The 137,500-nt window shown below is 46.4% G+C and overlaps 5 protein-coding genes and 2 long non-coding RNA genes across 17 annotated transcripts in view; 1 reads left to right on the top strand and 6 right to left on the bottom strand.

Moving 5' to 3' along the window:
• Positions 1–29,281: 29,281 nt before the first annotated feature.
• LOC110514106 (tRNA (cytosine(34)-C(5))-methyltransferase, mitochondrial-like) lies at positions 29,282–42,949 on the bottom strand. Of its 4 annotated transcripts, none has more exons than XM_036982080.1 (6): positions 42,664–42,949; positions 42,353–42,477; positions 40,513–41,042; positions 39,686–39,840; positions 33,311–33,438; positions 29,282–29,909 (listed from the first exon to the last, which is right to left on the bottom strand). In XM_036982080.1, exons 1-6 carry the CDS (start codon positions 42,817–42,819, stop codon positions 29,636–29,638), a joined length of 1,368 nt encoding a protein of 455 aa, XP_036837975.1. In that variant the 5' UTR covers positions 42,820–42,949; the 3' UTR covers positions 29,282–29,635. The 4 variants fall into 4 exon arrangements, with proteins under 4 accessions (XP_036837975.1, XP_036837976.1, XP_036837977.1 ...); XM_036982081.1 differs by having other exon boundaries at positions 42,353–42,456; positions 42,664–42,948; XM_036982082.1 differs by having other exon boundaries at positions 40,513–40,964; positions 42,664–42,946.
• Positions 42,950–48,931: 5,982 nt separating this feature from the next.
• Positions 48,932–84,845, bottom strand: LOC110527175 (ADP-ribosylation factor-like protein 13B). Of its 5 annotated transcripts, none has more exons than XM_036982077.1 (10): positions 75,885–76,062; positions 73,350–73,420; positions 73,120–73,225; positions 72,716–72,859; positions 70,849–70,954; positions 63,076–63,278; positions 59,732–59,849; positions 57,541–57,796; positions 51,595–51,729; positions 48,932–49,404 (listed from the first exon to the last, which is right to left on the bottom strand). In XM_036982077.1, the coding sequence occupies exons 1-9, from the start codon at positions 75,956–75,958 to the stop codon at positions 51,644–51,646; spliced, it is 1,164 nt and encodes a 387-aa protein (XP_036837972.1). In that variant the 5' UTR covers positions 75,959–76,062; the 3' UTR covers positions 48,932–49,404; positions 51,595–51,643. The 5 variants fall into 5 exon arrangements, with proteins under 5 accessions (XP_036837972.1, XP_036837970.1, XP_036837973.1 ...); XM_036982075.1 differs by having other exon boundaries at positions 48,933–49,404; positions 51,661–51,729; positions 75,885–76,060; XM_036982076.1 differs by lacking the exon at positions 75,885–76,062 and adding an exon at positions 83,853–84,845 and having other exon boundaries at positions 48,934–49,404; positions 51,661–51,729.
• Positions 84,846–85,927: 1,082 nt separating this feature from the next.
• On the bottom strand, positions 85,928–109,404 carry LOC110527174. The gene is made up of 9 exons (XM_036982074.1): positions 109,206–109,404; positions 107,686–107,831; positions 105,885–105,966; positions 105,472–105,607; positions 104,697–104,899; positions 100,687–100,823; positions 97,854–97,995; positions 90,622–96,637; positions 85,928–89,532 (listed from the first exon to the last, which is right to left on the bottom strand). Exons 1-9 carry the CDS (start codon positions 109,329–109,331, stop codon positions 89,522–89,524), a joined length of 6,999 nt encoding a protein of 2,332 aa, XP_036837969.1. The 5' UTR covers positions 109,332–109,404; the 3' UTR covers positions 85,928–89,521.
• Positions 109,405–109,668: 264 nt separating this feature from the next.
• On the top strand, positions 109,669–111,709 carry LOC118965208. 3 transcript variants are annotated; one of them, XR_005052475.1, is made up of 6 exons: positions 109,673–109,845; positions 110,226–110,345; positions 110,486–110,629; positions 110,785–110,840; positions 110,955–111,268; positions 111,392–111,708. It is a non-coding gene; the product is annotated as an uncharacterized LOC118965208 (long non-coding RNA). The 3 variants fall into 3 exon arrangements; XR_005052474.1 differs by having other exon boundaries at positions 109,669–109,845; positions 110,226–110,629; positions 111,392–111,709; XR_005052476.1 differs by lacking the exon at positions 110,226–110,345 and having other exon boundaries at positions 109,677–110,169; positions 110,531–110,629; positions 111,392–111,706.
• A 2,860-nt stretch (positions 111,710–114,569) lies between these two features.
• On the bottom strand, positions 114,570–115,788 carry LOC118965207. 2 transcript variants are annotated; one of them, XR_005052473.1, is made up of 2 exons: positions 115,306–115,788; positions 114,570–114,928 (listed from the first exon to the last, which is right to left on the bottom strand). It is a non-coding gene; the product is annotated as an uncharacterized LOC118965207 (long non-coding RNA). The 2 variants fall into 2 exon arrangements; XR_005052472.1 differs by having other exon boundaries at positions 115,281–115,314.
• A 1,253-nt stretch (positions 115,789–117,041) lies between these two features.
• On the bottom strand, positions 117,042–128,605 carry LOC118936675 (charged multivesicular body protein 2b-like). Its single transcript, XM_036982073.1, has 6 exons — positions 128,436–128,605; positions 127,705–127,796; positions 124,669–124,863; positions 124,026–124,128; positions 121,590–121,696; positions 117,042–117,755 (listed from the first exon to the last, which is right to left on the bottom strand). The coding sequence occupies exons 1-6, from the start codon at positions 128,467–128,469 to the stop codon at positions 117,642–117,644; spliced, it is 645 nt and encodes a 214-aa protein (XP_036837968.1). The 5' UTR covers positions 128,470–128,605; the 3' UTR covers positions 117,042–117,641.
• A 4,549-nt stretch (positions 128,606–133,154) lies between these two features.
• Positions 133,155–137,500, bottom strand: part of LOC110510834 (cytochrome P450 27C1) — a 21,319-nt gene continuing 16,973 nt past the window's right edge. The window contains exons 8-9 of the mRNA XM_036982072.1: positions 136,072–136,275; positions 133,155–135,073 (exon numbers count right to left, since the gene is read on the bottom strand). Coding sequence (XP_036837967.1) covers positions 134,954–135,073; positions 136,072–136,275 — 324 coding nt within the window. The 3' untranslated portion in view covers positions 133,155–134,953. The remainder of the gene's footprint in view (positions 135,074–136,071; positions 136,276–137,500) is intronic.

Here is a 137,500-nt window from a genome sequence, read left to right as displayed (position 1 = left end):
GACTGACGGGGTATTATTGACTGACGGGGTATTATTGACTGATGGGGTATTGACTGATGGGGTATTATTGACTGATGGTGTATTGACTGATGGGGTATTATTGACTGATGGGGTATTGACTGATGGGGTATTGACTGATGGGGTATTATTGACTGATGGGGTATTATTGACTGATGGGGTATTGACTGATGGGGTATTATTGACTGATGGGGTATTATTGACTGATGGGGTATTGACTGATGGGGTATTATTGACTGATGGGGTATTATTGACTGATGGGGTATTGACTGATGGGGTATTGACTGATGGGGTATTATTGACTGATGGGGTATTGACTGATGGGGTATTATTGACTGATGGGGTATTATTGACTGATGGGGTATTATTGACTGATGGGGTATTATTGACTGATGGGGTATTATTGACTGATGGGGTATTATTGACTGATGGGGTATTATTGACTGATGGGGTATTATTGACTGATGGGGTATTATTGACTGATGGGGTATTGACTGATGGGGTATTGACTGATGGGGTATTATTGACTGATGGGGTATTATTGACTGATGGGGTATTATTGACTGATGGGGTATTATTGACTGATGGGGTATTGACTGATGGGGTATTATTGACTGATGGGGTATTGACTGATGGGGTATTATTGACTGATGGGGTATTGACTGATGGGGTATTATTGACTGATGGGGTATTATTGACTGATGGGGTATTATTGACTGATGGGGTATTATTGACTGATGGGGTATTGACTGATGGGGTATTATTGACTGATGGGGTATTGACTGATGGGGTATTGACTGATGGGGTATTATTGACTGATGGGGTATTATTGACTGATGGGGTATTATTGACTGATGGGGTATTATTGACTGATGGGGTATTGACTGATGGGGTATTGACTGATGGGGTATTGACTGATGGGGTATTATTGACTGATGGGGTATTGACTGATGGGGTATTGACTGATGGGGTATTGACTGATGGGGTATTATTGACTGATGGGGTATTATTGACTGATGGGGTATTATTGACTGATGGGGTATTGACTGATGGGGTATTATTGACTGATGGGGTATTGACTGATGGGGTATTATTGACTGATGGGGTATTATTGACTGATGGGGTATTATTGACTGATGGGGTATTGACTGATGGGGTATTATTGACTGATGGGGTATTATTGACTGATGGGGTATTGACTGATGGGGTATTGACTGATGGGGTATTATTGACTGATGGGGTATTATTGACTGATGGGGTATTGACTGATGGGGTATTGACTGATGGGGCTGGAGACGTGGGGGGAGGGGGGGATTGGAGACGTGGGGGGAGGGGGGATTGGAGACGTGGGGGGAGGGCGGGATTGGAGACGTGGGGGGAGGGGGGGATTGGAGACGTGGTGGGAGGGGGGGATTGGAGACGTGGTGGGAGGGGGGATTGGAGACGTGGGGGAAGGGGGGATTGGAGACGTGGGGTGAGGGGGGGATTGGAGACGTGGGGGGAGGGGGGAGGGGGAGATTGGAGACGTGGGGGGAGGGGGGGATTGGAGACGTGGGGGGAGGGGGGAGCTGGAGACGTGGGGGGAGGAGAGAGCCTGTGGACTATTCCCCCTTCTCGATCACCAGAAAAATAACCTGTAAAATAATATGGCTTGAGAGCCAACTGAGCCCTGAGGAGATGAAAACCGGAGACAGATTTCATTTAGAGAAGAGAGAACACTTAGAATGGAAGCCAGAGGAGCACAATACTGTCACCGAGTGTCCTCGATGACTCACTACTCCCTTGATGTGTGTCCTACATACAGCCCTACACCCTTGATGTGTCCTACATACAGCCCTACACCCTTGATGTGTCCTATATACAGCCCTACACCCTTGATGTGTCCTATATACAGCCCTAGACCCTTGATGTGTCCTATATACAGCCCTACACCCTTGATGTGTCCTATATACAGCCTTAGACCCTTGATGTGTCCTATATACAGCCCTAGACCCTTGATGTGTCCTATATACAGCCCTAGACCCTTGAAGTGTGTCCTATATACAGCCTTACACCCTTGATGGGTCCTATATACAGCCCTACACCCTTGATGTGTCCTATATACAGCCCTAGACCCTTGATGTGTCCTATATACAGGCCTAGACCCTTGATGTGTCCTATATACAGCCTTAGACCCTTGATGTGTCCTATATACAGCCCTAGACCCTTGATGTGTCCTATATACAGCCCTAGACCCTTGAAGTGTGTCCTATATACAGCCTTACACCCTTGATGTGTCCTATATACAGCCCTACACCCTTGATGTGTCCTACATACAGCTCTACACCCTTGATGTGTCCTACATACAGCCCTACACCCTTGATGTGTCCTACATACAGCTCTACACCCTTGATATGTGTCCTATATACAGCCATACACCCTTGATGGGTCCTATATACAGCCATACACCCTTGATGTGTCCTATATACAGCCCTACACCCTTGATGTGTCCTATATACAGCCATACTCCCTTGAAATGTGTCCTATATACAGCCCTACACCCTTGATGTGTCCTATATACAGCCCTACACCCTTGATATGTCCTATATACAACTCTACACCCTTGATATGTGTCCACCCTTGATGGGTGCTATATACAGCCATACACCCTTGATGTGTCCTATATACAGCCCTAGACCCTTGATGTGTCCTATATACAGCTCTACACCCTTGATGTGTCCTATATACAGCCCTACACCCTTGATGGGTGCTATATACAGCCCTACACCCTTGATGTGTCCTATATACAGCCCTACACCCTTGATGTGTCCTATATACAGCCCTAGACCCTTGATGTGTCCTATATACAGCTCTACACCCTTGATGTGTCCTATTTACAGCCCTACACCCTTGATGGGTGCTATATACAGCCCTACACCCTTGATGTGTCCTATATACAGCCCTACACCCTTGATGTGTCCTATATACAGCTCTACACCCTTGATGGGTCCTATATACAGCTCTACACCCTTGATGTGTCCTATATACAGCCCTACACCCTTGATGGGTCCTATATACAGCCCTACACCCTTGATGTGTCCTATATACAGCCCTACACCCTTGATGTGTCCTATATACAGCTCTACACCCTTGATGGGTCCTATATACAGCTCTACACCCTTGATGTGTCCTATATACAGCTCTACACCCTTGATATGTGTCCACCCTTGATGCGTCCTATATACAGCCCTACACCCTTGATGTGTCCTATATACAGCCCTACACCCTTGATGTGTCCTATATACAGCTCTACACCCTTGATATGTGTCCACCCTTGATGGGTGCTATATACAGCCCTACAACCTTGATGGGTCCTATATACAGCCCTACACCCTTGATGTGTCCTATATACAGCCCTACACCCTTGATGGGTCCTATATACAGCTCTACACCCTTGATGTGTGTCCACCCTTGATGCGTCCTATATACAGCCCTACACCCTTGATGGGTCCTATATACAGCCCTACACCCTTGATGTGTCCTATATACAGCCCCACACCCTTGAAATGTGTCCTATATACAGCCCTACACCCTTGATGTGTCCTATATACAACCCTACACCCTTGAAATGTGTCCTATATACAACACTACACCCTTGAAATGTGTCCTATATACAGCCCTACACCCTTGAAATGTGTCCTTTATGCAGCCCTACACCCTTGATGGGTCCTATATACAGCCCTACACCCTTGATGTGTCCTATATACAACCCTACACCCTTGAAATGTGTCCTATATACAGCCCTACACCCTTGAAATGTGTCCTTTATACAGCCCTACACCCTTGATGTGTCCTACATACAGCCCTACACCCTTGATGTGTCCTACATACAGCTCTACACCCTTGATATGTGTCCTATATACAGCCATACACCCTTGATGGGTCCTATATACAGCCATACACCCTTGATGTGTCCTATATACAGCCCTACACCCTTGATGTGTCCTATATACAGCCATACTCCCTTGAAATGTGTCCTATATACAGCCCTACACCCTTGATGTGTCCTATATACAGCCCTACACCCTTGATATGTCCTATATACAACTCTACACCCTTGATATGTGTCCACCCTTGATGGGTGCTATATACAGCCATACACCCTTGATGTGTCCTATATACAGCCCTAGACCCTTGATGTGTCCTATATACAGCTCTACACCCTTGATGTGTCCTATATACAGCCCTACACCCTTGATGGGTGCTATATACAGCCCTACACCCTTGATGTGTCCTATATACAGCCCTACACCCTTGATGTGTCCTATATACAGCCCTAGACCCTTGATGTGTCCTATATACAGCTCTACACCCTTGATGTGTCCTATATACAGCCCTACACCCTTGATGGGTGCTATATACAGCCCTACACCCTTGATGTGTCCTATATACAGCCCTACACCCTTGATGTGTCCTATATACAGCTCTACACCCTTGATGGGTCCTATATACAGCTCTACACCCTTGATGTGTCCTATATACAGCCCTACACCCTTGATGGGTCCTATATACAGCCCTACACCCTTGATGTGTCCTATATACAGCCCTACACCCTTGATGTGTCCTATATACAGCTCTACACCCTTGATGGGTCCTATATACAGCTCTACACCCTTGATGTGTCCTATATACAGCTCTACACCCTTGATATGTGTCCACCCTTGATGCGTCCTATATACAGCCCTACACCCTTGATGTGTCCTATATACAGCCCTACACCCTTGATGTGTCCTATATACAGCTCTACACCCTTGATATGTGTCCACCCTTGATGGGTGCTATATACAGCCCTACAACCTTGATGGGTCCTATATACAGCCCTACACCCTTGATGTGTCCTATATACAGCCCTACACCCTTGATGGGTCCTATATACAGCTCTACACCCTTGATATGTGTCCACCCTTGATGCGTCCTATATACAGCCCTACACCCTTGATGGGTCCTATATACAGCCCTACACTCTTGATGTGTCCTATATACAGCCCCACACCCTTGAAATGTGTCCTATATACAGCCCTACACCCTTTATGTGTCCTATATACAACCCTACACCCTTGAAATGTGTCCTATATACAACCCTACACCCTTGAAATGTGTCCTATATACAGCCCTACACCCTTGAAATGTGTCCTTTATACAGCCCTACACCCTTGATGGGTCCTATATACAGCCCTACACCCTTGATGTGTCCTATATACAACCCTACACCCTTGAAATGTGTCCTATATACAACCCTACACCCTTGAAATGTGTCCTATATACAGCCCTACACCCTTGAAATGTGTCCTATATACAGCCCTACACCCTTGATGGGTCCTATATACAGCCCTACACCCTTGATGTGTCCTATATACAGCCCCACACCCTTGAAATGTGTCCTATATACAGCCCTACACCCTTGATGTGTCCTATATACAACCCTACACCCTTGAAATGTGTCCTATATACAACCCTACACCCTTGAAATGTGTCCTATATACAGCCCTACACCCTTGAAATTTGTCCTTTATACAGCCCTACACCCTTGATGGGTCCTATATACAGCCCTACACCCTTGATGTGTCCTATATACAACCCTACACCCTTGAAATGTGTCCTATATACAGCCCTACACCCTTGATGGGTCCTATATACAGCCCTACACCCTTGATGTGTCCTATATACAACCCTACACCGTTGAAATGTGTCCTATATACAGCCCTACACCCTTGATGTGCCCTATATACAGCCCTACACCCTTGAAATGTGTCCTATATACAGCCCTACACCCTTGATGGGTCTTATATACAGCCCTACACCCTTGATGGGTCCTATATACAGCCCTACACCCTTGAAATGTGTCCTATATACAGCCCTACACCCTTGATGGGTCCTATATACAGCCCTACACCCTTGATGGGTCCTATATACAGCCCTACACCCTTGAAATGTGTCCTTTATACAGCCCTACACCCTTGATGGGTCCTATATACAGCCCTACACCCTTGATGTGTCCTATATACAACCCTACACCCTTGAAATGTGTCCTATATACAGCCCTACACCCTTGATGGGTCCTATATACAGCCCTACACCCTTGATGTGTCCTATATACAACCCTACACCGTTGAAATGTGTCCTATATACAGCCCTACACCCTTGATGTGCCCTATATACAGCCCTACACCCTTGAAATGTGTCCTATATACAGCCCTACACCCTTGATGGGTCTTATATACAGCCCTACACCCTTGATGGGTCCTATATACAGCCCTACACCCTTGAAATGTGTCCTATATACGGCCCTACACCCTTGATGTGTCCTATATACAGCTCTACACCCTTGATGTGTCCTATATACAGCCCTACACCCTTGATGGGTCCTATATACAGCCCTACACCCTTGATGGGTCCTATATACAGCCCTACACCCTTGATGGGTCCTATATACAGCCCTACACCCTTGATGGGTCCTATATACAGCCCTACACCCTTGATGGGTCCTATATACAGCTCTACACCCTTGATGTGTCCTATATACAGCCCTACACCCTTGATGGGTCCTATATACAGCCCTACACCCTTGATGGGTCCTATATACAGCCCTACACCCTTGATGGGTCCTATATACAGCCCTACACCCTTGAAATGTGTCCTATATACAGCCCTACACCCTTGATGGGTCCTATATACAGCCCTACACCCTTGAAATGTGTCCTATATACAGCCCTACACCCTTGATGGGTCCTATATACAGCCCTACACCCTTGATGGGTCCTATATACAGCCCTACACCCTTGAAATGTGTCCTATATACAGCCCTACACCCTTGATGGGTCCTATATACAGCCCTACACCCTTGATGGGTCCTATATACAGCTCTACACCCTTGATGTGTCCTATATACAGCCCTACACCCTTGATGGGTCCTATATACAGCCCTACACCCTTGATGTGTCCTATATACAGCCCTACACCCTTGATGTGTCCTATATACAGCCCTACACCCTTGATGGGTCCTATATACAGCCCTACACCCTTGATGTGTCCTATATACAGCTCTACACCCTCGATGTTTCTCAAGAACAAGAAGAAACACCAGAGATAACCCAGCACATTTGGTTCCTTTGAAGTTGTGCCAATGTATGTTTTCGATGCTTCACGTTGGTTGTGGGAAAAAAGCCATATGTTTCCTGACGGGGGAAACTGAGCCGTTCGCCTGTTCTGGAGACATACAGTGTTTTGGTTTCAGGGAGGTTCTGGGAAGGTTTTACTCTGGTTGAATATTTTCCAGGGAGGTTCTCATGTCAAATGTATTTATAAAGCCCTTCGTACATCAGCTGATGTCACAAAGTGCTGTAACAGAAACCCAGCCTAAAACCCCAAACAGCAAGCAATGCAGGTGTAGAAGCACGGTGGCTAGGAAAAACTCCCTAGAAAGGCCAAAACCTAGGAAGAAACCTAGAGAGGAACCAGGCTATGTGGGGTGGCCAGTCCTCTACTGGCTGTGCCGGGTGGAGATTATAACAGAACATGGCCAAGATGTTCAAATGTTCCTAGATGACCAGCATGGTCAGATAATAGGTTCTGAGAAGGTTTTACTCTGGTTGAATGTTTTCCAGGGACGTTTTATTCATGTTTCAATAAGATATTTAACTGCGCTCTTATTTCGAATCAACTGTTTTCAACTCCAATCACAAGTAGGACACATGGAAATTAATTTCCTTCGGCATTAATCACACAGTGGGTTAACTGCCGTGTCGAGCGGCAGAACGACAGATTTTTACCTTGTGAGCTCGGGGGGATTCGATCCAGCAACCTTTTCGGTTACTAGTCCAACGCTCTAACCACTAAAATTCCCACCTATGATATTCTGTTATCTATCTATTGAATGAGTCCACCGCGCCTCGAGCCTTCAGCGAGCACGCCATGTTCCTTTACACATACAACACTGTTCATTTGAGTCTGTTCATTTGAGTCTGTTCATTTGACTCTGTTCATTTGAGTCTGTTCATTTGAGTCTGTTCATTTGAGTCTGTCCATTTGAGTCTGTTCATTTGAGTCTGTCCATTTGAGTCTGTCCATTTGAGTCTGTCCATTTGAGTCTGTTCATTTGAGTCTGTCCATTTGAGTCTGTCCATTTGAGTCTGTCCATTTGAGTCTGTCCATTTGACTCTGTTCATTTGACTCTGTTTATTTGAGTCTGTTCATTTGAGTCTGTTCATTTGAGTCTGTTCATTTGAGTCTGTTCATTTGAGTCTGTTCATTTGAGTCTGTTCATTTGAGTCTGTTCATTTGAGTCTGTTCATTTGAGTCTGTTCATTTGAGTCTGTTCATTTGACTCTGTTCATTTGAGTCTGTTCATTTGAGTCCGTTCATTTGAGTCCGTTCATTTGAGTCTGTTCAATCAGAAGCCCATTTCAAAGGGAACAAACACTCATTAAGATCAGGTGTGGCCAATTAGTGGGCGCGGCCAACACACCTGAACACGCTTAAACCAGCTGGAGGAGAGAGAGAGTTTTGTTGACGCCGAGAATGGAATGTGTGTGTTTTTAAATAAACTTTTTTTTTTTTTTAGAACGTTGTCTGAACACGACTCAAGTTTTCTTGGTTTTTATGTTTATTTTAATGGAAAGTTTTCTTAAACGTCCTCTGAACTATTTGATAACATTTGTTTAAATGTGCCGAGCGTGTTACAAACCCAAGTAACTATCCTGCACCTTTCCCAGAATGTGGTGGGAAGGTTCTATACAAAAAACAAAACATAGGACAACCACGCTCTCAGCAACATATGGTTCTCTGAACGTTACGTGCTAGCTGGGAACACAGTGAGACAGCCCTGGTTGGTGGCGGTGGGTGGTGGGGGGTACAGCGAGAGACAGAGTGCATTCTGTGGACAACAAGCAATTGGTAACTAAAGGAAAATGCCATGACAGAGGCTTCAAACCTCCACAACTGTCAAACGCCAAGCGTCTGTGACACCACTTTCAATTACCCATGATCCACCACCAGAAACAGAGGCGGCTGTCTCTCCGACAGTCCCTCGCTCTCACCCTGGAGACTGACAAAGAGAAACGAACAGAGAAATGGAGAATAGGATGAGTGAAACTCTGGCTCTGTCCCAAATGGGCCCCCCTTTCTATGTAGTGCACTGCATTTGACCAGAGCCCTATGGTCTCAGTTCTAAAGTAGTGCACTATATAGGGTGCCATTTGGAATGCATGCTTTCAGTATTCAAGCTGTAGGTCATAGAAGGGCCCAATTCAGACTGAGGAGAAGTATACCTTTCCTACACATGTTGATTTAAGCACTTCTCAGTATTTGGTATTCAGACATACCTTACTTACGCAGGTCCTCAACGAGCTCTTTGGGAGTGGGAGGGATTCATTACATCAGCTCTTTCCTGGACATAGACTGACCAGGTGATTCATTACATCAGGTGATTCATTACATCAGCTCTTTCCTTGACATAGACTGACCAGGTGATTCATTACAGACTGACCAGGTGATTCATTACATCAGCTCTTTCCTTAACATAGACTGACCAGGTGATTCCTGACAGACTGACCAGGTGATTCACTACATCAGCTCTTTCCTTGACATAGACTGACCAGGTGATTCCTGACAGACTGACCAGGTGATTCACTACATCAGCTCTTTCCTTGACATAGACTGACCAGGTGATTCCTGACAGACTGACCAGGTGATTCATTACAGACTGACCAGGTGATTCATTACATCAGCTCTTTCCTTGACATAGACTGACCAGGTGATTCATTACATCAGCTCTTTCCTTGACATAGACTGACCAGGTGATTCCTGACAGACTGACCAGGTGATTCACTACATCAGCTCTTTCCTTGACATAGACTGACCAGGTGATTCACTACATCAGCTCTTTCCTTAACATAGACTGACCAGGTGATTCCTGACAGACTGACCAGGTGATTCATTACATCAGCTCTTTCCTTGACATAGACTGACCAGGTGATTCATTACATCAGCTCTTTCCTGGACATAGACTGACCAGGTGATTCATTACATCAGCTCTTTCCTTGACATAGACTGACCAGGTGATTCCTGACAGACTGACCAGGTGATTCCTGACAGACTGACCAGGTGATTCATTACATCAGCTCTTTCCTTAACATAGACTGCCTAGGCGACATAGACCAGACCGAAACGGAGTAAAATCTCAGCTTTAAAAAAATCCTCAAAAATCGAATGTCTCCCTTTGACTGAGACATTCAGATGACGCTGTCTGAGGTCTGGTGTCCTCCTGGCCCGAGAGACACGCTGAGAGCAAACTGACGGATATGAACGTAGACAGAGTGGCGGTCCCAAATGGCACCCTATTCCCTGTTTATGACACTACTACCAGAGTACTAGGGAATGAAGGGCCATTCACTTCAGCCATTAGGACATTCCACCTGGCTGCCTGTCTGTCTGTCTGTCTGCTTGTCTGTCTGCTTGTCTGCCTGTCTGTCTGCTTGTCTGTCTGTCTGTCTGTCTGTCTGTCTGTCTGTCTGTCTGCCTGTCTGTCTGCTTGTCTGCCTATCTGTCTGCTTGTCTGCCTGTCTGTCTGCTTGTCTCTCTGCTTGTCTGTCTGCCAAGGACTCAGATAGAGAGGCTACTGCTGATCCAACCCTACAGCTGATCCAATCCTACTGCTGTTCCAACCCTACTGCTGTTCCAACCCTACTGCTGATCCAACCCTACTGCTGATCCAATCCTACTGCTGATCCAACCCTACTGCTGATCCAACCCTACTGCTGTTCCAACCCTACTGCTGATCCAACCCTACTGCTGATCCAATCCTACTGCTGATCCAACCCTACTGCTGATCCAATCCTACTGCTGATCCAACCCTACTGCTGATCCAACTCTACTGCTGATCCAACCCTACTGCTGATCCAATCGTACTGCTGATCCAACCCTACTGCTGATCCAACCCTACAGCTGATCCAATCCTATTGCTGATCCAACCCTACTGCTGATCCAACCCTACTGCTGATCCAACCCTACTGCTGATCCAATCCTACTGCTGATCCAATCCTACTGCTGATCCAATCTTACTGCTGAAACTAACCTTCATTAAATTAGTTTTGACAGGTGAGTTTAAGGACTCTCTCTCTTCCTGCTGAAACATTTGTAACCATCCTGACACCTCTCTGCCTGACTCCCTCATGTTTCTCCATCCATCAATCTTCAGGATCACCGTCAAGATGCCGTGTGGAGCTGCTGTCAACGTTCCAGCGCCATTGTGACGGACATTGCAACAGGGCGGGGTTTTGCAATCAATTCGCTTGACTCCATGCTGATAACATTGGGATACAGAACATGGAATGTTAGAAAAAGCGGATAATTATGTGACTAAAATATCATTTTGAACAGTGAAACATGGTTTCTACTCCCCTCTGAAAAGTAAAGAATGAAACATGGTTTCTACTCCCCTCTGAAACGTAAAGAGTGAAACATGGTTTCTACTCCCCTCTGAAACGTAAAGAGTGAAACATGGTTTCTACTCCCCTCTGAAACGTAAAGAGTGAACCATGGTTTCTACTCCCCTCTGAAACGTGAAGAGTGAAACATGGTTTCTACTCCCCTCTGAAACGTAAAGAGTGAAACATGGTTTCTACTCCCCTCTGAAACGTAAAGAGTGAAACATGGTTTCTACTCCCCTCTGAAACGTAAAGAGTGAAACATGGTTTCTACTCCCCTCTGAAACGTGAAACATGGTTTCTACTCCCCTCTGAAACGTGAAGAGTGAAACATGGTTTCTACTCCCCTCTGAAACGTAAAGAGTGAAACATGGTTTCTACTCCCCTCTGAAACGTAAAGAGTGAAACATGGTTTCTACTCCCCTCTGAAACGTAAAGAGTGAAACATGGTTTCTACTCCCCTCTGAAACGTAAAGAGTGAAACATGGTTTCTACTCCCCTCTGAAACGTAAAGAGTGAAACATGGTTTCTACTCCCCTCTGAAACGTGAAACATGGTTTCTACTCCCCTCTGAAACGTAAAGAGAGAAACATGGTTTCTACTCCCCTCTGAAACGTAAAGAGAGAAACATGGTTTCTACTCCCCTCTGAAACGTGAAACATGGTTTCTACTCCCCTCTGAAACGTAAAGAGAGAAACATGGTTTCTACTCCCCTCTGAAACGTAAAGAGAGAAACATGGTTTCTACTCCCCTCTGAAACGTGAAACATGGTTTCTACTCCCCTCTGAAACGTGAAGAGTGAAACATGGTTTCTACTCCCCTCTGAAACGTGAAACATGGTTTCTACTCCCCTCTGAAACGTGAAACATGGTTTCTACTCCCCTCTGAAACGTGAAACATGGTTTCTACTCCCCTCTGAAACGTAAAGAGTGAAACATGGTTTCTACTCCCTTCTGAAACGTGAAGAGTGAAACATGGTTTCTACTCCCCTCTGAAACGTGAAACATGGTTTCTACTCCCCTCTGAAACATAAAGAGAGAAACATGGTTTCTACTCCCCTCTGAAACATAAAGAGTGAAACATGGTTTCTACTCCCCTCTGAAACGTGAAACATGGTTTCTACTCCCCTCTGAAACGTGAAACATGGTTTCTACTCCCCTCTGAAACGTGAAACATGGTTTCTACTCCCCTCTGAAACGTGAAACATGGTTTCTACTCCCCTCTGAAACGTGAAGAGTGAAACATGGTTTCTACTCCCCTCTGAAACGTGAAGAGTGAAACATGGTTTCTACTCCCCTCTGAAACGTGAAACATGGTTTCTACTCCCCTCTGAAACATAAAGAGTGAAACATGGTTTCTACTCCCCTCTGAAACGTGAAGAGTGAAACATGGTTTCTACTCCCCTCTGAAACGTGAAGAGTGAAACATGGTTTCTACTCCCCTCTGAAACGTAAAGAGTGAAACATGGTTTCTACTCCCCTCTGAAACGTGAAGAGTGAAACATGGTTTCTACTCCCCTCTGAAATGTAAAGAGTGAAACATGGTTTCTACTCCCCTCTGAAACGTAAAGAGTGAAACATGGTTTCTACTCCCCTCTGAAACGTGAAGAGTGAAACATGGTTTCTACTCCCCTCTGAAACGTGAAGAGTGAAACATGGTTTCTACTCCCCTCTGAAACGTAAAGAGAGAAACATGGTTTCTACTCCCCTCTGAAACGTGAAACATGGTTTCTACTCCCCTCTGAAACGTGAAGAGTGAAACATGGTTTCTACTCCCCTCTGAAACGTGAAACATGGTTTCTACTCCCCTCTGAAACGTGAAACATGGTTTCTACTCCCCTCTGAAACGTGAAACATGGTTTCTACTCCCCTCTGAAACGTAAAGAGTGAAACATGGTTTCTACTCCCTTCTGAAACGTGAAGAGTGAAACATGGTTTCTACTCCCCTCTGAAACGTGAAACATGGTTTCTACTCCCCTCTGAAACATAAAGAGAGAAACATGGTTTCTACTCCCCTCTGAAACATAAAGAGTGAAACATGGTTTCTACTCCCCTCTGAAACGTGAAACATGGTTTCTACTCCCCTCTGAAACGTGAAACATGGTTTCTACTCCCCTCTGAAACGTGAAACATGGTTTCTACTCCCCTCTGAAACGTGAAACATGGTTTCTACTCCCCTCTGAAACGTGAAACATGGTTTCTACTCCCCTCTGAAACGTGAAGAGTGAAACATGGTTTCTACTCCCCTCTGAAACGTGAAGAGTGAAACATGGTTTCTACTCCCCTCTGAAACGTGAAACATGGTTTCTACTCCCCTCTGAAACATAAAGAGTGAAACATGGTTTCTACTCCCCTCTGAAACGTGAAGAGTGAAACATGGTTTCTACTCCCCTCTGAAACGTGAAGAGTGAAACATGGTTTCTACTCCCCTCTGAAACGTAAAGAGTGAAACATGGTTTCTACTCCCCTCTGAAACGTGAAGAGTGAAACATGGTTTCTACTCCCCTCTGAAATGTAAAGAGTGAAACATGGTTTCTACTCCCCTCTGAAACGTAAAGAGTGAAACATGGTTTCTACTCCCCTCTGAAACGTGAAGAGTGAAACATGGTTTCTACTCCCCTCTGAAACGTGAAGAGTGAAACATGGTTTCTACTCCCCTCTGAAACGTAAAGAGTGAAACATGGTTTCTACTCCCCTCTGAAACGTAAAGAGTGAAACATGGTTTCTACTCCCCTCTGAAACGTAAAGAGTGAAACATGGTTTCTACTCCCCTCTGAAACATAAAGAGAGAAACATGGTTTCTACTCCCCTCTGAAACGTGAAACATGGTTTCTACTCCCCTCTGAAACATAAAGAGTGAAACATGGTTTCTACTCCCCTCTGAAACGTGAAACATGGTTTCTACTCCCCTCTGAAACGTGAAACATGGTTTCTACTCCCCTCTGAAACGTGAAACATGGTTTCTACTCCCCTCTGAAACGTGAAACATGGTTTCTACTCCCCTCTGAAACGTAAAGAGAGAAACATGGTTTCTACTCCCCTCTGAAACGTAAAGAGAGAAACATGGTTTCTACTCCCCTCTGAAACGTGAAACATGGTTTCTACTCCCCTCTGAAACGTGAAGAGTGAAACATGGTTTCTACTCCCCTCTGAAACGTGAAACATGGTTTCTACTCCCCTCTGAAACATAAAGAGAGAAACATGGTTCTACTCCCCTCTGAAACATAAAGAGTGAAACATGGTTTCTACTCCCCTCTGAAACGTAAAGAGTGAAACATGGTTTCTACTCCCCTCTGAAACGTGAAACATGGTTTCTACTCCCCTCTGAAACGTGAAACATGGTTTCTACTCCCCTCTGAAACGTGAAACATGGTTTCTACTCCCCTCTGAAACGTGAAACATGGTTTCTACTCCCCTCTGAAACGTGAAACATGGTTTCTACTCCCCTCTGAAACGTGAAGAGTGAAACATGGTTTCTACTCCCCTCTGAAACGTGAAGAGTGAAACATGGTTTCTACTCCCCTCTGAAACGTGAAACATGGTTTCTACTCCCCTCTGAAACATAAAGAGTGAAACATGGTTTCTACTCCCCTCTGAAACGTGAAGAGTGAAACATGGTTTCTACTCCCCTCTGAAACGTGAAGAGTGAAACATGGTTTCTACTCCCCTCTGAAACGTAAAGAGTGAAACATGGTTTCTACTCCCCTCTGAAACGTGAAGAGTGAAACATGGTTTCTACTCCCCTCTGAAATGTAAAGAGTGAAACATGGTTTCTACTCCCCTCTGAAACGTAAAGAGTGAAACATGGTTTCTACTCCCCTCTGAAACGTGAAGAGTGAAACATGGTTTCTACTCCCCTCTGAAACGTGAAGAGTGAAACATGGTTTCTACTCCCCTCTGAAACGTAAAGAGTGAAACATGGTTTCTACTCCCCTCTGAAACGTAAAGAGTGAAACATGGTTTCTACTCCCCTCTGAAACGTAAAGAGTGAAACATGGTTTCTACTCCCCTCTGAAACATAAAGAGAGAAACATGGTTTCTACTCCCCTCTGAAACGTGAAACATGGTTTCTACTCCCTTCTGAAACGTGAAGAGTGAAACATGGTTTCTACTCCCCTCTGAAACGTGAAACATGGTTTCTACTCCCCTCTGAAACATAAAGAGAGAAACATGGTTTCTACTCCCCTCTGAAACATAAAGAGTGAAACATGGTTTCTACTCCCCTCTGAAACGTGAAACATGGTTTCTACTCCCCTCTGAAACGTGAAACATGGTTTCTACTCCCCTCTGAAACGTGAAACATGGTTTCTACTCCCCTCTGAAACGTGAAACATGGTTTCTACTCCCCTCTGAAACGTGAAACATGGTTTCTACTCCCCTCTGAAACGTGAAACATGGTTTCTACTCCCCTCTGAAACGTGAAGAGTGAAACATGGTTTCTACTCCCCTCTGAAACGTGAAGAGTGAAACATGGTTTCTACTCCCCTCTGAAACGTGAAACATGGTTTCTACTCCCCTCTGAAACATAAAGATTGAAACATGGTTTCTACTCCCCTCTGAAACGTGAAGAGTGAAACATGGTTTCTACTCCCCTCTGAAACGTGAAGAGTGAAACATGGTTTCTACTCCCCTCTGAAACGTAAAGAGTGAAACATGGTTTCTACTCCCCTCTGAAACGTGAAGAGTGAAACATGGTTTCTACTCCCCTCTGAAATGTAAAGAGTGAAACATGGTTTCTACTCCCCTCTGAAACGTAAAGAGTGAAACATGGTTTCTACTCCCCTCTGAAACGTGAAGAGTGAAACATGGTTTCTACTCCCCTCTGAAACGTGAAGAGTGAAACATGGTTTCTACTCCCCTCTGAAACGTAAAGGGTGAAACATGGTTTCTACTCCCCTCTGAAACGTAAAGAGTGAAACATGGTTTCTACTCCCCTCTGAAACGTGAAACATGGTTTCTACTCCCCTCTGAAACGTAAAGAGTGAAACATGGTTTCTACTCCCCTCTGAAACGTGAAACATGGTTTCTACTCCCCTCTGAAACGTGAAACATGGTTTCTACTCCCCTCTGAAACGTGAAACATGGTTTCTACTCCCCTCTGAAACGTGAAACATGGTTTCTACTCCCCTCTGAAACGTGAAACATGGTTTCTACTCCCCTCTGAAACGTGAAGAGTGAAACATGGTTTCTACTCCCCTCTGAAACGTAAAGAGTGAAACATGGTTTCTACTCCCCTCTGAAACGTGAAACATGGTTTCTACTCCCCTCTGAAACATAAAGAGTGAAACATGGTTTCTACTCCCCTCTGAAACGTGAAACATGGTTTCTACTCCCCTCTGAAACGTGAAACATGGTTTCTACTCCCCTCTGAAACATAAAGAGTGAAACATGGTTTCTACTCCCCTCTGAAACATAAAGAGTGAAACATGGTTTCTACTCCCCTCTGAAACGTGAAGAGTGAAACATGGTTTCTACTCCCCTCTGAAACGTAAAGAGTGAAACATGGTTTCTACTCCCCTCTGAAACGTGAAACATGGTTTCTACTCCCCTCTGAAACGTAAAGAGTGAAACATGGTTTCTACTCCCCTCTGAAACGTGAAACATGGTTTCTACTCCCCTCTGAAACGTAAAGAGTGAAACATGGTTACTACTCCCCTCTGAAACGTGAAACATGGTTTCTACTCCCCTCTGAAACGTGAAACATGGTTTCTACTCCCCTCTGAAACGTGAAACATGGTTTCTACTCCCCTCTGAAACGTGAAGAGTGAAACATGGTTTCTACTCCCCTCTGAAACGTAAAGAGTGAAACATGGTTTCTACTCCCCTCTGAAACGTAAAGAGTGAAACATGGTTTCTACTCCCCTCTGAAACGTGAAACATGGTTTCTACTCCCCTCTGAAACGTGAAGAGTGAAACATGGTTTCTACTCCCCTCTGAAACGTAAAGAGTGAAACATGGTTTCTACTCCCCTCTGAAACGTGAAACATGGTTTCTACTCCCCTCTGAAACGTAAAGAGTGAAACATGGTTTCTACTCCCCTCTGAAACGTAAAGAGTGAAACATGGTTTCTACTCCCCTCTGAAACGTGAAACATGGTTACTACTCCCCTCTGAAACGTGAAACATGGTTTCTACTCCCCTCTGAAACGTGAAACATGGTTTCTACTCCCCTCTGAAACGTAAAGAGTGAAACATGGTTTCTACTCCCCTCTGAAACGTGAAACATGGTTTCTACTCCCCTCTGAAACGTAAAGAGTGAAACATGGTTTCTACTCCCCTCTGAAACATAAAGAGAGAAACATGGTTTCTACTCCCCTCTGAAACATAAAGAGAGAAACATGGTTTCTACTCCCCTCTGAAACATAAAGAGAGAAACATGGTTTCTACTCCCCTCTGAAACGTGAAACATGGTTTCTACTCCCCTCTGAAACGTGAAGAGTGAAACATGGTTTCTACTCCCCTCTGAAACGTGAAACATGGTTTCTACTCCCCTCTGAAACGTGAAACATGGTTTCTACTCCCCTCTGAAACGTGAAGAGTGAAACATGGTTACTACTCCCCTCTGAAACGTGAAACATGGTTTCTACTCCCCTCTGAAACGTGAAGAGTGAAACATGGTTTCTACTCCCCTCTGAAACGTAAAGAGTGAAACATGGTTTCTACTCCCCTCTGAAACGTAAAGAGTGAAACATGGTTACTACTCCCCTCTGAAACGTGAAACATGGTTTCTACTCCCCTCTGAAACGTGAAACATGGTTTCTACTCCCCTCTGAAACGTGAAGAGTGAAACATGGTTACTACTCCCCTCTGAAACGTGAAACATGGTTTCTACTCCCCTCTGAAACGTGAAGAGTGAAACATGGTTTCTACTCCCCTCTGAAACGTGAAGAGTGAAACATGGTTTCTACTCCCCTCTGAAACGTAAAGAGTGAAACATGGTTTCTACTCCCCTCTGAAACGTAAAGAGTGAAACATGGTTTCTACTCCCCTCTGAAACGTAAAGAGTGAAACATGGTTTCTACTCCCCTCTGAAACATAAAGAGAGAAACATGGTTTCTACTCCCCTCTGAAACGTGAAACATGGTTTCTACTCCCCTCTGAAACGTGAAGAGTGAAACATGGTTTCTACTCCCCTCTGAAACGTGAAACATGGTTTCTACTCCCCTCTGAAACGTGAAACATGGTTTCTACTCCCCTCTGAAACGTGAAGAGTGAAACATGGTTACTACTCCCCTCTGAAACGTGAAACATGGTTTCTACTCCCCTCTGAAACGTGAAGAGTGAAACATGGTTTCTACTCCCCTCTGAAACGTAAAGAGTGAAACATGGTTTCTACTCCCCTCTGAAACGTAAAGAGTGAAACATGGTTACTACTCCCCTCTGAAACGTGAAACATGGTTTCTACTCCCCTCTGAAACGTGAAACATGGTTTCTACTCCCCTCTGAAACGTGAAGAGTGAAACATGGTTACTACTCCCCTCTGAAACGTGAAACATGGTTTCTACTCCCCTCTGAAACGTGAAGAGTGAAACATGGTTTCTACTCCCCTCTGAAACGTGAAGAGTGAAACATGGTTTCTACTCCCCTCTGAAACGTAAAGAGTGAAACATGGTTTCTACTCCCCTCTGAAACGTAAAGAGTGAAACATGGTTTCTACTCCCCTCTGAAACGTAAAGAGTGAAACATGGTTTCTACTCCCCTCTGAAACATAAAGAGAGAAACATGGTTTCTACTCCCCTCTGAAACGTGAAACATGGTTTCTACTCCCCTCTGAAACGTAAAGAGTGAAACATGGTTTCTACTCCCCTCTGAAACGTGAAACATGGTTTCTACTCCCCTCTGAAACGTGAAACATGGTTTCTACTCCCCTCTGAAACGTGAAACATGGTTTCTACTCCCCTCTGAAACGTGAAACATGGTTTCTACTCCCCTCTGAAACGTAAAGAGAGAAACATGGTTTCTACTCCCCTCTGAAACGTAAAGAGAGAAACATGGTTTCTACTCCCCTCTGAAACGTGAAACATGGTTTCTACTCCCCTCTGAAACGTGAAGAGTGAAACATGGTTTCTACTCCCCTCTGAAACGTGAAACATGGTTTCTACTCCCCTCTGAAACATAAAGAGAGAAACATGGTTCTACTCCCCTCTGAAACATAAAGAGTGAAACATGGTTTCTACTCCCCTCTGAAACGTAAAGAGTGAAACATGGTTTCTACTCCCCTCTGAAACGTGAAACATGGTTTCTACTCCCCTCTGAAACGTGAAACATGGTTTCTACTCCCCTCTGAAACGTGAAACATGGTTTCTACTCCCCTCTGAAACGTGAAACATGGTTTCTACTCCCCTCTGAAACGTGAAACATGGTTTCTACTCCCCTCTGAAACGTGAAACATGGTTTCTACTCCCCTCTGAAACGTGAAGAGTGAAACATGGTTTCTACTCCCCTCTGAAACGTGAAGAGTGAAACATGGTTTCTACTCCCCTCTGAAACGTGAAACATGGTTTCTACTCCCCTCTGAAACATAAAGAGTGAAACATGGTTTCTACTCCCCTCTGAAACGTGAAGAGTGAAACATGGTTTCTACTCCCCTCTGAAACGTAAAGAGTGAAACATGGTTTCTACTCCCCTCTGAAACGTGAAGAGTGAAACATGGTTTCTACTCCCCTCTGAAATGTAAAGAGTGAAACATGGTTTCTACTCCCCTCTGAAACGTGAAGAGTGAAACATGGTTTCTACTCCCCTCTGAAACGTGAAACATGGTTTCTACTCCCCTCTGAAACATAAAGAGTGAAACATGGTTTCTACTCCCCTCTGAAACGTGAAGAGTGAAACATGGTTTCTACTCCCCTCTGAAACGTAAAGAGTGAAACATGGTTTCTACTCCCCTCTGAAACGTGAAGAGTGAAACATGGTTTCTACTCCCCTCTGAAATGTAAAGAGTGAAACATGGTTTCTACTCCCCTCTGAAACGTAAAGAGTGAAACATGGTTTCTACTCCCCTCTGAAACGTGAAGAGTGAAACATGGTTTCTACTCCCCTCTGAAACGTGAAGAGTGAAACATGGTTTCTACTCCCCTCTGAAACGTAAAGAGTGAAACATGGTTTCTACTCCCCTCTGAAACGTAAAGAGTGAAACATGGTTTCTACTCCCCTCTGAAACGTAAAGAGTGAAACATGGTTTCTACTCCCCTCTGAAACATAAAGAGAGAAACATGGTTTCTACTCCCCTCTGAAACGTGAAACATGGTTTCTACTCCCCTCTGAAACGTAAAGAGTGAAACATGGTTTCTACTCCCCTCTGAAACGTGAAACATGGTTTCTACTCCCCTCTGAAACGTGAAACATGGTTTCTACTCCCCTCTGAAACGTGAAACATGGTTTCTACTCCCCTCTGAAACGTGAAACATGGTTTCTACTCCCCTCTGAAACGTGAAGAGTGAAACATGGTTTCTACTCCCCTCTGAAACGTGAAGAGTGAAACATGGTTTCTACTCCCCTCTGAAACGTGAAACATGGTTTCTACTCCCCTCTGAAACATAAAGATTGAAACATGGTTTCTACTCCCCTCTGAAACGTGAAGAGTGAAACATGGTTTCTACTCCCCTCTGAAACGTGAAGAGTGAAACATGGTTTCTACTCCCCTCTGAAACGTAAAGAGTGAAACATGGTTTCTACTCCCCTCTGAAACGTGAAGAGTGAAACATGGTTTCTACTCCCCTCTGAAATGTAAAGAGTGAAACATGGTTTCTACTCCCCTCTGAAACGTAAAGAGTGAAACATGGTTTCTACTCCCCTCTGAAACGTGAAGAGTGAAACATGGTTTCTACTCCCCTCTGAAACGTGAAGAGTGAAACATGGTTTCTACTCCCCTCTGAAACGTAAAGGGTGAAACATGGTTTCTACTCCCCTCTGAAACGTAAAGAGTGAAACATGGTTTCTACTCCCCTCTGAAACGTGAAACATGGTTTCTACTCCCCTCTGAAACGTAAAGAGTGAAACATGGTTTCTACTCCCCTCTGAAACGTGAAACATGGTTTCTACTCCCCTCTGAAACGTGAAACATGGTTTCTACTCCCCTCTGAAACGTGAAACATGGTTTCTACTCCCCTCTGAAACGTGAAACATGGTTTCTACTCCCCTCTGAAACGTGAAACATGGTTTCTACTCCCCTCTGAAACGTGAAGAGTGAAACATGGTTTCTACTCCCCTCTGAAACGTAAAGAGTGAAACATGGTTTCTACTCCCCTCTGAAACGTGAAACATGGTTTCTACTCCCCTCTGAAACATAAAGAGTGAAACATGGTTTCTACTCCCCTCTGAAACGTGAAACATGGTTTCTACTCCCCTCTGAAACGTGAAACATGGTTTCTACTCCCCTCTGAAACATAAAGAGTGAAACATGGTTTCTACTCCCCTCTGAAACATAAAGAGTGAAACATGGTTTCTACTCCCCTCTGAAACGTGAAGAGTGAAACATGGTTTCTACTCCCCTCTGAAACGTAAAGAGTGAAACATGGTTTCTACTCCCCTCTGAAACGTGAAACATGGTTTCTACTCCCCTCTGAAACGTAAAGAGTGAAACATGGTTTCTACTCCCCTCTGAAACGTGAAACATGGTTTCTACTCCCCTCTGAAACGTAAAGAGTGAAACATGGTTACTACTCCCCTCTGAAACGTGAAACATGGTTTCTACTCCCCTCTGAAACGTGAAACATGGTTTCTACTCCCCTCTGAAACGTGAAACATGGTTTCTACTCCCCTCTGAAACGTGAAGAGTGAAACATGGTTTCTACTCCCCTCTGAAACGTAAAGAGTGAAACATGGTTTCTACTCCCCTCTGAAACGTAAAGAGTGAAACATGGTTTCTACTCCCCTCTGAAACGTGAAACATGGTTTCTACTCCCCTCTGAAACGTGAAGAGTGAAACATGGTTTCTACTCCCCTCTGAAACGTAAAGAGTGAAACATGGTTTCTACTCCCCTCTGAAACGTGAAACATGGTTTCTACTCCCCTCTGAAACGTAAAGAGTGAAACATGGTTTCTACTCCCCTCTGAAACGTAAAGAGTGAAACATGGTTTCTACTCCCCTCTGAAACGTGAAACATGGTTTCTACTCCCCTCTGAAACGTGAAACATGGTTTCTACTCCCCTCTGAAACGTGAAACATGGTTTCTACTCCCCTCTGAAACGTGAAACATGGTTTCTACTCCCCTCTGAAACGTAAAGAGAGAAACATGGTTTCTACTCCCCTCTGAAACGTAAAGAGAGAAACATGGTTTCTACTCCCCTCTGAAACGTGAAACATGGTTTCTACTCCCCTCTGAAACGTGAAGAGTGAAACATGGTTTCTACTCCCCTCTGAAACGTGAAACATGGTTTCTACTCCCCTCTGAAACATAAAGAGAGAAACATGGTTCTACTCCCCTCTGAAACATAAAGAGTGAAACATGGTTTCTACTCCCCTCTGAAACGTAAAGAGTGAAACATGGTTTCTACTCCCCTCTGAAACGTGAAACATGGTTTCTACTCCCCTCTGAAACGTGAAACATGGTTTCTACTCCCCTCTGAAACGTGAAACATGGTTTCTACTCCCCTCTGAAACGTGAAACATGGTTTCTACTCCCCTCTGAAACGTGAAACATGGTTTCTACTCCCCTCTGAAACGTGAAACATGGTTTCTACTCCCCTCTGAAACGTGAAGAGTGAAACATGGTTTCTACTCCCCTCTGAAACGTGAAGAGTGAAACATGGTTTCTACTCCCCTCTGAAACGTGAAACATGGTTTCTACTCCCCTCTGAAACATAAAGAGTGAAACATGGTTTCTACTCCCCTCTGAAACGTGAAGAGTGAAACATGGTTTCTACTCCCCTCTGAAACGTAAAGAGTGAAACATGGTTTCTACTCCCCTCTGAAACGTGAAGAGTGAAACATGGTTTCTACTCCCCTCTGAAATGTAAAGAGTGAAACATGGTTTCTACTCCCCTCTGAAACGTGAAGAGTGAAACATGGTTTCTACTCCCCTCTGAAACGTGAAACATGGTTTCTACTCCCCTCTGAAACATAAAGAGTGAAACATGGTTTCTACTCCCCTCTGAAACGTGAAGAGTGAAACATGGTTTCTACTCCCCTCTGAAACGTAAAGAGTGAAACATGGTTTCTACTCCCCTCTGAAACGTGAAGAGTGAAACATGGTTTCTACTCCCCTCTGAAATGTAAAGAGTGAAACATGGTTTCTACTCCCCTCTGAAACGTAAAGAGTGAAACATGGTTTCTACTCCCCTCTGAAACGTGAAGAGTGAAACATGGTTTCTACTCCCCTCTGAAACGTGAAGAGTGAAACATGGTTTCTACTCCCCTCTGAAACGTAAAGAGTGAAACATGGTTTCTACTCCCCTCTGAAACGTAAAGAGTGAAACATGGTTTCTACTCCCCTCTGAAACGTAAAGAGTGAAACATGGTTTCTACTCCCCTCTGAAACATAAAGAGAGAAACATGGTTTCTACTCCCCTCTGAAACGTGAAACATGGTTTCTACTCCCCTCTGAAACGTAAAGAGTGAAACATGGTTTCTACTCCCCTCTGAAACGTGAAACATGGTTTCTACTCCCCTCTGAAACGTGAAACATGGTTTCTACTCCCCTCTGAAACGTGAAACATGGTTTCTACTCCCCTCTGAAACGTGAAACATGGTTTCTACTCCCCTCTGAAACGTGAAGAGTGAAACATGGTTTCTACTCCCCTCTGAAACGTGAAGAGTGAAACATGGTTTCTACTCCCCTCTGAAACGTGAAACATGGTTTCTACTCCCCTCTGAAACATAAAGATTGAAACATGGTTTCTACTCCCCTCTGAAACGTGAAGAGTGAAACATGGTTTCTACTCCCCTCTGAAACGTGAAGAGTGAAACATGGTTTCTACTCCCCTCTGAAACGTAAAGAGTGAAACATGGTTTCTACTCCCCTCTGAAACGTGAAGAGTGAAACATGGTTTCTACTCCCCTCTGAAATGTAAAGAGTGAAACATGGTTTCTACTCCCCTCTGAAACGTAAAGAGTGAAACATGGTTTCTACTCCCCTCTGAAACGTGAAGAGTGAAACATGGTTTCTACTCCCCTCTGAAACGTGAAGAGTGAAACATGGTTTCTACTCCCCTCTGAAACGTAAAGGGTGAAACATGGTTTCTACTCCCCTCTGAAACGTAAAGAGTGAAACATGGTTTCTACTCCCCTCTGAAACGTGAAACATGGTTTCTACTCCCCTCTGAAACGTAAAGAGTGAAACATGGTTTCTACTCCCCTCTGAAACGTGAAACATGGTTTCTACTCCCCTCTGAAACGTGAAACATGGTTTCTACTCCCCTCTGAAACGTGAAACATGGTTTCTACTCCCCTCTGAAACGTGAAACATGGTTTCTACTCCCCTCTGAAACGTGAAACATGGTTTCTACTCCCCTCTGAAACGTGAAGAGTGAAACATGGTTTCTACTCCCCTCTGAAACGTAAAGAGTGAAACATGGTTTCTACTCCCCTCTGAAACGTGAAACATGGTTTCTACTCCCCTCTGAAACATAAAGAGTGAAACATGGTTTCTACTCCCCTCTGAAACGTGAAACATGGTTTCTACTCCCCTCTGAAACGTGAAACATGGTTTCTACTCCCCTCTGAAACATAAAGAGTGAAACATGGTTTCTACTCCCCTCTGAAACATAAAGAGTGAAACATGGTTTCTACTCCCCTCTGAAACGTGAAGAGTGAAACATGGTTTCTACTCCCCTCTGAAACGTAAAGAGTGAAACATGGTTTCTACTCCCCTCTGAAACGTGAAACATGGTTTCTACTCCCCTCTGAAACGTAAAGAGTGAAACATGGTTTCTACTCCCCTCTGAAACGTGAAACATGGTTTCTACTCCCCTCTGAAACGTAAAGAGTGAAACATGGTTACTACTCCCCTCTGAAACGTGAAACATGGTTTCTACTCCCCTCTGAAACGTGAAACATGGTTTCTACTCCCCTCTGAAACGTGAAACATGGTTTCTACTCCCCTCTGAAACGTGAAGAGTGAAACATGGTTTCTACTCCCCTCTGAAACGTAAAGAGTGAAACATGGTTTCTACTCCCCTCTGAAACGTAAAGAGTGAAACATGGTTTCTACTCCCCTCTGAAACGTGAAACATGGTTTCTACTCCCCTCTGAAACGTGAAGAGTGAAACATGGTTTCTACTCCCCTCTGAAACGTAAAGAGTGAAACATGGTTTCTACTCCCCTCTGAAACGTGAAACATGGTTTCTACTCCCCTCTGAAACGTAAAGAGTGAAACATGGTTTCTACTCCCCTCTGAAACGTAAAGAGTGAAACATGGTTTCTACTCCCCTCTGAAACGTGAAACATGGTTACTACTCCCCTCTGAAACGTGAAACATGGTTTCTACTCCCCTCTGAAACGTGAAACATGGTTTCTACTCCCCTCTGAAACGTAAAGAGTGAAACATGGTTTCTACTCCCCTCTGAAACGTGAAACATGGTTTCTACTCCCCTCTGAAACGTAAAGAGTGAAACATGGTTTCTACTCCCCTCTGAAACATAAAGAGAGAAACATGGTTTCTACTCCCCTCTGAAACATAAAGAGAGAAACATGGTTTCTACTCCCCTCTGAAACATAAAGAGAGAAACATGGTTTCTACTCCCCTCTGAAACGTGAAACATGGTTTCTACTCCCCTCTGAAACGTGAAGAGTGAAACATGGTTTCTACTCCCCTCTGAAACGTGAAACATGGTTTCTACTCCCCTCTGAAACGTGAAACATGGTTTCTACTCCCCTCTGAAACGTGAAGAGTGAAACATGGTTACTACTCCCCTCTGAAACGTGAAACATGGTTTCTACTCCCCTCTGAAACGTGAAGAGTGAAACATGGTTTCTACTCCCCTCTGAAACGTAAAGAGTGAAACATGGTTTCTACTCCCCTCTGAAACGTAAAGAGTGAAACATGGTTACTACTCCCCTCTGAAACGTGAAACATGGTTTCTACTCCCCTCTGAAACGTGAAACATGGTTTCTACTCCCCTCTGAAACGTGAAACATGGTTTCTACTCCCCTCTGAAACGTGAAACATGGTTTCTACTCCCCTCTGAAACGTGAAGAGTGAAACATGGTTTCTACTCCCCTCTGAAACGTGAAGAGTGAAACATGGTTTCTACTCCCCTCTGAAACGTGAAACATGGTTTCTACTCCCCTCTGAAACGTGAAACATGGTTTCTACTCCCCTCTGAAACGTGAAGAGTGAAACATGGTTTCTACTCCCCTCTGAAACGTGAAGAGTGAAACATGGTTACTACTCCCCTCTGAAACGTAAAGTGATGATGTAAATATCTAAATATATATCCTGAGGCCGAGGAGAGAGTACATGATGTCAGTAATTATGATGTCGATAATTATGATGTCCGTACTTATGTCAGTAATTATGATGTCGATAATATTGATGTTGGTATAACACCTTGACCCAGTTACCTCTATACTCCGTTATCTAAGTTAACCAACCTCACAGTTAACCAATGTCTTTTCAGTGTGAGGGGGGGGGGGGGGGGGGGGGGAGTTCATTAACAGTGATCAGCAGGATCAGGTGCTAAATAGTGACCCGTTTATTAACAGTGATGATCAGGATCAGGTGCTAAATAGTGACCAGTTTATTAACAGTGATCAGCAGGGTCAGGTGCTAAATAGTGACCAGTTTATTAACAGTGATCAGCAGGGTCAGGTGCTAAATAGTGATCAGTTCACTAACAGTGATGATCAGGATCAGGTGCTAAATAGTGACCCGTTTATTAACAGTGATCAGCAGGATCAGGTGCTAAATAGTGACCCGTTCATTAACAGTGATGATCAGGATCAGGTGCTAAATAGTGACCCGTTCATTAACAGTGATCAGCAGGGTCAGGTGCTAAATAGTGACCCGTTCATTAACAGTGATGATCAGGATCAGGTGCTAAATAGTGACCCGTTCATTAACAGTGATCAGCAGGATCAGGTGCTAAATAGTGACCCGTTCATTAACAGTGATGATCAGGATCAGGTGCTAAATAGTGACCAGTTTATTAACAGTGATCAGCAGGGTCAGGTGCTAAATAGTGACCAGTTTATTAACAGTGATCAGCAGGGTCAGGTGCTAAATAGTGACCCGTTTATTAACAGTGATCAGCAGGATCAGGTGCTAAATAGTGACCCGTTCATTAACAGTGATGATCAGGATCAGGTGATAAATAGTGACCCGTTCATTAACAGTGATCAGCAGGGTCAGGTGCTAAATAGTGACCCGTTTATTAACAGTGATCAGCAGGATCAGGTGCTAAATAGTGACCCGTTCATTAACAGTGATGATCAGGATCAGGTGCTAAATAGTGACCCGTTCATTAACAGTGATCAGCAGGGTCAGGTGCTAAATAGTGACCCGTTCATTAACAGTGATGATCAGGATCAGGTGCTAAATAGTGACCCGTTCATTAACAGTGATCAGCAGGATCAGGTGCTAAATAGTGACCCGTTCATTAACACTAATGATCAGGATCAGGTGCTAAATAGTGACCCGTTCATTAACAGTGATGATCAGGATCAGGTGCTAAATAGTGACCCGTTCATTAACAGTGATCAGCAGGATCAGGTGCTAAATAGTGACCCGTTCATTAACAGTGATCAGCAGGATCAGGTGCTAAATAGTGACCCGTTCATTAACAGTGATGCTCAGGATCAGGTGCTAAATAGTGACCCGTTCATTAACACTGAAAGGTGGTTCCAGGTGCTAAATAGTGACCTGTTCATTAACACTGAAAGGTGGTTCCAGGTGCTAAATAGTGACCCGTTCATTAACACTGAAAGGTGGTTCCGTGACCCGTTCATTAACACTGAAAGGTGGTTCCAGGTGAATGAAGAAATCTGGTCAATATTTACACAATCTACCAAGGTATTTACAACAGGAACAGACTCAACATACAGCTTAGAATAGGAATCAAAACCTACGCCTGAATCAGGCCTACTATAACAGCTCAAATACCTACCAGGCTATAACAGTCTCCCCGCACAGATCAAATACCTACCAGGCTATAACAGTCTCTCCACACATCTCACATACCAAACCAACTATAGCAGGTTGTGGTCTACCAGGCTATAACAGGTTGGGGTCTACCAGGCTATAACAGTCTCTCCACACATCTCACATACCAAACCAACTATAGCAGGTTGTGGTCTACCAGGCTATAACAGGTTGGGGTCTACCAGGCTATAACAGTTTGGGGTCTACCAGCCTATAACAGGTTGGGGTCTACCAGGCTATAGCAGGTTGGGGTCTACCAGGCTATAGCAGGTTGGGGTCTACCAGGCTATAACAGTCTCTCCACACAGCTCACATACCACAGATAGAACATCACTCCAGCTCACAGGTGAAACAGACTAAAAGTATTTAGTCAGCCACCAATTGTGCAAGTTCTCCCACTTAAAAAGATGAGAGAGGCCTGTCATTTTCATCATAGGTACACTTCAACTATGGCAGACAAAATGAGAAAAAAAAATCCAGAAAATCACATTGTAGGATTTTTAATGAATTTATTTGCAAATTATGGTGGAAAATAAGTATTGTGTGTATATATATATATATATATATATATTCTCAAAGAAACTACAGGTTTGAAAACTTGGCCTCATATTTCTGTCATGCTGCTTTGTTGACAATTCAAACCATAATGCACCTCGGGTATTCAGCCAATCAGCAGCCGCCTCTGCTTCTTTGTATCAACAACTGTTGTGGGTATTCAGAGGTCATTGGGATTTATTCTTTATTTAACCTTTCTTTAAGAGTTCAGTGGGTCTTCTTGATGCCAGATAGGAACATGGGCAAAGAGCGTGTGAGACAAAGGGTGCTTCCTAAATAGCACCCTATTCCCTAAATAGTGCACTACTTGTGTGTGCTATATATAGAGTGGCATTTGGAACACAAGCCCTAGAGAGTTAGCTCGTTAGCAGTAGCCGTCACATGAAAACATGTTGCATTGTGGAATCCATCGAAGACCAGCCTCAGCGTCTGACATGCTCAGTCAGTTCGTCCTCTTGATACGTGACAGGAAGTCAGCGAGTCCTCTTAATGCGTGACAGGAAGTCAGCGAGTCAATCAACCAATCAGTGAATCCTCTTGATGCGCGACAGGAACATGGGCCCCCAGGTCTGACCCTGCTGTGGAACCACAAGGAGGCCTAACGAGGGGGTGTGGCCTAACGGGGTGAAGGTGAAGTGTTCCTGGAGCGGAAGGGCTAGCTCCTCCTCCAGGTCTTGAAGCTCCACCCCTGGACAGGTGTTTAGGACCGCCTCCACCACTTCCTGGTTCTCAGAGCGGGACAACGTGCAGGTGGAGTAGACGGCCACGCCCCCCGGACGCAACGCAGCCAGCGCAGACCTGGGGAACAGACAGGATGTGATGAGACAGATCAGTAGCAGCTGGAGGAGAGGGCTGTGGATTGATTTCAGGTTAAAGGTCAACATAGGCCTGGCCCAGGACTGTTTTTACACCCCCGGCCTCAGAGGTAGAAACACAAAACTCTGGTGTAGAACCCCACAGTGGAAAAGGGATAGGTATGTCTGTATGTAGGCCAGGTATGTCTGTATGTAGGCCAGGTATGTCTGGATGTGGGCCAGGTATGTCTGGATGTGGGCCAGGTATGTCTGCATGTGGGCCAGGTATGTCTGGATGTGGGCCAGGTATGTCTGCATGTAGACCAGGTATGTCTGTATGTAGGCCAGGTATGTCTGGATGTGGGCCAGGTATGTCTGTATGTAGGCCAGGTATGTCTGGATGTGGGCCAGGTATGTCTGGATGTGGGCCAGGTATGTCTGCATGTGGGCCAGGTATGTCTGCATGTGGGCCAGGTATGTCTGTATGTAGGCCAGGTATGTCTGTATGTGGGCCAGGTATTTCTGTATGTAGGCCAGGTATGTCTGTATGTAGGCCAGGTATGTCTGTATGTAGGCCAGGTATGTCTGTATGTAGGCCAGGTATGTCTGTATGTAGGCCAGGTATGTCTGCATGTGGGCCAGGTATGTCTGTATGTAGGCCAGGTATGTCTGTATGTGGGCCAGGTATTTCTGTATGTAGGCCAGGTATGTCTGTATGTAGGCCAGGTATGTCTGTATGTAGGCCAGGTATGTCTGTATGTAGGCCAGGTATGTCTGTATGTAGGCCAGGTATGTCTGTATGTAGGCCAGGTATGTCTGGAGGTAGGCCAGGTATGTAGGCCAGGTATGTCTGTACGTAGGCCAGGTATGTCTGTATGTAGGCCAGGTATGTCTGGAGGTAGGCCAGGTATGTAGGCCAGGTATGTCTGTATGTAGGCCAGGTATGTCTGTATGTAGGCCAGGTATGTCTGTATGTAGGCCAGATATGTCTGTATGTAGGCCAGGTATGTCTGTATGTAGGCCAGGTATATCTGTATGTGGGCCAGGTATGTCTGTATGTAGACCAGGTATGTCTGTATGTAGGCCAGGTATGTCTGGATGTGGGCCAGGTATGTCTGGATGTAGACCAGGTATGTCTGGATGTAGGCCAGGTATGTCTGTATGTAGGCCAGATATGTCTGTATGTAGGCCAGATATGTCTGTATGTAGGCCAGGTATGTCTGTATGTAGGCCAGATATGTCTGTATGTAGGCCAGGTATGTCTGTATGTAGGCCATGTATGTCTGGATGTGGGCCAGGTATGTCTGGATGTAGACCAGGTATGTCTGGATGTAGACCAGGTATGTCTGGATGTAGGCTAGGTATGTCTGTATGTAGGCCAGGTATGTCTGTATGTGGGCCAGGTATGTCTGCATGTGGGCCAGGTATGTCTGGATGTGGGCCAGGTATGCATGTATGTAGGCCAGGTATGTCTGTATGTAGAACAGGTATGTCTGTATGTAGGCCAGGTATGTCTGGATGTAGGCCATGTATGTCTGGATGTGGGCCAGATATGTCTGTATGTAGGCCAGGTATGTATGTGGGCCAGGTATGTCTGTATGTAGACCAGGTATGTCTGTATGTAGACCAGGTATGTCTGGATGTGGGCCAGGTATGTCTGGATGTAGACCAGGTATGTCTGTATGTAGGCCAGGTATGTCTGGATGTGGGCCAGGTATGTCTGGATGTAGACCAGGTATGTCTGGATGTAGGCCAGGTATGTCTGTATGTAGGCCAGATATGTCTGTATGTAGGCCAGATATGTCTGTATGTAGGCCAGGTATGTCTGTATGTAGGCCAGATATGTCTGTATGTAGGCCAGGTATGTCTGTATGTAGGCCATGTATGTCTGGATGTGGGCCAGGTATGTCTGGATGTAGACCAGGTATGTCTGGATGTAGACCAGGTATGTCTGGATGTAGGCCAGGTATGTCTGGATGTAGGCCAGGTATGTCTGTATGTGGGCCAGGTATGTCTGCATGTGGGCCAGGTATGTCTGCATGTGGGCCAGGTATGTCTGGATGTGGGCCAGGTATGCATGTATGTAGGCCAGGTATGTCTGTATGTAGGCCAGGTATGTCTGTATGTAGGCCAGGTATGTCTGGATGTAGGCCATGTATGTCTGGATGTGGGCCAGGTATGTATGTGGGCCAGGTATGTCTGTATGTAGACCAGGTATGTCTGTATGTAGACCAGGTATGTCTGGATGTGGGCCAGGTATGTCTGGATGTGGGCCAGGTATGTCTGTATGTGGGCCAGGTATGTAGGCCAGGTATGTCTGGATGTGGGCAAGGTATGTCTGGATGTGGGCAAGGTATGTCTGGACGTGGGCCAGGTATGTCTGGATGTGGGCCAGGTATGTAGGCCAGGTATGTCTGTATGTAGGCCAGGTATGTCTGTATGTAGGCCAGGTATGTCTGTATGTGGGCCAGGTATGTCTGGATGTGGGCCAGGTATGTCAGGATGTGGGCCAGGTATGCATGTATGTAGGCCAGGTATGTCTGGATGTGGGCCAGGTATGTCTGTATGTAGGCCAGGTATGTCTGTATGTAGGCCAGGTATGTCTGTTTGTAGGCCAGGTATGTCTGTATGTAGGCCAGGTATGTATGTTAGTAGGCCAGGTGTGTCTGTATGTAGGCCAGGTATGTCTGTATGTAGGCCAGGTATGTCTGTTTGTAGGCCAGGTATGTCTGTATGTAGGCCAGGTATGTCTGTATGTAGGCCAGGTATGTCTGTTTGTAGGCCAGGTATGTCTGTATGTAGGCCAGGTATGTCTGTATGTAGGCCAGGTATGTCTGTATGTAGGCCAGGTATGTCTGTATGTAGGCCAGGTATGTCTGTATGTAGGCCAGGTATGTCTGTATGTAGGCCAGGTATGTCTGTATGTAGGCCAGGTATGTCTGTTTGTAGGACAGGCATGTCTGTTTGTAGGCCAGGTATGTCTGTATGTAGGCCAGGTATGTATGTTAGTAGGCCAGGTGTGTCTGTATGTAGGCCAGGTATGTCTGTATGTAGGCCAGGTATGTCTGTTTGTAGGCCAGGTATGTCTGTATGTAGGCCAGGTATGTCTGTATGTAGGCCAGGTATGTCTATTTGTGGGCCAGGTATGTCTGTATGTAGGCCAGGTATGTCTGTATGTAGGCCAGGTATGTCTGTATGTAGGCCAGGTATGTCTGTATGTAGGCCAGGTATGTCTGTTTGTAGGACAGGTATGTCTGTTAGTAGGCCAGGTATGTCTGTATGTAGGCCAGGTATGTCTGTTTGTAGGACAGGTATGTCTGTTAGTAGGCCAGGTATGTCTATTTTTGGGCCAGGTATGTCTGTATATTGCCAAGCTGATTTCACAATTAAAGCATGAATTCATACCTGAGCAGTTGTGTCTGTAGTGTGGGCAGCCTGGCCCTCTCCCTCAGCCTCACAGCTCCATGCTGCTCCCCTCCTGGTCCGGAGAACAGCCAGCTACGATCATTAGAACATGGAGCATCCAGCAGAACCTGGGAGGGAGGGGGGGGGGGGGGGGGGAGAAGAGGGAGGGGGGACGGGGAAGAGGGAGAAGGGAGGAGGGAGGGGGAAGAGGGAGGAGGGAGGGGGAAGAGGGAAGAGAGAGGGAGGAGAGGGAAGAGGGAGGGAAGAGAGGGAAGAGGGAGGGGGAAGAGGGAGGGAGGGGGGGGAGGATGGAGGGGGAAGAGAGAGGGGGAAGAGGGAGGGGGAAGAGGGAGGGGGAAGAGGAAGAGGGAAGAGAGAGGGAGGAGAGGGTAGAGGGAGGGAGGAGAGGGAAGAGGGAGGGAGGAGAGGGAAGAGGGAGGGGGAAGAGGGAGGAGGGAGGAGGGAGGGGAGAAGAGGGAGGAGGGAGGGGAGAAGAGGGAGGAGGGAGGGGAGAAGAGGGAGGAGGGAGGGGGAAGAGGGAGGAGGGAGGGGGAAGAGGGAGGGGAAAGAGGGAGGGGGAAGAGGGAGGAGGGGAAGGGGGAAGAGGGAGGAGGGGAAGGGGGTAGAGGGAGGAGGGGAAGAGGGAAGAGGGAGGAGGGGAAAAGGGAGGAGGGGAAGAGGGAGGGGAGAAGAGGGAGGAGGATGGGAGAAGAGGGAGGAGGGAGGGGAGAAGAGGGAGGAGGGTGGGAGAAGAGGGAGGAGGGAGGGAGAAGAGGGGGGATGGAGGAGGGGAAGAGGGAGGAGGGGAAGAGGGAGGAGGGTGGGAGAAGAGGGAGGAGGGTGGGAGAAGAGGGAGGGAGGGAGGAGAGAGAAGAGGGAGGAAGGGAGGGGGGGAGAGAAGAGGGAGGAAGGGAGGGGGGGAGAGAAGAGGGAGGAAGGGAGGGGGGGAGAGAAGAGGGAGGAAGGGGGAGAGAAGAGGGAGAGAGAAGAGGGAGGAAGGGAGGGAGGGGGAGAGAGAAGAGGGAGGAAGGGAGGGAGGGGAAGGGGGTAGAGGGAGGAGGGGAAGAGGGAAGAGGGGAAGAGGGGAAGAGGGAGGGAAGAGGGAGGAGGGGAAGAGGGAGGGGAGAAGAGGGAGGAGGGAGGGGAGAAGAGGGAGGAGGGAGGAGGGAGGGGAGAAGAGGGAGGAGGGAGGGAGAAGAGGGAGGAGGGGAGGAGGGAGGGGGAAGAGGGAGGAGGGGAAGGGGGAAGAGGGAGGAGGGGGAAGAGGGAGGAGGGGGAAGAGGGAGGAGGGAGGAGGGGAAGGGGGTAGAGGGAGGAGGGGAAGAGGAAGAGGGAGGAGGGGAAGAGGGAGGAGAAGAAGAGGGAGGAGAAGAAGAGGGAGGAGGGTGGGAGAAGAGGGAGGAGGGTGGGAGAAGAGGGAGGAGGGTGGGAGAAGAGGGAGGAGGGAGGGAGAAGAGGGAGGAGGGAGGAGAGAGAAGAGGAAGGGAGAAGAGGGAGGAGAGAGAAGAGGGAGGAGAGAGAAGAGGGAGGGAGGGAGGAGAGAGAAGAGGGAGGAAGGGAGGGGGGGAGAGAAGAGGGAGGAAGGGGGAGAGAAGAGGGAGGAAGGGAGGGAGGGGAAGGGGGAGGAGCGGGGAGAGAAGAGGGAGGAGGGGGGAGAGAAGAGGGAGGAGGGGGGAAAAAAGAGGGAGGAGGGGGGGAAAAAAGAGGGAGGAGGGGGGAAAGAAGAGGGAGGAGGGGGGAAAGAAGAGGGAGGGGGGAAAGAAGAGGGAGGAGGGGGAGATAAGAGGGAGGAGGGGGGAGAGAAGAGGGAGGAGCGGGGAGAGAAGAGGGAGGAGCGGGGAGAGAAGAGGGAGGAGCGGGGAGAGAAGAGGGAGGAGCGGGGAGAGAAGAGGGAGGAGGGGGGAGAGAAGAGGGAGGAGCGGGGAGAGAAGAGGGAGGAGGGGGGAGAGAAGAGGGAGGAGGGGGGAGAGAAGAGGGAGGAGCGGGGAGAGAAGAGGGAGGAGGGGGAGAGAAGAGGGAGGAGCGGGGAGAGAGAAAGACAATTAGAGAATTAATAGGTGGGGGGGGTCAACAAAACCACTAAATCTAGAGATAGTAAATGAAACCAGCAGCAGGGAGGCATAAGGCGTGGAGGGACAGGGACAGGGACAGAGACAGACAGAGATACATGGTGAGAGCACTATTCAAGTGACTAGTATTCTAATTCAATGAAGAACACTAATGACACAACACAGGAAAGATCCCCAGCCTCATGGTCTCTAGCCCCTAAATCCATCAACCCCTTTCTGTTTCAAGAGCAGAAAGAGGAGAGAACAGAGAGGAGAGAGAACAGAGAGGAGATAACAGAGATGAGAGAGAGGAGAGAACAGAGAGGAGAGAACAGAGACGAGAGAGAGGAGAAGAGAGAACAGAGGGGAGAGAACAGAGAGGAGAGAGGAGAGAGAGAGAACAGAGGAGAGAGAACAGAGAGGAGAGAGAACAGAGAGGAGATAACAGAGATGAGAGAGAGGAGAGAACAGAGAGGAGAGAACAGAGACGAGAGAGAGGAGAAGAGAGAACAGAGGGGAGAGAACAGAGAGGAGAGAGGAGAGAGAGAGAACAGAGGAGAGAGAACAGAGAGGAGAGGAGAAAGAGGAGAGAGGAGAGAGAGGAGAGAACAGAGGAGATAACAGAGAGGAGAGAGAGGAGAGAACAGAGAGGAGAGAACAGAGAAGAGAGAACAGAGAAGAGAGGAGAGAACAGAGAGGAGAGAACAGGAGAGGAGTGAAAGAGAGAATAGAACAGAGCAACAGAGAGAAGAGAGAGAGAACAGAGGAGAGAGAGGAGAGAGGAGAGAACAGAGGAGAAAGAAGAGAGAGGAGAGAACAGAGGAGAAAGAACAGAGGAGAGAACAGAGAGGAGAGAACAGAGAGGAGAGGAGAGAACAGAGAAGAGAGGAGAGAAGAGAAGAGAGAACAGAGAGGAGTGAAAGAGAGAATAGAACAGAGCAACAGAGAGAAGAGAGAGAGAACAGAGGAGAGAGAGGAGAGAGGAGAGAGAACACAGAGGAAAGAGAAAAGAGAGGAGAGAAAAGAGAACAGAACAGAGCAACAGAGAGAAGAGAGAGAGAGAGAGAGAGAACAGAGCAGAGAGAGGATGACTGTAATGTAGAGTCTCTATGTGATGCTAAGTGACGTGTGATGCTAGCTGCTGAGGGGGGATGAGATAGAATGGGTTTTCCTCCGGTGGGTAGAGGCGTGGGCTCCTCCACAGGGCCTCTCCAGTCAGTGAGACGGCGCTAATGAGTGCCACAGAGGAGAACAAGAGCTAATCCTATAGCCTCTGTGGGAGAGTAGATAAGAGACAGAGGCAGGGCGGAGCGAGAGAAAGAGAGGCAGGGGGGAGAGAGGAAGAGAGGCAGGGGGGAGTGAAGAGAGGGGAGGGAGACAGAGCACACAAATAATTATACCTACCTCGGCATAAACATCAACACTGCAGTTAACCCACTGTTCCTAGACCAGTTAACCCACTGTTCCTAGGCCAGTTAACCCACTGTTCCTAGACCAGTTAACCCACTGTTCCTAGACCAGTTAACCCACTGTTCCTAGACCAGTTAACCCACTGTTCCTAGACCAGTTAACCCACTGTTCCTAGACCAGTTAACCCACTGTTCCTAGACCAGTTAACCCACTGTTCCTAGACCAGTTAACCCACTGTTCCTAGACCAGTTAACCCACTGTTCCTAGACCAGTTAACCCACTGTTCCTAGACCAGTTAACCCACTGTTCCTAGACCAGTTAACCCACTGTTCCTAGACCAGTTAACCCACTGTTCCTAGACCAGTTAACCCACTAGACCAGTTAACCCACTAGACCAGTTAACCCACTGTTCCTAGACCAGTTAACCCACTGTTCCTAGACCAGTTAACCCACTGTTCCTAGACCGGTTAACCCACTAGACTGGTTAACCCACTAGACCAGTTAACCCACTGTTCCTAGACCAGTTAACCCACTGTTCCTAGACCAGTTAACCCACTGTTCCTAGACCAGTTAACCCACTGTTCCTAGACCAGTTAACCCACTAGACCAGTTAACCCACTGTTCCTAGACCAGTTAACCCACTGTTCCTAGACCAGTTAGCCCACTGTTCCTAGACCAGTTAACCCACTGTTCCTAGACCAGTTAACCCACTGTTCCTAGACCAGTTAACCCCCTGTTCCTAGACCAGTTAACCCACTGTTCCTAGACCAGTTAACCCACTGTTCCTAGACCAGTTAACCCACTGTTCCTAGACCAGTTAACCCACTGTTCCTAGACCAGTTAACCCACTGTTCCTAGACCGGTTAACCCACTGTTCCTAGACCAGTTAACCCAGTAGACCAGTTAACCCACTAGACCAGTTAACCCACTGTTCCTAGACCAGTTAACCCACTGTTCCTAGACCAGTTAACCCACTGTTCCTAGACCAGTTAACCCACTAGACTGGTTAACCCACTAGACCAGTTAACCCACTGTTCCTAGACCAGTTAACCCACTGTTCCTAGACCAGTTAACCCACTGTTCCTAGACCAGTTAACCCACTGTTCCTAGACCAGTTAACCCACTGTTCCTAGACCAGTTAACCCACTGTTCCTATCCCAGTTAACCCACTGTTCCTATCCCAGTTAACCCACTAGACTGGTTAACCCACTAGACCAGTTAACCCACTGTTCCTAGACCAGTTAACCCACTAGACCAGTTAACCCACTGTTCCTAGACCAGTTAACCCACTGTTCCTAGACCAGTTAACCCACTGTTCCTAGACCAGTTAACCCACTGTTCCTAGACCAGTTAACCCACTAGACCAGTTAACCCACTGTTCCTAGACCAGTTAACCCACTGTTCCTAGACCAGTTAACCCACTGTTCCTAGACCAGTTAACCCACTGTTCCTAGACCGGTTAACCCACTAGACTGGTTAACCCACTAGACCAGTTAACCCACTGTTCCTAGACCAGTTAACCCACTGTTCCTAGACCAGTTAACCCACTGTTCCTAGACCAGTTAACCCACTAGACTGGTTAACCCACTAGACCAGTTAACCCACTGTTCCTAGACCAGTTAACCCACTGTTCTTAGACCAGTTAACCCACTAGACCAGTTAACCCACTGTTCCTAGACCAGTTAACCCACTGTTCCTAGACCAGTTAACCCACTGTTCCTAGACCAGTTAACCCACTGTTCCTAGACCAGTTAACCCACTAGACCAGTTAACCCACTGTTCCTAGACCAGTTAACCCACTGTTCCTAGACCAGTTAACCCACTGTTCCTAGACCAGTTAGCCCACTGTTCCTAGACCAGTTAACCCACTGTTCCTAGACCAGTTAACCCACTAGACCAGTTAACCCACTGTTCCTAGACCAGTCAACCCACTGTTCCTAGACCAGTTAACCCACTGTTCCTAGACCAGTTAGCCCACTGTTCCTAGACCAGTTAGCCCACTGTTCCTAGACCAGTTAACCCACTGTTCCTAGACCAGTTAACCCACTAGACCAGTTAACCCACTGTTCCTAGACCAGTTAATCCACTGTTCCTAGACCAGTTAACCCATTGTTCCTACAGCCCGGGATTGAACCAGGGTCTGTAGTGACGCCTCTAGCACGGAGATGCAGTGCCTTAGACCACCATGGAGTTTTTAACTTGTCTAAAAAAAAATATATATATATATATATATTATTTTGCAAACAAAGATAAATGGGACCGTTATGTGTGAGTCCGCTACTGTATTCATACGGGCACATTGTCCTTCAACAGGAAACGTTCAGAATAGCTGCAGTGTGTCTTTCCACTGATCTGGGCTGTTATGTTATTTACAGGCATTTCTCTACACCTGCAACAACATCTGCTAAACCCACGCGCATGTGACCAAATAAACAGGATCTGATTTGATGACCGTTCAGAGGAACAAGAGCGCCCCCTGCTGGAACTGCAGGTTGGAGACGCTCACTTCAGAGAAATTAAAACCGGTTAACATGGCTCTTCCTCAGTCCAGGACTCCTTGCAGCCTGTCTCCTAGCCCCCTTCTTAAAACCCATTGGAGGAAACCCGTCTGAAGGGAGGGAGCGTCTCCTACCAATACGGATGGGAAGGAAGCAGGTAAGGAGATAGGATGCACTGAGATGGAGCACTGAGATGGAGCGTCTCCTACCAAACGGTTGGGAAGGAAGCAGGTAAGGAGATAGGATGCACGACACACTGAGATGGAGCGTCTCCTATAGATACGGTTAGGAAGGAAGCAGGTAAGGAGATAGGATGCACTGAGATGGAGCGTCTCCTACCAAACAGTTGGGAAGGAAGCAGGTAAGGAGATAGGATGCACGACACACTGAGATGGAGCCCTTGTGTCTTCTTCCCTCACCTTGTCATACATTCCGGCTTCACTCTGCCCAAAGATCCGTCCATCCTGATTGGACACGGTGACAGTGCTGCTCAGCGATTGGGGGATGAAGGATTCCAGGGTTTTGGCCAGCCAATCACGTCGGTGTGGGTCCATTTCATTACAACACAACAGAGCTGGAACACAACGACAGATAAGACTGACTGAAGTTATCAATATAACGGTGTTAACCAGTCAGGGGGGGGGGGGGTGGAACAGCCCATTAATGAGTTTAACAGGACCTGGGTTAGCAGTCAGGGGGGGGTGGAACAGCCCATTAATGAGTTTAACAGGACCTGGGTTAGCAGTCAGGGGGGGGTGGAACAGCCCATTAATGAGTTTAACAGGACCTGGGTTAGCAGTCAGGGGGGGGTGGAACAGCCCATTAATGAGTTTAACAGGACCTGGGTTAGCAGTCAGGGGGGGGTGGAACAGCCCATTAATGAGTTTAACAGGACCTGGGTTAGCAGTCAGGGGGGGTGGAACAGCCCATTAATGAGTTTAACAGGACCAGGGTTAGCAGTCCTACCCTTAAGGGGTTAGTTTACACCCTAACCCCCTACACCCTAATTAGCCCCTACACCCTAACCCTTTACACCCTAACCCCCTACACCCTAATTAGCCCCTACACCCTAATTAGCCCCCTACACCCTAATTAGCCCCCTTACACCCTAACCCCCTACACCCTAACCCCTTATCCCCTACACCCTAACCCCCTACACCCTTAGCCCCTACATCCTAACCCCTTAGCCCCTACACCCTTAGCCCCTACACCCTAACCCCTAACAGTGTAATGCTCATGTCCTGACCTGGGTTAGCAGTCTGTAGTATAGCCAAGGCCTTCCCTCCAGGAGCAGAGCAGAGATCCAGGACCCTGTCCCCCTCCTCTACCCCCAGGGCTAAGACAGGCAGCAGGGAGGCAGCGTTCATCAGGTAGTAGGGTTTCAACTGGCCCTGGCGGTGAGGAGGAGAGGGGTAACGCACTGGGGAGGGGTGGATGAAACACTGCAGGGAGGGAGGAGGAGGACCGGGGTGAGGGATGAAGCTGGGCTGGGTGGGAGAGGTAGGGTGAGGGATGGAGCTAGGCTGGGTGGGAGAGGCAGGGTGAGGCTGGGGGAGAGAGGAGTTAAGAGGCAGGTCTGTGTGGGGCAGTAGGCTGACGAAGCCTTGCCCTTGGAGGCGTTGTTTGACCTCTGACACCGCAGCAAAACGGTTGAGCATCACTCCATACTGCCAGCACCCAGGGTTCAACAACACAGCCCTGTAGGAGACAGGAGAAGAGGAGAAGAGGTTGAGCATCACTCCATACTGCCAGCACCCAGGGTTCAACAGCACAGCCCTGTAGGAGACAGGAGGAGAGGAGAAGAGGTTGAGCATCACTCCATACTGCCAGCACCCAGGGTTCAACAACACCTTTCCCTTTGTCAGGGAGGTGACCAAGAACCCGATGGTCACTCTAACAGAGCTCCAGAGTTCCTCTTTGGAGATGGAAGAACTTTCTAGAAGGACAACCATCTCTGCAGCACTCCACCAATCAGGCCTTTATGGTAGAGTGGCCAGACGGAAGCCACTCCTCAGTAAAAGGCACATGACAGCTCGCTTGGAGTTTTCCAAAAGGCACCTAAAGGACACTCAGACCATGACAAACAAGATTGTTTGGTCTGATGGAACCAATATTGAACTCTTTGGCCTAAATGCCAAGCATCATGTCTGGAGGAAACCTGGCACCATCCCTATGGTGAAGCATGGTGGTGGCAGTATCATGCTGTGTGGATGTTTTTCAGAGGCAGGGACTGGGAGACTAGTCAGGATCGAGGCAAAGATGAACGGAGAAAAGTACAGAGAGATCCTTTATGAAAACCTGCTCCAAAGCGCTCAGGACCTCAGACTGGGGGATTCACCTTCCAACAGGACAACGACCCTAAGCACACAACCAAGACAACGCAGGAGTGGCTTCGGGACAAGTCTCTGAATGTCCTTGAGTGTCCCAGCAGGAACACGGACTTGAACCCGATCAAACATCTCTGGAGAGACCTGAAAATAGCTGTGCAACGATGTTCCCCATCCAACCTGACAGAGCTTGAGAGGATCTGCAGAGAAGAATGGGAGAAACTCCCCAAATACAGGTGTGCCAAGCTTGTAGCATCATACCCAAGAAGACTCAAGGCTGTAATCGCTGCCTAAGGTGCTTCAACAAAGTACTGAGTAAAGGGTCTGAATACTTATGTAAAAATGTGATTTCAGGTTGTTGTTTTTTTTATTTTTTATATACATTTGCAAAACTGTCTAAACCTGTTTTGTCATCATGGGGTATTGTGATGTCATCATGGGGTATTGTGATGTCATTATGGGGTATTGTGATGTCATTATGGGGTATTGTGTGTAGATTGATGAGCCATTTTAGAATAAGGCTGTAACATAACAAAATGTGTAAAAAAATCAATGTGGTCTGAATACTTCCAGAATGCACTGCACAACTTTAAATCAGGACCTATGGGGAATACGGTGCCATTTGGGAAACAAGACTACAACAGAGTTCCCATCCGATTTAAGTTCAGAGTAATACAACGATTTATAATATAGTTATTGGCACGTAATGCTGCATAGACTGTATAAAAGGATACGAGGACGAGGTGAACGCGTACATACCTTGCAGACGGCCATAGGGGGCCAAGTTCCTGACCGTACTGTTGGTCAAAACGGTCCAATATGACTTTACACACCCGTTTCTGTTTCTCGGGTCGGGAAGGAACCTGTGAGTTTGAGGAACACGTCTAGATTCAAACAGGACGACGGCTGATGAGTGTGTGCGTGTGTGTAACTAAAAGTATAACTAATCTAATCATTTATTTGATCATAACCAACAGTGAATTTTGTCCTGGTTAATACCAGAAACAAATAACCCACAAACGTATTGTCTCTGCTGGTCCTATTCGTGTATTCGTATGAACCAACCTTACCCGTTCGGTCGGAACAGTTCGCTCCTCTCTCGACAGGTCCTGTCCACGGTCGGGACCGATAACGGAGTTGCACGACAGTAATCTCAGACATGTCGACGACTGAGAATGTTTCCATTGTAGAATAAATAACTCTCCCGAGACTAAACGTCTAAACATTTCATAAATAAATCAGAATTAAATCAATTTAAGCAAACGGTTGACGCCGAAATGTCCATTTCATTCGTGTTTTTCTTTAGACGTGTCCGTGTCTTATAATTTACCCCCTTCTCCTAGGCTATTTTAAACTCAGTTCCCCTCCCTAACATAAAGCCGGGTGAATGTGGAGGCCAATAGAGTTTGGAATAGAGACAAGGGTACAAATCCATATACGCATTTATTAGCATTTTATAACAAAAATTTACACAAGGTAGAAAATGTGACTATGAAATCCCAAGAATGTAGCTGTGTGACTAAAGTAACATGTTATGGAAATGTACAAGATGCATTCACATGGTAAGGTGATACAGGACAAGACTGACCCCCTGACCCCGTTCACATGGTAAGGTGATACAGGACAAGACTGACCCCCTGACCCCGTTCACATGGTAAGGTGATACAGGACAAGACTGACCCCCTGACCCTGTTCACATGGTAAGGTGTGGCCTACAGTCAAACAATAAACGGGGTCAGTCTCTATGGAGTGTAGAAACAGGGTCAGTCTCGGTGGAGTAGAAACGGGGTCAGTCTCTATGCAGTGTAGAAACGGGGTCAGTCTCTATGCAGAGTAGAAACTGGGTCAGTCTCGGTGGAGTAGAAACAGGGTCAGTCTCTATGCAGAGTAGAAACGGGGTCAGTCTCAGTGGAGTAGAAACGGGGTCAGTCTCTATGCAGAGTAGAAACGGGGTCAGTCTCTATGCAGTGTAGAAACGGGGTCAGTCTCTATGCAGAGTAGAAACGGGGTCAGTCTCTATGCAGTGTAGAAACGGGGTCAGTCTCGGTGGAGTAGAAACGGGGTCAGTCTATGCAGAGTAGAAACGGGGTCAGTCTCTATGCAGAGTAGAAATGGGGTCAGTCTCTATGCAGAATAGAAATGGGGTCTGTCTCTGGACCAGAGCTTAGAGGTAATAGATATTTACATGTATAAAGCCAGGTGAATGAACTATGATGTACCAGTTCATGTACAACAGCAATACAGTATGTAGTGACTATAACAGACTGTAGAGTACAGTATGTAGTGACTATAACAGACTGTAGAGTACAGTATGTAGTGACTATAACAGACTGTAGAGTACAGTATGTAGTGACAATAACAGACTGTAGAGTACAGTATGTAGTGACTATAACAGACTGTAGAGTACAGTATGTAGTGACAATAACAGACTGTAGAGTACAGTATGTAGTGACTATAACAGACTGTAGAGTACAGTATGTAGTGACTATATCAGACTGTAGAGTACAGTATGTAGTGACTATATCAGACTGTAGAGTACAGTATGTAGTGACTATAACAGACTGTAGAGTACAGTATGTAGTGACAATAACAGACTGTAGAGTACAGTATGTAGTGACTATAACAGACTGTAGAGTACAGTATGTAGTGACTATATCAGACTGTAGAGTACAGTATGTAGTGACTATATCAGACTGTAGAGTACAGTATGTAGTGACAATAACAGACTGTAGAGTACAGTATGTAGTGACTATAACAGACTGTAGAGTACAGTATGTAGTGACTATAACAGACTGTAGAGTACAGTATGTAGTGACTATAACAGACTGTAGAGTACAGTATGTAGTGACAATAACAGACTGTAGAGTACAGTATGTAGTGACTATAACAGACTGTAGAGTACAGTATGTAGTGACTATAACAGACTGTAGAGTACAGTATGTAGTGACAATAACAGACTGTAGAGTACAGTATGTAGTGACTATAACAGACTGTAGAGTACAGTATGTAGTGACTATAACAGACTGTAGAGTACAGTATGTAGTGACAATAACAGACTGTAGAGTACAGTATGTAGTGACTATAACAGACTGTAGAGTACAGTATGTAGTGACTATATCAGACTGTAGAGTACAGTATGTAGTGACTATATCAGACTGTAGAGTACAGTATGTAGTGACTATAACAGACTGTAGAGTACAGTATGTAGTGACTATAACAGACTGTAGAGTACAGTATGTAGTGACTATAACAGACTGTAGAGTACAGTATGTAGTGACTATAACAGACTGTAGAGTACAGTATGTAGTGACAATAACAGACTGTAGAGTACAGTATGTAGTGACTATAACAGACTGTAGAGTACAGTATGTAGTGACTATAACAGACTGTAGAGTACAGTATGTAGTGACTATAACAGACTGTAGACTTTCATGTAGTGCACTACTTTATCATGTAGTGCACTACTTTATCATGTAGTGCACTACTTTATCATGTAGTGCACTACTTTATCATGTAGTGCACTACTTTATCATGTAGTGCACTACTTTATCATGTAGTGCACTACTTTATCATGTAGTGCACTAAGGATGCATTGAAAGATGTCTTTATCACAGACAGTACACCCTATAATACTGATATTATTAGCAGGGAAAAAAATAAAACAGGGACTAAACAATAAGGTGGACAGGTTTCAGCCTCCAGGGAGGATGTTTTAGTCAGATTAAAACAGGAAGTAGGAATAAGGTGGACAGGTTTCAGTCTCCAGGGAGGATGTTTTAGTCAGATTAAAACAGGAACTAGGAATAAGGTGGACAGGTTGAGGATGTTTTAGTCAGATTAAAAACAGGATGAGACCAATGAAATTACTGCAATGCAAAGTTATACACACACACACACAGAGTATACTAAACATTAGGAACACAGTAATATTGAGTTGTACCCCCCCCCCCCCCCCCCCCCCCCCTATCGATCAGAACAGCCTCGATTGGTCGGGGACTTCACAAGGTGTGGACGCTGGCCCCATGTCGACTCCAATGCTGTTCTCACAGTTGTGTCATAATTAGCTGGATGTCGTTTGGATGGTGGACCATTCTTGATACACACAGGAAAACTGTTTAGCATGAAAAAAAACAACAACAAAAACCAGCATCTTTGCAGTTCTTGACACAAACGGGTGCAACTGGCTCTTACTACCATCCCCTGTTAAAAAAAAAGACAATTCAAATCTTCTTGTCTTGTAACATTCGCAATCCATGTCGCCAATTGTCTCAAGGCTTGAAAATCCTTCTTTAAACCCGTCTCCTCTCCTCTTCATCTACACTGATTGAAGTGGATTTAACACGAGACATCAATAAGGGATCATCTGGTCAGTCTGTGTCACGGAAAGAATAGGTGTTCTTAATGTTCTGTATACTCAGTGTGTTTGTGTATGTACACACACACATACACTACATGACCAAAAGTATGTGGACACCTGCTCATCAAACATCTCATTCCAAAACCATGGGCTTTAATATGGAGTTGGACCCCCCGTTGCTGCTATAAACGTCTCCACTCTTCTGGGAAGGCTTTCCACTAGATGTTGGAACATTACTGCAGGGGGACTTGCTTCCATTCCGCCACAAAATCATTAGTGAGGTCGGGCACTGATGTTGGGCGATAAGGCCTGGCTCACAGTCGGCGTTCCGATTCATTGTCATGCTGAAACAGGAAAGGGCTTTCCCCAAACTGTTGCCACAAAGTTGGAAGCAATGAATCGTCGGGAATGTCATTATAGGCTGTAGCGTTGAGATTTCAGACTGTAAGGGGCCCAAACCATTATTCCTCCTCCACCAAACTTTACAGTTGGCACTATGCATTGGGACAGGTAACGTTCTCCTGGCATCAGCCAAACCCAGATGGTGAAGTGTGATTCATCACTCCAGAGAACGTGTTTCCACTGCTCCAGAGTCCAATGGCGGTGAGCTTTACACCACTCCAGCCGACGCTTGGCATTGCAAAATGGTGATCTTAGGCTTGTGTGCGGCTGCTCGGCCATGGAAACCCATTTCATGAACCGAGGACATACGATTTTTACGCACTTCAGCACTCAGAGGTCCTGTTCTGTGACCTTATGTGGCCTACCACTTCACGTCTTGAGCCGTTGTTGCTCCTAGACGTTTCCACTTCACAATAACAGCACTTACAGTTGACCAGGGCAGCTCTAACGGGGCAGAAATCGGACAAACTGACTTGTTGTAAAGGTGGCATCCTATGACGGTGCCACGTTGAAAAGTCACTGAGCTCTTCAGTAAGGTCATTCTACTGCCAATGTTTGTCTATGGAGATTGCATGGCTGTGTGCTCGATTTAATACACCTGTCAGCAACGGGTTTTGGTGAAATAGCCGAATCCACTCATTTGAAGGGGTGTCCACATACTGATGTGTGTGTGAGATATATATATATATATATATATATATATATATATATATATATATATATGTGATATACGTACATATAAATATACCTATCCATAAAGTCCATATCAATATGAATTTATTTCTCAGTCTGTGTTAAACACAATGCTGTGTTCTTCAGCGTCAACATGGTCCTATTCATTAGGACACGTCGTACTAAAATGTTTTGCAACACACAACGGAAACAAGCGTTTACCATCAGTCACTTTCCCTGTTTGTTTGGTGATTAATGAATATGACTCGGTCTCTCTCTCAGGGCCCACCTAGTCATCCCCACCCAGTCTCTCTCCAGGGCCCACCCAGTCATCCTCTCTGTCTCAGGGCCCACCCAGTCATCCCCAGTCTCTCTCTCAGGGCCCACCCAGTCATCCTCCCTCTCTCAGGGCCCACCCAGTCATCCCCAGTCTCTCTCTCAGGGCCCACCCAGTCATCCTCCCTCTCTCAGGGCCCACCCAGTCATCCTCCCTCTCTCTCCAGGGCCCACCCAGTCATCCCCACCCAGTCACCCTCCCTCTCTCTCAGGGCCCACCTAGTCATCCTCCCTCTCTCTCCAGGGCCCACCCAGTCATCCTCCGTCTCTCTCCAGGGCCCACCCAGTCATCCTCCGTCTCTCTCAGGGCCCATCCAGTCATCCTCTCTCTCTCAGGGCCCATCCAGTCATCCCCACCCAGTCTCTCTCCAGGGCCCATCCAGTCATCCCCACCCAGTCTCTCTCCAGGGCCCACCCAGTCATCCTCTCTCTCTCCAGGGCCCACCCAGTCATCCTCTCTCTCTCCAGGGCCCACCCAGTCATCCCCACCCAGTCTCTCTCCAGGGCCCATCCAGTCATCCCCACCCAGTCTCTCTCCAGGGCCCACCCAGTCATCCTCTCTCTCTCCAGGGCCCACCCAGTCATCCCCAGTCTCTCTCTGCAGGGCCCACCCAGTCATCCTCCGTCTCTCTCCAGGGCCCACCCAGTCATCCCCAGTCTCTCTCCAGGGCCCACCCAGTCATCCCCAGTCTCTCTCTGCAGGGCCCACCCAGTCACCCTCCATCTCTCTCCAGGGCCCACCCAGTCACCCTCCATCTCTCTCCAGGGCCCACCCAGTCATCCCCAGTCTCTCTCTCCAGGGCCCACCCAGTCACCCTCCATCTCTCTCCAGGGCCCACCCAGTCATCCCCAGTCTCTCTCTGCAGGGCCCACCCAGTCATCCTCCGTCTCTCTCCAGGGCCCACCCAGTCACCCTCCCTCTCTCTCCAGGGCCCACCCAGTCATCCCCAGTCTCTCTCTCCAGGGCCCACCCAGTCATCCCCAGTCTCTCTCTCCAGGGCCCACCCAGTCACCCTCCATCTCTCTCCAGGGCCCACCCAGTCATCCCCAGTCTCTCTCCAGGGCCCACCCAGTCATCCCCAGTCTCTCTCCAGGGCCCACCCAGTCATCCCCAGTCTCTCTCCAGGGCCCACCCAGTCATCCCCAGTCTCTCTCCAGGGCCCACCCAGTCATCCCCAGTCTCTCTCTCCAGGGCCCACCCAGTCTCTCTCCAGGGCCCACCCAGTCTCTCTCCAGGGCCCACCCAGTCTCTCTCCAGGGCCCACCCAGTCATCCCCAGTCTCTCTCTGCAGGGCCCACCCAGTCTCTCTCCAGGGCCCACCCAGTCTCTCTCCAGGGCCCACCCAATCATCCCCAGTCTCTCTCTCCAGGGCCCACCCAGTCATCCCCAGTCTCTCTCTCCAGGGCCCACCCAGTCATCCCCAGTCTCTCTCTCCAGGGCCCACCCAGTCTCTCTCCAGGGCCCACCCAGTCATCCCCAGTCTCTCTCTGCAGGGCCCACCCAGTCTCTCTCCAGGGCCCACCCCTCTCTCTCCAGAGCCCACCCAGTCATCCCCAGTCTCTCTCTCTGCAGGGCCCACCCAGTCATCCCCAGTCTCTCTCTCCAGGGCCCACCCAGTCTCTCTCTCCAGGGCCCACCCAGTCTCTCTCTCCAGGGTTGGACAGTCCGCTCCCCCATCGTAGTCCTGTGAGCTCGGGGCCGACAGTGGCGCTGGTTCATTGGTCTTGGGAGCATCATCTCGGCTGGTGGTGGTGGAGTCTGCAGACCTCTACACAGCACGTACTTTGAAAAGAAACCAAAGAAACTGTCATTTTTTTGGGGGGGGGGGTGGTGAGGGGGGGTCAGGTCAAAGCCTAATAGAAATGCTTGAAGAGGACAAATAATGTTGTTTGAATTGAAGGTGGGGCTTGGGGATGGATAAACCAATCAGGTAAGGAAGGAGGAGCCCGGTGGAGGGGAGGGGCTAGGATATGACATCATGAGTGTCGCTGTTAGGTTGTTGTTGACGGTTGGCCACGGGAGGGAGGGGCTTGCCGAAGAACTCTGAAAGAGAGTGAGGAGGAGGAATGGAGGAAGAGAGAGGAGGAGGAAGAGGAGGAGGAGACATGATTAAATTAGCTACATCTATATAAGGCTGGCAACTGGTTTCTGTTAGCTGAAATCAAAAAACACAGCGTGTCAGAAATGTGTCCTGACAACTTCCTGTACAATATTTTAACTCGGTCAACTATAAACAGCCCATACATCAAGATGACCTGAACCACGTAACAGACACAGACTAAAGGGACAGGATACAGGAGGCATGTCGGATGTTCGTATGATCAACAGAGAGATTTAATACAACTTCCATCAGACAGAGAAGACAGACAATTACAATATGTTTTCAGAGGAGATGGAGTCAGTGTTTAACATGCTCTGTAGACAGAGAGGAGATGGGGTCAGTGTTTAACATGCTCTATAGACAGAGAGGAGATGGGGTCAGTGTTTAACATGCTCTATAGACAGAGAGGAAACGGGGTCAGTGTTTAACATGCTCTGTAGACAGAGAGGAAATGGAGTCAGTGTTTAACATGCTCTGTAGACAGAGAGGAAATGGGGTCAGTGTTTAACATGCTCTATAGACAGAGAGGAAATGGGGTCAGTGTTTAACATGCTCTGTAGACAGAGAGGAGATGGAGTCAGTGTTTAACATGCTCTGTAGACAGAGAGGAAATGGGGTCAGTGTTTAACATGCTCTGTAGACAGAGAGGAAATGGGGTCAGTGTTTAACATGCTCTGTAGACAGAGAGGAAATGGGGTCAGTGTTTAACATGCTCTGTAGACAGAGAGGAGATGGAGTCAGTGTTTAACATGCTCTATAGACAGAGAGGAGATGGAGTCAGTGTTTAACATGCTCTGTAGACAGAGAGGAAATGGGGTCAGTGTTTAACATGCTCTGTAGACAGAGAGGGGAGATGGAGTCAGTGTTTAACATGCTCTGTAGACAGAGAGGAAATGGGGTCAGTGTTTAACATGCTCTGTAGACAGAGAGGAAATGGGGTCAGTGTTTAACATGCTCTATAGACAGAGAGGAAATGGGGTCAGTGTTTAACATGCTCTGTAGACAGAGAGGAGATGGGGTCAGTGTTTAACATGCTCTATAGACAGAGAGGAGATGGGGTCAGTGTTTAACATGCTCTATAGACAGAGAGGAAATGGGGTCAGTGTTTAACATGCTCTATAGACAGAGAGGAAATGGAGTCAGTGTTTAACATGCTCTATAGACAGAGAGGAGATGGGGTCAGTGTTTAACATGCTCTGTAGACAGAGAGGAAATGGGGTCAGTGTTTAACATGCTCTGTAGACAGAGAGGAAATGGAGTCAGTGTTTAACATGCTCTATAGACAGAGAGGAAATGGGGTCAGTGTTTAACATGCTCTATAGACAGAGAGGAAATGGGGTCAGTGTTTAACATGCTCTATAGACAGAGAGGAAATGGGGTCAGTGTTTAACATGCTCTATAGACAGAGAGGAAACGGGGTCAGTGTTTAACATGCTCTATAGACAGAGAGGAAATGGGGTCAGTGTTTAACATGCTCTATAGACAGAGAGGAAACGGGGTCAGTGTTTAACATGCTCTATAGACAGAGAGGAAATGGGGTCAGTGTTTAACATGCTCTATAGACAGAGAGGAAATGGGGTCAGTGTTTAACATGCTCTATAGACAGAGAGGAAATGGGGTCAGTGTTTAACATGCTCTGTAGACAGAGAGGAAATGGGGTCAGTGTTTAACATGCTCTGTAGACAGAGAGGAAATGGAGTCAGTGTTTAACATGCTCTGTAGACAGAGAGGAAATGGGGTCAGTGTTTAACATGCTCTGTAGACAGAGAGGAAATGGGGTCAGTGTTTAACATGCTCTGTAGACAGAGAGGAAATGGGGTCAGTGTTTAACATGCTCTGTAGACAGAGAGGAAATGGGGTCAGTGTTTAACATGCTCTGTAGACAGAGGAAATGGGGTCAGTGTTTAACATGCTCTGTAGACAGAGAGGAAATGGGGTCAGTGTTTAACATGCTCTGTAGACAGAGAGGAAATGGGGTCAGTGTTTAACATGGAATAAGAGACATCATCAGCTGTTAGTGAAAGAGAAGAAACAACAGCATGACATGAACAGGCTGCTAGATGAGGAACAGACAGATGGTTAGTTAGTGGTTAGTTAGTGGTTAGTTAGTGGTTAGTTAGTGGTTAACATACAGCAGTGGAGTGGTGGTGGAGACAGTCAGATGACAGGTCTAGACAGTCACTATAAATCATCATTACCGGATCGACTCCTATCGCCAAGAGGCTCCAGCTTGGGAAGCCTAGACATTTTGGGAGTAGCCCATCCCACTAAAACAACAACAAATACATTATTAGTAGAAGCCCATCCCACTAAAACAACAACAAATACATTATTAGTAGAAGCCCATCCCACTAAAACAACAACAAATACATTATTAGTAGAAGCCCATCCCACTAAAACAACAACAAATACATTATTAGTAGAAGCCCATCCCACTAAAACAACAACAAAACACATTATTAATAGAAGCCCATCCCACTAAAACAACAACAACAAAACACATTATTAGTAGAAGCCCATCCCACTAAAACAACAAAACACATTATTAGTAGAAGCCCATCCCACTAAAACAACAACTTAATACATTATTAGTAGAAGCCCATCCCACTAAAACAACAACTAAATACATTATTAGTAGAAGCCCATCCCACTAAAACAACAAAACACATTATTAGTAGAAGCCCATCCCACTAAAACAACAACTAAATACATTATTAGTAGAAGCCCATCCCACTAAAACAACAACTAAATACATTATTAGTAGAAGCCCATCCCACTAAAACAACAACTAAATACATTATTAGTAGAAGCCCATCCCACTAAAACAACAACAACTAAATACATTATTAGTAGAAGCCCATCCAACTAAAACAACAACTAAATACATTATTAGTAGAAGCCCATCCCACTAAAACAACAACAACTAAATACATTATTAGTAGAAGCCCATCCAACTAAAACAACAACTAAACACATTATTAGTAGAAGCCCATCCCACTAAAACAACAACAACTAAATACATTATTAGTAGAAGCCCATCCCACTAAAACAACAACAACTAAACACATTATCAGTAGAAGCCCATCCCACTAAAACAACAACAACTAAACACATTATTAGTAGAAGCCCATCCCACTAAAACAACAACAACTAAACACATTATTAGTAGAAGCCCATCCCACTAAAACAACAACAACGAAACACATTATTAGTAGAAGCCCATCACACTAAAACAACAACGAAACACATTATTAGTAGAAGCCCATCCCACTAAAACAACAACGAAACACATTATTAGTAGAAGCCCATCCCACTAAAACAACAACTAAATACATTATTAGTAGAAGCCCATCCCACTAAAACAACAACTAAATACATTATTAGTAGAAGCCCATCCCACTAAAACAACAACGAAACACATTATTAGTAGAAGCCCATCCCACTAAAACAACAACTAAATACATTATTAGTAGAAGCCCATCCCACTAAAACAACTAAACACATTATTAGTAGAAGCCCATCCCACTAAAACAACAACTAAATACATTATTAGTAGAAGCCCATCCCACTAAAACAACAACTAAATACATTATTAGTAGAAGCCCATCCCACTAAAACAACAACTAAATACATTATTAGTAGAAGCCCATCCCACTAAAACAACAAAACACATTATTAGTAGTAGCCCATCCAACTAAAACAACAACGAAACACATTATTAGTAGAAGCCCATCCCACTAAAACAACAACTAAACACATTATTAGTAGAAGCCCATCCCACTAAAACAACAACTAAATACATTATTAGTAGAAGCCCATCCCACTAAAACAACAACAAAACACATTATTAGTAGAAGCCCATCCCACTAAAACAACAACGAAACACATTATTAGTAGAAGCCCATCCCACTAAAACAACAACTAAACACATTATTAGTAGAAGCCCATCCCACTAAAACAACAACTAAATACATTATTAGTAGAAGCCCATCCCACTAAAACAACAACAAAACACATTATTAGTAGAAGCCCATCCCACTAAAACAACAACTAAATACATTATTAGTAGAAGCCCATCCAACTAAAACAACAACTAAATACATTATTAGTAGAAGCCCATTCCACTAAAACAACAACAAAACACATTATTAGTAGAAGCCCATCCCACTAAAACAACAACTAAACACATTATTAGTAGAAGCCCATCCCACTAAAACAACAACTAAATACATTATTAGTAGAAGCCCATCCCACTAAAACAACAAAACACATTATTAGTAGAAGCCCATCCCACTAAAACAACAACTAAATACATTATTAGTAGAAGCCCATCCCACTAAAACAACAACTAAATACATTATTAGTAGAAGCCCATCCCACTAAAACAACAACTAAATACATTATTAGTAGAAGCCCATCCCACTAAAACAACAACAAAACACATTATTAGTAGAAGCCCATCCCACTAAAACAACAACTAAACACATTATTAGTAGAAGCCCATCCCACTAAAACAACAACAACAAAACACATTATTAGTAGAAGCCCATCCCACTAAAACAACAACTAAATACATTATTAGTAGAAGCCCATCCAACTAAAACAACAACTAAATACATTATTAGTAGAAGCCCATCCCACTAAAACAACAACAACTAAACACATTATTAGTAGAAGCCCATCCCACTAAAACAACAACAAAACACATTATTAGTAGAAGCCCATCCCACTAAAACAACAACAAAACACATTATTAGTAGAAGCCCATCCCACTAAAACAACAACAAAACACATTATTAGTAGAAGCCCATCCCACTAAAACAACAACAACTAAATACATTATTAGTAGAAGCCCATCCCACTAAAACAACAACTAAATACATTATTAGTAGAAGCCCATCCAACTAAAACAACAACTAAACACATTATTAGTAGAAGCCCATCCCACTAAAACAACAACAAAACACATTATTAGTAGAAGCCCATCCCACTAAAACAACAACAAAACACATTATTAGTAGAAGCCCATCCCACTAAAACAACAACAACTAAACACATTATTAGTAGAAGCCCATCCCACTAAAACAACAACTAAATACATTATTAGTAGAAGCCCATCCAACTAAAACAACAACAAAACACATTATTAGTAGAAGCCCATCCAACTAAAACAACAACTAAACACATTATTAGTAGAAGCCCATCCCACTAAAACAACAACTAAATACATTATTAGTAGAAGCCCATCCAACAACTAAACACATTATTAGTAGAAGCTCATCCCACTAAAACAACAACAACAAAACACTTTATTAGTAGAAGCCCATCCCACTAAAACAACAACAAAACACATTAGTAGAAGCCCATCCCACTAAAACAACAACTAAATACATTATTAGTAGAAGCCCATCCCACTAAAACAACAACTAAACACATTATTAGTAGAAGCCCATCCAACTAAAACAACAACAAAACACATTATTAGTAGAAGCCCATCCCACTAAAACAACAACTAAATACATTATTAGTAGAAGCCCATCCCACTAAAACAAAGAAAGTAAAGAAATCAACATGTTGATTAATACTGATTAAACTGGGTTCCAGCCCAGTCATTGGTCTGCCACACCTATGGAAGGATTAAAAGTGTGTGTGGGTGTCTCTCACCAGGTAGTGGTGGAGGTGTGGGTGTCTCTCACCAGGTAGTGGTGGAGGTGTGGGTGTCTCTCACCAGGTAGTGGTGGAGGTGTGGGTGTCTCTCACCAGGTAGTGGTGGAGGTGTGGGTGTCTCTCACCAGGTAGTGGTGGAGGTGTGGGTGTCTCTCACCAGGTAGTGGTGGAGGTGTGGGTGTCTCTCACCAGGTAGTGGTGGAGGTGTGGGTGTCTCTCACCAGGTAGTGGTGGAGGTGTGGGTGTCTCTCACCAGGTAGTGGTGGAGGTGTGGGTGTCTCTCACCAGGTAGTGGTGGAGGTGTGGGTGTCTCTCACCAGGTAGTGGTGGAGGTGTGGGTGTCTCTCACCAGGTAGTGGTGGAGGTGTGGGTGTCTCTCACCAGGTAGTGGTGGAGGTGTGGGTGTCTCTCACCAGGTAGTGGTGGAGGTGTGGGTGTCTCTCACCAGGTAGTGGTGGAGGTGTGGGTGTCTCTCACCAGGTAGTGGTGGAGGTGTGGGTGTCTCTCACCAGGTAGTGGTGGAGGTGTGGGTGTCTCTCACCAGGTAGTGGTGGAGGTGTGGGTGTCTCTCACCAGGTAGTGGTGGAGGTGTGGGTGTCTCTCACCAGGTAGTGGTGGAGGTGTGGGTGTCTCTCACCAGGTAGTGGTGGAGGTGTGGGTGTCTCTCACCAGGTAGTGGTGGAGGTGTGGGTGTCTCTCACCAGGTAGTGGTGGAGGTGTGGGTGTCTCTCACCAGGTAGTGGTGGAGGTGTGGGTGTCTCTCACCAGGTAGTGGTGGAGGTGTGGGTGTCTCTCACCAGGTAGTGGTGGAGGTGTGGGTGTCTCTCACCAGGTAGTGGTGGAGGTGTGGGTGTCTCTCACCAGGTAGTGGTGGAGGTGTGGGTGTCTCTCACCAGGTAGTGGTGGAGGTGTGGGTGTCTCTCACCAGGTAGTGGTGGAGGTGTGGGTGTCTCTCACCAGGTAGTGGTGGAGGTGTGGGTGTCTCTCACCAGGTAGTGGTGGAGGTGTGGGTGTCTCTCACCAGGTAGTGGTGGAGGTGTGGGTGTCTCTCACCAGGTAGTGGTGGAGGTGTGGGTGTCTCTCACCAGGTAGTGGTGGAGGTGTGGGTGTCTCTCACCAGGTAGTGGTGGAGGTGTGGGTGTCTCTCACCAGGTAGTGGTGGAGGTGTGGGTGTCTCACCAGGTAGTGGTGGAGGTGTGGGTATCTCACCAGGTAGTGGTGGAGGTGTGGGTATCTCACCAGGTAGTGGTGGAGGTGTGGGTATCTCACCAGGTAGTGGTGGAGGTGTGGGTATCTCACCAGGTAGTGGTGGAGGTGTGGGTATCTCACCAGGTAGTGGTGGAGGTGTGGGTATCTCACCAGGTAGTGGTGGAGGTGTGGGTATCTCACCAGGTAGTGGTGGAGGTGTGGGTATCTCACCAGGTAGTGGTGGAGGTGTGTCTCTCACCAGGTAGTGGAGGAGGTGTGTCTCTCACCAGGTAGTGTTGGAGGTGTGTCTCTCACCAGGTAGTGTTGGAGGTGTGTCTCTCACCAGGTAGTGTTGGAGGTGTGTCTCTCACCAGGTAGTGTTGGAGGTGTGTCTCTCACCAGGTAGTGGTGGAGGTGTGTCTCTCACCAGGTAGTGGTGGAGGTGTGTCTCTCTCACCAGGTAGTGGTGGAGGTGTGTCTCTCACCAGGTAGTGGTGGAGGTGTGGGTATCTCACCAGGTAGTGGTGGAGGTGTGTCTCTCACCAGGTAGTGGTGGAGGTGTGTCTCTCTCACCAGGTAGTGGTGGAGGTGTGTCTCTCTCACCAGGTAGTGGTGGAGGTGTGGGTATCTCACCAGGTAGTGGTGGAGGTGTGGGTATCTCACCAGGTAGTGGTGGAGGTGTGGGTATCTCACCAGGTAGTGGTGGAGGTGTGTGTATCTCACCAGGTAGTGGTGGAGGTGTGTCTCTCACCAGGTAGTGGTGGAGGTGTGTCTCTCACCAGGTAGTGGTGGAGGTGTGGGTATCTCTCACCAGGTAGTGGTGGAGGTGTGGGTATCTCTCACCAGGTAGTGGTGGAGGTGTGGGTATCTCTCACCAGGTAGTGGTGGAGGTGTGTCTCTCACCAGGTAGTGGTGGAGGTGTGGGTATCTCACCAGGTAGTGGTGGAGGTGTGGGTATCTCACCAGGTAGTGGTGGAGGTGTGGGTATCTCACCAGGTAGTGGTGGAGGTGTGGGTATCTCACCAGGTAGTGGTGGAGGTGTGTCTCTCACCAGGTAGTGGAGGAGGTGTGGGGCTCTCGGGGTAGTGGTGGAGGTGTGTCTCTCACCAGGTAGTGGAGGAGGTGTGGGTATCTCTCACCAGGTAGTGGTGGAGGTGTGTCTCTCACCAGGTAGTGGAGGAGGTGTGTCTCTCGGGGTAGTGGTGGAGGTGTGTGTATCTCACCAGGTAGTGGTGGAGGTGTGGGGCTCTCGGGGGCTGCTGTCTCCTCCGTCCTCAGGGGGTCCACTCTGTGTTTCCTCTTCAGTCTCAGTTTACTAGTCTTCTTCTTCGTCCGCTCCACTGAGGCTGCACCGCTCTCTGGAGTCTGTCTCTCGCTGTCCTCTTCCTCCTCCTCCTCCTCCTCCTGCCCTCCTTCTCTAGCATCGTTGGCACCACCCACCTGCCCTCCTGTCGGTCTCTTCTTCAGCTTGTCTTCATTCTGCATGGATGGAACACCCATGGTACACACCCATTAATACAGCTGCACCCCCCATGGCATTAATACAGCTGGACCCCCACATGGCATTAATACAGCTGGACCCCCCATGGCATTAATACAGCTGCACCCCCCCATGGCATTAATACAGATGGAACCCCCCATGGCAGTAACACAGCTGGAACCCCCCATGGCAGTAACACAGCTGGAACCCCCCATGGCATTAATACAGCTGGACCCCCCATGGCATTAATACAGCTGGAACCCCCCCCCATGGCATTAATACAGCTGGACCCCCCATGGCATTAATACAGATGGGACCCCCCCATGGCATTAACAGCTGGAACCTCCCCATGGCATTAATACAGCTGGAACCCCCCCCCATGGCATTAATACAGCTGGAACCTCCCCATGGCATTAATACAGCTGGAACCACCCCATGGCATTAATACAGATGGAACACCCCATGGCATTAATACAGCTGGAACCCCCCCATGGCATTAATACAGCTGTACCCCCCCCCCATGGCATTAATACAGCTGGAACCCACCCCGTGGCATTAATACAGATGGAACATCTCCCCATGGCATTAATACAGCTGGAACCCCCCATGGCATTAATACAGCTGGAACCCCACCATGGCATTAATACAGCTGGAACCACCCCATGGCATTAATACAGCTGGAACCTGCCCATGGCATTAATACAGCTGGACCCCCCCATGGCATTAATACAGCTGGACCCCCCCCCCCCCCCGTGGCATTAATACAGATGGAACCCACCCCGTGGCATTAATACAGATGGAACACCTCCCCGTGGCATTAATACAGCTGGAACCCCCCATGGCATTAATACAGCTGGAACCCCACCATGGCATTAATACAGCTGGAACCCCACCATGGCATTAATACAGTTGGAACCACCCCATGGCATTAATACAGTTGGAACCACCCCATGGCATTAATACAGCTGGAACCACCCCATGGCATTAATACAGCTGGAACCTCCCCATGGCATTAATACAGCTGGACCACCCCATGGCATTAATACAGCTGGAACCCCCCATGGCATTAATATAGCTGGAACCTGCCCATGGCATTAATACAGCTGGAACCCCCCATGGCATTAATACAGCTGGACCCCCCCATGGCATTAATACAGCTGGAACCTCCCCATGGCATTAATACAGCTGGACCACCCCATGGCATTAATACAGCTGGAACCCCCCATGGCATTAATATAGCTGGAACCTGCCCATGGCATTAATACAGCTGGAACCCCCCATGGCATTAATACAGCTGGAACCCCCCATGGCATTAATACAGCTGGAACCCCCCATGGCATTAATACAGCTGGAACCTCCCCATGGCATTAATACAGCTGGACCCCCCCATGGCATTAATATAGCTGGAACCTCCCCATGGCATTAATACAGCTGGAACCCCCCATGGCATTAATACAGCTGGACCACCCCATGGCATTAATACAGCTGGAACCCCCCATGGCATTAATACAGATGGAAACACCCCGTGGCATTAATACAGATGGAACCACCCTATGGCATTAATAGATGGAACCTCCCCATGGCATTAATACAGATGGAACCCCCATGGCATTAATACAGATGGAGCCTCCCCATGGCATTAATACAGATGGAGCCTCCCCATGGCATTAATACAGATGGAGCCTCCCCATGACATTAATACAGATGGAGCCTCCCCATGGCATTAATACAGATGGAACCTCCCCATGGCATTAATACAGATGGAAACACCCAACCCATTGATCTTGCGGCTCAAATGGCACCCTATTCCCTAAAGGGGACACTACACCGAACACATAGGGCTCTGGTCAAAACCAGTGCACTACATAGGGAATAGAGTGCCATTTCAAACAAATCAACAAAGGTGATGCTGATTGGCCCAGTGTATTCCACACCTCATTGATGACGTTGCCGATTGGCTGGAAGGGGCTGTGTACGGCGGCGTCGTCGGTCTCCTCCTCCTCCTGCAGTGTCCGACCCTCCCTCTCCGCCTCCTCTTTCTCCTGACGGTCTCTGGGATCAGGGGAACAAAATGACTTTTTTTATTTACCTCAAATGTTAACTAGGCAAGTCAGTTAATAACTCATTCTTATTTACAATGACGGCCTAAAATTCAGCTGGTTAATGTTCCCTTCACTAAGGTGTGATATCTCTCCTAACCAGCTGGTTAATGTTCCCTTCACTAAGGTGTGATATCTCTCCTAACCAGCTGGTTAATGTTCCCTTCACTAAGGTGTGATATCTCTCCTAACCAGCTGGTTAATGTTCCCTTCACTAAGGTGTGATATCTCTCCTAACCAGCTGATTAATGTTCCCTTCACTAAGGTGTGATATCTCTCCTAACCAGCTGGTTAATGTTCCCTTCACTAAGGTGTGATATCTCTCCTAACCAGCTGGTTAATGTTTCCTTCACTAAGGTGTGATATCTCTCCTAACCAGCTGGTTAATGTCACTAAGGTGTGATATCTCTCCTAACCAGCTGGTTAATGTTCCCTTCACTAAGGTGTGATATCTCTCCTAACCAGCTGGTTAATGTTCCCTTCACTAAGGTGTGATATCTCTCCTAACCAGCTGGTTAATGTTCCCTTCACTAAGGTGTGATATCTCTCCTAACCAGCTGGTCAATGTTCCCTTCACTAAGGTGTGATATCTCTCCTAACCAGCTGGTTAATGTTCCCTTCACTAAGGTGTGATATCTCTCCTAACCAGCTGGTTAATGTTCCCTTCACTAAGGTGTGATATCTCTCCTAACCAGCTGGTTAATGTTCCCTTCACTAAGGTGTGATATCTCTCCTAACCAGCTGGTTAATGTTCCCTTCACTAAGGTGTGATATCGCTCCTAACCAGCTGGTTAATGTTCCCTTCACTAAGGTGTGATATCTCTCCTAACCAGCTGGTTAATGTTCCCTTCACTAAGGTGTGATATCTCTCCTAACCAGCTGGTCAATGTTCCCATCACTAAGGTGTGATATCTCTCCTAACCAGCTGGTTAATGTTCCCTTCACTAAGGTGTGATATCTCTCCTAACCAGCTGGTTAATGTTCCCTTCACTAAGGTGTGATATCTCTCCTAACCAGCTGGTTAATGTCACTAAGGTGTGATATCTCTCCTAACCAGCTGGTTAATGTTCCCTTCACTAAGGTGTGATATCTCTCCTAACCAGCTGGTTAATGTTCCCTTCACTAAGGTGTGATATCTCTCCTAACCAGCTGGTTAATGTTCCCTTCACTAAGGTGTGATATCTCTCCTAACCAGCTGGTCAATGTTCTCTTCACTAAGGTGTGATATCTCTCCTAACCAGCTGGTTAATGTTCCCTTCACTAAGGTGTGATATCTCTCCTAACCAGCTGGTTAATGTTCCCTTCACTAAGGTGTGATATCTCTCCTAACCAGCTGGTTAATGTCACTAAGGTGTGATATCTCTCCTAACCAGCTGGTTAATGTTCCCTTCATTAAGGTGTGATATCTCTCCTAACCAGCTGGTTAATGTTCCCTTCACTAAGGTGTGATATCTCTCCTAACCAGCTGGTTAATGTTCCCTTCACTAAGGTGTGATATCTCTCCTAACCTGCTGGTTAATGTCACTAAGGTGTGATATCACTCCTAACCAGCTGGTTAATGTTCCCTTCACTAAGGTGTGATATCTCTCCTAACCAGCTGGTTAATGTTCCCTTCACTAAGGTGTGATATCTCTCCTAACCAGCTGGTTAATGTTCCCTTCACTAAGGTGTGATATCTCTCCTAACCAGCTGGTCAATGTTCCCTTCACTAAGGTGTGATATCTCTCCTAACCAGCTGGTTAATGTTCCCTTCACTAAGGTGTGATATCTCTCCTAACCAGCTGGTTAATGTTCCCTTCACTAAGGTGTGATATCTCTCCTAACCAGCTGGTTAATGTCACTAAGGTGTGATATCTCTCCTAACCAGCTGGTTAATGTTCCCTTCATTAAGGTGTGATATCTCTCCTAACCAGCTGGTTAATGTTCCCTTCACTAAGGTGTGATATCTCTCCTAACCAGCTGGTTAATGTTCCCTTCACTAAGGTGTGATATCTCTCCTAACCTGCTGGTTAATGTCACTAAGGTGTGATATCACTCCTAACCAGCTGGTTAATGTTCCCTTCACTAAGGTGTGATATCTCTCCTAACCAGCTGGTTAATGTTCCCTTCACTAAGGTGTGATATCTCTCCTAACCAGCTGGTTAATGTTCCCTTCACTAAGGTGTGATATCTCTCCTAACCTGCTGGTTAATGTTCCCTTCACTAAGGTGTGATATCTCTCCTAACCAGCTGGTTAATGTTTCCTTCACTAAGGTGTGATATCTCTCCTAACCAGCTGGTTAATGTTCCCTTCACTAAGGTGTGATATCTCTCCTAACCTGCTGGTTAATGTCCCCTTCACTAAGGTGTGATATCTCTCCTAACCAGCTGGTTAATGTCACTACAGTAAAGTTCCTCTCCTCCTCCTCACCTCTCCTCCTCCTCTCCTCCTCCTCACCTCACCTCTCCTCCTCCTCACCTCTCCTCCTCCTCACCTCTCCTCCTCCTCCTCCTCCTCACCTCACCTCCTCCTCACCTCTCCTCCTCCTCCTCTCCTCACCTCTCCTCCCGTATCCTCCGTACTCTCTCCTTTCTCTCCTCCTCTCCCCTCCTCACCTCTCCTCCCGTATCCTCCGTACTCTCTCCTCTCCTCCTCTCACCTCTCTCCTCCTCTCACCTCCTCCTCCTCTCCACTCTCCTCCTCTCCTCTTCCTCCTCTCCTCTTCCTCCTCCTCTTCCTACTCTCCTCCTCCTCCCCCTCTCCTCTCCACTCTCCTCCTCTCCTCCACTCTCCTCTCTCCTCCTCTCTCCTCCTCCCTCTCTCCTCCTCCTCCTCCTCTCTCCTCTTCCTCCTCCTCTCTCCTCCTCCTCTCCACTCTCCTCCTCCTCCTCTCTCCTCCTCCTCTCCACTCTCCTCCTCCTCCTCCTCTCCACTCTCCTCCTCCTCCTCACCACTCTCCTCCTCTCTCTCCTCCTCCTCTCTCCTCCTCTCTCCTCCTCCTCTCCACTCTCCTCCTCCTCCTCCTCCTCACTCTCCTCCTCCCCTCTCTCCTCCTCCCCTCTCTCCCCCTCACCTCTCTCCTCCTCACCTCTCCTCCTCTCCTCCTCTCCACCTCACCTCTCCTCACCTCTCCTCTCCTCCTCCTCACCTCTCTCCTCCTCCTCTCCTCTCTCTTCCTCCTCTCCCCTCTCCTCCTCACCTCTCCTCCCGTATCCTCCGTACTCTCTCCTGTCTCTCTCTCTTCTCCTGTTCCTCCTGAGCCCTCTGTTCGGCCGTGTCCTTCCGGACGCGTTCAGAGATGGCTTCGTAGTCTTTAGCGATGTTGTTCAGCAGCCAGTTGAGTCCGTTCCTGATGGACTTGTCCCCCTTCTTACCGTAGCCCAGAACAGCGGAACACGGCTCCTGACAACACACAGGAAGTCAGACGGGTAGAGAGACAGAGAGGATTTACAGGTCACACAACATTTGATTTCTTAACTCATGTATTTTATAGACAGCTATTCTCACAAGAGAGAGAACAATAAGGGGGGGGGGGATCATTGTTGAAACCAGGAGGAACTCTTTGCTAATAGAATGTATGAAGAACACACAATCCTGACCAGCTGCAATAATGTACAGTCTCATAGCCACAGTACTGCAGTATAACAAGGTACAGTCTCATAGCCACAGTACTGTAGTATAACAAGGTACAGTCTCATAGCCACAGTACTGTAGTATAACAAGGTACAGTCTCATAGCCACAGTACTGCAGTATAACAAGGTACAGTCTCATAGCCACAGTACTGTAGTATAAACAAGGTACAGTCTCATAGCCACAGTACTGTAGTATAACAAGGTACAGTCTCATAGCCACAGTACTGCAGTATAACAAGGTACAGTCTCATAGCCACAGTACTGTAGTATAACAAGGTACAGTCTCATAACCACAGTACTGCAGTATAACAAGGTACAGTCTCATAGCCACAGTACTGTAGTATAACAAGGTACAGTCTCATAGCCACAGTACTGCAGTATAACAAGGTACAGCCTCATAGCCACAGTATAACAAGGTACAGTCTCATAGCCACAGTACTGTAGTATAACAAGGTACAGTCTCATAGCCACAGTATAACAAGGTACAGTCTCATAGCCACAGTACTGCAGTATAACAAGGTACAGTCTCATAGCCACAGTACTGCAGTATAACAAGGTGCAGTCTCATAACCACAGTACTGCAGTATAACAAGGTACAGCCTCATAGCCACAGTACTGTAGTATAACAAGGTACAGCCTCATAGCCACAGTACTGCAGTATAACAAGGTACAGTCTCATAGCCACAGTATAACAAGGTACAGTCTCATAGCCACAGTACTGTAGTATAACAAGGTGCAGTCTCATAGCCACAGTACTGCAGTATAACAAGGTACAGTCTCATAGCCACAGTACTGCAGTATAACAAGGTACAGTCTCATAGCCACAGTATAACAAGGTACAGCCTCATAGCCACAGTACTGCAGTATAACAAGGTACAGCCTCATAGCCACAGTATAACAAGGTACAGTCTCATAGCCACAGTATAACAAGGTACAGTCTCATAGCCACAGTACTGCAGTATAACAAGGTACAGCCTCATAGCCACAGTATAACAAGGTACAGACTCATAGCCACAGTACTGCAGTATAACAAGGTACAGCCTCATAGCCACAATACTGTAGTATAACAAGGTACAGTCTCATAGCCACAGTATAACAAGGTACAGTCTCATAGCCACGATACTGTAGTATAACAAGGTACAGTCTCATAGCCACAGTATAACAAGGTACAGCCTCATAGCCACAATACTGTAGTATAACAAGGTACAGTCTCATAGCCACAGTATAACAAGGTACAGTCTCATAGCCACAGTACTGCAGTATAACAAGGTACAGTCTCATAGCCACAGTACTGCAGTATAACAAGGTACAGTCTCATAGCCACAGTACTGCAGTATAACAAGGTACAGTCTCATAGCCACAGTACTGTAGTATAACAAGGTACAGTCTCATAGCCACAGTACTGTAGTATAACAAGGTACAGCCTCATAGCCACAGTACTGCAGTATAACAAGGTACAGCCTCATAGCCACAGTATAACAAGGTACAGTCTCATAGCCACAGTACTGCAGTATAACAAGGTACAGTCTCATAGCCACAGTACTGTAGTATAACAAGGTACAGTCTCATAGCCACAGTACTGTAGTATAACAAGGTACAGCCTCATAGCCACAGTACTGCAGTATAACAAGGTACAGCCTCATAGCCACAGTATAACAAGGTACAGTCTCATAGCCACAGTACTGCAGTATAACAAGGTACAGCCTCATAGCCACAGTACTGCAGTATAACAAGGTACAGCCTCATAGCCACAGTACTGTAGTATAACAAGGTACAGCCTCATAGCCACAGTACTGTAGTATAACAAGGTACAGCCTCATAGCCACAGTACTGTAGTATAACAAGGTACAGCCTCATAGCCACAGTACTGCAGTATAACAAGGTACAGCCTCATAGCCACAGTACTGTAGTATAACAAGGTACAGTCTCATAGCCACAGTACTGTAGTATAACAAGGTACAGTCTCATAGCCACAGTACTGCAGTATAACAAGGTACAGCCTCATAGCCACAGTATAACAAGGTACAGTCTCATAGCCACAGTACTGTAGTATAACAAGGTACAGTCTCATAGCCACAGTATAACAAGGTACAGTCTCATAGCCACAGTACTGCAGTATAACAAGGTACAGTCTCATAGCCACAGTACTGCAGTATAACAAGGTACAGTCTCATAACCACAGTACTGCAGTATAACAAGGTACAGCCTCATAACCACAGTATAACAAGGTACAGTCTCATAGCCACAGTACTGCAGTATAACAAGGTACAGTCTCATAGCCACAGTATAACAAGGTACAGTCTCATAGCCACAGTACTGTAGTATAACAAGGTACAGTCTCATAGCCACAGTACTGCAGTATAACAAGGTACAGTCTCATAGCCACAGTACTGCAGTATAACAAGGTACAGTCTCATAGCCACAGTATAACAAGGTACAGTCTCATAGCCACAGTATAACAAGGTACAGTCTCATAGCCACAGTACTGCAGTATAACAAGGTACAGCCTCATAGCCACAGTATAACAAGGTACAGACTCATAGCCACAGTATAACAAGGTACAGTCTCATAGCCACAGTACTGTAGTATAACAAGGTACAGTCTCATAGCCACAGTATAACAAGGTACAGTCTCATAGCCACAGTACTGCAGTATAACAAGGTACAGTCTCATAGCCACAGTACTGCAGTATAACAAGGTACAGTCTCATAGCCACAGTACTGCAGTATAACAAGGTACAGTCTCATAGCCACAGTACTGTAGTATAACAAGGTACAGCCTCATAGCCACAGTACTGCAGTATAACAAGGTACAGCCTCATAGCCACAGTATAACAAGGTACAGTCTCATAGCCACAGTACTGCAGTATAACAAGGTACAGTCTCATAGCCACAGTATAACAAGGTACAGTCTCATAGCCACAGTACTGCAGTATAACAAGGTACAGTCTCATAGCCACAGTACTGCAGTATAACAAGGTACAGCCTCATAGCCACAGTACTGCAGTATAACAAGGTACAGCCTCATAGCCACAGTACTGCAGTATAACAAGGTACAGTCTCATAGCCACAGTACTGTAGTATAACAAGGTACAGCCTCATAGCCACAGTACTGCAGTATAACAAGGTACAGTCTCATAGTCACAGTACTGCAGTATAACAAGGTACAGCCTCATAGCCACAGTACTGTAGTATAACAAGGTACAGTCTCATAGCCACAGTACTGTAGTATAACAAGGTACAGTCTCATAGCCACAGTACTGCAGTATAACAAGGTACAGTCTCATAGCCACAGTATAACAAGGTACAGTCTCATAGCCACAGTACTGTAGTATAACAAGGTACAGTCTCATAGCCACAGTATAACAAGGTACAGTCTCATAGCCACAGTACTGCAGTATAACAAGGTACAGTCTCATAGCCACAGTATAACAAGGTACAGTCTCATAGCCACAGTACTGCAGTATAACAAGGTACAGCCTCATAGCCACAGTACTGCAGTATAACAAGGTACAGCCTCATAGCCACAGTACTGTAGTATAACAAGGTACAGTCTCATAGCCACAGTACTGCAGTATAACAAGGTACAGTCTCATAGCCACAGTATAACAAGGTACAGTCTCATAGCCACAGTACTGCAGTATAACAAGGTACAGCCTCATAGCCACAGTACTGCAGTATAACAAGGTACAGCCTCATAGCCACAGTACTGTAGTATAACAAGGTACAGCCTCATAGCCACAGTACTGTAGTATAACAAGGTACAGCCTCATAGCCACAGTACTGTAGTATAACAAGGTACAGCCTCATAGCCACAGTACTGCAGTATAACAAGGTACAGCCTCATAGCCACAGTACTGTAGTATAACAAGGTACAGTCTCATAGCCACAGTACTGTAGTATAACAAGGTACAGTCTCATAGCCACAGTACTGCAGTATAACAAGGTACAGCCTCATAGCCACAGTATAACAAGGTACAGTCTCATAGCCACAGTACTGTAGTATAACAAGGTACAGTCTCATAGCCACAGTATAACAAGGTACAGTCTCATAGCCACAGTACTGCAGTATAACAAGGTACAGTCTCATAGCCACAGTACTGTAGTATAACAAGGTACAGCCTCATAGCCACAGTACTGCAGTATAACAAGGTACAGTCTCATAGTCACAGTACTGCAGTATAACAAGGTACAGCCTCATAGCCACAGTACTGTAGTATAACAAGGTACAGTCTCATAGCCACAGTACTGTAGTATAACAAGGTACAGTCTCATAGCCACAGTACTGCAGTATAACAAGGTACAGTCTCATAGCCACAGTATAACAAGGTACAGTCTCATAGCCACAGTACTGTAGTATAACAAGGTACAGTCTCATAGCCACAGTATAACAAGGTACAGTCTCATAGCCACAGTACTGCAGTATAACAAGGTACAGTCTCATAGCCACAGTATAACAAGGTACAGTCTCATAGCCACAGTACTGCAGTATAACAAGGTACAGCCTCATAGCCACAGTACTGCAGTATAACAAGGTACAGCCTCATAGCCACAGTACTGTAGTATAACAAGGTACAGTCTCATAGCCACAGTATAACAAGGTACAGTCTCATAGCCACAGTACTGCAGTATAACAAGGTACAGCCTCATAGCCACAGTACTGCAGTATAACAAGATACAGTCTCATAGCCACAGTACTGTAGTATAACAAGGTACAGTCTCATAGCCACAGTACTGTAGTATAACAAGGTACAGTCTCATAGCCACAGTACTGCAGTATAACAAGGTACAGTCTCATAGCCACAGTACTGCAGTATAACAAGGTACAGTCTCATAGTCACAGTACTGTAGTATAACAAGGTACAGTCTCATAGCCACAGTACTGTAGTATAACAAGGTACAGTCTCATAGCCACAGTACTGCAGTATAACAAGGTACAGTCTCATAGCCACAGTATAACAAGGTACAGTCTCATAGCCACAGTACTGTAGTATAACAAGGTACAGTCTCATAGCCACAGTATAACAAGGTACAGTCTCATAGCCACAGTACTGCAGTATAACAAGGTACAGTCTCATAGCCACAGTATAACAAGGTACAGTCTCATAGCCACAGTACTGCAGTATAACAAGGTACAGCCTCATAGCCACAGTACTGCAGTATAACAAGGTACAGCCTCATAGCCACAGTACTGTAGTATAACAAGGTACAGTCTCATAGCCACAGTATAACAAGGTACAGTCTCATAGCCACAGTACTGCAGTATAACAAGGTACAGCCTCATAGCCACAGTACTGCAGTATAACAAGATACAGTCTCATAGCCACAGTATAACAAGGTACAGTCTCATAGCCACAGTACTGCAGTATAACAAGGTACAGTCTCATAGCCACAGTACTGTAGTATAACAAGGTACAGTCTCATAGCCACAGTACTGCAGTATAACAAGGTACAGCCTCATAGCCACAGTACTGCAGTATAACAAGATACAGTCTCATAGCCACAGTATAACAAGGTACAGTCTCATAGCCACAGTACTGCAGTATAACAAGGTACAGTCTCATAGCCACAGTACTGTAGTATAACAAGGTACAGTCTCATAGCCACAGTACTGTAGTATAACAAGGTACAGTCTCATAGCCACAGTACTGCAGTATAACAAGGTACAGTCTCATAGCCACAGTACTGCAGTATAACAAGGTACAGTCTCATAGTCACAGTACTGTAGTATAACAAGGTACAGTCTCATAGCCACAGTACTGTAGTATAACAAGGTACAGTCTCATAGCCACAGTACTGTAGTATAACAAGGTACAGTCTCATAGCCACAGTACTGCAGTATAACAAGGTACAGTCTCATAGTCACAGTACTGTAGTATAACAAGGTACAGTCTCATAGCCACAGTACTGCAGTATAACAAGGTACAGTCTCATAGCCACAGTATAACAAGGTACAGCCTCATAGCCACAGTACTGTAGTATAACAAGGTACAGTCTCATAGCCACAGTACTGTAGTATAACAAGATACAGCCTCATAGCCACAGTACTGTAGTATAACAAGGTACAGTCTCATAGCCACAGTACTGTAGTATAACAAGATACAGCCTCATAGCCACAGTACTGTAGTATAACAAGGTACAGTCTCATAGCCACAGTACTGCAGTATAATAATGTACAGTCTCATAGCCACAGTACTGCAGTATAACAAGGTACAGTCTCATAGCCACAGTACTGTAGTATAACAAGATACAGCCTCATAGCCACAGTACTGTAGTATAACAAGGTACAGTCTCATAGCCACAGTACTGTAGTATAACAAGGTACAGCCTCATAGCCACAGTACTGTAGTATAACAAGGTACAGCCTCATAGCCACAGTACTGCAGTATAACAAGGTACAGCCTCATAGCCACAGTACTGTAGTATAATAATGTACAGTCTCATAGCCACAGTACTGTAGTATAATAATGTACAGTCTCATAGCCACAGTACTGTAGTATAACAAGGTACAGCCTCATAGCCACAGTACTGTAGTATAACAAGGTACAGCCTCATAGCCACAGTACTGCAGTATAACAAGGTACAGCCTCATAGCCACAGTACTGTAGTATAACAAGGTACAGTCTCATAGCCACAGTACTGTAGTATAACAAGGTACAGTCTCATAGCCACAGTACTGTAGTATAATAATGTACAGTCTCATAGCCACAGTACTGCAGTATAACAAGGTACAGTCTCATAGCCACAGTACTGCAGTATAACAAGGTACAGTCTCATAGCCACAGTACTGCAGTATAACAAGGTACAGTCTCATAGCCACAGTATAACAAGGTACAGTCTCATAGCCACAGTATAACAAGGTACAGTCTCATAGCCACAGTACTGCAGTATAACAAGGTACAGTCTCATAGCCACAGTACTGCAGTATAACAAGGTACAGTCTCATAGCCACAGTACTGTAGTATAATAATGTACAGTCTCATAGCCACAGTACTGTAGTATAACAAGGTACAGTCTCATAGCCACAGTACTGTAGTATAATAATGTACAGTCTCATAGCCACAGTACTGCAGTATAACAAGGTACAGTCTCATAGCCACAGTACTGTAGTATAACAAGGTACAGTCTCATAGCCACAGTACTGTAGTATAATAATGTACAGCCTCATAGCCACAGTACTGTAGTATAACAAGGTACAGTCTCATAGCCACAGTACTGTAGTATAACAAGGTACAGCCTCATAGCCACAGTACTGTAGTATAACAAGGTACAGTCTCATAGCCACAGTACTGTAGTTACTGCAGGTGTAGTATTGAAAGATAAACCACAGCATCACTCACGATCTGACAGAGACACTTGTTCTCGTTCACTAGCTTCTCCAGTGACAGGTTCTCAATGATGTCTGCCTCAGCCAATGCCCCGTCCCGATCCTGCTTGTTAGCCAATCTGTGGAGCCGACAGGGATATGTCAGAAACAGGTGTCAGACAGCAAGTGGTGGGGTGGTGTGTGTGTGTGTGTGTGTGTGTGTCTGTGTGTTGGTTCTTCTATCCTTGTGGGGATCTACAATCTCAGAAAGCCCACTACAAGGATAGTAGAACAAGGGAAATTCTCCCTCGTCCCAATGAGGACAGAGGCTATTTTAAGCTTAGAGATTCAGGGTTAGAATTAGGCTTAGAATTAGGGTACGAGGTTAGGGGTTCCGGTAAGGGGAAATAGATGTATTTTTTTATAGAAATGAAGTTGAGTTCTCCAGGAGGATGTGTGTGTGTGTGTGTGTGTGTCTCTCTGTGTGTGTGTGTGTATGTCTCTCTGTGTGTGTGTGTGTGTGTGTGTATGTCTCTCTGTGTGTGTGTGTGTGTGTGTGTGTGTGTGTGTGTGTGTGTGTGTGTGTGTGTGTGCGTGCGTGCGTGCGTGTGTGACAGAAACATATGGTGTAGGAAGAAGACACTTCATGATCTAATGCAGCCAGTCAGGGAACTGGAAATATAGTTGGATTCCTGCTAACATGGATTCCCTTTTCTCAATATGTTGGGCAGAATATAATACGCTACTTTAAAGACAGACAGACAGACAGACAGACGGGCAGACAGACGGGCAGACAGACGGGCAGACAGACAGACGGGCAGACAGACAGACGGGCAGACGGGTAAGCAGACAGACAGACAGACAGACAGGTTTAGAGCTCAGACAGAGTGACTCACACTAGGCCAGGTTTAGAGCTCAGACAGAGTGACTCACACTAGGCCAGGTTTAGAGCTCAGACAGAGTGACTCACACTAGGCCAGGTTTAGAGCTCAGACAGACAGTAACTCACACTAGGCCAGGTTTAGAGCTCAGACAGAGTGACTCACACTAGGCCAGGTTTAGAGCTCAGACAGAGTGACTCACACTAGGCCAGGTTTAGAGCTCAGACAGACAGTAACTCACACTAGGCCAGGTTTAGAGCTCAGACAGAGTGACTCACACTAGGCCAGGTTTAGAGCTCAGACAGAGTGACTCACACTAGGCCAGGTTTAGAGCTCAGACAGACAGTAACTCACACTAGGCCAGGTTTAGAGCTCAGACAGAGTGACTCACACTAGGCCAGGTTTAGAGCTCAGACGGAGTGACTCACACTAGGCCAGGTTTAGAGCTCAGACAGAGTGACTCACACTAGGCCAGGTTTAAAGCTCAGACAGTGACTCACACTAGGCCAGGTTTAGAGCTCAGACAGAGTGACTCACACTAGGCCAGGTTTAGAGCTCAGACAGAGTGACTCACACTAGGCCAGGTTTAGAGCTCAGACAGACAGTAACTCACACTAGGCCAGGTTTAGAGCTCAGACAGAGTGACTCACACTAGGCCAGGTTTAGAGCTCAGACAGAGTGACTCACACTAGGCCAGGTTTAAAGCTCAGACAGTAACTCACACTAGGCCAGGTTTAGAGCTCAGACAGAGTGACTCACACTAGGCCAGGTTTAGAGCTCAGACAGAGTGACTCACACTAGGCCAGGTTTAGAGCTCAGACAGAGTGACTCACACTAGGCCAGGTTTAGAGCTCAGACAGAGTGACTCACACTAGGCCAGGTTTAGAGCTCAGACAGAGTGACTCACACTAGGCCAGGTTTAGAGCTCAGACAGAGTGACTCACACTAGGCCAGGTTTAGAGCTCAGACAGTCAGTAACTCACACTAGGCCAGGTTTAGAGCTCAGACAGAGTGACTCACACTAGGACAGGTTTCCCAGAGATGCGAGGGTGTCGGAGGACCTCAGCCATGGTGTCCCTGGTCTCCTGGATCCTCTGAACATCACTGGAGTCCACCACGAACACCACCCCGTACGACTCGCTGTAGTAGTTCTTCCAGATGCCCCTGATCACATTGGAGTCATTTAGCAGACTCTTATCCAGAGCCACTTACAGGAAGTGCATTCAACTATACGTTTAGTAGGGGGGGGGGGGACCACATATCACAGCCACCACAGGAAGTACATTCAACTATACGTTTATTAGGGGGGGGGGGGCACATATCACAGCCACTGCAAGTAGACCTTTGTTTAAAATAGTCCTATCAGCAGAATCAGGGCAGAAAGTGCAGGTGTTGAGTGTCAGAAAGACAACGAGTATAAAGACCTGATCTTCTTCCCTCCGCCCAGGTCAAAGATGGTGACCTCAAACTTCCCCTGCTTCAGATCCACCTTGGAGAACCCTACCGTAGGGGCCACGTCCTCTGGGCTCTCTGTGATGGAACACAACACACACACACTCAGCGACGAAGAGAACGAGCCCCGCAAAAAAACATCTTACATTTATAATCCGAGTAGAATAGAAGTGAGTGATTCAAGTCAAGACGACCCACTCACCTCCCTGGATCCCGCGTACTGTAGCAGTCTTCCCAGCGTTGTCAAGTCCAACCATCACCAGTGTTATTTTCCTAAAAACACCACAGAGAAGCTGGATTACTAGAGAGATGACACAGAGACTCAAATGGAGGTGTGGTAGGAGAAGGACATGCAGGAAAAATGATAGGGCAATATTTACATGGGGGGGGGGGGGGTAGTCTACAACATGTCATGTGTCCCTTCCATAAAAGATAGAGAGCAAGACATATTGCTCTCTATTCGGGGAGGCAGGTAGTCTAGTGGTTAGAGTGTAGAGGAGGCAGGTAGCCTAGTGGTTAGAGTGTAGAGGCGGCAGGTAGCCTAGTGGTTAGAGTGTAGAGGAGGCAGGTAGTCTAGTGGTTAGAGTGTAGAGGAGGCAGGTAGTCTAGTGGTTAGAGTGTAGAGGAGGCAGGTAGCCTAGTGGTTAGAGTGTAGAGGAGGCAGGTAGCCTAGTGGTTAGAGTGTAGAGGAGGCAGGTAGCCTAGTGGTTAGAGTGTAGAGGAGGCAGGTAGCCTAGTGGTTAGAGTGTAGAGGAGGCAGGTAGCCTAGTGGTTAGAGTGTAGGGGCGGCAGGTAGCCTAGTGGTTAGAGTGTAGAGGAGGCAGGTAGCCTAGTGGTTAGAGTGTAGAGGTGGCAGGTAGCCTAGTGGTTAGAGTGTAGATAGAGGCGGCTGGTAGCCTAGTGGTTAGAGTGTAGGGGCGGCAGGTAGCCTAGTGGTTAGAGTGTAGAGGAGGCAGGTAGCCTAGTGGTTAGAGTGTAGGGGAGGCAGGTATCCTAGTGGTTAGAGTGTAGGGGCAGCAGGTAGCCTAGTGGTTAGAGTGTAGAGGAGGCAGGTAGCCTAGTGGTTAGAGTGTAGGGGCGGCAGGTAGCCTAGTGGTTAGAGCATTGGGCCAGTAACTGAAAGGTTGCAAGATCAAATCCCCCGAGCTGACAAGGTATAACATCTGTCGTTCTGCCCCTGAACAGGCAGTTAACCCCACTGTTCCTAGGCCGTCATTGAAAATTGAACTGACTTGCCTAGTTAAATAAAGGTTAAATAAATAATGACTTTATAGCTTGAGCCACTTCCAAAGAAAACATTCAACGCCAGTCTCCACACAGAAACAATGAATAATCTGATATTAGCCCAACGCATCAGAGCTCAGACAGAGTGACTCACACTAGGACAGGTTTAGAGCTCAGACAGAGTGACTCCCGCCCTCACCTCACCCTGTCCTTCAGATGTTACTGGTTAAGGTGGTAACTGTAAGAGGGGCTTAGCCAGCAGCCCAGGTCACTAATACAGCTCTCCCCCCCCCACCTTAGGGCTGCCCAGGGCTAACACCACAGGGACATGACCACAGATTGGGTGAGTCAGCACTCTGTCCATAATCACGGTGAACAGCTAGGTACATCTATGGATGTACACAGACAGCGATACAGAGTCAACAGACTTATCGAACACCTCGAGACATTCCTTTATAAGGGAGGTGGATGTTAGAACTATCGTCCATCATTCATTCACCTTCCAATGAATCGGCCCAGATCCTAAATCCACCCTTTATACTCAGGAAAAAGCCCAGATCCTAAATCCACCCTTTATACTCAGGAAAAGCCCAGATCCTAAATCCACCCTTTATACTCAGGTAAAGCCCAGATCCTAAATCCACCCTTTACACTCAGGTAAAGCCCAGATCCTAAATCCACCCTTTACACTCAGGAAAAAGCTTCTGTGTCACTGTATGAAAATAGTGAAATTGCATAAAAAGGTCCCAGTCATCATTCTTGTTAGAAACACACACACACACACCTAGCCTCCATCAAAAAGTGCCTCTCCTATGGAACACACACACACACACCTAGCCTCCATCAAAAAGTGCCTCTCCTATGGAACACACACACACACCTGGCCTCCATCAAAAAGTGCCTCTCCTATGGAGCACAGACACACACACACACACACACACACACACACACATAGTCTCCATCAAAAAAGTGCCTCTCCTATGGAACACACACACACACACACACACACCTAGCCTCCATCAAAAAGTGCCTCTCCTATGGAACACACACACACACACACACACACACACACCTAGCCTCCATCAAAAAGTGCCTCTCCTATGGAACACACACACACACACACACACACACCTAGCCTCCATCAAAAAGTGCCTCTCCTATGGAACACACACACACACACACAGACAGACAGACAGACACCTAGCCTCCATCAAAAAGTGCCTCTCCTATGGAACACACACTTCCACAAAACACAGACAGACACACACACACACACAAAGACACAAACACACAAAGACACACACCAGCTGACCAAATAAACATACGTCTACCCTCCACATGGAAACGACCAAAAACAACAAGCTTACAGAACCAAAACACACACACTCACATTCTGACAACACACACACACACACACACTCACATTCTGACAACACACACACACATTCTGACAACACACACACACATTCTGACAACACACACACATCCTACATCAACGTGTAGAAATACTTGCCTGCGGCTCTTCCGCCGTATGGACTTCCAGCACACTATCCAGTGGACAGTCCTCTGGAGCCAGGAGGACTTCATCTGGGAGCTTCAACCAGTCCAGACCCAGAGAGCACTGACCACAACACCCCCACTCTACAGACCCAGAGAGCACTGACCACAACACCCCCCACTCTACAGACCCAGAGAGCACTGACCACAACACCCCCACTCTACAGACCCAGAGAGCACTGAGCACAACAACCCCCACTCTACAGACCCAGAGAGCACTGACCACAACAACCCCCACTCTACAGACCCAGAGAGCACTGACCACAACAACCCCCACTCTACAGACCCAGAGAGCACTGACCACAACACCCCCCACTCTACAGACCCAGAGAGCACTGACCACAACAACCCCCACTCTACAGACCCAGAGAGCACTGACCACAACACCCCCCACTCTACAGACCCAGAGAGCACTGACCAGACAGACGTCAGGGACACGAACTAGTAACCACAACATGTCCCCCGAAATATACAGTACGCCTCCCTGACAGAAAACACGTCACACACACACACTTCATAACCACCCCCCGCCCACTCTACAGGCCCAGAGAGCAGCAGGATTAGCTAGGGATTTCCTTAAATCTCTCTACAGCGGGACACGTGTTCTCACGATACTCTTGTCTGTTTAGCGTCAGAGGGACACCAACTGTTCCCAGCCGTCAGGTCGGCCCCTCCACCAACTGTTCCCAGCCGTCAGGTCGGCCCCTCCACCAACTGTTCCCAGCCGTCAGGTCGGCCCCTCCGCCAACTGTTCCCAGCCGTCAGGTCGGCCCCTCCACCAACTGTTCCCAGCCGTCAGGTCGGCCCCTCCGCCAACTGTTCCGGCCGTCAGGTCGGCCCCTCCGCCAACTGTTCCGGCCGTCAGGTCAGCCCCTCCACCAACTGTTCCCAGCCGTCAGGTCGGCCCCTCCACCAACTGTTCCCAGCCGTCAGGTCGGCCCCTCCGCCAACTGTTCCGGCCGTCAGGTCAGCCCCTCCACCAACTGTTCAGGCCGTCAGGTCGGCCCCTCCACCAACTGTTCCCGGCTGTCAGGTCGGCCCCTCCACCAACTGTTCCCAGCCGTCAGGTCGGCCCCTCCACCAACTGTTCCCAGCCGTCAGGTCGGCCCCTCCACCAACTGTTCCCAGCCGTCAGGTCGGCCCTTCCACCAACTGTTCCCAGCCGTCAGGTCGGCCCCTCCACCAACTGTTCCCAGCCGTCAGGTCGGCCCCTCCACCAACTGTTCCCAGCCGTCAGGTCGGCCCTTCCACCAACTGTTCCCAGCCGTCAGGTCGGCCCCTCCACCAACTGTTCCCGGCCGTCAGGTCGGCCCCTCCACCAACTGTTCCCAGCCGTCAGGTCGGCCCTTCCACCAACTGTTCCCGGCCGTCAGGTCGGCCCCTCCACCAACTGTTCCCGGCCGTCAGGTCGGCCCCTCCACCAACTGTTCCCAGCCGTCAGGTCGGCCCTTCCACCAACTGTTCCCAGCCGTCAGGTCGGCCCCTCCACCAACTGTTCCCCTCCACCAACTGTTCAGGCCGTCAGGTCAGCCCCTCCACCAACTGTTCCCAGCCGTCAGGTCGGCCCCTCCACCAACTGTTCCCAGCCGTCAGGTCGGCCCCTCCACCAACTGTTCCCGGCCGTCAGGTCGGCCCCTCCACCAACTGTTCCCAGCCGTCAGGTCGGCCCCTCCACCAACTGTTCCCAGCCGTCAGGTCGGCCCCTCCACCAACTGTTCCCAGCCGCCAGGTCGGCCCCTCCGCCAACTGTTCCCAGCCGTCAGGTCGGCCCCTCCGCCAACTGTTCCCAGCCGTCAGGTCGGCCCCTCCACCAACTGTTCCCGGCCGTCAGGTCGGCCCCTCCACCAACTGTTCCCAGCCGTCAGGTCGGCCCTTCCACCAACTGTTCCCGGCCGTCAGGTCGGCCCCTCCACCAACTGTTCCCGGCCGTCAGGTCGGCCCCTCCACCAACTGTTCCCAGCCGTCAGGTCGGCCCTTCCACCAACTGTTCCCAGCCGTCAGGTCGGCCCCTCCACCAACTGTTCCCCTCCACCAACTGTTCAGGCCGTCAGGTCAGCCCCTCCACCAACTGTTCCCAGCCGTCAGGTCGGCCCCTCCACCAACTGTTCCCAGCCGTCAGGTCGGCCCCTCCACCAACTGTTCCCGGCCGTCAGGTCGGCCCCTCCACCAACTGTTCCCAGCCGTCAGGTCGGCCCCTCCACCAACTGTTCCCAGCCGTCAGGTCGGCCCCTCCACCAACTGTTCCCAGCCGCCAGGTCGGCCCCTCCGCCAACTGTTCCCAGCCGTCAGGTCGGCCCCTCCGCCAACTGTTCCCAGCCGTCAGGTCGGCCCCTCCGCCAACTGTTCCCAGCCGTCAGGTCGGCCCCTCCGCCAACTGTTCCCCTCCACCAACTGTTCCGGCCGTCAGGTCGGCCCCTCCACCAACTCATGCTTTTCACCAGATAAACTCACCCACCCCATGCAATTGGTTGTGTAGAGCCAGCTGTTCACCAGATAAACCCACCACATTGGTTGTGTAGAGCCAGCTGTTCACCAGATAAACCCACCCACCCCATTGGTTGTGTAGAGCCAGCTGTTCACCAGATAAACCCACCCCATTGGTTGTGTAGAGCCAGCTGTTCACCAGATAAACCCACCCCATTGGTTGTGTAGAGCCAGCTGTTCACCAGATAAACCCACCCCATTGGTTGTGTAGAGCCAGCTGTTCACCAGATAAACCCACCCCATTGGTTGTGTAGAGCCAGCTGTTCACCAGATAAACCCACACCATTGGTTGTGTAGAGACAGCTGTTCACCAGATAAACCCACACCATTGGTTGTGTAGAGCCAGCTGTTCACCAGATAAACCCACCCCATTGGTTGTGTAGAGCCAGCTGTTCACCAGATAAACCCACACCATTGGTTGTGTAGAGACAGCTGTTCACCAGATAAACCCACCCCATTGGTTGTGTAGAGCCAGCTGCATGCCTCAACAACAACAGGAAAAGATGAACACCATATCACTTCCAGATCTTATTTGGTGCTTATCTTTTTCAGTCATTTATTAAAATGTTTTGCATAATGAAGGTATTTACACAATGAATGGCCTGGGATGTGGACTTCAAGGGATAGTTTGTCACGGTCTCCATCTTATTAGCATTTACAGCACAAAACCAATGCAAGTCAATGTCTCTGATGTTAGCATTTACAGCACAAAACCAATGCAAGTCAATGTCTCTGATGTTAGCATTTACAGCACAAAACCAATGTCTCTGATGTTAGCATTTACAGCACAAAACCAATGTCTCTGATGTTAGCATTTACAGCACAAAACCAATGTCTCTGATGTTAGCATTTACAGCACAAAACCAATGTCTCTGATGTTAGCATTTACAGCACAAAACCAATGTCTCTGATGTTAGCATTTACAGCACAAAACCAATGCAAGTCAATGTCTCTGATGTTAGCATTTACAGCACAAAACCAATGTCTCTGATGTTAGCATTTACAGCACAAAACCAATGTCTCTGATGTTAGCATTTACAGCACAAAACCAATGTCTCTGATGTTAGCATTTACAGCACAAAACCACTGCAAGTCAATGTCTCTGATGTTACCATTTTTCACATTTCATTTCCATATCATATTAAAGTAACTTTATTGGGCGATACAATCTGTTGTTTTCACTGGAACGTGATTTGGACATAACAAGTGACAATTATTATTTAAAGTACTATAAAAACTACTATAAAAAGTAGAGACATTGACTTGCAGTGGTTTTGTGCTGTAAATGCTAACATCAGAGACATTGGTTTTGTGCTGTAAATGCTAACATCAGAGACATTGGTTTTGTGCTGTAAATGCTAACATCAGAGACATTGGTTTTGTGCTGTAAATGCTAACATCAGAGACATTGACTTGCATTGGTTTTGTGCTGTAAATGCTAACATCAGAGACATTGGTTTTGTGCTGTAAATGCTAACATCAGAGACATTGGTTTTGTGCTGTAAATGCTAACATCAGAGACATTGGTTTTGTGCTGTAAATGCTAACATCAGAGACATTGGTTTTGTGCTGTAAATGCTAACATCAGAGACATTGGTTTTGTGCTGTAAATGCTAACATCAGAGACATTGGTTTTGTGCTGTAAATGCTAACATCAGAGACAGTGGTTTTGTGCTGTAAATGCTAACATCAGAGACATTGGTTTTGTGCTGTAAATGCTAACATCAGAGACATTGGTTTTGTGCTGTAAATGCTAACATCAGAGACATTGGTTTTGTGCTGTAAATGCTAACATCAGAGACATTGGTTTTGTGCTGTAAATGCTAACATCAGAGACATTGGCTTTGTGCTGTAAATGCTAACGTCAGAGACATTGACTTGCATTGGTTTTGTGCTGTAAATGCTAACATCAGAGACATTGGTTTTGTGCTGTAAATGCTAACATCAGAGATATTGACTTACATTGGTTTTGTGCTGTAAATGCTAACATCAGAGACATTGGTTTTGTGCTGTAAATGCTAACATCAGAGACAGTGGTTTTGTGCTGTAAATGCTAACATCAGAGACATTGGTTTTGTGCTGTAAATGCTAACATCAGAGACATTGGTTTTGTGCTGTAAATGCTAACATCAGAGATATTGACTTACATTGGTTTTGTGCTGTAAATGCTAACATCAGAGACATTGACTTACATTGGTTTTGTGCTGTAAATGCTAACATCAGAGACATTGGTTTTGTGCTGTAAATGCTAACATCAGAGATATTGACTTACATTGGTTTTGTGCTGTAAATGCTAACATCAGAGATATTGACTTACATTGGTTTTGTGCTGTAAATGCTAACATCAGAGACATTGGTTTTGTGCTGTAAATGCTAACGTCAGAGACATTGGTTTTGTGCTGTAAATGCTAACATCAGAGACATTGGTTTTGTGCTGTAAATGCTAACATCAGAGACATTGGTTTTGTGCTGTAAATGCTAACATCAGAGACATTGGCTTTGTGCTGTAAATGCTAACATCAGAGATATTGACTTGCATGGTTTTGTGCTGTAAATGCTAACATCAGAGACATTGGTTTTGTGCTGTAAATGCTAACATCAGAGACATTGGTTTTGTGCTGTAAATGCTAACATCAGAGACATTGGTTTTGTGCTGTAAATGCTAACATCAGAGACATTGGCTTTGTGCTGTAAATGCTAACGTCAGAGACATTGACTTGCATTGGTTTTGTGCTGTAAATGCTAACATCAGAGACATTGGTTTTGTGCTGTAAATGCTAACATCAGAGACATTGGTTTTGTGCTGTAAATGCTAACGTCAGAGACATTGACTTGCATTGGTTTTGTGCTGTAAATGCTAACATCAGAGACATTGGTTTTGTGCTGTAAATGCTAACGTCAGAGACATTGACTTGCATTGGTTTTGTGCTGTAAATGCTAACATCAGAGACATTGGCTTTGTGCTGTAAATGCTAACGTCAGAGACATTGACTTGCATTGGTTTTGTGCTGTAAATGCTAACATCAGAGACATTGGCTTTGTGCTGTAAATGCTAACATCAGAGACATTGGTTTTGTGCTGTAAATGCTAACATCAGAGACATTGACTTACATTGGTTTTGTGCTGTAAATGCTAACATCAGAGATATTGACTTACATTGGTTTTGTGCTGTAAATGCTAACATCAGAGATATTGACTTACATTGGTTTTGTGCTGTAAATGCTAACATCAGAGATATTGACTTGCATGGTTTTGTGCTGTAAATGCTAACATCAGAGACATTGGTTTTGTGCTGTAAATGCTAACATCAGAGACATTGGTTTTGTGCTGTAAATGCTAACATCAGAGACATTGACTTGCATTGGTTTTGTGCTGTAAATGCTAACATCAGAGACATTGACTTACATTGGTTTTGTGCTGTAAACGCTAACAAGTGTGTTATTAAACCTACTCCTGTCTATACATAAATACAATACTTCTAAATTAGGCAACTAAAGTGTGATTTTGGCCACAGGGGATCATTAGCTTCTTTAATGAAGGAAAGTTGTGGATCGTTTTAAAGTGGCATTGCCTGCAGTCGGGAGGAAAAGGTGGTGTTGTGCAATACGGGCTGATTTACTGTTGAGTTGCGACTGTCTGAAAAGTAGAGAAGAGATTCTGATGTCTCCAGTCATATAAAGTGTAGTAGAATTGCATGAAATGTGTTGATAAAAAGCAACAACAACAAAAAATCCTATAGCAAAAACGTAGCCTATAGCAGAAACGTAGCCTATAGCCTATAGCAGAAACGTAGCCTATAGCCTATAGCAGAAACGTAGCCTATAGCAGAAACGTAGCCTATAGCAGAAACGTAGCCTATAGCCTATAGCAGAAACGTAGCCTATAGCCTATAGCAGAAACGTAGCCTATAGCCTATAGCAGAAACGTAGCCTATAGCAGAAACGTAGCCTATAGCAGAAACGTAGCCTATAGCCTATAGCAGAAACGTAGCCTATAGCAGAAACGTAGCCTATAGCCTATAGCAGAAACGTAGCCTATAGCCTATAGCAGAAACGTAACCTATAGCCTATAGCAGAAACGTAGCCTATAGCCTATAGCAGAAACGTAGCCTATAGCAGAAACGTAGCCTATAGCCTATAGCAGAAACGTAGCCTATAGCCTATAGCAGAAACGTAGCCTATAGCCTATAGCAGAAACGTAGCCTATAGCAGGGATCATCAACAAGATTCAGCTGAGGGACGGTGTTTTTTCTGGAGCGGATGGTCGGGGGGCCTGAACATAATTACAAACCATTTGTAGACTGCAAATTGACTACAAGAAGCCCAAACAGATATGTTTGACTAAAATAATCATTTCAAACCCTGATTACGTTTGTATAGGATCACGTGTCTCTCTATTATGGTGGGAATAAATGGGAACATATTCCTTAACTAAAAAATTACTTGGAGCCGATTTCCTGGGTGTTTTTACAGTCTTATGTCCAACAATGGAGGGGGGGAGGGGGGGGGGGGGAAGAAAACAAATTCTAAGAATTTGGGGGGCCAAATAAAACCACCTTCCGGCCACAAGTTGGGGAACCCGGGCCTATAACCTAGGCCTACTCCACACTATACACTGTCAAGCCATGTGTCGAAACTTTTTTTTTGCCAACAGTGATTGGGTTATATTATCAGCCTAAATTATGACTATCCAATCTACTCATCACATTATCTTACATCGGTATGCAAATGTAATGATGCTACGAATGCTTATTAATAATAAAAAGTGCATTTTTATAGTGAAAATAAGCTTCCCCCAAACTTGAAACTCACACACTGCCTACGATCCTGTGCCTTTATCACAGTCAACAACACACATATATATATATATGTTATAGTAAGAATAGGCATGTCATGAAATCAAACAGAATGAAAGAGAACATACAGAATAACAGCCCTGGGGTTTATGCCTTTTTAATCCGGCCCCCGGAGAGAGGGGGGGTACTTCTGCAGTTTTAAGGAGTGACAGCTGCCAAAAGTGGCTGTAGTTTAGCACCTTAGTCACTGGTTACATGACTACCCGGTAATCAGGCAACAGCATGATATATACCACACATCTCTGTTGGGTGATATATAGCGAACAAGACATTCTATGAAATCACAGATTCTGACATGGGGTGAACTGGGTGGCTGGCTGGCAGCACTGGTACCACATTCACAAATCAAATAAAAGCCAAAGCCAATAAATCAAAAATAGTGTGAATATTTAAATACATAACCAGACAATTTAACTTCCGTTAGCTAACTAGTCTTTTTTTTTTATTTAACCTTTATTTAACCAGGTAAGCTAGTTGAGAACAAGTTCTCATTTGCAACTGCGACCTGGCCAAGATAAAGCATAGCAGTTCGACACATACAACAACACAGAGAGTTACACATGGAATGATACTTTATGCACTCACCTTGCGGGCTGCCGCCAGCGTTTCAACCAGTTGCAACAATTCGCCATCAGACTAAACATTGCTGTCCTAACTCAGATATTTGTCGGAAAAGATTCATGTAGCAGCTATTCTGAATGGATCAAATGCCTCTATTCGGCATTTCAGCTCATTATCACCATACAGCTGCATGAGTTAGGCCTAGGGGCCAATAAAAGTGGCATTCTTTGACATCGTCGGACTGTCAAACTAAAAACACTAGCCACAGCTAGTACTAGTGAGTGTACTTGCTGTTTCTCTAACTATATCATTGTGTTTACTTTATCTACCTACACAAATTAGCTAGCTAGAACAAAGTGTTAATAATATTTTTAAAAATTCCTAACTATTTAAAAGCAATATAAAATATTGGCCAGCTTGTAACGTTAGCTAGAACTAGCTAATGACATTAGCAGGTAAGTTTCCTTGCTAAACTACACTAGCAAACTATTATTATGTTTGGTATTTTTCACAAACTGCAAAAGATAGCGGCTAGACAATGTTAACAAGCTAAGCTAACCTAGCTAGCAATACAATGTAGCTGGCTAACGACAGTTAGCTAACCTAGCTAGCATACAATGCAGCTAGCTAATGTTAGTTAGCAAACCTAGCTAGCATACAATTTAGGCGCTGCTAGCGACCTTAGCTAGTTTTACGTACAGCTGGCGTTGTCAGGTAAAACAAAACAACAACAAAAGTAAAGGTAATATTCCTTTGTAAAGATCTCTTCAGTGAGAAAAATATTTCTGGAATCCGTTTTTTTGTGTGTTTACGACCGTTGTCGTGTTCGGCTGCTATGGCTACAAGAGCCGTGGGGGGACGTCATCATCAGTGGTCGAGAAATCAGGCACCCCCTCTTTTAGTGGTCGTTCCTAGATACCACAGTCATAATTATGGCTAAACTCTTGACTATTCCTACAATTTCTTAAAATCTGGGTTTAAACATAACCTTAAGCACACTGCTAACCTTATGCTTAAACCTTTAAAAGAAGTCTAAAAAAATGCTTTGTGGCTGTGGTAACTAGTGACAATCTTTACTGTAAAAGTCTGCAACAGCACCTTCTGTGGACAAAGCATGGAACTACACGGGTCTAATAAATATGACAAGTGTTCTGGCTTTAACAGAAATCCTTAAATCTATTGACGCACCCCTCGTGTCAATCTAAATAACATCCCCAGCCAAATCTGTCAGATGAAGTTAAGAGAAATGTTTTTGCATGGGCTGCGTCTCAATCTGCCTGTATGTGTCTTCCACATCTGTGGTGGAAGGTGGCCCGAGGTACAGCGGTTAGACCATGAGATATCACAAAAATGTTTGTAGCGTCTGAACGGTTTGGCCTTCAAAACTAGTAGCGTTCAGACCACTCTATGGAAAGATGACTCATGACGGCGTCATGGGACTTGTCTGAAGGTAACCCATACAAATGAATGGAAGTATGGAGGCGGTTATGTGTCAACAAAAATAACAAGGGGTTAAATGTGTCCAACAGCCTAATATATTTCCTGAGCTTTCTTAGATCTCCGAGATATACAGACACTTCAAAACCTTAAACATAATTCCTTATGATTTATTGGACTGTCTTTTCTGCGATTTATGTGTTATTCAAATCGGTTTCTGTGGGCTATATTAGTAAAGACCAAATTCACTATTTTATCTATTTTTTTGTTTTTATAAAAAAAGGAAAAAAGGGGCCCTAAATATTCAAAATCAAATAAATGAGCCATGGGATAAGCATGTTAAAACAAGCCCGTATGTTAGCGGTCACCTGAAATGTCAAACTAAGCTAAGTTCCCGATGTACATAAAACCCCATGGCATCATAAATCACTATCAGTCAATTTACCCACGATACATTACGGTATCGCGATCCACTCAAACACAGCTAATGCCGTTTGAGAAGGGAGGCAAGGAGAGGAAGATTACAAGCAATCAATGAAAGATGAATTGAGAAAAAAAAAAAAGAGGGCCCACCACACAGTGATCACACCTTGACACAGTTCTTCCCCACCTTATGCATGTACTGGTAACTCTTGATAAATAAATACGACCCGGTCGACTTATACCAGTTTAATAACATGTGTTTTTATTATTTTACACCAAGAACTTGATGATATATAATAAACCCGTTTCAAAACACCCAGTAAATAATAAGCCATTTGAACTCTTCACATATTTACAGGAGCCAAATAGAAAAACCCCATGTGAATAATACATTACACCTGCTGCCACTGTTCTGTTGGGTTCAGTAGAACAGTCAGTCACCGCCCGGTGGGCTGCCGCCTCGCTGACATCACAATAGATTCATCTTTAAAAAAAAAAAAAAAAAGGAAGTGATGTCAGAAGCTCATAGAAGCGTTTAGTCTCGTCCATGTGTTGAGCAATAGACAATATCAATACACTGGTTTCTGAACGCAGCGTTGTTGGTTGGGGACAGATGGGTCAGATTAATACACGTAACAAGTTCCTAACCTCTTTTTATAAAATATGAGTCCCAAGTGGCACCCTGGTCTATTCCTTATAGTTAACCCAAATGGGGCCCCTGGCCTATTCCTTATAGTTAACCCAAATGGGCCCCCGGGCCTATTCCTTAAAGTTAACCCAAATGGGGCCCCTGGCCTATTCCTTATAGTTAACCCAAATGGGGCCCCTGGCCTATTCCTTATAGTTAACCCAAATGGGCCCCCTGGCCTATTCCTTATAGTTAACCCAAATGGGGCCCCTGGCCTATTCCTTATAGTTAACCCAAATGGGGCCCCTGGCCTATTCCTTATAGTTAACCCAAATAGGGCCCCTGGCCTATTCCTTATAGTTAACCCAAATGGGGCCCCTGGTCCCAAGTAGTACACAAGGAACCGTTTGGGACAGGGACATACATTGAACAACAGCTGACAGCGTAGTTCTGGTTGTGTGGAGACCGACTGACATCGCGTCAACTCATCCCAGACAGATATACAAAGAGGGAAACTTAAAATGTGCATTAAACTATAATATGGATTACATTACAGAAAGAAAAGATGAAGAGTCCATTTTAAATATGGAATGATGTTTAGTCCTGATGGCTTCAAACAGGTTGTTGATGTTGTTGTTGTTGAGTCCTGATGGCTTCAAACAGGTTGTTGTTGTTGTTGTTGTTGAGTCCTGATGGCTTCAAACAGGTTGTTGTTTAGTCCTGATGGCTTCAAACAGGTTGTTGTTTAGTCCTGATGGCTTCAAACGGGTTGTTGTTGTTGTTGTTGTTTAGTCCTGATGGCTTCAAACGGGTTGTTGTTGTTGTTGTTGTTGAGTCCTGATGGCTTCAAACAGGTTGTTGTTGTTGTTTAGTCCTGATGGCTAATATGTTCAAACAGGTTGTTGATGTTGTTGTTGTTTAGCCATGATGGCTAACATGTTGTTTGTATTATAGTAAATTTAAGCGGTAATATGGAAATGAAAGACACATTGCAGACACAATGGTCTCAAATGGCAACCTGTTCCCTACATACAGGGCCGGATTAATGCAGGGGCTTACCGGGGCTGAAGCCCCTAGGCCCAGGCCTGTGGGGGAGGTGGGGGGGGGGGGGCCCAAGACACTTCTATACAGTATATATTAGATAGAGATATTTTTATTTATTTTACTGCAACCGCCAACCACAGGAGGAATCAGGAGCCCGCTGTCAATGAGTTTTAGACAACCTGCTGCCGCTCTGCTAATTATCAGACAGGGGGAGAGAAGAGGAGGCAGGGGCATCCACGTGGGTAACTGGGCGGGGCCCTGCCTTGATTGGGTAACTGGGCGGGGCCCTGCCTTGATTGGTCAACTGATTTAATAAAATAAACTGCATAATAAATAAATGTGAAGGGTCAATTGGTGTGAGTCAGGGGCTGGACCCCAAGCCCATATGGGGCCCAAGAGGCAAAAAAATATATATATATAAAATAATATTGAGTTGTAAAAAAAATATCCAATCACAGGAGCATGCTCTCAATGAACAGAATTTAGTCACAGAGGATCAATAGTAAAAAAAATAAAAATAAATCATAATAACTGGTTAAAATTTGATCAAATACATGTAATTGCCAAAATAAAGGAAACACCTACATAAATGTCTTAAATAGGTGTCGTGTCACCACGAGCTGCCAGAACAGCTTCAATGCACCTTGGCATAAATTCTACAAGTGGACCTGGACCATGCCTGGAAAATGGCACCCCACACATATACAAAACTTCTGTATCCCCTCATTTACTCAAGGGTTTCCTTTATTTGGACAGTTACCGGTTGCCTAACAACACGATATTTAAATATACACGTTGTTGCATTGTGGGCCGTAGACCTATAATCCATAGAAGAGGTTTTGGAGCCTCTTTCCCCCTTGGCAGTTTGACTGTTAAACTCACTAGGGGGGTTTAGGAGCCTCGTTCCCCCTGGCAGTTTGCCTGTTAAACTCACTAGGGGGGTTTAGGAGCCTCTTTCCCCCTGGCAGTTTGACTGTTAAACTCACTAGGGGGGTTTAGGAGCCTCTTTCCCCCTGGCAGTTTGACTGTTAAACTCACTAGGGGGGTTTAGGAGCCTCGTTCCCCCTGGCAGTTTGCCTGTTAAACTCACTAGGGGGGTTTAGGAGCCTCTTTCCCCCTTGGCAGTTTGACTGTTAAACTCACTAGGGGGGTTTAGGAGCCTCTTTCCCCCTTGGCAGTTTGACTGTTAAACTCACTAGGGGGGTTTTGGGTTTAAGTGACAAGTGCAAAGCAATGAGCAATAAAAAAATTTTTTTTTAGTGTGTTAAATATTTGAACATTTTGTATAGTTAACATCCCTGCATAACATCAGTTCTCACATCTTCAAGAGTCACTCCTTGACCCCGGCAACGAGTCTCCGTGGCCCAAATGATTCCCTTTTAATAGTACACTGCTTTTGACCAGGGCTCACATAGGGTAGTGCAACTATAGAGGGAATAAGATGCCAAATTGGGAGGAAACCCCTGGACCATTGACCAATAGAAGAGAAGCAGGAAGTGGCAGGTTGGATTCCAGGCACTTCTTCAGTCCAAAGTAAATACGGTCGAAAACAAATAAAAAAAACTAAGAATATATTAACTATCCAGGCCAGGCCTCATAGCGTCCGCCTCATAAGTCCTTCAAGGCTTTAGTTTAGAGACGCTTCCTGGTCGACGAATCAAAAAAAAAATCGGTCAGCCCAAAAGACCCCTTTGAACTTTGTGGATTTGAGGTCAGGGTTCAAAGGTCACTCCTATGACCATGGGAGACAGAACATGGAAGAAATGGTCACAACCCTTTTACTGTTCTCCGTCTTCTGCTGTAGCCAACCGGGCCAACTTCAGTCACATCCCAGGCTAGTCAGCAAGTCATGTAAAAAAAAAAAGAGTTAACGCTTTAGGAATCCTCTTCAATAATAAAAGGGGAGCAGGGTTGAGAGGCGTCTCCTGTTGTAGCCGCCTCAGATTGCCAGCCTCAGTCACAAGGGGAGGCCTGGCACGGCTGTCCCAGACTAGCCAGCAAGTCATGTCAGAGTCCTGTAAACCCTGGTCGCCCCTCAGTGAGGTAGCAGGGTCGAAAGGGGTTCAACACTCCTAGCAGGTTTTGGAGGGGGGGTTCAACAGCCCCCACACCCCCCCTTCCCGAGCAGCACATCCAAACATGTCCTCTTGTCTATCAGCTTTCACGAGCTACCTGAAACAATAGTAAATCACAAACCATAAATCAGCATACAACATCTGGAGCTTTCAGCATAAAAACAATATGGAGGAAAAATCACATTTAAAATAATTTATATAATCTACTACACTTGGAGGTTTACCAGACACATAATCTACTACAGGAGGTTTACCAGACACATAATCTACTACACTTGGAGGTTTACCAGACACACATAATCTACTACACTTGGAGGTTTACCAGACACACATAATCTACTACAGGAGGTTTACCAGACACACATAATCTACTACAGGAGGTTTACCAGACACATAATCTACTACGGGAGGTTTACCAGACACACATAATCTACTACACTTTGAGGAGGTTTACCAGACACACATAATCTACTACAGGAGGTTTACCAGACACATAATCTACTACAGGAGGTTTACCAGACACATAATCTACTACAGGAGGTTTACCAGACACACATAATCTACTACAGGAGGTTTACCAGACATATAATCTACTACACTTTGAGGAGGTTTACCAGACACATAATCTACTACAGGAGGTTTACCAGACACATAATCTACTACAGGAGGTTTACCAGACACAATCTACTACAGGAGGTTTACCAGACACATAATCTACTACAGGAGGTTTACCAGACACACATAATCTACTACAGGAGGTTTACCAGACACATAATCTACTACAGGAGGTTTACCAGACACATAATCTACTACAGGGGGTTTATCAGACACATAATCTACTACAGGAGGTTTACCAGACACATAATCTACTACAGGAGGTTTACCAGACACATAATCTATTACAGGAGGTTTACCAGACATATAATCTACTACACTTGGAGGTTTACCAGACACATATTAAGGGTAGTCTGGGACTAAGAATACTTTGATGGATTCCCCGTTGAGATTGTTTTTAAATCCACGACTTCTAGGCTTAAATCTGCATCCGGAAACAGCTCCTAAATGACCTTGTATTAACTATCATTCAAATAATGTTTTTTTTTTTTTTTAATTCAATCAATCAACGAGAAATCAAATCCCCGAAGTAGACAACTATGTTAACAACAAGTCACAATGTTATACTTACTGTCCTCGTCTGAGTCGAAGCCGAAAAGGGTTGCGCACTTCTTCAGCGAGACGTGCGTCTGCAACTCTTCTCCACTGTCGAAGGACAAGAAACACTTGGCGCAGCGCTGCCTACGGACGGACGGTGTCGCCGTGGTCCCCGACGCCTCCACCACGAGGTCCGGGCGCGTCGGAGAGAAGCGAGGGGTCCAGGACATCTCTTTCCTGCGTTTTGGCATGGTGGTGTACCGCTCGTCTAGGTAAGCCGTGGGTGGCGGCCGGATGTATGGCCTGTTGTTAATCTTCCCAAAGAAAGTTGAGTTTTTCGCTTCCTCCTTGATAGGGGGTTGGGGAGTATTTGTAGGGGGTTTGGGAGTATTTGTAGGGGGTTTGGGAGTAGCAGGTTTATGGTTTCGTGGGTCACATTTCTTGGATTTGGAAACTGTACTTGTTTTAAGACTCCTCTGGTATTTTGGCGATTCTTTAGGGAGGTCCTTTACGTGTCCGTTAACCATCTTCTGGTCACAGACATCGCTAGCTGTTGATGAGTCTGATGTTTCCACCAACGGTTTATCATCTTCTTCCTTTGATTTACTTCCTACCACTTCTGTGACTTCATGAACATGTTTCTCTGGACCAGAGGTCTTGGACTTCACAGGTTTTCTGGAGGTCTTCCTGGGTTCTTTGCTAACGGGCCTCTTGGGTTCCTTGATAACTCTTTGTTTCTTTAGAACTTGTGTTTTCTTTAACTTCTCGGTCACCACGGGTAACTTCTCGGTGACTTTCGGCGTGACGGTGGGAGGAACAGGTTGGGGGGGGTTGTCCTCGTCTGTGCTAACGTTTGACATCTTCCTGGGGTCTTTTCCAACACTCGGTTTCTTCACAAGTTGCGTTTTCTTTAACTTTTCTGTCACTTTTGTGTCGGTGGCTGGATCCAGTTGGGTATCCTTTTCTTTGCTAACGTTCGGTTTCTTAATCACTCGCATTTTCTTCAACTTGTTTATGATTTTTAGCTTTTTGGTAACTTTTTCAGTGGCGGTAGTGGTGGTGGAGGTGGTTGGACCAGTTGGGGTATAATCGTCTTCGCTAACGTTCTGTCTCTTTACATCCCACGCTTTCTTCACCTTATGAATCATCTTTAACTTCTTGCTCGCTTGCTCCGCTTTTTCATTGGACGTGGTGACGGGAGTGGTTGGAGCGTCCATTTTCTTACCAACACACGGTTTCCTCTTAGCCCGCAATTTCCTCAACGTATTTGTTACCTTTACAGAGACGGTAGAGGGGTCAGTAGTACGAGGATCTCCATGAACATGCCGTTTCTTTACGACCTGCGTTCTCTTTAACGTGTTGGTCAAGTCATACTTCCTGGTTACCTTTACAGTAGTAGTGAGGTCCGTTGCCGATCCCTCCTTTTCTCTAAGAGGCCATCGTCTCTTTACACCCTGCATCTCCTGTAGCTTATTCCTCCCCGTCTTACGCGGTTTAATCACGTTAACAGAGGTGGTATTGGTGACAAGGGTAGAGGAAACGGATTCATCCTTCCCTTCCTTTGGAAGACGATAGTGTTCTTGTTCGTGGCGGTTCAGCTCCGGAAGACAAGCCAAGCGCTCCCGACAACCTGGGAAGCAGCACACTGCCAGGAGCGGCTGATGGGTCTTCGCGTGGTTCCTCATTTCTGTCGCTGCACTGAACCGGGCTTTACATCCATCATGTAGACAGGGATGCCTGGGAATTCCTTTGTGCCATAAAATGTGGTGCTGGTAATGCTGCAAAGTCAAAACATGTTTCTGGCAAATATTGCATTTGCCATTCCCGTGACGGAACGTCGTTTCCAAGGGTTTGGCGTCGCCGCGGTGATCGTCCAGAATATGTCCGAGGAGAGAACGCCGTTTTCCAGTGAATATCTCTGTGCATCCCTCCACAGGGCAGCTTCCGGGGGTCTCCTTACCCTGAACTGAGGTCTCTAGAGGTGAAACTGAAAGCCTGTCCTGTGTTACCGATACAGCCTGAGATTCTGTGTTGACCTCCATGATCTTTGCCGAGGAACAGGGTTTCTCCCCTTCTTCCAAAAACGTTGTCAGAGGAGAGGAGCAGGTTCCCCCTTGTTCACCTGTCGATGTCTTCACCAGAGAAGTAGCGATCTCCACGGGTTCCTCCCTCTGTTCCAGAGCCGAGTGCTCCTCCTCTTGCCTCCTACTGATCTTTTCTTGTTCCTCTGCCTGAGTATCACCATCACCCTCAGTTCCTTCAACCTTAACTCGTCTTCTGCCCCTCTGTCCATTGACCCTCTGTGTCGACTGCTTGCCTTCAGACTCTTCTGTTGCAAGTTTAGTATCTGGTGAAGGTTGAGAGTCAGTTGATAGCTTATTGGTCGACAGTAGATTAGGGTTAGACCGTAGCTTCCTGCGATCCGGTGGAGTTGACTCCGAGGAGTTTATAGAGGAGATCCTATTGGTCGACCGTAGCTTCCTGTAATCCGGAGGTGTTGACTCGGTGGAGTTTACAGGGATCCTCTTGCGTCCCCGTCTCCCCCTCTGCGTTGAGCGTCCAGGCGTGTCTGACATCCCAGCTTTACAGTTCTCACGGACCTCCTCAATATCAGGTGGTAGGTTTCCTTTTTTCAACTTGTCGATGTGTTGGGACAGATGCATCATAGCGAGCAGGTCGTTTTTGAACAGCATCCTACAGAACATACATTGGTCCCTGCGGAAGTGGTACATGGCGTGGGCTATAACACGTTTGCCTTTGAAAACCTTGTTGCAGAGACTACAGCGATATGCCAGTGGGCTGTTCTCATTTTCCTGTGGGGAGCCATCTCCAGGAGTTTGTCCGATATCCCCAGAGACAGTTGGGTTGTCCTTTGTGAATTTTGGGGTGTCCTGTGTTTTCTGTGGAGAGTTTTCAGTGACTTTTGAGGGGTCTTTGGGTTCCTGTGACGTCTCTTCAGGGACTCTTAGTGTGTCCTCAGAGACCATCGGGGTATCTCTGCTGACCTTTGAGGGGTCTTTGGGTTCCTGTGACGTCTCTTCGGGGACTCTTAGTGTGTCCTCAGTGACCGGTGTGTCCTCATGGAGCTGTGGCGTGTCCCCATTGTTCCGTGTGGCACCACGTGTGTCCTTGGTGAACTCTTCAGAGACCATTGGGGCATCCACTGTGAGCTGTAGGGTGTCTGCAGTGTTTTGTATTTGTAGGGCGTCCTCAATGTGCTCAGAGGTATCTACAGTGACTTCCTGGCTGTCTACAGTGACTTCCTGGCTGTCTACAGTGACTTCCTGGCTGTCTACAGTGACTTCCTGGCTGTCTACAGTAACTTCCTGGCTGTCTACAGTAACTTCCTGGCTGTCTACAGTAACTTCCCGGCTGTCTACAGTAACTTCCCGGCTATCCTCAATTCCCTCCGAGCTGTCCTCCTCTATGTTCTGTGGTAGTGTGTCCACAGCCTCTGGAGTATCCACGGTGGCTTTTGTGCGGTCCTCAGTAGCCTGTGGGGTGACCTCGGTGAAAGTGACTTTCAGGGTGTCCTCTGCGAGTAGTCTTATGTCCTGTGTATTCTGTGGGGGGTCTTCAGTGAACTGAGGGGTGTCATTGTCCTGTGTCGAGTCCACAGGGTGCTCAAGCTGCCGGGTCTCATCAGTGAGCCGTGGGAAGCTCTCAGCGGCCATTGGGATATCCTCCGGCTCCGCGTTTTGTGAGGTAGCTTTAATGTCCAGTTGGGTGTGTCTAGTGTCCATGTTTTCCTGGATGTCTGTAGTGTCCTGTGGGGTGACTTTGGTTATTTTCGAAGTGTCCTCAAGGACCACTGGGTCTGTGACGGCCGTAGTGATGACTTTTGGAGACTGTGGTGTCACCGTTGACGATGTCGTCTCAAACGTTTCGCGCGAGACACCATCTGTGGTCTGTGGTGTCACCGACTGCTGCTTTGCGACAACGTCAGAATCCGGAGCCTTGGCAAACTTTTCAAACTCTCTAGCAAACGCATCCATTGAGGTATTAGCCAGCCAGCAGAAAGGAGTAAGAACAACTAGCTCCCGAGTTTCCTTTCCAGGGACGCTGCCAGTGTCCCCCACCATTGCTTCATCCACACCAATGTTCGCTATATCCATAGCCTCTTTCAGAATGTCGGTAACTTCGGACTTCCTGGACGATTCTAGAATCTCCCCGACTTCAGAAGCGGTTCGCTTTTTTGGAATATTCGTAACTTCCGTTGGTTCTCTTGGAACATTAGTTACATATGTATTTGTTCTTCTTGTGTTATTAGGAACAATTACATTCACTGAGAGAACAGATGGAATACATGTTTGCTGAGCATCGGTAGAGAATCCGTCCTCCTTGGGACTTGCGATGTGTTCGACAGCGCCACCTTGTGGTGTGAAAGTCATGTCTGTAGCAGTGACAGTTTGTGAGTAGACCTCAACTTCCATTTCCACTGCAGACGTCTGGTAAAATACCCTTGAAGCGTCACACGGCACCGGCAGACAACTTTGGTTCAGGGAGGGACGGACATCTGTCGCTTTCAACAAACAGGTTTCGGTGTTCAACGTGACACCTTCCGCCTTAGGCGTCTGGGCGTAGTTGTGCAACTGCTCTATGAAGAGACTGGCGTTCTGAGCGGAAAGGAGAAACACCTCTCCGAGTCTGTCCTTCACCCGATACTGTGCCTGGATTGGTGCCTTAGATTTATCACAGTTTAGAGTCACCAGTCCTTGCCTACTGAGATAATCCTCATGGAAGAACCCAAATACTTCATTGTCAGGTAGGGAGACCTCCAGCTTTGAGTCATGAGCAGGAGATACTACTGGTAGGTGGTTAGTAGCGGGAATCTCCTTCTGACGTTTACCTTCCTGTTCCCTCGAAGCTGTTAGACGAGCGGCCGCCATTTTATTTTGTGAGGTCACAGCATTCTTTTGTTTGGTTGTGCTTTCCTTGACAGTGGCACCAGACCGAGAGGTCTTATTGGTCTTGTCCACTGGTGTCTGCTGGGTCTTCTGCTGTGTAGGTTTCCTCCCCGGTCGGCGACCCTTCCGGGGAGCACTGTTCTCAGCCTGGAACGTACCCTCCAGGAGCCACCGGGGTTTCCTACCCCTCCGTTTAGGAGGTTTCTTCTCCGAGAGTCTGGTCATGTGCCTATGTGGTCTGTGACCGACTTGCCTGGCCAGGTTCTCCTGCGCCATGTCCAGTTGTCTGAAGGACCGTCTGACAGAGGTGGTCTCGACTGGGGGCTCTGTTGTTTTGACGGATGACCGCGGTCCCGGCTTCGGCCCAGGCTTCCTCCCTCTTCTTTTTATAACAGGTTGTTCCTCGCCAACAGGGGGTTCAGCCAGCTTCTCAGTCTTCGCCATCGCCGGCGTCACATGATTAACAGGCAGCCGCTGCGACTCGACAACAGAGTTTTTTTCCAACCTTTGAGCTTTGACACGTTTGGCTGCCACCGGCGCCGTCGAAACGTGATTCTTCTCTTCTTTTTGGAACCGCCTTTTGGGCGCTGTTACCTGATGAAAGGGTTTAATCTGAACGTGTTTCTGTACCGGTTTAGTCTCTACATGTTTAGGCTGCACACGCTCCGACAGGTCAGCGCTCCAGCTGCAACAGGGCTCTTTGGTGGCGGTGCTGCAGTAGTTGGACACCCACCCATCATCCTCCTCCTCCATCATCATCCTCGCCAACGCCGCCTTCTTCTCGCTCATCAGCTTCAGGCAGTTGGTCCGGAGATTCAAAAGGTTCCAGAACTCTGGATCGAAGTAGAGACCTCTCTTCAGGGTCTGGAGGATCTCAAAGCGGATGTGGTTCCCGATGGGACCGGCTTCGACGTGGTACTCCTGGTCGGGGTGCGTGTAGAGGAGGAACACCGTTTTGTAGGCCTCCACGGTGCGTTCCAGGAAGAAGACGAGGAGGGCGCAGGCCCGGCAGACCTCCAGGTCGTTGGGGAGGAGGTAGGCTACCGTCTTGTAGACGAGGGACTTGGTGGCGGCGTCGCAGGGGTTCGTCTGGAGGGCGTGGGTGCAGAGCTCCACACAGAACTGGAGACCATCCTTTCCCAGCTGGGAGAGCAGAACAGAAATAGAACAGAAGGGGGTCAGTGAATTACCCATGCTGTACAAAAACATGTATATATATATATATATATATATATATATATATATATATATATATATATATATATATATATATATATATATATATATATATATATATATATATATATATATATATATATATATATATATATATATATATATATATATATATATATATATATATATATATATATATATATATTTTTAGGCACACAGTCAGGTCCAGGACCAGCGGAAGCAGAACGGCCCCTATAACATCAAAGATCCAGCACCATATTCCACAGTAGGTAATGGGGTTATTCTCTGCTCATACATCCTGATTTGGACACCAAACACACCGCTGGTCTGCGTGGACAAAGAGCTCTATTTACAGGTGATCTGACCCGAAGCACCAGGTTCCAATCCAAGCGTCGTTTAGAAAACTCTGTGTACTGGTTAAACTCAAATCTTTCCCTGAGCGATTGTATACGAGTATAAAATAATACCAAAATGTTTTGGAGAATAAAATATAGCTCAGTATTTGGATCATGTATTCATCCAGTCTTTGTTGCTCATCTTCATCAAAAGGTGTCTATTTTTGACTGAAAAACAAACAATTATACTAACGAGTCGGCCTAATAATGATCAGGGCTCTGTCCCAAAAAAAGTAAACTATTCCCTATATACTGTAGTGTGCTATTCTTAACCAGGGACCATAAGTAGGGGCCCATTTGAGTCGCACCCCAGCTGATGGTATTTTTATTTATTTTACTAGGCAAGTCAGTTAAAGAACAAATTCTTATTTTCAATGACGGCCTACCGGGGACCAGTGGGGTTAACTGCCTTGTTCAGGGGCAGAACGACAGATTTGTACCTCGTCAGCTCGGGGATTCGATCTTGCAACCTTTCAGTTACTCGTCCAACCGCTCATGTTGTTTGACAGTTCAACACAAATTCTCAGTCAAACCCCAAATAAAAGCCATGACTTCTATTCATCTCTCTAGTCGGCACAGTAATCCTCAACAAAGCATCTGAAGAAGGCTGACCTAAGCCAAGCCACCTGAGCGGAGGTACAACCCAAATCAAAAACAAGCTTTTCACATCATCCTCTACCACAACAACTCCATTACATCTGAACAAACAAAATGGCAGCTGGAATTTCAGCACTAAAAATCAACAATCACAGGAGTTCCTGGCTCACCTCTGCAAGGATCACTCTAATGAAAGAGAATATGGATCTGATGTTGGTGGCAGACAGCAGCAACCGATGACTCTCTTCCAGGAAGGCCTGTTTGGAGGGGTTGACCCGCAGGCGGAGTCGACTCCATATGAACACCAAATCCCTGGAAGAGAAAGTGATTTAATAACAAAATGATAAAAAATCCACTTCATTAATAAAAACGTTCATTATTACTTGGTGTAAAAAAAAAAAAAAAGTCAGTTTATTCATTAGCGGACTCAATTAAAAACCTGGGTTTGTAAATCAGATCCCAACGGAGGAGTAGGAAGTGGTCCAAGATCAATCAATGTTGTCTATAAAGCCCCATTAATGCCAACAGTTATCACCAGGTGCTGAACGGTAACCAGGCCCAGAAAACCCCAAACATCAAAGAACAAGCAGGATAAATACATGTCAGTACTTGTATTTATTTAGGTATTTTTATTTTTTTATATATATATATTTTTTTTAATTTAACCTTTATTTTAACAAGGCAAGTCAGTTAAGAACAAATTCTTATTTAGGGAAACCACTTGGACACAATGTCTACTCAGATGCAGGTGACCATCTCAAGCATCTTTGTACAAAAAGTAAATACAAAGTATTTTTTTTAAAAGTTAACAAAGTAAATCAATTGTAATGCAATCCGATCCGGTCACACATCAGATCACGGTTTCATAAATGAGCTAAGCTAGTTAGCGCCGTTCACATTGAAACTGGACAGAGTGGCCAGACCACGTACCCCGCGACAAGAGTGGCCAGACCACGTACCCCGCGACAAGAGTGGCCAGACCACGTACCCCAAGACAAGAGTGGCCAGACCACGTACCCCACGACAAGAGTGGCCAGACCACGTCCCCCGCGACAAGAGTGGCCAGACCACGTCCCCCGCGACAAGAGTGGCCAGACCACGTACCCCGCGACAAGAGTGGCCAGACCACGTACCCCAAGACAAGAGTGGCCAGACCACGTACCCCAAGACAAGAGTGGCCAGACCACGTACCCCACGACAAGAGTGGCCAGACCACGTACCCCAAGACAAGAGTGGCCAGACCACGTACCCCGCGACAAGAGTGGCCAGACCACGTACCCCGCGACAAGAGTGGCCAGACCACGTACCCCAAGACAAGAGTGGCCAGACCACGTACCCCACGACAAGAGTGGCCAGACCACGTACCCCAAGACAAGAGTGGCCAGACCACGTACCCCGCGACAAGAGTGGCCAGACCACGTACCCCGCGACAAGAGTGGCCAGACCACGTACCCCAAGACAAGAGTGGCCAGACCACGTACCCCACGACAAGAGTGGCCAGACCACGTCCCCCGCGACAAGAGTGGCCAGACCACGTCCCCCGCGACAAGAGTGGCCAGACCACGTACCCCGCGACAAGAGTGGCCAGACCACGTACCCCAAGACAAGAGTGGCCAGACCACGTACCCCAAGACAAGAGTGGCCAGACCACGTACCCCGCGACAAGAGTGGCCAGACCACGTACCCCGCGACAAGAGTGGCCAGACCACGTACCCCGCGACAAGAGTGGCCAGACCACGTACCCCGCGACAAGAGTGGCCAGACCACGTACCCCGCGACAAGAGTGGCCAGACCACGTACCCCGCGACAAGAGTGGCCAGACCACGTACCCCGCGACAAGAGTGGCCAGACCACGTACCCCGCGACAAGAGTGGCCAGACCACGTACCCCGCGACAAGAGTGGCCAGACCACGTACCCCGCGACAAGAGTGGCCAGACCACGTACCCCGCGACAAGAGTGGCCAGACCACGTACCCCACGACAAGAGTGGCCAGACCACGTACCCCACGACAAGAGTGGCCAGACCACGTACCCCACGACAAGACTGGCCCGACCACGTACCCCACGACAAGAGTGGCCAGACCACGTACCCCGCGACAAGAGTGGCCACACGTCCCCCGGTGTAGAACACAGACCGGTACGATACACACGTCCCCCGGTGTAGAACACAGTCCGGTACGATATACACGTCCCCCGGTGTAGAACACAGTCCGGTACGATACACACGTCCCCCGGTGTAGAACACAGACCGGTACGATACACACGCCCCGCCGGTGTAGAACACAGACCGGTACGATACACACGTCCCCCGGTGTAGAACACAGACCGGTACGATACACACGTCCCCTGATGTAGAACACAGACCGGTACCATACACACGTCCCCTGATGTAGAACACAGACCGGTACGATACACACGCCCCGCCGGTGTAGAACACAGACCGGTACGATACACACGTCCCCCGGTGTAGAACACAGACCGGTACGATACACACGTCCCCTGATGTAGAACACAGACCGGTACCATACACACGTCCCCTGATGTAGAACACAGACCGGTACGATACACACGTCCCCTGATGTAGAACACAGACCGGTACGATACACACGTCCCCTGATGTAGAACACAGACCGGTACGATACACACGTCCCCTGATGTAGAACACAGACCGGTACGATACACACGTCCCCTGATGTAGAACACAGACCGGTACCATACACACGTCCCCTGATGTAGAACACAGACCAGTATGATGTGTATAGACAGTGAACACAGACCAGTATGATGTGTATAGACAGTGAACACAGACCAGTATGATGTGTATAGACAGTGAACACAGACCAGTATGATGTGTATAGACAGTGAACACAGACCAGTATGATGTGTATAGACAGTGAACACAGACCAGTATGATGTGTATAGACAGTGAACACAGACCAGTATGATGTGTATAGACAGTGAACACAGACCAGTATGATGTGTATAGACAGTGACGAGCCTCACCACATGCAGTACATGTCTCCCCGGTGTAGCTGCTGAGAGAGGAAGGCTGTGCAGAGGGCCAGGAGCGTCTCGTCGCTCTCCTCACTCTCTGTGTTACACACGATATCCACAGCGTCCTTACCGTCAATGTCAGACATCTACAGGTAGAGAGAGAGAAGAAGAAGAAATGGTGACATCATTCAAGCATTTATACGGTAGATTCCAGTGGTGTAGTGGAGGGCGAACGCAGGGCTACACCGTTAGGGGAGCATTACTTTCAGCTAATTCTCCCCGCTACATCAGCTATTTCTCCCCGCTACATCAGCTATTTCTCCCCGCTACACCAGCAAAATTCTCCACACTACACCAGCAAAATTCTCCCCACTACACCAGCAAAATTCTCCCCACTACACCAGCAAAATTCTCCCCACTACACCAGCAAAATTCTCCCCACTACACCAGCAAAATTCTCCCCACTACACCAGCAAAATTCTCCCCACTACACCAGCAAAATTCTCCCCACTACACCAGCAAAATTCTCCCCACTACACCAGCAAAATTCTCCCCACTACACCAGCAAAATTCTCCCCACTACACCAGCAAAATTCTCCCCACTACACCAGCAAAATTCTCCCCACTACACCAGCAAAATTCTCCCCACTACACCAGCCAATTCTCCCCACTACAACAGCAAAATTCTCCCCACTACATCAGCTAATTCTCCCCACTACATCGCAGGCTAGCAGAAATGACTATTGTCTTCTACCTGTAGTCAGCAATCCCACCCAACCCCATAAGTGACCGACTAAACCTTTCAAACAAGGGGAAAAGGCAGCAACTCCAAATATGGACTGCAACAACCACATTTAGGAATTACTTAGTGCTTGTATTAGTGCTCTTGTACAAAACACATCATCTTCGTCAAAACCTTATCCTCTGATCTCTACTGTAGATCCCAGCTAGCATATCAGTCCATCCTCTCAACTCCACTGTAGATCCCAGCTAGCATATCAGTCCATCCTCTCAACTCCACTGTAGATCCCAGCTAGCATATCAGTTCATCCTCTCATCTCTACTGTAGATCCCAGCTAGCATATCAGTTCATCCTATCATCTCTACATCCCATCTAGCATATCAGTTCATCCTCTCATCTCTACATCCCATCTAGCATATCAGTCCATCCTCTCATCTCTACTGTAGATCCCAGCTAGCATATCAGTCCATCCTCTCATCTCCACTGTAGATCCCAGCTAACATATCAGTCCATCCTCTCATCTCCACTGTAGATTCCAGCTAGCATATCAGTCCATCCTCTCATCTCTACTGTAGATCCCATCTAGCATATCAGTCCATCCTCTCATTTCCACTGTAGATTCCAGCTGGCATATCAGTCCATCCTCTCATCTCGACTGTAGATCCCAGCTAGCATATCAGTTCATCCTCTCATCTCTACATCCCATCTAGCATATCAGTCCATCCTCTCATCTCTACTGTAGATCCCAGCTAGCATATCAGTCCATCCTCTCATCTCTACTGTAGATCCCAGCTAGCATATCAGTCCATCCTCTCATCTCTACTGTAGATCCCAGCTAGCATATCAGTCCATCCTCTCATCTCCACTGTAGATTCCAGCTAGCATATCAGTTCATCCTCTCATCTCTACTGTAGATCCCATCTAGCATATCAGTCCATCCTATCATCTCCACTGTAGATCCCAGCTAGCATATCAGTTCATCCTCTCATCTCTACATCCCAGCTAGCATATCAGTCCATCCTCTCATCTCTACATCCCATCTAGCATATCAGTCCATCCTCTCATCTCTACTGTAGATCCCAGCTAGCATATCAGTCCATCCTCTCATCTCCACTGTAGATCCCAGCTAGCATATCAGTCCATCCTATCATCTCCACTGTAGATCCCAGCTAGCATATCAGTTCATCCTCTCATCTCTACATCCCAGCTAGCATATCAGTCCATCCTCTCATCTCTACTGTAGATCCCAGCTAGCATATCAGTCCATCCATCCTCTCATCTCTACTGTAGATCCCAGCTAGCATATCAGTCCATCCTCTCATCTCCACTGTAGATTCCAGCTAGCATATCAGTCCATCCTCTCATCTCTACTGTAGATCCCAGCTAGCATATCAGTCCATCCTCTCATCTCCACTGTAGATCCCAGCTAGCATATCAGTCCATCCTATCATCTCCACTGTAGATCCCAGCTAGCATATCAGTTCATCCTCTCATCTCTACATCCCAGCTAGCATATCAGTCCATCCTCTCATCTCTACTGTAGATCCCAGCTAGCATATCAGTCCATCCATCCTCTCATCTCTACTGTAGATCCCAGCTAGCATATCAGTCCATCCTCTCATCTCCACTGTAGATCCCATCTAGCTTATCAGTCCATCCTCTCATCTCCACTGTAGATCCCAGCTAGCATATCAGTTCATCCTCTCATCTCTACATCCCAGCTAGCATATCAGTCCATCCTCTCATCTCTACTGTAGATCCCAGCTAGCATATCAGTCCATCCATCCTCTCATCTCTACTGTAGATCCCAGCTAGCATATCAGTCCATCCTCTCATCTCTACTGTAGATCCCAGCTAGCATATCAGTTCATCCTCTCATCTCTACATCCCAGCTAGCATATCAGTTCATCCTCTCATCTCTACATCCCAGCTAGCATATCAGTCCATCCTCTCATCTCTACATCCCAGCTAGCATATCAGTCCATCATCTCATCTCTACTGTAGATCCCAGCTAGCATATCAGTCCATCATCTCATCTCCACTGTAGATCCCATCTAGCATATCAGTCCATCCTATCATCTCTACTGTAGATCCCAGCTAGCATATCAGTTCATCCTCTCATCTCTACTGTAGATCCCATCTAGCATATCAGTCCATCCTCTCATCTCTACATCCCATCTAGCATATCAGTTCATCCTCTCATCTCTACTGTAGATCCCAGCTAGCATATCAGTCCATCCTCTCATCTCTACTGTAGATCCCATCTAGCATATCAGTTCATCCTCTCATCTCTACTGTAGATCCCAGCTAGCATATCAGTCCATCCTCTCATCTCTACATCCCATCTAGCATATCAGTTCATCCTATCATCTCTACATCCCATCTAGCATATCAGTCCATCCTCTCATCTCCACTGTAGATTCCAGCTAGCAGATCAGTTCATCCTCTCATCTCTACTGTAGATCCCATCTAGCATATCAGTCCATCCTCTCATCTCCACTGTAGATCCCAGCTAGCATATCAGTCCATCCTCTCATCTCTACTGTAGATCCCAGCTAGCATATCAGTCCATCCTCTCATCTCTACTGTAGATCCCAGCTAGCACATCAGTCCATCCTCTCATCTCTACTGTAGATCCCATCTAGCATATCAGTCCATCCTCTCATCTCTACTGTAGATCCCAGCTCGCATATCAGTTCATCCTCTCATCTCTACATCCCAGCTAGCATATCAGTCCATCCTCTCATCTCTACATCCCAGCTAGCATATCAGTCCATCCTCTCATCTCTACATCCCATCTAGCATATCAGTCCATCCTCTTATCTCCACTGTGGATCCCATCTAGCATATCAGTCCATCCTCTCATTTCCACTGTAGATCCCAGCTAGCATATCAGTCCATCCTCTCATCTCCACTGTAGATCCCAGCTAGCATATCAGTCCATCCTCTCATCTCTACTGTAGATCCCAGCTAGCACATCAGTCCATCCTCTCATCTCTACTGTAGATCCCAGCTAGCATATCAGTCCGTCCTCTCATCTCTACTGTGGATCCCAGCTAGCATATCAGTCCATCCTCTCATCTCTACATCCCATCTAGCATATCAGTCCATCCTCGTCTCTACAGTAGATCCCATCTATCAATTACAGTAATTATCCCGAGCAGTCATTAGCCCCCCCCCCCCCCCCCCATTCCCAACATGTTATATTTAAGTCATATAGCAGATGCTATTATCCAGAACCCAGGAATCCTAATAACCAAAAGTTTGTTCCCCTCACCTCTTCGTGCATATGGCGAGGGAGCGACGCCTTCAACAGACAGGTGAGGTAGGCCTGTCGGAAGAACAGGTGTCGCCCGGCAACGGGGTGCTGAGAGCAGGTCTTAGCCAAGACCACCGCCTCGGTGAACATCTCACTGGACAGCAGGTAACGAACACGCAGCTCAAAGAACACTGGCACCTCTGAGCTTAGGTACCGGTCCACTGTGGAGAGAGACAGGTCAAGGGTCAGTGTTGGACCTCAACCTCGGTACCGGTCCACTGTGGAGAGAGACAGGTCAAGGGTCAATGTTGCACCTCTGAGCGTGGGTACCGGTCCACTGTGGAGAGAGACAGGTCAAGGGTCAATGTTGCACCTCTGAGCCTGGGTACCGGTCCACTGTGGAGAGAGACAGGTCAAGGGTCAATGTTGCACCTCTGAGCCTAGGTACCGGTCCACTGTGGAGAGAGACAGGTCAAGGGTCAATGTTGCACCTCTGAGCCTAGGTACCGGTCCACTGTGGAGAGAGACAGGTCAAGGGTCAATGTTGCATCCCAAATAGTGCTCTATATTTGGGGTAAAGAGAGAGAAAGGAGTGTAACAGTAGTAAATATTAAATCCACAGAGAGAGGAACCTCTAGTTAACGGACTCCTGTCATTATAGATGGACGACTCCAGAGCAGATATTTACAGGACAGATTTCTAGTCAGTAATACAACATGGTACATGGATGAGTATGTAGAAGTTGGTCCATGGCCCTCCCCTCTCATCCTGCCTTTCTCTCCCAGACTCTCACCTTCATCCCGGGGCAGTTGTGAGTCCTTCAGGATGGCCTGCAGTATGGGGTTGGTCCACGGTCCCTTCTCTCTGATGATCTGTCCCACCTGCAGCAGGTGGATGTTCTGGTGTCTCTCCAGCTGGGAAAAACATTCCTGAAAAAAGGAGGAAGAGGTTAGCCTGGTCCAAGATCTTACGTGCCATCTTGCCAAACTCAAGAGTGATGTTTTAGAGCATTCCATAAAGCAGTGAGAAATGGATATGATCTGATTGGTCAGCTGATTCAAACGGATATGATCTGATTGGTCAGCTGAGTCAACACAGCCTCTTTGTGTCGTCTTGTTGACATGACAACAACCATAGGAGCTGGCAAGACAGCACAAACAGATATGGAACCAGGCTAGGAAGCAAGGGGTTGTTAAGACAACTCACCTGGAACGAATCAAGGATTGTTTTCAAGGGATCCTGCAGGATCTTATTTCTGTTCAAAAACAGCAAGAGCTCAAAAGCACTCCTGTGGGGAGAGAAAGGGGAGGGGTGGGGAGAGAAAGGGGAGGGGGGAGAGAGAAAGGGGAGGGGGGAGAGAGAAAGGGGAGGGGGGAGAGAGAAAGGGGAGGGGGAGAGAGAGAAAGGGGAGGGGGAGAGAGAGAAAGGGGAGGGGGAGAGAGAAAGGGGAGGGGGAGAGAGAGAAAGGGGAGGGGGGAGAGAGAAAGGGGAGGGAGAGAGAGAAAGGGGAGGGAGAGAGAGAAAGGGGAGGGAGAGAGAGAAAGGGGAGGGAGAGAGAGAAAGGGGAGGGGGGAGAGAGAAAGGGGAGGGAGAGAGAGAAAGGGGAGGGAGAGAGAGAAAGGGGAGGGGGAGAGAGAAAGGGGAGGGGAGAGAGAGAAAGGGGAGGGGAGAGAGAGAAAGGGGAGGGGAGAGAGAGAAAGGGGAGGGGGAGAGAGAAAGGGGAGGGGGAGAGAGAGAAAGGGGTGGGGTGGGGAGAGAAAGGGGAGGGGGGGAGAGAGAAAGGGGAGGGAGAGAGAGAAAGGGGAGGGGGAGAGAGAGAAAGGGGTGGGGTGGGGAGAGAAAGGGGTGGGGTGGGGGAGAGAAAGGGGAGGGGGAGAGAGAAAGGGGAGGGGGAGAGAGAAAGGGGAGGGGGAGAGAGAAAGGGGAGGGAGAGAGAGAAAGGGGAGGGAGAGAGAGAAAGGGGGGGGGGGAGAGAGAAAGGGGAGGGGGGGAGAGAGAAAGGGGAGGGGGGAGAGAGAAAGGGGAGGGGGAGAGAGAGAAAGGGGTGGGGTGGGGAGAGAAAGGGGTGGGGTGGGGGAGAGAAAGGGGAGGGGGAGAGAGAAAGGGGAGGGGGAGAGAGAAAGGGGAGGGGGAGAGAGAAAGGGGAGGGGGAGAGAGAAAGGGGAGGGGGAGAGAGAAAGGGGAGGGGGAGAGAGAAAGGGGAGGGAGAGAGAGAAAGGGGAGGGAGAGAGAGAAAGGGGAGGGGGAGAGAGAAAGGGGAGGGAGAGAGAGAAAGGGGAGGGGGAGAGAGAGAAAGGGGAGGGGGAGAGAGAGAAAGGGGTGGGGTGGGGAGAGAAAGGGGTGGGGTGGGGGAGAGAAAGGGGTGGGGTGGGGGAGAGAGAAAGGGGTGGGGTGGGGGAGAGAGAAAGGGGTGGGGTGGGGGAGAGAGAAAGGGGTGGGGGAGAGAAAGGAGTGGGGAAGAGAAAGGAGTGGGGAAGAGAAAGGGGAGGGGAAGAGAAAGGGGAGGGGAAGAGAAAGGGGAGGGGTGTGGGGGAGAGAAAGGGGAGGGGACTGTTTGAGCCTCATACTTCCTTTAATAAATGTAACAACAGGGACGGAATAACAAGGCTGAAAGGGGCAGAGTCACTCTAGAAAACAACACTCATACTGGAGATGGAAACTGGGGGTGACAGGACTATGGACTCCAAGGAGCAGGTAAACAAGTCAACACTCATACTGGAGATGGAGACTGGGGGTGACAGGACTATGGACTCAAAGGAGCAGAGTCACCCTAGAAAACAACACTCATACTGGAGATGGAAACTGGGGGTGACAGGATTATGGACTCCAAGGAGCAGGTAAACAAGTCAACACTCATACTGGAGATGGAGACTGGGGGTGACATGACTATGGACTCCAAGGAGCAGAGTCACCCTAGAAAACAACACTCATACTGGAGATGGAGACTGTGGGTGACATGACTATGTACCCCAAGGAGCAGGTAAACAAGTCAACACATCATACTTACAGGGCAAGGCTACTCAGTGTGTAGCATACATGTTCACAGTCAGACGGGAAGCAGGCCGAGGCTTGGACAAAGGAACATAGAGCAGTCTGGAGCACCTGCAGCTGTGGCAAGGGTACCTGCCATCGTCCTGAATACACCTCCACCAACTACAAGGGAAGGGAGCAGAGGGAGGAGAGAGGGAAGGGGGTGGGGGAGATACAGGTAGGAAAGGGGGTGGGGGAGATACAGGTAGGGGAGATACAGGTAGGGGGTGGGGAGGGGGAGATACAGGTAGGAAAGGGGGGGATACAGGTAGGTAGGAGGGGGGATACAGGTAGGAAAGGGGGGATACAGGTAGGAAGGGGGGGATACAGGTAGGAAGGGGGAGATACAGGTAGGAAAGGGGGGAGATACAGGTAGGAAAGGGGGGATACAGGTAGGAAAGGGGAGGGGGGGATACAGGTAGGAAAGGGGGGAGGAAAAATAAAGACAGTGGATAGGGAAACCATAACAAGACGTTGGATGGGCCCAATTAAAAACAATTGTTGTCCCTTTCACTGTATCACCATCTCAACTTATTTAGTAGCAACTGAATACTTCGCTAGCTACATTATTACCAAACTAGGCCATAGTCACACTAACTAGACACTGTAGCTTGCTACATTATTACCAAACTAGGCCATAGTCACACTAACTAGACACTGTAGCTTGCTACATTATTACCAAACTAGGCCATAGTCAAACTAACTAGACACTGTAGCTAGCTACATTATTACCAAACTAGGCCATTGTCACACTAACTAGACACTGTAGCTAGCTACATTATTACCAAACTAGGCCATAGTCACACTAACTAGACACTGTAGCTAGCTACATTATTACCAAACTAGGCCATAGTCACACTAACTAGACACTGTAGCTAGCTACATTATTACAAAACTAGGCCATAGTCACACTAACTAGACACTGTAGCTAGCTACATTATTACCAAACTAGGCCATAGTCAGACTAACTAGACACTGTAGCTAGCTACAAGTATATGTAACGTTAACGCTTCAATCTGACAAACTGTAAAAACAAGGGCAGACATTGAATTCCACTAGAGGTCTTATTAAACACGTTCCCGAATCTACTGTTGGTAAACTAGCAACTAAACTAACTCGCTAAAGTGGGAACTGAAGATAACTTGGCTAACAAGCAAGCTACCCGAGAACGACTTGACAATGCTTTTCCCCGTAGCTAGCTAGTTAGCTACTATCATGCATTTTGAAAAGGGTGAATTAGGATATAACATATGTGACATTACAGGGGGGGAAAAAACAGGTTGGTTTATTGGTTGCTAGCTAGCCATTTACGGGTTGTTATCTGTCTGTTTGAGGGGGGAGGGGAATAGGTTGGTTGGCTAGTTAGCCTTAGCATAGATTAGAGAAAGGAGCTCTGGCTAGCTAGCTAGCTACCGTTAGCTAGTACGAGTCTGTCCTGGAGAAAACAAGTATTTTTCCTCTCTCTCCCCCAGGTGTAATTCCAATACATTGCTTTACCTTACAGAACCGTACACAATATAACTTGCTTTGAAGTCCGTATTCTTCACTTGAACTACTGATAAATAAACTATTCAATTCTTTTTTAAAACCTTCTAACTCAAATTCACTCTCTTCTTCCGCCATACTGCTTGTCTTGCCTAGCGCGTAGCTACAGCGACTAAAACGCGACGCGTCCGAGCGTCTCGCGGTCGAGAGATTTGATTGGATGAAACTCACGTCTGTATTGCCCTACGGCGGAAAATACGTCTTGTGATTGGAGGACACTGCACATCAAAAAAAAAAAAAAAACGCCCCTACATTGAAAGGTATCTTGTGTGTTTATATATTATGGGTTACATTGGAACATTGTTGCAACGTGTTTGATTAACGTCACCAACCTAATATTGAACGAGTCAATTAGTGATTTTATCTGTCTGTGTCTCTCTCATTTCAGAACGGCGGCATGATCAGTAACACGTTATATCTTTCCATTCCGTTGATTGGTTGACATGAGATGATATTGGACTTGTGCTCATTTATTAATTAACAGGTGACACCAGCGCGCCTACCTTTATAAATCAATCCCCTACTGTCTCGTTAAAAGGAATCAGTTCTGGCTGTTGATTCCAATGAGGACTAGGTCACAGTTGAGCAGCAGGTGACCAATGCTTATAACTGCTTCATTTATGGAAAGCTTTGGGAAAAAAAACCTTCCTCATCCTTTGAGTTTGTCAAACAATTTGGTTTATGCAAGTACATTTTTACCTACCTTTACCCCTTATTTCTCTGCCATTTTTAAAACCTACTATGTAAAGGCAGTATATGTAACCTGGAATTGGCATGTGTTTTAAACGTAGCCGTTGTGAATATGACGACGAAGAGCCGACTGGCCCATTTGAGATGCTACCCCGTGTGGTTCATACTAGGCCTACACCCTTTGAGTAAAAGGGTCATTTTATTCTTCAGACCGATTCCTCAAAAGGTAATTGATCGCTGTCTCATTGCATCATGTCCTTATTGATCCTGTTTTGGCTCCAGTTCCCCTGCAGGTAGCAGTAGTTCAGGACTCTTGTTGACCACCATGTCTGTCGGGCTGTAGGTAGTCCTACACCGCATGGCATCACCCAGCACCATAACGGCCACTGTGCAGACTATACTGTACGTTTTACCTGCCCAATCATATATTTATTATCCTATGATTTTTTTTCTATATATATTTTAACTGTTGTGAATATACTATGTCTGTAAGGATGACAGACTCATTTCTCCATGAGGGGATGAATTCACGTTCATCTCAGGGGTCGTGGGCTGGTTGGTAATCATCTTGTCCTGCTGCTGTGGAGAGTCCCAGTCTTTATCAGCAACAACATGGTGACGGCTCAGATCTTCTGGGAGAGGCTGTGGATGATACTGTGACGTGCAGAGTACTGGACAGATGCAAGGTCAGAGGGCCAAGGATTTCTCCGTATTCCCTATATAGTGCACTATTCTTTTTTTTTTTAGACCAGATACTTTGGGGAATACGCTGCCATTTTGAATACAACAAGTGACATAAGTGGAGGCATCACTAGTTAATGCAAAGATGTTTTATTTTCAGGAACAAAAGCACATTTTCTCAAGACTCTTTCTCTGACTGGTTCCCTTTTGAAGATGGTGAGTAGACATTTTAGCCTACATACACACAAAGTGATGGTTCTGTATTAAAACTAAAAGTTCACATTAACAGTTGAGGTATCTGCATGACTTCCTCTTCTCTTCCTGGTCAAGGTGTACGACTCCACGTTGACTCTCCCCAGAGAGCTGCAGAACCATCGTCTCCATCTTGGTCTCCATGGTCGCCAGCATCGCCGGGATGGGGGGAAAGTGCAACAGCTGCTCGGCGCGAGGGTTCCGGAACCAAGGCCCAGGTTGCCACGGCAGCTGGGGTTCTGTTCCCGATTTGCCGGGGTGCTGAGTCTGGTGTCTCTCAGCTGGACAGCTCCGTGTCATCACTGACTTCTATAATCCTCTGGAACACCAGGGATTAAAGAGCTGGGTGCGGCCATCTTTATCTGCCGGGGAGGGGGAGCTCTCATGGCCAGGTACAGACCACAATGGCAATAAGGCAGACTTGGTGTTTTTTAATCCACCATTTTGATGGATTTATTGTTGTCCTGAAACTACTGAAGCAACTATGTATTTTAAATGTCCTTCCATTCATTCAGGGGGTCTCCTGGTGTTCTCGTGCCCACAGAGGGATGGCCCTGGATGGGATAAGGGTTGGTATAATAAACCACCACTAACCCTGCCCGCAGCCATGGCACGTCTCATGTCTGATCTGCCCGACCAGAGGAGGACCCTATTCCCTATGTAGTGCCCGACATGTTCCCTAGGATGGTATTTGGAAACATTTCCCTATGTAGAGACCAGGGTCCTATTCCCTATATAGTGCACTACTTTAGACCAGTGTCCTATTCCCTATATAGTGCACTACTTTAGACCAGAACCCTATTCCTTAAATAGTGCACTACTTTAGACCAAGGTCCTATTCCCTATATAGTGCACTACTTTAGACCAGAGCCATGTAGAACCCTATTCCTTAAATAGTGCACTACTTTAGACCAGGGCCCTATTCCTTAAATAGTGCACTACTTTAGACCAGAACCCTATTCCCTATATAGTGCACCACTTTATACGAGGGCCCTATAGAACCCTATATATAGTGCACTACTTTAGACCAGAGCCCTGTAGAACCCTATTCCCTATATAGTGCACTACTTTAGACCAGAGCCCTATAGAACCCTATATATAGTGCACTACTTTAGACCAGGGCCCTATAGAACCCTATTCCCTATATAGTGCACTATAGACCAGGGTCCTATTCCATATATAGTGCACTATAGACCAGGGTCCTATTCCATATATAGTGCACTACTTTAGACCAGGGCCCTATAGAACCCTATTCCCTATATAGTGCACTATAGACCAGGGTCCTATTCCATATATAGTGCACTACTTTAGACCAGGGCCCTATAGAACCCTATTCCCTATATAGTGCACTTTAGACCAGGGTCCTATAGAACCCTATTCCCTATATAGTGCACTTTAGACCAGGGCCCTATAGAACCCTATTCCCTATATAGTGCACTTTAGACCAGGGCCCTATAGAACCCTATTCCCTATATAGTGCACTTTAGACCAGGGCCCTATAGAACCCTATTCCCTATATAGTGCACTTTAGACCAGGGCCCTATAGAACCCTATTCCCTATATAGTGCACTTTAGACCAGGGTCCTATAGAACCCTATTCCCTATATAGTGCACTTTAGACCAGGGCCCTATAGAACCCTATTCCCTATATAGTGCACTTTAGACCAGGGCCCTATAGAACCCTATTCCCTATATAGTGCACTTTAGACCAGGGTCCTATAGAACCCTATTCCCTATATAGTGTACTATAGACCAGGGTCCTATTCCATATATAGTGCACTATAGACCAGGGTCCTATTCCATATATACAGTGGCTTGCGAAGGTATTCACCCCCCCCCCCCCCCCCTTTCACATTTTTCCTTTTTTTTTTGCTTGACAACCTGGAATTAAAATAAAAAAATTGGGGGGGTGTTGTATCACTTGATTCACACAACATGCCTACCACTTTGAAGATGCAAAATATTTTGGGGGGTGAAACAAGACACGAACTTGACCGTGCATAACTATTCACCCCCCCCCCCCCCCCCCCCCCCCCCCCACACACACACATAGTCAATAGCTTGTAGAGCCACCTTTTGCAGCAATTACAGCTGCAAGTCTCTTGGGATATGTCTCTAAAAGCTTGGCACATCTAGCCACTGGGATTTTTTTTGCCCATTCTTCAAGGCAAAACTGCGCCAGCTCCTTCAAGTTGGACTGGTTCTGCTGGTGTACAGCAATATTGAAGTCATACCACAGATTTTCATTTGGTTTGTCTGGGCTTTGACTAGGCCATTCCAAGACATTTAAATGTTTCACCTTAAACCACTCAAGTGTTGCTTTAGCAGTATGCTTAGGGTCATTGTCCTGCTGGAAGGTGAACCTCCGCCCCAGTCTCAAATCTCTGGAAGACTGAAACAGGTTTCCCTCAAATGTTCCTGTATTTAGCCCCATCCATCATTCCTTCAATTTTGACCTGTTTCCCTGCCGATGAAAAACATCCCCACAGCATGATGTTGCCACCACCATGCTTCATATAGTACACTACTTTAGACCAGGGCCCTATTCCCTATATAGTACACTGCTTTAGACCAGGGCCCTATTCCCTATATAGTACACTACTTTAGACCAGGGCCCTATTCCCTATATGGTACACTGCTTTAGACCAGAGCCCTATTCCCTATATAGTACACTGCTTTAGACCAGGGCCCTATTCCCTATATAGTACACTGCTTTAGACCAGGGCCCTATTCCATATATAGTACACTGCTTTAGACCAGGGCCCTATTCCCTATATAGTACACTGCTTTAGACCAGGGCCCTATATAGTACACTACTTTAGACCAGGGCCCTATTCCCTATATAGTACACTACTTTAGACCAGGGCCCTAATCCCTATATAGTACACTGCTTTAGACCAGGGCCCTATATAGTACACTACTTTAGACCAGGGCCCTATTCCCTATATAGTACACTGCTTTAGACCAGGGCCCTATATAGTACACTACTTTAGACCAGGGCCCTATTCCCTATATAGTACACTGCTTTAGACCAGGGCCCTATTCCCTATATAGTACACTGCTTTAGACCAGGGCCCTATTCCCTATATAGTGCACTACTTTAGACCAGGGCCATATTCCCTATATAGTACACTGCTTTAGACCAGGGCCCTATTCCCTATATAGTACACTGCTTTAGACCAGGGCCCTATTCCCTATATAGTACACTGCTTTAGACCAGGGCCCTATATAGTACACTACTTTAGACCAGGGCCCTGTATAGTACACTACTTTAGACCAGGGCCCTCTATAGTACACTGCTTTAGACCAGGGCCCTCTATAGTACACTGCTTTAGACCAGGGCCCTCTATAGTACACTGCTTTAGACCAGGGCCCTCTATAGTACACTGCTTTAGACCAGGGCCCTCTATAGTACACTGCTTTAGACCAGGGCCCTCTATAGTACACTGCTTTAGACCAGGGCCCTATTCCCTATATAGTACACTGCTTTAGACCAGAGCCCTATTCCCTATATAGTACACTGCTTTAGACCAGGGCCCTCTATAGTACACTGCTTTAGACCAGAGCCCTATTCCCTATATAGTACACTGCTTTAGACCAGGGCCCTATTCCCTATATAGTACACTGCTTTAGACCAGGGGCTACTGACAGCTATCTGTTTCAGACTGAAGATCTGATGAAGTGCCTTGTATATCTGATGAAATAAAGGTATTTTTATTTATTTACACTTTCTCAAAACGAGAGGATAGCAGAAAAACAAAGATAAAGTCTATGACTGTTGGGCCGGAACAAATCCCTGCAGGAGCGTAGCTCCCCAGGACAAGAGTTGGCCACCACATCACAGCTCTAACATATCAGGGCCGTGTTCACAAAGCGTCTCAGAACAGGAGTGCTGATCTAGCATCAGTTTTGGCTGTAGGTTATAATGGATAAGAGGGACCTGATCCTAGATCAGCACTACTACTGGTCATAATGACTAAGAGGGGACCTGATCTTAGATCATAATGAATAAGAGGGGACCTGATCCTAGATCATAATGAATAAGAGGGGACCTGATCCTAGATCATAGTTTATAAGAGGGGACCTGATCCTAGATCATAATGAATAAGAGGGGACCTGATCCTAGATCATAATGAATAAGAGGGGACCTGATCCTAGATCATAGTTTATAAGAGGGGACCTGATCCTAGATCATAATGAATAAGAGGGGACCTGATCCTAGATCATAATGAATAAGAGGGGACCTGATCCTAGATCATAATGAATAAGAGGGGACCTGATCCTAGATCATAATGAATAAGAGGGGACCTGATCCTAGATCATAATGAATAAGAGGGGACCTGATCCTAGATCATAATGAATAAGAGGGGACCTGATCCTAGATCATAATGAATAAGAGGGGACCTGATCATAATGAATAAGAGGGGACCTGATCCTAGATCATAATGAATAAGAGGGGACCTGATCCTAGATCATAATGAATAAGAGGGGACCTGATCCTAGATCAGCACGACCACTCAGAGGCTTTGTGAGTACGAGCCCTGTTAAAGTCCCCTACTGGTTCAGACAGTCACTACCGACAGACATGTAGCAACATTGAGATCCAGACGGCCTCAGAAGCCCAGGTTTCCGTGACGTTTGGAAGGACGGCCTCGCTAGACGAAGACGCAGGAGTGTCTCACACACCTGTGTAAAACTCCCCCTTGAGATCCACACACACACACACAGCTAGCAGTCCCGCTGTTGTACGGACCTGTTCTGGAAAGGATTGATTGGGAAGTAAGACAAGGAGAGGTGGGGCTAAGGGGGGGACAGGGAGAGGGGGGGCTAAGGGGGGGACAGGGAGAGGTGGAGCTAAGGGGGGGACAGGGAGAGGTGGAGCTAAGTGGGAGGGAACAAGGAGAGGGGGGGCTAAGGGGGGGACAGGGAGAGGTGGGGCTAGGGAGGGGGACAGGGAGAGGTGGGGCTAAGGGGGGGACAGGGAGAGGTGGGGCTAGGGAGGGGGACAGGGAGAGGTGGAGCTAAGGGGGGGACAGGGAGAGGTGGGGCTAAGGGGGGGACATGGAGAGGGGGGGCTAAGGGGGGGACAGGGAGAGGTGGAGCTAAGTGGGAGGGAACAAGGAGAGGGGGGGCTAAGGGGGGGACAGGGAGAGGTGGGGCTAGGGAGGGGGACAGTGAGAGGTGGGGCTAAGGGGGGGACAGGGAGAGGTGGGGCTAGGGAGGGGGACAGGGAGAGGTGGGGCTAAGTGGGAGGGAACAAGGAGAGGGGGGGCTAAGGGGGGGACAGGGAGAGGTGGGGCTAAGTGGGAGGGAACAAGGAGAGGGGGGGCTAAGTGGGGGGACAGGGAGAGGTGGGGCTAGGGAGGGGGGGCAGGGAGAGGTGGGGTTAAATGGGGGGACAGGGAGAGGTGGAGCTAAGTGGGGGGGGACAAGGAGAGGTGGAGCTAAGTGGGGGGGGGGGGACAAGGAGAGGTGGGGCTAAGTGGGGGGGCAAGGAGAGGTGGGGCTAAGTGGGGGGGGACAAGGAGAGGTGGGGCTAAGTGGGGGGGACAAGGAGAGGTGGGGCTAAGTGGGGGGGACAAGGAGAGTTGGGGCTAAGTGGGGGACACAGGGAGAGGTGAGGCTAAGTGGGGGGACACAGGGAGAGGTGGGGCTAAGTGGGGGACACAGGGAGAGGTGAGGCTAAGTGGGGGGGGGACAGGGAGAGGTGGGGCTAAGTGGGGGGACACAGGGAGAGGTGAGGCTAAGTGGGGGGGACACAGGGAGAGGTGAGGCTAAGTGGGGGGGACACAGGGAGAGGTGAGGCTAAGTGGGGGGGACACAGGGAGAGGTGAGGCTAAGTGGGGGGGACACAGGGAGAGGTGAGGCTAAGTGGGGGGACACAGGGAGAGGTGGGGCTAAGGGAGGGCCATGGAGAGGTGGGGACAGGGAGAGGTGGGGCTAAGTGGGGGGGACACAGGGAGAGGTGGGGCTAAGGGAGGGACATGGAGAGGTGGGGACAGGGAGAGGTGGGGCTAAGTGGGGGGGGGGGTGAAAGGTAGTTTCAGCTTCTACTGTTCATGCATTAAAAATGAAAAGATATGACTGACAATGAGTATAATCATCAGTTACACATGCAATTCAACTTTGCTGTTTCTTAAAAAAAAAAAAATGGTAAAAGTTAGATATTTTTTAATTGATAGGCTGTTATTAAACTTTAAATCTTGATAAATCCCGTGACCTTTTGGAGCACTGACCTGGAACTAAAGCAGCATTCTCTCCTTTACTTCCTGTTCTGAAACTCCACACAGGTGGAAAACCTGGGGGGGGGGCGTAGTAGGACGAAAACGTTTTGCAACGTTCAGATAGGAATGTGCTATACAGAACAAAAACACGCCTCTCTGACGTGTAGAATGAGACTCTTATTCGTTACATTTTATTGTACCTGCGACGTTCTGCAACGTTAGGCCACTGAACGTGGTGGCCATGTTATTCAAAACTCACTCTCCTTGTGTGGCCCACTGCGTAGACCCAATACACAGCAGGACATCTACACTGCGTAGACCCAATACACAGCAGGACATCTACACTGCGTAGACCCAATACACAGCAGGACACATCTACAACTACAACTACCATCTATAGTCATATAGACTATATATATATAAATATAATAGTGTCACTATATCCCAGAAAAGGCATGTCAGAAACTGAACAGGGGGAGTCGTGTGTGTGTGTGTGTGTCCAGGCACAGGGTGTGTGTGTGTGTGTGTGTGTGTGTGTGTGTTAGTCCACTCCCAAGGCTTTGAGCTGTCTTTCGATGTCTTCGTCTGAGATGCCGTCTGATTTGGTGGCAGAAGAGGTGGGGTTGTTTCTGCTGGTTGAAGGAGCGCTCACCATCTACGATCAATAAACAACAACAAATTAATCAACTCAACCTTCATTCTCCCAACCATACGCCATTCATAGTATTTCCACAGGACTTAGTGTCCTGTCCAGGGGGTGTCCTGGCACATCAAGCTGTCTCACTACAGTAACAGGAGATTGACTAGTGTCCTGTCCAGGGGGTGTCCCGGTACATCAAGCTGTCTCACTACAGTAACAGGAGATAGATTAGTGTCCTGTACATCAAGCTGTCTCACTACAGAAACAGGAGATAGACTAGTGTCCTGTCCAGGGAGTGTCCTGGTACATCAAGCTGTCTCACACTACAGAAACAGGAGATAGACTAGTGTCCTGTCCAGGGGGTGTCCTGTACATCAAGCTGTCTCACTACAGAAACAGGAGATAGACTAGTGTCCTGTACATCAAGCTGTCTCACTACAGAAACAGGAGACAGACTAGTGTCCTGTCCAGGGGGTGTCCTGGTACATCAAGCTGTCTCACTACAGAAACAGGAGACAGACTAGTGTCCTGGTACATCAAGCGGTCTCACTACAGAAACAGGAGATAGACTAGTGTCCTGGTACATCAAGCGGTCTCACTACAGAAACAGGAGATAGACTAGTGTCCTGGTACATCAAGCTGTCTCCCTACAGAAACAGGAGATAGACTAGTGTCCTGTCCAGGGGGTGTCCTGGTACATCAAGCTGTCTCACTACAGAAACAGGAGACAGACTAGTGTCCTGTCCAGGGGGTGTACTGGTACATCAAGCTGTCTCACTACAGTAACAGGAGATAGACTAGTGTCCTGTCCAGGGGGTGTCCTGTACATCAAGCTGTCTCACTACAGAAACAGGAGACAGACTAGTGTCCTGTCCAGGGGGTGTCCTGGTACATCAAGCTGTCTCACTATAGAAACAGGAGATAGACTAGTGTCCTGTCCAGGGGGTGTACTGGTACATCAAGCTGTCTCACTACAGTAACAGGAGATAGACTAGTGTCCTGTCCAGGGGGTGTCCTGGTACATCAAGCTGTCTCACTACAGAAACAGGAGATAGAATAGTGTCCTGTCCAAGGGGTGTACTGGTACATCAAGCTGTCTCACTACAGTAACAGGAGATAGACTAGTGTCCTGTCCAGGGGGTGTCCTGTACATCAAGCTGTCTCACTACAGAAACAGGAGATAGACTAGTGTCCTGTCCAGGGGGTGTACTGGTACATCAAGCTGTCTCACTACAGTAACAGGAGACAGACTAGTGTCCTGTCCTGTCCATCAAGCTGTCTCACTACAGAAACAGGAGACAGACTAGTGTCCTGTCCATCAAGCTGTCTCACTACAGAAACAGGAGACAGACTAGTGTCCTGGTACATCAAGCTGTCTCACTACAGAAACAGGAGATAGACTAGTGTCCTGTCCAGGGGGTGTCCTGGTACATCAAGCTGTCTCACTACAGAAACAGGAGACAGACTAGTGTCCTGTCCAGGGGGTGTACTGGTACATCAAGCTGTCTCACTACAGAAACAGGAGACAGACTAGTGTCCAGTCAAGGGGGTGTCCTGGTACATCAAGCTGTCTCACTACAGAAACAGGAGACAGACTAGTGTCCTGTCCAGGGGGTGTACTGGTACATCAAGCTGTCTCACTACAGTAACAGGAGACAGACTAGTGTCCTGTCCTGTCCATCAAGCTGTCTCACTACAGAAACAGGAGACAGACTAGTGTCCTGTCCATCAAGCTGTCTCACTACAGAAACAGGAGACAGACTAGTGTCCTGGTACATCAAGCTGTCTCACTACAGAAACAGGAGATAGACTAGTGTCCTGTCCATCAAGCTGTCTCACTACAGAAACAGGAGACAGACTAGTGTCCTGGTACATCAAGCTGTCTCACTACAGAAACAGGAGATAGACTGGTGTCCTGTCCAGGGGGTGTCCTGGTACATCAAGCTGTCTCACTACAGAAACAGGAGATAGACTAGTGTCCTGTCCAGGGGGTGTCCTGTACATCAAGCTGTCTCACTACAGAAACAGGAGACAGACTAGTGTCCTGTCCAGGGGGTGTACTGTACATCAAGCTGTCTCACTACAGAAACAGGAGACAGACTAGTGTCCTGTCCAGGGGGTGTCCTGGTATATCAAGCTGTCTCACTACAGAAACAGGAGATAGACTAGTGTCCTGTACATCAAGCTGTCTCACTACAGAAACAGGAGACAGACTAGTGTCCTGTCAAGGGGGTGTCCTGGTACATCAAGCTGTCTCACTACAGAAACAGGAGATAGACTAGTGTCCTGTCCAGGGGGTGTCCTGGTACATCAAGCTGTCTCACTACAGAAACAGGAGACAGACTAGTGTCCTGTCAAGGGGGTGTCCTGGTACATCAAGCTGTCTCACTACAGAAACAGGAGATAGACTAGTGTCCTGTCCAGGGGGTGTCCTGGTACATCAAGCTGTCTCACTACAGAAACAGGAGACAGACTAGTGTCCTGTCCAGGGGGTGTACTGGTACATCAAGCTGTCTCACTACAGAAACAGGAGACAGACTAGTGTCCAGTCAAGGGGGTGTCCTGGTACATCAAGCTGTCTCACTACAGAAACAGGAGACAGACTAGTGTCCTGTCCAGGGGGTGTACTGGTACATCAGAAACAGGAGATAGACTAGTGTCCTGTCCAGGGGGTGTACTGGTACATCAAGCTGTCTCACTACAGAAACAGGAGATAGACTAGTGTCCTGTCCATCAAGCTGTCTCACTACAGAAACAGGAGACAGACTAGTGTCCTGTCCAGGGGGTGTACTGGTACATCAGAAACAGGAGATGGACTAGTGTCCTGTCCAGGGGGTGTCCTGGTACATCAAGCTGTCTCACTACAGAAACAGGAGATGGACTAGTGTCCTGTCCAGGGGGTGTCCTGGTACATCAAGCTGTCTCACTACAGAAACAGGAGACAGACTAGTGTCCTGTCCAGGGGGTGTACTGGTACATCAAGCTGTCTCACTACAGAAACAGGAGACAGACTAGTGTCCTGTCAAGGGGGTGTCCTGGTACATCAAGCTGTCTCACTACAGAAACAGGAGACAGACTAGTGTCCTGTCCAGGGGGTGTCCTGGTACATCAAGCTGTCTCACTACAGAAACAGGAGATAGACTAGTGTCCTGTCCAGGAGGTGTCCTGGTACATCAAGCTGTCTCACTACATAAACAGGAGACAGACTAGTGTCCTGGTACATCAAGCTGCCTCACTACAGAAACAGGAGACAGACTAGTGTCCTGTCCTGGTACATCAAGCTGTCTCACTACATAAACAGGAGATAGACTAGTGTCCTGGTACATCAAGCTGCCTCACTACAGAAACAGGAGACAGACTAGTGTCCTGTCCAGGGGGTGTCCTGGTACATCAAGCTGTCTCACTACAGAAACAGGAGATTCAGCTCCTGCCCTATGGGCCATTCTGGCTCAGACAAGGCTAACTTACTTTACAGAGTATTTCCATAGAGCTGCAGAATGACATCCCCAGTAGGACCCTAACCCAGTTGGACCCTAACCCACTGGAACCCTAACCCAGTGGGACCCTAACCCAGAGGGACCCTAACCCAGTGGGACCCGAAACCCAGTAGGACCCGAAACCCAGTAGGACACTTGTCAGCCAATCAGCATTCAGGACTGGAACCAGACAGTTTATAATGCTAGATACAGGTCCAGTTTCCCGGACACTGACGAACCCTGGTTCTATTTCAGATTTACATCTGGGAAACCAGCCCCAAGGATCTCGTTCAGGGTTTAGTCTCTAGATTTATTCTGGCTTTATTAAAAATCAGGTACATCATCGAGAACAATAAAAACACCAATGTCTCACCTTTCCTGATATCTCGATGCCGATCTCGTCCAGAACCTGGTTAACAATGCTATCAGACTCCTCCTCGTCTCCAGACTCGTCAAAGATCTCATCCAGCGTGTCGTTAACTGAGAGAAGGGGACATGAGAGATGACTCCTATTAAAACACACACACACACACACACACACACACACACACACACACACACGCGCACATGCACACATACACACACTACCAGTCAAAAGTTTTAGAACACCTACTCATTCAAGGGTTTTTCTATATTTTGATTTTATTTTCTACATTGTAGAATAATAGTTAAGACATCAAAACTATGAAATATCACGTAGTAACCAAAAAAAAGTGTTAAACAAATCAAAATATATTTGAGATTCTTCACCCATTGCCTTGATGACAGCTTTATACACTCTTGGCATTCTCTCAACCAGCTTCACCTGGAATGCTTTTCCAACAGTCTTGAAGGAGTTCCCACATATGCTGAGCACTTGTTGGCTGCTTTTCATTCACTCTGCGATCCAACTCATCCCAAACCATCTCAAATTGGGTTGAGGTCGGGTGATTGTGTAGGGCGATGTTGGTTAAGCGTGCTTTAAATTCTAAATCAAATCACAGACACCAGCAAAGCACCCCCACACCTCCTCCTCCATGCTTCAACGTGGGAACCACAAATGGGGAGATCATCCGTTCACCTACTCTGCGTCTCAAAGACACCGCGGTTGGAACCAACATTCTTCACCAGTCTAATGTCCATTGCTCGTGTTTTTTGGTCCAATCAAGTCTCTTCTTCTTATTGGTGTCCTTTAGTAGTGGTTTCTTTGCAGCAATTCGACCATGAAGGCCTGATTCATACAGTCGCCTCTGAACAGTTGATGTTGAGATGTGTCTGTTACTTGAACTCTGTGAAGCATTTATTTGGGCTGCAATTTTTGAGGCTGGTAACTCTAGTGAACTTATCCTCTGCAGCAGAGGTAACTCTGGGTCTTCCTTTCCTGTGGCGGTCCTCATGAGAGACAGTTTCATCATGGCGGTTGATGGTTTTTGCGACTGCACTTGAAGAACCTTTCAAAGTTCTTGAAATATTCCGTATTGGCTGACCTTCATGTCTTAAAGTAATGATGGACTGACCTTCATGTCTTAAAGTAACGATGAACTGACCTTCATGTCTTATAGTAATGATGGACTGACCTTCATGTCTTATAGTAATGATGGACTGACCTTCATGTCTTATAGTAATGATGGACTGACCTTCATGTCTTATAGTAATGATGGACTGACCTTCATGTCTTAAAGTAACGATGAACTGACCTTCATGTCTTATAGTAATGATGGACTGACCTTCATGTCTTATAGTAATGATGGACTGACCTTCATGTCTTATAGTAATGATGGACTGACCTTCATGTCTTAAAGTAATGATGGACTGACCTTCATGTCTTAAAGTAATGATGGACTGACCTTCATGTCTTAAAAGTAATGATGGACTGACCTTCATGTCTTAAAGTAATGATGGACTGACCTTCATGTCTTAAAAGTAACGATGGACTGACCTTCATGTCTTATAGTAATGATGGACTGACCTTCATGTCTTATAGTAATGATGGACTGACCTTCATGTCTTATAGTAATGATGGACTGACCTTCATGTCTTATAGTAATGATGGACTGACCTTCATGTCTTATAGTAATGATGGACTGACCTTCATGTCTTATAGTAATGATGGACTGACCTTCATGTCTTATAGTAATGATGGACTGACCTTCATGTCTTAAAGTAACGATGAACTGACCTTCATGTCTTATAGTAATGATGGACTGACCTTCATGTCTTATAGTAATGATGGACTGACCTTCATGTCTTATAGTAATGATGGACTGACCTTCATGTATTAAAGTAATGATGGACTGACATTCATGTCTTATAGTAATGATGGACTGACCTTCATGTCTTATAGTAATGATGGACTGACCTTCATGTCTTATAGTAATGATGGACTGACCTTCATGTCTTAAAGTAACGATGAACTGACCTTCATGTCTTATAGTAATGATGGACTGTATAGGTATTAATAGCATGTAGTACACTATATAGGTATTAATAGCATGTAGTACACTATATAGGTATTAATAGCATGTAGTACACTATATAGGTATTAATAGCATGTAGTACACTATATAGGTATTAATAGCATGTAGTACACTATATAGGTATTAATAGCATGTTGTACACTAAATATATATATATATACTATGCCACATGGAGGACTACAACAGAATGTGTAGTATAGATCCAGTCTTATCATCATGAGGACAAGGACATAGAATGTGTAATATAGATCCAGTCTTATCATCACGAGGACAATAACATAGAATGTGTAATATAGATCCAGTCTTATCATCATGAGGACAACATAGAATGTGTAATATAGATCCAGTCTTACTCAGCTCCTCTGACATCTCCATCTTCATGTTCTCCTTCTGGAAGTTCTGCATGGTCTGTTGCATCTTCTGAGGGTCCATCTTCTTATTGACAGCCTGCATAGTCTGAGACGGGAGAGGAGAGAGAGTCACATGGGCTGGTTACACTTTGCAAAAGGCAGAAAACACCCATTAAAATACAGCACACACAGAGACAGACAAGAGACACAGACAGACTGACAGGAGAGACAGAGACATAGACAGACAAGAGACACAGACAGACTGACAGGAGAGACAGAGACATAGACAGACAAGAGACACAGACAGACACAGAGAGACACACAGACAGACAAGAGACACAGACAGACTGACAGGAGAGACAGAGAGAACGCTGTCCAAGGTGTCTACACTAGGTACATCACACCCCCCTGTGGGAAGAAGCAGCACACTGACCCACACTAGGTACATCACCCCCCCCCCCCCCCTGTGGGAAGAAGCAGCACACTGACCCACACTAGGTACATCACACCCCCCTGTGGGAAGAAGCAGCACACTGACCCACACTAGGTACATCACACCCCCCTGTGGGAAGAAGCAGCACACTGACCCACACTAGGTACATCACACCCCCCTGTGGGAAGAAGCAGCCCACTGATCCACACGTACTTTGGTCGTGGTAGCCATGGCCCCTGCCATCTTCATCTGGGAGTTCATGAGTTTGGTCTGAGAGGACATGGAGGTGACCTTTGAACCGACGGCGTAGCTTCTGTTCTTCTGTCTCCTCAGCTGAACCAGCTGTTTGGCCAGGATGGTACACGCCTCCTTGTTCCCCATCTTCGCCATCTTCTTAATCTCCATCTCCTGGGAGACAACGTGCATTCGGAAAGTATTCAGACCCCTTTGGACTTTTCCCATATTTTGTTACAGCATTCTAAAATTATTTAAATCGTCCCCCCCCACCTCATCAATCTATACACAATAGCCCATAATGACATCACAATAGCCCATAATGACATCGCAACAGCCCATAATGACATCGCAATAGCCCATAATGACATCGCAATAGCCCATAATGACATCACAATAGCTCAATACACTAACCACTAGGCTACCTGCCACCTCTACACTCTAACCACTAGGCTACCTGCCTCATCTACACTCTAACCACTAGGCTACCTGCCACCTCTACACTCTAACCACTAGGCTACCTGCCTCCTCTACACTCTAACCACTAGACTACCTGCCTCCTCTACACTCTAACCACTAGGCTACCTGCCTCCTCTACACTCTAACCACTAGACTACCTGCCTCCTCTACACTCTAACCACTAGGCTACCTGCCACCTCTACACTCTAACCACTAGACTACCTGCCTCCTTACACTCTAACCACTAGGCTACCTGCCACCTCTACACTCTAACCACTAGGCTACCTGCCACCTCTACACTCTAACCACTAGGCTACCTGCCTCCTCTACACTCTAACCACTAGGCTACCTGCCTCCTCTACACTCTAACCACTAGGCTACCTGCCTCCTCTACACTCTAACCACTAGGCTACCTGCCTCCTCTACACTCTAACCACTAGGCTACCTGCCTCCTCTACACTCTAACCACTAGGCTACCTGCCTCCTCTACACTCTAACCACTAGGCTACCTGCCACCTCTACACTAACCACTAGGCTACCTGCCTCCTCTACACTCTAACCACTAGGCTACCTGCCTCCTCTACACTCTAACCACTAGGCTACCTGCCTCCTCTACACTCTAACCACTAGGCTACCTGCCTCCTCTACACTCTAACCACTAGGCTACCTGCCTCCTCTACACTCTAACCACTAGGCTACCTGCCTCCTCTACACTCTAACCACTAGGCTACCTGCCTCCTCTACACTCTAACCACTAGGCTACCTACCTCCTCTACACTCTAACCACTGGGCACTGTATACAAAAGACAAAGATAGAAACCAAGACAGTAATCTGGGGCTGACTAGCCTGGGTGACAGCCTGTTATTGCCATCATACCAACTTCTTGTCACTCCATTGTTATGTTTGACATGAATGTAATGATGTCACAAACAGACTCGAGGTTTTCCACAGGGACACACAGAGCATCCGGAAAGAATTCAGACCCCTTTTTCCCACATTTTCTTACGTTACAGCCTTATTCTTAAATAAACTTATGTTTTTCTTCTCATCAATCTACACACAATATCCCATAATGACAAAGCGAAAACAGGTTTAGATATTTTTTACAAATGTATTACAAATTTTAAAAAAACAGAAACCTTATTGACATAGGTATTCAGACCCTTTGCTATGAGACCTGACATTGAGCTCAGGTGCATCCTGTTTCCATTGATCACCCTTGAGATGTTTCTACAACTTGATTGGAGTCCACCTGTGGTAAATTCTAATGATTGGATATGATTTGGAAAGGCACACACCTGTCTATATAAGGTTCCACAGTTGACAGTGCATGTCAGAGCAAAAACCAAGCCATGAAGTCGAAGGAATTGTCCGTAGAGCTCCGAGACAGGATTGTGTCGAGGCACAGATCTGGGGAAGGGTACCAAAAAATGTCTCCAGCATTGAAGGTCCCCAAGAACACAGTGGCCTCCATTATTCTTAAATGGAAGAAGTTTGGAACCACCTAGACTCTTCCTAGAGCTGGCCATCCGGCCAAACTGAGCAATCGGGGGAGAAGGGCCTTGGTCAGGGAGGTGACCAAGAACCCGATAGTCACTCTGACAGAGCTCCAGAGTCCCTCTGTGGAGATGGGAGAAACTTCCAGAAGGACAACCATCTCTGTAGCACTCCACCAATCAGGCCTTTATGGTAGAGTGGCCAGACGGAAGCCATTCCTCAGTAAAAGTCACAAGACAGCCCGCTTGGAGTTTTGCCAAAAATGCACCTAAAGGACCAATATTGAACTATTTGGCCTGAATGTCAAGCATCACGTCTGGAGGAAACCAGGCACCACTCATCACCTGGCCAATACCATCCCTACAGTGAAGCATGGTGGTGGCAGCATCACGTCTGGAGGAAACCAGGCACCACTCATCACCTGGCCAATACCATCCCTACAGTGAAGCATGGTGGTGGCAGCATCACGTCTGGAGGAAACCACGCACCACTCATCACCTGGCCAATACCATCCCTACAGTGAAGCATGGTGGTGGCAGCATCATGTCTGGAGGAAACCACGCACCACTCATCACCTGGCCAATACCATCCCTACAGTGAAGCATGGTGGTGGCAGCATCACGTCTGGAGGAAACCACGCACCACTCATCACCTGGCCAATACCATCCCTACAGTGAAGCATGGTGGTGGCAGCATCATGATGTGGGGCCAATACCATCCCTACAGTGAAGCATGGTGGTGGCAGCATCATGATGTGGGGTTGTTTTTCTACAGCAGGGACTGGGAAACGTGTCAGGGTCGAGGGAAAGGGTACTGAGTAAAGGGTCTGAATATTGATGTAAAATGTGATCAGTTATTTTTATAAATAGGTAAAAATGTCTAAATCTGTTTTTTTTGTTGCTTTGTCATTATGTGGTAGTGTGTGTGTGTGTGTGTGTGTGTGTGTGTGTGTGTGTGTGTGTGTAGATTGAGGCAGTCTGAATACACTGTACATTATCCATGACTCAGATACTCTCTGTATTCACTACTACAGAACAGACCACTACTACAACCCTCACCAGTTGTTTTTCCTGTTTCTCCAGGGAAGATCTGTCTCTGGTGATCTGTCTCTGGGTTCCTCTCAGCTCTTTGGTCTGCTCCTTTATCACATCTAGACACAACGGTGGGAGAGAAAACTACAAGATCAGTACTAGTTAGTTCTTGGCAAACAGAGGAGAAGAGAGAAACAATTGTTATTGTTTATTTCACTTGTTTTGGCCAAAACATACGTTTCCCATGTCAATGAAGCCCTTTGAATTGAGAGAGAGAGGAGACAGACGAGAGATCCACAGAGGGGATTCTACATCATCATCATCATCATGAAGAGACTAAAAAATCCAAGTGACAGAACCTACCTGTACCGCAAAAAGTCGAGAGAGCAAACCTCTCCTGTGGATACCCTATCGCCACCCACTACGGCCAAAAGGACCAACAGCACGAACTGCTGCTACGTTATTGTTGTTATGACTCTGTGGTACTCTATACAGACCAGCGTACTGAAAGGCAGGCAGATAACACTTCCCTGTTCCCCCCCCCCCCCCCCCCCCCCTTCAGATTACCTTCTATTTAAGGACAAAAACTAAAACAAAGTTTATTCAACATCCTGACTTGTAATAGGAATGTTCAGGAGTGCTGAGCCTACCTGTTAGACAGACGTGTAACGTTAAGTATTACACTCTCTTAGAATAAGAGACTGAAGCTAACTTTGCTCATGTCAGCTAGCTGAAACGCCGAGTCTGTGTACACTTACCATCTACTGTCTTTTTCTTGAAGAAGCCGGCCATGGTGACAGGCGAGAACTTGGCCAAATAGCTATAATCCAATGCTATTTTAAAAGGACACCGCCCGTTAATTAAACCAGACCACCGACTTGTTTATTTCCTGGTTCGGAGAGAAGCAGGAAGTGCAGCGCGTTAATGGGGGCGTTCGAGACAGCCTAGAATAAAAGCGCTGCGCTCACACTGCGCCAAGTCGCCTGGGTAGAAAGACATCCGCTAGGTGGCAGTAGATACCTAGTTCCATCGTCACACCACACCCACAGCTGCGTGGGAATGCCCAGCCAAACACAGAGCTCTTTACAGACTGTAAATAGCTTCCAGCTGACTCGATCTGTCTGTTCATGATTTGGGAATGGGTCTTGAATCTCAATAAGTATTGAGTTTTTCTTGCCAAGTGGGTGTTTCCTCCTGACAGTGGTATTATGCTGTGTTCATAACAAGTGGGAACCTGGGGGGGAATATTGCTTGCAAACTGGGTCAACGATTTGTGTGGTTTCAAGTGCTTTGAACTGGTTGAGAACGCCGATTTGGCAAACAAGCAGCGGTGTCAACCATAAACTACAGCTTTCATGCTCCCAAACAAATTAGAGTTAAAAAAATATATATATATATTCTTTGTTAGATGAAATCCTTACTTTAAAAAAAAATCACGTTAATTAAATACAGCCACGGACTTGTTTCCTTGTTCGAGATTCAATTGGCACATCGGCATTTTCTCGTGAGTTTCCATTTTAGATCAACATTAATGAGCAAATCGTCGGTGGTTGTTTTTGATTTACGTTTATTTGAAAAAGTATGGATTTCATCAAATAAAGAAAGGCAACTACAAGGGGACAAACATAAGTACAAGAATAAGCGTTTTCAAAATGTAAAATTGGTTTTTGAAGTTTTGACGTTGGAGCGAATTGATGTCATCTGAGCTGAAATTCCACAAAGCCTGGAATATACTGAGCTATATAATAGGCTTACATTCGTAAATTATATTATTTTATACTAATACAATTGCTCAGAGGAAGAGATTTTGTTCAACAAGTAAAACTTTTGATACTCAAAAAGATATGTGCCAAAATTATTGGCACCCCTGTTTTCAATACCTCACCTTGTGAGGATAATCTCCCAGTGTATTATAATGCCATGTTTATCTCCCAGTGTATTATAATAACATGTTTATCTCCCAGTGTATTATAATGGCATGTTTATCTCCCAGTGTATTATAATGGCATGTTTATCTCCCAGTGTATTATAATGCCATGTTTATCTCCCAGTGTATTATAATGACATGTTTATCTCCCAGTGTATTATAATGCCATGTTTATCTCCCAGTGTATTATAATGACATGATTATCTCCCAGTGTATTATAATGCCATGTTTATCTCCCAGTGTATTATAATAACATGTTTATCTCCCAGTGTATTATAATGACATGATTATCTCCCAGTGTATTATAATGCCATGTTTATCTCCCAGTGTATTATAATGACATGTTTATCTCCCAGTGTATTATAATGCCATGTTTATCTCCCAGTGTATTATAATGCCATGTTTATCTCCCAGTGTATTATAATGACATGTTTATCTCCCAGTGTATTATAATGCCATGTTTATCTCCCAGTGTATTATAATGCCATGTTTATCTCACAGTGTATTATAATGACATGTTTATCTCCAGTGTATTATAATGCCATGATTATCTCCCAGTGTATTATAATGCCATGTTTATCTCCCAGTGTATTACAATGCCATGTTTATCTCCCAGTGTATTATAATGCCATGTTTATCTCCCAGTGTATTAAAATGACATGTTTATCTCCCAGTGTATTACAATGCCATGTTTATCTCCCAGTGTATTATAATGCCATGTTTATCTCCCAGTATATTATAATGGCATGTTTATCTCCCAGTGTATTACAATGCCATGTTTATCTCCCAGTGTATTATAATGCCATGTTTATCTCCCAGTGTAATATAATGCCATGTTTATCTCCCAGTGTATTATAATGACATGTTTATCTCCCAGTGTATTATAATGCCATGTTTATCTCCCAGTGTATTATAATGCCATGTTTATCTCACAGTGTATTATAATGACATGTTTATCTCCAGTGTATTATAATGCCATGATTATCTCCCAGTGTATTATAATGCCATGTTTATCTCCCAGTGTATTACAATGCCATGTTTATCTCCCAGTGTATTATAATGCCATGTTTATCTCCCAGTGTATTAAAATGACATGTTTATCTCCAGTGTATTATAATGCCATGATTATCTCCCAGTGTATTATAATGACATGTTTATCTCCCAGTGTATTATAATGACATGATTATCTCCCAGTGTATTATAATGACATGTTTATCTCCCAGTGTATTATAATGCCATGTTTATCTCCCAGTGTATTATAATGCCATGTTTATCTCACAGTGTATTATAATGACATGTTTATCTCCAGTGTATTATAATGCCATGATTATCTCCCAGTGTATTATAATGCCATGTTTATCTCCCAGTGTATTACAATGCCATGTTTATCTCCCAGTGTATTATAATGCCATGTTTATCTCCCAGTGTATTAAAATGACATGTTTATCTCCAGTGTATTATAATGCCATGATTATCTCCCAGTGTATTATAATGACATGTTTATCTCCCAGTGTATTATAATGACATGATTATCTCCCAGTGTATTATAATGCCATGATTATCTCCCAGTGTATTATAATGCCATGTTTATCTCCCAGTGTATTATAATGCCATGTTTATCGCCCAGTGTATTATAATGACATGTTTATCTCCAGTGTATTATAATGCCATGATTATCTCCCAGTGTATTATAATGACATGTTTATCTCCCAGTGTATTATAATGCCATGTTTATCTCCCAGTGTATTATAATGCCATGTTTATCTCCCAGTGTATTATAATGACATGTTTATCTCCCAGTGTATTATAATGCCATGTTTATCTCCCAGTGTATTATAATGCCATGTTTATCTCACAGTGTATTATAATGACATGTTTATCTCCAGTGTATTATAATGACATGATTATCTCCCAGTGTATTATAATGCCATGTTTATCTCCCAGTGTATTACAATGCCATGTTTATCTCCCAGTGTATTATAATGCCATGTTTATCTCCCAGTGTATTAAAATGACATGTTTATCTCCAGTGTATTATAATGCCATGATTATCTCCCAGTGTATTATAATGACATGTTTATCTCCCAGTGTATTATAATGACATGATTATCTCCCAGTGTATTATAATGACATGTTTATCTCCCAGTGTATTATAATGCCATGTTTATCTCCCAGTGTATTATAATGCCATGTTTATCTCACAGTGTATTATAATGACATGTTTATCTCCAGTGTATTATAATGCCATGATTATCTCCCAGTGTATTATAATGCCATGTTTATCTCCCAGTGTATTACAATGCCATGTTTATCTCCCAGTGTATTATAATGCCATGTTTATCTCCCAGTGTATTAAAATGACATGTTTATCTCCAGTGTATTATAATGCCATGATTATCTCCCAGTGTATTATAATGACATGTTTATCTCCCAGTGTATTATAATGACATGATTATCTCCCAGTGTATTATAATGCCATGATTATCTCCCAGTGTATTATAATGCCATGTTTATCTCCCAGTGTATTATAATGCCATGTTTATCTCCCAGTGTATTATAATGACATGTTTATCTCCAGTGTATTATAATGCCATGATTATCTCCCAGTGTATTATAATGACATGTTTATCTCCCAGTGTATTATAATGACATGATTATCTCCCAGTGTATTATAATGCCATGATTATCTCCCAGTGTTTTTATCATGCCATGTTTATCTCCCAGTGTATTATAATGCCATGTTTATCTCCCAGTGTATTATAATGCCATGTTTATCTCCCAGTGTATTATAATGCCATGTTTATCTCCCAGTATATTATAATACCATGTTTATCTCCCAGTGTATTATCATGCCATGTTTATCTCCCAGTGTATTATAATACCATGTTTATCTCCCAGTGTATTATTCTGCCATGTTTATCTCCCAGTGTATTATAATACCATGTTTATCTCCCAGTGTATTATTCTGCCATGTTTATCTCCCAGTGTATTCTGACATGTTTATCTCCCAGTGTATTATAAGGGGGGGCGGGTCCCTTCTAAATAATCAATGTTTCCGTGTCCAGCAGACCTCTTTATTCCAGCATGAGCGAGGAGGGTGTGGCTTAGTTGAAATTACAACAATTCCAGTAACAAGTGTAAACAGTGGTCTAGAGGGTGTGGAGAGAGGGGCCCAGATGAGAAGTAACATGTGTAAACAGTGGTTTAGAGGGTGTGGAGAGAGGGGCCCAGATTAAAAGTAACATGTGTAAACAGTGGTTTAGAGGGTGTGGAGAGAGGGGCCCAGATGAAAAGTAACATGTGTAAACAGTGGTTTAGAGGGTGTGGAGAGAGGGGCCCAGATGAAAAGTAACATGTGTAAACAGTGGTTTAGAGGGTGTGGAGAGAGGGGCCCAGATGAAAAGTAACATGTGTAAACAGTGGTTTAGAGGGTGTGGAGAGAGGGGCCCAGATGAAAAGTAACATGTGTAAACAGTAGTTTAGAGGGTGCGGAGAGAGGGGCCCAGATGGGGCCCAGAAGAAAAGGTCAAACTTGGGACACAAGACAGAATACGGAACAGGAAGTGACTTTATTACGGAACTCAACAGGAAGTGACTTTATTACGGAACTCAACAGGAAGTGACTTTATTCTTGGACATGGAACCACCATCTCAATTAGTTAACGTGGAATTTATAGAAACTGGTCGGACATTAGTCTACTAATTATAGATGAACATCCAATTCTCTTCCTTACGAAGTTAAAACAGGGAGACTCGGTTAGACCCTGGCACCTTTTTGACCTCAGACTCATTTCACTGCTCAGAGCAGTACGACACCAAAACAACAAGACACTTTCTAAATACCTTTTTCCATTAGGTTCCCAGATCTGGAATCTCTATTTAAAAAAACCTTCTTCGTCATCAAACAGAAGGAACCTACGGTCTACGTATTTCTCTGCCCCTTCGAACAAGCCCTCTCTCCATTTCAATCCTTTCTTCTTAAATACGGTCTCTCTGCGGTGCTTCCTACATACAGTATAAAACAAACAGTCACGGTCTCTCACGTGACCAGGAAACAAGTCCAGGAAGAACCCCCCCCCCCCCCCCCAAAAAAAAACAGTTTGAACAATTCAAGGTCAGTCAGACAATTTTTTTTTAAAAAATACCTTTTGAGCGTATAAGGATCGTAAGGGATTTGAAGAAGTACACTGGGTTAGTTTCTGTGTGCTCATGTATGACCTAAACAGACAAGTTATTCCAGTCTCTGTTTCAAATTGCATAGCTAGTCTATTTTAAACACCAAATAAACCAATCCATTTTTTTTTTTTAAATAAACAAATGTATTTAGGATAACGTCAATCTAACGAGCCAGGAAACTAAAAGCAACATTATAAACGACGGGGTTTTGGTTAGTTGCTAGCTCGTTAGCCATTTCAAAAATGACCAGCACATATCTGACAATTTTTTGTTGTTGACTATAAACCAACTTTAAATCGTCATGACAACTTTTGAAATCATCCATCATCGTAAAAGGAGCACTTTAATCAAATACCAAATCATACAGTCTGAAAAGCAATGCATTTTGTAGATAGAACTGCACAGGTTGTTAGCTAGCTAGCCAATTTTTTTCCAGTTTTTTTTCCATTTTTTTTTTCAGTTTTTTGTATAAAAAAAAATTAATTAATCTGCCAATATGCCAACATTCCATTCAAACACTGCAGCCAATCCACAGCCAGACACTGCAGCCAATCCACAGCCAGACACTGCAGCCAATCCACAGCCAGACACTGCAAACAATCCACAAGCAAGACACTGCAGCCAATCCACAGCCAGACACTGTGCTGAAGTCAGTTGATAACAGGACTTAGAAAAGTTGTAAATTAAACAAGTATTGGTATTGTATATATATATATATATATTTATATATTTATGGTCTGTGTACATCCTGTAACTTAGAGGCTGTTTACACAGAACAATAGCATCTGGGTACAGGATGGTATAAACCTGCCTTATGACAGTCTGTCTGTTATTTACCCATTTACCTCCTCACTAGAGAGATAAGGAGAAGAAAGGAGTTAAACAGTGTATCTGTCTAGGGTTGTCTGTCGGCAAACTGCAGGTTGATGGGCGCAGCAGGACAGAGGACGGCCGTGGGTTTTGGTCTAGGGTTGTCTGTCGGCAAACTGCAGGTTGATGGGCGCAGCAGGACAGAGGAGGCCGTGGGTTTTGGTCTAGGGTTGTCTGTCGGCAAACTGCAGGTTGATGGGCGCAGCAGGACAGAGGAGGCCGTGGGTTTTGGTCTAGGGTTGTCTGTCGGCAAACTGCAGGTTGATGGGCGCAGCAGGACAGAGGACGGCCGTGGGTTTTGGTCTAGGGTTGTCTGTCGGCAAACTGCAGGTTGATGGGCGCAGCAGGACAGAGGAGGCCGTGGGTTTTGGCTTTGATTTCTTCTGTGACGGGACACAGCCCAATCTGGAACCTCTGGATCAGCTGGAGGAGAAGAAGAGACAAACACAACCGGTATTAACCAGCTGGAGGAGAAGAGAGACAAACACAACCGGTATTAACCAGCTGGAGGAGAAGAAGAGACAAACACAACCGGTATTAACCAGCCGGAGGAGAAGAAGAGACAAACACAACCGGTATTAACCAGCTGGAGGAGAAGAAGAGACAAACACAACCGGTATTAACCAGCTGGAGGAGAAGAAGAGACAAACACAACCGGTATTAACCAGCTGGAGGAGAAGAAGAGACAAACACAACCGGTATTAACCAGCTGGAGGAGAAGAAGAGACAAACACAACCGGTATTAACCAGCTGGAGGAGAAGAAGAGACAAACACAACCGGTATTAACCAGCTGGAGGAGGAGAAGAGACAAACACAACCGGTATTAACCAGCTGGAGGAGAAGAAGAGACAAACACAACCGGTATTAACCAGCTGGAGGAGGAGAAGAGACAAACACAACCGGTATTAACCAGCTGGAGGAGGAGAAGAGACAAACACAACCGGTATTAACCAGCTGGAGGAGAAGAAGAGACAAACACAACCGGTATTAACCAGCTGGAGGAGAAGAAGAGACAAACACAACCGGTATTAACCAGCTGGAGGAGAAGAAGAGACAAACACAACCGTTATTAACCAGCTGGAGGAGAAGAAGAGACAAACACAACCGGTATTAACCTCTGGACCAGCTGGAGGAGAAGAAGAGACAAACACAACCAGTATTAACCAGCTGGGAGACTAAATCTAGGTCCCAAATGGCCCCCTATTTCTGATATAAGAAGAAGACTAAAGTCATGAGGAGACCTTCATTTTGGGAACAACAGAGACACTGTTACAGAATAACATTAGAACATCTCTATGTCTATTTGAGAAGGGATCAATATCACCCAAGATACTGATAACAGAAAAATACTGTATGTGTGTGTGTGTGTGTGTGTGTGTGTGTGTGTGTGTGTGTGTGTGTGTGTGTGAGGTTCCCCCACCTGTGTAAGAGCCAGGTGCATCTCCAGTTCAGCTATCCTCCTGCCGATGCAGCTCCTGATGCCGTAGCCGAACGGGATGGAGCCGAAGTTATCCACCCGGTCCGTAGCGTCCTTCCTGATCCAGCGGTCTGGACGGAAGTCATCAGCCCCGGGGAAATTCTCCTCGTCCATGGAGGTAGAGTAGTGACATAGAGCCAACTGGGTCTGAGGAGGAGAGGAGACAGGGAGGATATGAGGAGAGTCTGAGGAGGAGAGGAGACAGGGAGGATATGAGGAGAGTCTGGGTCTGAGGAGGAGAGGAGACAGGGAGGATATGAGGAGAGTCTGGATCTGAGGAGGAGAGGAGACAGGGAGGATCTGAGGAGAGTCTGGGTCTGAGGAGGAGAGGAGACAGGGAGGATATGAGGAGAGTCTGGGTCTGAGGAGGAGAGGAGACAGGGAGGATATGAGGAGAGTCTGGGTCTGAGGAGACAGGGAGGATATGAGGAGAGTCTGGGTCTGAGGAGGAGAGGAGACAGGGAGGATATGAGGAGAGTCTGGGTCTGAGGAGGAGAGGAGACAGGGAGGATATGAGGAGAGTCTGGATCTGAGGAGGAGAGGAGACAGGGAGGATCTGAGGAGAGTCTGGGTCTGAGGAGGAGAGGAGACAGGGAGGATATGAGGAGAGTCTGAGGAGGAGAGGAGACGGGGAGGATATGAGGAGAGTCTGAGGAGGAGAGGAGACAGGGAGGATATGAGGAGAGTCTGAGGAGGAGAGGAGACAGGGAGGATATGAGGAGAGTCTGAGGAGGAGAGGAGACAGGGAGGATATGAGGAGAGTCTGAGGAGGAGAGGAGACAGGGAGGATATGAGGAGAGTCTGAGGAGGAGAGGAGACAGGGAGGATATGAGGAGAGTCTGAGGAGGAGAGGAGACAGGGAGGATATGAGGAGAGTCTGGATCTGAGGAGGAGAGGAGACAGGGAGGATCTGAGGAGAGTCTGGGTCTGAGGAGGAGAGGAGACAGGGAGGATATGAGGAGAGTCTGGATCTGAGGAGGAGAGGAGACAGGGAGGATATGAGGAGAGTCTGGGTCTGAGGAGGAGAGGAGACGGGGAGGATATGAGGAGAGTCTGAGGAGGAGAGGAGACAGGGAGGATATGAGGAGAGTCTGAGGAGGAGAGGAGACAGGGAGGATATGAGGAGAGTCTGGGTCTGAGGAGGAGAGGAGACAGGGAGGATATGAGGAGAGTCTGAGGAGGAGAGGAGACAGGGAGGATATGAGGAGAGTCTGGATCTGAGGAGGAGAGGAGACAGGGAGGATATGAGGAGAGTCTGAGGAGGAGAGGAGACAGGGAGGATATGAGGAGAGTCTGAGGAGGAGAGGAGACAGGGAGGATATGAGGAGAGTCTGAGGAGGAGAGGAGACAGGGAGGATATGAGGAGAGTCTG

The sequence above is a fragment of the Oncorhynchus mykiss genome, chromosome 7 (genome assembly GCF_013265735.2).
Source record: "Oncorhynchus mykiss isolate Arlee chromosome 7, USDA_OmykA_1.1, whole genome shotgun sequence".
In the NCBI taxonomy this organism is placed as follows: domain Eukaryota; kingdom Metazoa; phylum Chordata; class Actinopteri; order Salmoniformes; family Salmonidae; genus Oncorhynchus; species Oncorhynchus mykiss.
Note: the sequence above shows the minus strand (reverse complement) of the source record. Positions and strands in the feature narration are given on the sequence as shown.

Coding starts and splice junctions, on each gene's coding strand:
- LOC110514106 (XM_036982080.1), bottom strand. CDS start 42,819: ATGTTTAGACGTTTAGTCTCGGGAGAGTTATTTATTCTACAATGGAAA. Junction 42,478..42,663: donor GAACTGTTCCGACCGAACGG/GTAAGGTTGGTT, acceptor GTTTGAATCTAG/ACGTGTTCCTCAAACTCACA. Junction 41,043..42,352: donor CCCCTATGGCCGTCTGCAAG/GTATGTACGCGT, acceptor TGTCTCCTACAG/GGCTGTGCTGTTGAACCCTG.
- LOC110527175 (XM_036982075.1), bottom strand. CDS start 75,958: ATGAAGTCCTCCTGGCTCCAGAGGACTGTCCACTGGATAGTGTGCTGG. Junction 73,226..73,349: donor AGTACGCGGGATCCAGGGAG/GTGAGTGGGTCG, acceptor GTTCCATCACAG/AGAGCCCAGAGGACGTGGCC. Junction 49,405..51,660: donor TGGCGATAGGAGTCGATCCG/GTAATGATGATT, acceptor ACTCTCTTTCAG/AGTTCTTCGGCAAGCCCCTC.
- LOC110527174 (XM_036982074.1), bottom strand. CDS start 109,331: ATGGCGGAAGAAGAGAGTGAATTTGAGTTAGAAGGTTTTAAAAAAGAA. Junction 104,900..105,471: donor ACAACTGCCCCGGGATGAAG/GTGAGAGTCTGG, acceptor CTCTCTCCACAG/TGGACCGGTACCTAAGCTCA. Junction 100,824..104,696: donor CTCGCCATATGCACGAAGAG/GTGAGGGGAACA, acceptor CTCTACCTGTAG/ATGTCTGACATTGACGGTAA.
- LOC118936675 (XM_036982073.1), bottom strand. CDS start 128,469: ATGGCCGGCTTCTTCAAGAAAAAGACAGTAGATG. Junction 124,864..127,704: donor AGAAACAGGAAAAACAACTG/GTGAGGGTTGTA, acceptor GTTGTCTCCCAG/GAGATGGAGATTAAGAAGAT. Junction 124,129..124,668: donor CCATGGCTACCACGACCAAA/GTACGTGTGGAT, acceptor CTCCCGTCTCAG/ACTATGCAGGCTGTCAATAA.